At 38.0% G+C, this 144,179-nt stretch overlaps 3 protein-coding genes across 7 annotated transcripts in view; 2 read left to right on the plus strand and 1 right to left on the minus strand.

Annotated features, from left to right (window-relative positions):
- Nucleotides 1–30,072: 30,072 nt before the first annotated feature.
- On the plus strand, nt 30,073–105,137 carry GPR141 (G protein-coupled receptor 141). 2 transcript variants are annotated; one of them, XM_046669867.1, is made up of 3 exons: nt 30,073–30,156; nt 72,862–72,985; nt 102,417–105,137. In XM_046669867.1, the coding sequence occupies exon 3, from the start codon at nt 102,431–102,433 to the stop codon at nt 103,337–103,339; it is 909 nt and encodes a 302-aa protein (XP_046525823.1). In that variant the 5' UTR covers nt 30,073–30,156; nt 72,862–72,985; nt 102,417–102,430; the 3' UTR covers nt 103,340–105,137. The 2 variants fall into 2 exon arrangements, with proteins under 2 accessions (XP_046525823.1, XP_046525822.1); XM_046669866.1 differs by lacking the exon at nt 30,073–30,156 and adding an exon at nt 45,856–45,960.
- Nucleotides 105,138–136,575: 31,438 nt separating this feature from the next.
- THAP5 (THAP domain containing 5) lies at nt 136,576–143,317 on the minus strand. Of its 3 annotated transcripts, none has more exons than XM_046670554.1 (3): nt 143,147–143,317; nt 139,731–139,923; nt 136,576–139,237 (listed from the first exon to the last, which is right to left on the minus strand). In XM_046670554.1, the coding sequence occupies exons 1-3, from the start codon at nt 143,224–143,226 to the stop codon at nt 138,338–138,340; spliced, it is 1,173 nt and encodes a 390-aa protein (XP_046526510.1). In that variant the 5' UTR covers nt 143,227–143,317; the 3' UTR covers nt 136,576–138,337. The 3 variants fall into 3 exon arrangements, with proteins under 3 accessions (XP_046526510.1, XP_046526512.1, XP_046526511.1); XM_046670556.1 differs by having other exon boundaries at nt 143,161–143,271; XM_046670555.1 differs by lacking the exon at nt 143,147–143,317 and adding an exon at nt 142,058–143,113.
- A 215-nt stretch (nt 143,318–143,532) lies between these two features.
- DNAJB9 (DnaJ heat shock protein family (Hsp40) member B9) overlaps nt 143,533–144,179 on the plus strand; it is a 4,385-nt gene continuing 3,738 nt past the window's right edge. The window contains exon 1 of one of the 2 annotated variants that reach the window (XM_046670186.1): nt 143,533–143,773. The gene's annotated coding sequence lies outside the window, so the exon portion shown is untranslated. The remainder of the gene's footprint in view (nt 143,774–144,179) is intronic. The other variant, XM_046670187.1, reaches the window with a different exon arrangement.

Consider the following 144,179-nt stretch of genomic DNA (forward strand, 5'->3'; position numbering starts at 1 on the left):
TGCCCCTATTTCCACTCTCAAGCTCATCTTCACAGCAAGATGCTTTTTGTTTTAATTATCCAGATAATTAGCTCATTTCTTCACTTAGTTTTGCCTTTACAGAAATGGCCACGGACTATGAGTGGTCTTTTATTCCGTAATTGTCAGCACTACTATGTGCTGGGGGCTGCTGGGGGAGATCCACACTCCTAAATTCTCTGAACCTTGGTCTGTTCTCCTTATTTGGAAAAGGGCGTAATAATACTTACCTCATAAAATCTTAGTTAGGACTCAATGAGACAAAGTAAATGAGATGTCCTGGAGCATCTGATACTTGGAGGCTGGTTCCACTCATTCTCTTACTCGTTCATTATTTCTTTTGAAAACAATTATTGTTGATCACTTATTAAGTGCTTCCCAGTAGGAACTCAGAATCCGGTGAATGAGAAAGAAAAGCAAACAGAAAGCGGTATGTGATTAATGCAGCGATGTAGGTATGCACTGGGCATCTGACCCCCCAAGCTGCCTGCTGAAGGACGAGGACGGGGTTTCAGTAGAAGGAGTTGTGAGAAGCCAGAAAGGGGCTGGGGGACAGGAGCAAATGCCCAGAGCTTTTCAAGAGCTGGAAGTAGTTCTGTCCAGCCTTGGACTGTGGTAGAGGAGACAGTAGGAGAGCTGGCTTGTAGTAAGCAAGGGCCAGATCATGAAGAAACTTAGAAACCTTCCAGTGAGCTTTGGACTCTGTTATGAGGGCAACAGATAGCATCTCAGTGTTTTGTTGGGTTTTTTTAAAGCATTTTTTTTTTCCAAATTGGAGAAGTTATCCCTGTTTATTAAAGGGAAATACAAAAAAACTTGTAAATGAAAACCTAAATGAAAAGCCCCCACAATCCTCTCATCCTGAGATAACCATTGTGAATATTTTGGGATAATATTATTCACAATGGAGATAATACACTTTATTCCTTTTTGTTGGTGTTATAAACACTGAATATTAATGGAAAAAAATGACAGATAATTAAAAACACAAAATAAAACACACCAAAAATCCCTTCACATAGCTCCATCTAAATCTTCTCTGTGTGTCTCTATTTCGTTCTTAGTCTCCGCCTTTTTAATATTTCTTAACCATACGCTCCTTTACTATATCATGAGAGTATTTCCACAATGCAAAATTTCAAGTATAGCATGGTTAATAATGACAGAATGAAGTAGTTTTGTATAACAAAACTTATTTAACCAATTTCCCATTGTGGACATTTATGCTTCTTCAAATTTTCACTCTAAATAATAATATTGTGATAAAAATTTCATAGCAAAATCTTTCACAGATCTCTAAAAATTCCCATAGAATAAAACATTAACAGTGGCATTTAAGATATGTAAAGATGTTGATATGCATGCTTTTATATTGCCCACTGAAAAATAGTTCCAGTTTTCCTCCAGACAGTCATGGATATCTGTGCCTTATATCCCCTCAACCATTGAGTATCATTGGATTTTTTAATAGTTGACAGTTTCATAGGTAAAACATGGTAACTCGTTGTCAATTTCCATTTCTTTGCTTAATAATGAAGTTAAACATATTTTCATGTATCAACTAGTTAATTTTCTCTTCTCTTCAAGTTGTGTGTTAAAGAACCTTTGTTGTTTATTGTATTAATTCCTTTCTTATCAAATCTTTTATTAAAGATATTTACCCTTTGTAGTTATATATTAGAACTATTTTTATTAGTAAATAGCTTGTTGTTGAATTGTGATCATGAATATTTTGTTGCACAGAAGCTATAGCAAAAAAGTTTTCAACGTTTCAATAACTGAATCCATCAATATTTTCCTTTATGGGTTCTACTTATGGCATTGGGCTTAGAAAGGCATTCCACTGCCTGATTACATGAATATCACTCATGATCTATCCTGATAATTACATTTTTTATCGACATGGAACTTCTATTTTTGTAATATGTGAGGTAGAGCTCTCATTTAACTTTTTCCTTCCAATGATTAGCCAGATGTCTCAACGCTTTGTGTTGAAGAATCCAACCTTTCATTTGAAATGCTACTCATGGCTGATGCTGTAATTATTATCCATAACCTTTTCTCTCTTTTTTTTTTACTAATGGAATCCAATTGTTGGGAACCATGTATCCATATTTCCTCAGAGCTGGCTGCATGACCCAGAAAGCAGAACTCCTGAAGCTCCTGGGACAGCTAATATTTTCTGAAGTGGTGGCCTCCCTGTTAAGTGTCGTTTCCCTCTTTTCATTCCTTGTTTCTGGGATGTCAGGCGGATCCTGTCGGTGACATAACCATCTTTCCACTATGAGGGCAAATCCACCTGCTGAGGATGGTGTTGCAGGAAGCAGAGAAGTCTGACCCCTGGTGACTTTCCGGAATAATCGTCCCATGGCTAGATGGCTTGTGAGGGAGAAACGAAAGTTCCTTTTTAGCCAGTTCCCCGCGATTGGATTTCTGTCTCATGCAGACAAATTTATCTTATCTGATAAATCACTTTTATAATGAATGTATTTTTATCTAACTAGAGGATGTTTCAAGGCCTACTATGTGTGGTTGATGTATATGTCCTCCGATATTCTGACAGCACAGTGTTTTAAATAGTGTAACTTTATGTCTAGGACTCCAAGTCTTCCGACTCTGTGCCTTCTGATTGTTCTTTTTCACAAAGTAACTTTGTTTTGTTTTTGATGATAAATAGATAGGTTTAATGACACATTGCTCTTCAGACGGCTGCAGAGACTTTGGAATATACAACCATGCAGACCCGTAGCCAGATCTAAAATGAGCTGGCTCCTTACCACAGCTTCCCTGTAAATGCTGCAGCTCTTCCTCCTTCCAAAAGAACCCTAATCTCACGTGAAAACAGTTATTGTGAGGAAACCAGAAACCTCGCTTGTGGCCAAAAGTAAAAACCAAGAGAAAAATGGCTATTCAGTGGTTAGCTGGTGAAAGCAGGAGACTCTGTGCCCTTCACTGTGCGGCTTTGCCCCTCTTTCTCTTGCTGTCCCTCTCTTTCAGCCCATCCATGTAAGCTCTCGATAGGTTCGAATAAGCCATCTGAATCTCACTCATTCTTTGGAGCTCACCACAGTGCTGAGCTTCTTCTTCCCAACAGCAGCTCTTAACAGACACTGGTTGTCTCAGGGCTTAAAACCCTCCACAGACCCTTTTCTTGGAATGAGTATAGTTTGACCATCATACCTCTTCAGGGTGGTGACCAGCATTTCTGGAAGAATCAGGCTCCGTCAGGAACTGCTCACTCTAGCAGCACCATCCTGGTGCTGCTGGCTTTCCTCTGTCTGCCTACTTGCTTTTCCTGTATTGCATTTCTTTAGATAACTCGATATTCCTTTCGTTTCTTGGGATTCATGTTGTCTCTCTAGCTGTCCAACTCTTCCTTTATGTCCCTCATTGGAGTTGAATCATTTTGTTCTATAGGTCTGTGGTACTTGTACTTTTCAACTCTTCTCCTATTTAATTCCTGTATTTTGTGGATATTGAAAATAGGATAACTTTTTCCACCAATTTCCTAGTACTTTATTTTTTATTAATATACTTTTTTTATCTTTTTTTTTTTTTTAGGAAGACTGGCCCTCAGCTAACATCCATGCCCATCTTCCTCTACTTTATATGTGGGACACCTGCCACAGCATCGCTTGCCAAGCGGTGCCATGTCTGCACCCGGGATCGGAACCAGCGAACCCTGCCCACCAAGGTGGAACTTGCTCACTTAACTGCTGAGCCACTAGGCCAGCCCCTTATTAATATACTTTTGATTCTTTCTTTCCCAGCTGATTACTTTTTTGAACATTCTTACACTTTTAACATTTATTGATGGCTTTTTGGAGTTATTTTCCTGATAACCAGTCATTATAAAAGAAAACTATATATTTTTTTACCTTTCCATATTTGTGTCTATTTCTTTTCTTGCATCAGTACACCGCTGAGAATTTATAAGGTTTCTTAAATAAGCCTGCTGATATCCTTTTTGCTTTTTCTGACTTTAGTGAGAAAGCTTCCAATCCATCATGGTGAAATTTTATCTTGGCTCTCAGTTTGAGGTACCCTTTCTTTTGTGGTTTTCCAAAGAGTTTTAGCAAAGTGAACATTGCATTTTGTCATGTGCTGTTTTAACATCTATCAAAATGATCACCTGGTTTTCCTCCTTTCATGTATTGATGTTGTTGAAAGTTCCTCAAACTGAGTTGTAAAGTACATTATTTCTGGCATTAGAAAAGTTTTGTGGGGGCTGGCCCAGTGGCACAGTGGTTAAATTCACACATTCCTCTTCGGTGGCCCAGGGTTTGATGGTTCAGATCCCAGGTGCAGACATGGCACTGCTTGGCAAGCCATGCTATGGCAGGTGTCCCACATATAAAGTAGAGGAAGATAGGCACGGATGTTAGCTCAGGGCCAGTCTTCCTCAGCGAAAAGAGGAGGATTGGCAGCAGATGGTAGCTCAGGGCTAATCTTCCTCAAAAAAAAAAAAAATGGTTTATGATCAACTAAGTTTGGAAAGACTGAAGACAATTGCTCCTTCTTGTTTATGAACAAATTACATGCCCTGAGGAGAAGTGCAGCCAGAAAATTTCTTTGACTTTGTTTAATTCACCTTTTTTCCTTTTTCTTATTCCATCAGACATTTGAGAAATGCTCAACTAAGTAATGATATTACTGGAAATTCTAATATTAAGAAATGAATTTCTGAAATTTATAGTGCTGACCAATTTTCTATTTTATTTGGAATTTGTGCATTAACATTACAAATGAGCATGCAATGTGTTTTTTCTCCCTCTGTGATTTACTTCTATTGGTGTTAAGTATCAGGATTATGTTAGTTTTCTAATATTAATAAGGAAGCTTTATATCTGTTTATTAGATCAAAAGAAATATTTATTAGATAGCAAAGAAATAATCTTTTCTTTAAGATCTGAACAAACGTGCCTGACAAGTGGCTCCCCTGGGGCCAGCAGCTTTTCTGCTTTGACAGCTTCATCTTTTTCTTCCATGGCTATTGCTCAGTTCAGATCTTTTCCTCTTCTTGTTTTAATTTAGCTTCTTAAAAGGTCATCAATTACATTTGTAGAGTCTCTCTGTAAAATACTTCTTATTTCTTGGATTCAGAGATATCATCAATTGCAAGATGCATCACCACTTTTATACCAGCCTATCGGGAAAAAAATCCTGTTAAATTAACTAAAAAACTGATTTACTAATTCACAATGGCGTACATTTAAATGTACAATTGTGAGCGTGGCCCAGGGGCTGAGTGGTTAAAGTTTCATGTGCTCTGCTTCAGTGGCCCATGTTCACGGGTTTGGATCCTGGGTAAGGAACCTACTCTACTCTCCAGCCACATTGTGGTGGTGTCTCACATACAAAAAAGTGGAGGAGGATTGGCATGGTTGTTAACTCAGGGCTAATCTTCCTCAAGTGAAAAAAAAAAAGGAAGATTGGCAGGGGATGTTAGCTCAGGGCAAATCTTCCTCAGCAAAAAAAAAAAAAGGACAATTGCGAACCACTTTCTTCAGTTCTCAATCAAAGTTTAAGTCTAGGATTCTTTTTTCCCATTAGCAGTCAAAAGGTTCTTCTGAAAAATTTTGGCTGTGAGCAATTAATCCTGTAATATATCATGAAGATAATGTGTTTTTTACTATCCAGGTGATTGAACTTGACTAATATATCACAGTTAGATTTAACAGTGAAATTTATGTCATATCAAATAATAGAGTTTCTACCTGTATTTCTTATTTGATTGAAGGATTTGTTTTGCATTTTTTCCTTAAATGAATAATGTCTAGCAGTTAAACAGCTTCTATTGAAAGTCATTGGATAACTTTGACAAATAGAAGTTTATTTCCTTGTGATTAGTCTCTGTGCATAAACAGGTCACTCCAACACATTCGAACGTTGAAATGTGTGACATATTGGAGATACCAAGCAATGACCAAACTAAATATAAAAACAGATATTAATTAAGTGATCTCATAAATTCAAAAGTTGGGTTTTTGAAAGATAACTAATATTGATAAAACTTTGGCAAGAATGATAAAGACAATAAAGAGAAGGCACACATTCCTAGCATTGAGAAGGATAAAGGAACATCAATATGAGATTTATAGATACTGAAAAGGCGATAAGAAAAAATAGTGAACAATTTTATGCTAATAAACTTGACTACTTAGATGAAAATTCCTTGGGGAAAAAAACAACTTATTTAAAATAACACTGCAAGAAATAGAAAAAGTGAATAGTTCCATTCCCATTAGAGAAATTGTATTTATAATTAAAAGCTTTTTTTTCCAGAGATATCTCCAGGCCCTCATGGCTTCAGTGATAAATTTTACAAACATTTAAAGAAGAAATAAGACAAATATTACCCAAATGTTTTCAGAAAAGAGAGGATGAGGGAACATATCAAACTTGTTTTCTGAGGCCAACATAACCCAATAATAAAAAACATCAAAGACATTAAAAGAAAGGAAAATCACAGACCAATATCTGTCATGTACATAGCTGGAAAAATTCCTAGCAAAAAATTAGGATATCAAATCTAGAAATATATAAAAAGGATAATACATTACGACCAAGTGAATTTTATCCCAGGAATGAAAAGTTGGTTTAACATTTCAAAATCAATCAATGTAATTCATCATCTCAACAGAATAAAGGTGAAAATCCATATGATCATCTCAATACATACAGAAAAAGCATTAGGTATCTCTTTATGACAATTCCTCTCAGTAAATTAGAAATAGAAGGAAGCTTTTCTAACCTGATCAAGGGCACCTACAATAAAATCTACAGCTAACATACTTAGTGGCAAAAGACTGAATGCTTTTCTCCCTAAGTTCAGAAATAAGGCAAAGTTGCCCACTCTTACCACTTCGATTTAGTATTATACTGGAATTCCTACCTAGCGCAATGAGGCATGAAGATGAAACAAAAGGCAGACAGAGGAAAGGAATAATTAATGCTATTTTTATTCATAGATGACATGATTATATATGCAGAAAATTCTAAAAGAAGCTGCAAGAACTGCTAGTAGTAATAAGGGAATATAGCAAGCTCACAGGATACAAATCAATATCAAAAATTAATTGTATTTCTATGAATTAGCTACAAACAATTGAAAATCAAATTTAAAAGCCAATACTGTTTGTAATAGAATAAAAAATTTAATATACTTACAAACAACATCTAAGACCTCTATACTCAAAATAGCAAAATATTGCAGAGAAATAAAGGACACCTATACTATAGACATATTTCTATTCTTATGCCAATAGCAAACTTTATTAACTACCAGAATTTTACAATAAGATTGAAAATCATACAGTTCAAGTCTTCTAACATTTTTCTTCTTCTAATGGCTTCTTTTTCAACATTATTTCGCCTATTCTAGGTCCTTTGTATTTTCTTATAAGTATTAAAATCAACTTGCTAATTTCTGCCAAAATATCTGCTGGGATTTCGAACAGGATGACATTGATTCTATTAATCACTTTGGGAAAGAGTCACATTTTAACAATACTGAGCTTTCCAATACACTAATATGGTATATCTTTGCAATGGTTTGGTTTTCTTGAATTTCTCTCTGCGTTGTTCTGCAGTTTTCAGAGAAGAGGGTCCTTTTTAGTTTTCTTTCATTCTATCTTATAACTCATTTTTCCAATGATGAGTTAATCAGTTCTCCAAATCCTTCACATATTTACCTGTTTGATCCATCCCTCTGGATATAACCAATCTCCCATCACTGCTGCTGTACCTCATTCCCCACATAGATGCCTTCATCATGCTCCTTGGGCTCTGACATGCTGTGTTGGGGTTTCCCCCAGGGCGGGCATCCTCCTCTCCCTGCCTGGCCTTCAGCACCACATTCCAGGTCAACCTTGTATGTATGTGCCCTCCTCACTCTACTTGGGCCCTGACATTTCATACCTGGATTCTCAAACATGTAAATGTCCACTTCTCTTTGTTGGATTCTGATTCCTAACACTGGGTTGCTCTCACCCAACACACACACAGGGACCACGCACGCACACACACCCTCCAGACCCTCCCTGACTCTGATATCCTGTGTAGGGCCTTTTCCCTTTGAGTCTTCTCACTTTACTCAACTCCTGCCACTCTGTACTCACGTGGAGACACTGCACTCTCCACTAAATGGTTTTAATAGTGAATTGTTCTGGAAATTGAGGAGAAGGAAGAGATGAGGAAGAGGAGGAACAGGATGGACTTTTTAATAAATCCACCTATGGAGATAACTACATAGCCACTTGGAAGGAGACAAAATTGATCTATCCCTCTACTGCATACTAGCCAAAATTCCAAATTAACTAGAAATTTAAATTTGAAAAATAAAATTGCATACACATTAGAAGCAAATATGGGTAAATTTCTCTATAGATGAGAGTGTGGAAGACTTTCCTACTTATGACTCAAAATCCAGAAGCAACTTTTACATATGCAAAGTAAAAAGACAAATGGCCAACTAGGAAAAAATACTGCAACTTATATCACCTCAAGTATAAAGAGCTTCTAGAAACAGAGAAAAAATATCAACAACACTTTAGGAAAAAAGAGGAAAAGCAATGCAATGGCCCTCAAGTGTGAGGAAAGATATCAACCTCACTCAGAGTAAGAGTTAAATCAAAATTTCACTGAGATATCGTTTCTTACTACCTGACTGGCAAAAATCCAAAAGTTTGACAACGTACATTATTGACAAGGCTGAGAGAAAGAAACAATGCTCGTTCACTCTTGATGAGATTTAGCAAAATTACATATGCATTTACCCTTAACTCAGCCATCCCACTCTCAGTAATCTATCCAAAGAATACACTAGCAAAAATATGAAAAGATGTATGTTCTAGACTACTTATTGCAGCACTATCTGTAATAGCAAAAACCTGGAAACTAGCCAAAGGTCGAATAGTGGAGTAATAAGCCCTAGGAGATCTGCCTACTAGAGGACTCTGCAGCACAAAAAAGTTGTGAAAGATCTTCGTGTATCACTATAAAGCGGTCGTTAGGATATTTTATTAAATGAAAAAAGCACGCTGGAGACAGGTTACACACCATGCTACGTTTTACCTAAGAAAGAGGAAGATACATACGTGTATCAACATTTGCCTTTATAAAAACCAGTTTAAGAATAAACCTAAGGAGGATTATCTTTAGGAAGAGTAAGAAGGTAGATTGGAAGGGATAAAGATGGAAGCTTGGCTTCTTTGCGTGTATCTTATTTAGTAGATTTGACTCTGGAATCATGTATATTCTTTATATAATTATGGACAAACAAATTTAAATAATAAAAGACAAAATGATACAAAATGAATCTAACTCTCTGCATTGAGTTGGTAGTTTTACCAAAGAGAGAAAAATTATTTCAAGTGGTTTTAAAACACAGTAATTTCATAGCACATCCTTTGTGAAATATATCCTATCGACAGAAAGAACAACAGATTTAGGGCCAGCCCTGTGATGGAGCAGTGGTTTCGCTCGTTCCCCTTCGGCAGCCCCAGGTTCGGATCCCGGGTGTGGATCTATGCATCGCTTGTCAAGCCATGCTGTGACAGGCATCCCACACACAAAGTAGAGGAAGATGGGCACGATGTTGGCTCTGGGCTGGTCTTGCTCAGCAAAAAGAAGAGGATAGGTGGCAAATGGTAGCTCAGGGCTAATCTCAAAAAAAAGCACAACAAATTTTAAACTTTTTTTTTTAATCATAGTATTAATAATGTTATTGAGATTGTTATTCTAAACAAGTATGTGTATATGTAGGTGTGTGTATAGATGCTTACATATATATTAGGATAAAGGAAATAAGTAATTATGTTAATGCTGCTAAGATTCAGTATTTTCAGTATATGAAGAAAGAGGTATAATTATAAAATCAAAGAAATTGTTTAAAACCTCTAATCCTAAAATTAAATTGGAAATAGTGTGAACTTTATGAAACCTGATGAGTTTTCTCTTTAAAAAATTACGTATTTTCTAAGTTTTTCCACTGAAAAGTTGTAGAAAAAATTACCAGCTCAGAGCAAATGATCATCTCAAGCATCCAGAATAAATTCTCTGAACATCAATTCCCATAAAGGGAAACTCTTTGGAGAAATAGCTGATTCGAGGTCTGCAGCAGCAAATGTACAAAATAAGCCTGAAACCTCACTCTTGAAAGTAAGGAAGTTATTGGAAATCATTGAGGTCATATCAAGAGGACCTTAGAGCCAACTTGAATTGACTTCCACTTGTCTCAAAAATGGGATAATTGAACCACCGTTAAGGATAATAACTGCAATGAATTGAATCATATCAAGCATGTTTAAAGCTATGAGTTCACAATGATACTTTGAAAAGAAAACCAAATTTGTGATCATTGCTAGAAGGTGCTATTGAACTTTTTCATTCTGAAAACTGGTAAACACAGAAAGCGTTCATTCTGCAATTTGTGTACAAACAATGATGAAGAATATAAACATATTCACACGTATTCACATTCCACCGATAAGAGAATGTTCTTTATACAAAAAACTTTCTAGGTGATAAATGAAGAAAAAATGATGGAGTTAGAATATTAACATTTCACAACCCCTAATAAAAATTGGATCTAGTGATCAATCGAATCCAATGAATTTTAGCATAAAAAAAGACAGACAGTGAGATAATATGTGCCTCCTGATGTGATACAAAGGGAATACAAAATACCAGCTATAACATGTTCGTGTCAAATATTGAACCTGAATCTATCAAGCCTCTAACTACAACTGTACGGGAAACACAGGGGACAGAAGAGCATGTTAACACCCTGGTGACATATCAATGAAATCCAGTCTGTGGAAGACGCTACAGAACAAATGACTCACTTTCTTCAAAAGATAAATTGCAAATAAAAATACAAATGAGGGGGAAACTATTGATAAAAAGAGACACAAGGGATGTATGAACCAATGCAAGATGTGGACCCTGTTTGGATTTTGATTCTAATAAACCATCTATAAATATAAACAAAACATAACCCACCACCAAATAATAAAAACATTTATGTGACATATTGGGAGATCTGAGCACTGACTGGATAAGATATTAAAGAATTATTATTTTTTGCTATAAAATTAAAAATATATATGTACAATAATGGTATTGTGGTTTTGTTAAAAAGAAGAGTCCTTATCTTTTAGGATTGACACATTCATGGATGAAAGGTCAAAATATCGGTGATTTGCTTCAAAATAATCTAGTATTGGGAGAGAAATGGAGGAGGTATGGATGACAGAAGTCTTTCCCTGTGTGTAAAATGATTGAAATTTGATCCAAAAAAATTTGGAAGGATTCTCTATGCTCAGGCCAAACAGATTCCTTCGGGATGTCTTTGGAGGCAGATGCCACATAGCAAGCACTCCCTTATCCTTACCTGTTAAAGTTTGCTATCATCATTGCACGGTTAGCTAAGATTTATTGTAGTGATTAACACACACTCTTAGTTGCCTTTAATTTCAACACTTCCTACTGTAGCACTAAGCAAACATCTTTTTTTTTTTTTTTTTTCAGAATTTTATCCCAGCTACAGGTCTCTCTTCTAAATCACATAAATATAAAACATGTCCTCATAAGTCACCATTGGTTTTGCTTGTCTAGGGTTGCCTGCATGTCATAGGGTCCCTCTTTTCATACACGTAATTTCTGTGACAAGCATTAGTAAGTGGTTAATACAATGCTTGATATGCGTCCTAGACTGACAGAGATATCTTAGGGGACGTGGAATAAACAGGATTACTGTCCTTCCCTTCAAGGAAATGGTGTAGGCAGAGTCTTGGCACATCACAGGAGAGCTATGGAAGCTGAGGCCCTTCCCTTTCCGTGTGTGTTGTTGTTCAGAAGGGCGGGCTACCCAAGCGTGGAGCAGAGAGACCAGTCATATTTTCCTGGGTGCGGTATACACGCTGCTGCCATACATAGTATGTGAAACAGGTTTTTAAAAAAGGTTTGACCATGATGTGCCTGAAAAGCATCCTTGATTTTTCCTAAGACCCCGACTGTTCTACTTACTGTTCCAGTGCATTCCCCTTTCTTGGGGACATTTCAGCATCATCCTAAGTGGGGTTGAGGCTTCGGAATATTTATGGGAATGATTCTTCTTGATGGGTTATTACCAAAACTTTATTAATTCGACAAGCGCATGTGTGCCTACCATGTGCCCAGCACTATACTCCTACAGTAATACAATGCAGAAGAAAACAGACACAGACTTTCTGTTCTGTAGCTGATGGTGCCGTGGAGAAGATAGATGTTTATCAAATAACCACACACACACACATAATTGGAATCTGCAACAAGTGCTTTGAAGAAAACATACGTATAGTTTTTGTTTTTAGACTATAACAAGCAGACCCAACTTTCCTAATAAGTTGGTTGAGATCTGAAGGCTACGCAGAACTTAACTAAGAGGCGGGATTTTGCAGAAGCCAGGAGATCCCTGGGGGATGGCTGGCAGTGTTGTGGGGTGGGTATTCAAGAGCTCAAGGCAGAGTGGACAGCCTGTGTGAAGACATTGAGGCAGAGAACAAAGGAGAAATTGCCTAGAGGTGCTATTTCAGGCATGGTAAGAGGTAAATTATAGATAACTCTAATCTGGGAAACATGCTGTGACCCTAACACAAAGATAACCAACTCAGCTTGGCTGTTGAGGATCCACAGAGATGAGGGAATGTCGTGGGCTGATGAGCAGATGAGGTTGCAGGAGGAAAAGATTGGGTTTTAAGAGAGCAGCACATTCAGGGGAATGCTTTTGAATTCAGCTCTTTCTTTTCCTTTTGTGTCTGTGGCTCAAAAGGCAAGATCACCAGTCTCTGAAACTCTCCGATTCCGGCTGTTTACCGTCTTGAGGAGAAGCTGGTTGCCTGGAGTTGACAGGAGCATCGAAGTCATCATTCTTCCAGTAGAAGAGAGAAAATGATGCTTTCTTTAAAAGACCAAAATACATTTTAAATCCAAATCAAAATAGAAAAAAGGATTTTAGAGCTATCTCAAACATTTGGACAAAAATCAGGTTGAGAGAAGGAAGGAGGGCAGAACAAGAAGGAGCTAGGAAATCAGCTTTTACTGTGTGTTTGAAGGAATGAGTAAATCAATGCATGGATACTGTGCTAAGTGCTTTATATGTACATCTTATGTGTATAGTATATATAATATATTTAAATGTATGATACACACACACACGCATATTTCTTTACATCTTCCCAACAGTCCCATAAGATCCTCATTGTAGTTATTACTATTTTTATCATCATTTTACTGACCACGAAAGGTAACTAGTTCAAGTTACCTGGTTAAGTGTGTGTTATTTTTACTAAACCTCATAGGAACAAGGATTGTGGAAGTTTCCTTAGCTGTTTCGCCTATTTGTTCATGTTGTCCATTTGGCTCAGCACAGGGGGCTGACCCCTGCTCAGCCCCCTGTAATAGCTAACAGCCCCTGCTACCCAGTGTCAATTAGGAAAGAATGTTGTCCTCTGCCAAGGCCAGCCGGGAAGCCGGTCTTTGTGTTCTCACAGTATATACAGTATGTGCAGAAGAGGCTGAATTATCTGTAGTTTCCCGCTTTGCAAAGCACTTTGGTTTTCCCCTTGAGGCCTCAGACGTGTGTGCAGGACAGGCTCTGCTGATGAGCTCTTTATCATGTGTTTTTATCAAGTTCCCACATCTTTGGAGAGTCGTTTAGATTACAAACCAAAAAACCGACATTTTTAAAACTGAAGTTAAGCCAGCACATTATCCACCCAAAAGTGTCTTTTACTAAAAACAAGCCCCCCCCCCCATATATAGAGTAAAAGCATACACTGCCCACAGACCCATCATAATTTTATTGTATATTAGAAGAGCGGCACTATTTCCACCAAGTAGCAGTCCGCTGGTCTCCTTGGAGACCACCAAGAGGAGAAAAGCCGTGTGCAAGTCTTGGAAGCTTGATGGGCAGTGGAATAACAAAGGCCGATTGTAGCCTCTTCAGGTGAGAGCATTCCAGAGAAACAGCATGAATCAGATCCAAGAGCTGTAATTTTGACTTTACCACTGACTGGCTAAGTAGACCTTGCAAGTCGCTGCATTCTTTGTGATTCATTGCCTCACGTAAAGGTTAAAAAAAAACACAAAAAAAGATATTGCTCCTTCCTTTCTATGCATTGATTATTAAAATTCTTAAGAGGAAAGGCATCATATTTTCCTAGTGATTGAATATTGGACGGTCAACAAATGACCCCAAGGATTTGGCGGTCATAAACCTAATATTTGGCCTCTCTGAGCCTCATGTGTAAAATAATACCTAGCTCAGATGAGATCATGTATTTGAAACACATACCATGTAATCAAAGAGTAAACACACTGGCACCCAGTAAACATTTCTTACATAATTGTTAATATTATAAGACAGAGCATGATGTCATGATTTTTAAAAAGCACATGATTTGGAAACCGACAAGACTGCATTGGATTCCTAACCCGCCCCCTTTTGACCTTAGTACAATAATAAACCTCGCCATACAAACACTTTTTAAATGGGAAAAACAGTTACATTTTGAGGAGTAATTAAGTAAAGCATTGGTTACAATGTCTGATGCATAGAAAGTACTCAAGAAATAGTGGCTGCTCTCTGTCTAAATATCCATGCACCCATCCATCATGTGTCTCTTACAGTGTAGCTTATGCTGTTCTGCTGTAACTGCTTCTCTGAGACCAAATCACATTGGAAATATTGACCCACTGAACTCACAGAGCTGTAGCCAAAGTTTAACCCTTTTCCAAAGAGGACTATTAAGATGAGAACATGCAACAAAAATACCCCCCTCCTCTTTGAAATACTACCAGATTGGAAAATTAAGGGTTCTGTGCAAACGTTGTGCTATGGTGCACCAAGGAGTAATATTTGCAATATTTGTGGGTAATTATTGACATTTATCATCTCTGCTTCTTTGCACTACTCGGTTTTTTGCTATAAATCTGGATGGTTTATTTTTCTATTTGTGGTAAGAATTTGGCCTGGCATTTTTGGAGTTAACCGTGTTGCTACTACTAACTATAGACTAGTAATACAGAAAAAAACACGTTGGAGTTTTTGGTGTTCTAATAAATGTCTGAAATCAATTTATGAAGCTGGGACCAAGCCCCATGATCAGCGCATAGCAATTGTTGATGTTCTCTTTCCCCTCTAACTTAATTTGGTTGTCAAGGAAAGATATGTAGCGTGATTTAAGCAAAAGGATGATTATTTAAATAGGTGGAATCCCACTGTAGCCATTCTACCAGCCTGTCACACTTGCTTGGAGTCTGTGTAAATGGATATATAGTGCCATCGTATAATGTACCTGATTTAAAAATATTTCCACAGAGGATTTCCTGCAAGGACTCACTCTTTTCTTTCCTCAACTGTGTGAATCAAGCTTTTCCCTGATTTTTTACCTAGAATTAAATTAAATTAAATTGAATTTAAATTAAATTTACTCTTGTTAGAGCAAGTAAGTTATCTGACCTGAAGATATCTGATTTTTCAGATCCTGAAATTTCTATAAACACTTTGCAGAGCCTGTCACATTAGAACTCTTACATTTTAATACTGTTACAACATAAATGTTAAATATACAAATATGTTAGTTTTGATATTAGTATTGAATTCAACACCTATTTAGTAGAACTATGTGTACAAATTAAAACAAAACAATGTACTATGTACTAATAACAAGATAACTAAAACATGGGCTTTGACTTCACTGAATGTAAAAATTGTAGAGTAACCATAGCCAACTAAAAATTCTAATGATAATGCATGTCAACTGTATCTGCTAGTGCAAATTTTTTTTAATTTTTAAAATTTTTTATTTTTTAAAGATTGGCAGCTGAGCTAACATCTGTTGCCAATTATCTTTTTTTTGACTTCTTCTTCTCCTCAAAGGCCCCCAGTACATATTTGTGTATTCTAGTTGTAGGTCCTTCTGGCTCTGCTACATGGGACGCCGCCTCAGCATGGCTTGATGAGCAGGGCTAGGTCCGCACCCAGGATCCAAACTGGTGAAACCCTGGGCTGCCAAAGCAGAGTGCACAAATTTAACCACTTTGTCACAGGGCCAGCCCCCAGAATTTTTAAAACTAGTATTTCTATTGTTGGCTCAGCAAAACATTTTGCCTCTAGGCTATCTAATTCTGAAAGCACCCACAATATCAGATGTTAAAATGATATTTGATAGAATGAATTTCAAATAAGGTAATCCCCAGCACAGAAAGGATGTTAAATATGTTGTGTAAAGAAGTCAATAATTAGAATGAAAGTCAAAAGAAAAGGATGAATTTTGCTGATGGAACTGAAGCTGGCACCTGAAGTATAGAAATGAGGCTAAAAGTGAATATACCATTCCTCAGTAAAATGATTAAACAGACATCAGCAGGTTAAATCCCTTTGATTTAGCAACCTGAGAATGAACTCCTATTTACAGGATAACCACGACTTATTCTTCTCCTTCTTGCTATCTGTTGTAGTATCTTGAAGATGAGAGAAAGAAAAAATTGCTTAAAAATTCATTCTTATAGTTGATAACACTGTATTCTATAATTGAAATTTGCTAAGAGGGTAGAACTTAAATGTTCTCACTAAAACATATATATATATTTGTGAGGCGATGGATGTGTTAATTAACTAGATGGGGGAATCCTTTCACAATGTATATGTATATCAAATACTGTGATGTACATTTTAAATGTCTTACAATTTTATGTCAATTTTACCTCAATAAAACTGGAATTATAAGAAAGTCCAGTCCTTCATTTATTGAATCCTTTAAGCTAATAGTGTAATAGCTTTAAACATCTATTCTGAACATATTGCTTTTTGTTTTTTATTAGGAATCCTGAGCACCTGTACTGGTTTTTTGCCCCTAATTTTCTGTTAAAAACTTTACTTTGGGGAGGGAGTTCTTAGAAGATACAAGATAACTTCCTGCTCCACAATAAAACAATTAAACGGGAATTACTGAGAAGTTGCCAAGAACAATCAAGAAAGATGTTGGTTTTTATGCCAAACACACACTGAAGAATAGCTTTGCATCTTAGTCAATGAGCAGATTCTCATTATTTATTTAGATTTATTTGGCAGTTTTCTTTGAAGGGCTCATTAGAGTAAATTATTCCAAGATCATGCTCATTCACAGACTCATTTTATTGATGTCTATGTTTATTTTCATGGTTTTGCAGATTTTACCCACTACATATGTCTTGAATCTAGTCACATCTCTCCAGCTTTACCACCGTAAGCCTAGTCCAGGCTACCACCATCTTTCACTCAGACAAGTGCAATTGCCTGTAAATTGGGCTTTCCACCTCCACTCTTGCCTCCTCCATAGGTTCTCTACTCCACAGTCCCCATAATGTCTTTTCTGCTAAGAAGCCAGCTGGGGCTTTGATAAAGATTGCATTGAATCGGTAGATCAATTTGGGGAATATTGTCATCTTAACAATATTGACCATCTCTTGCCCTGAATTCCCTGTTAGGTTTCAGGCTGGTTATCGCACATAGCTATTAGCTTCCACTAATTGCTAGCTGATTTCTCTATTGTTTTTGACAAGAAACACCTTGGGTCATAAATTGCTCCACAGTCTGATCCAATTAAAGTTGGACCCCTTTGTAGGGGTGGTCTTTGAGGCTTGATTTACCCCAAGCTATCTTGTTTTCTGGCTCTCTCTGTTATACTTCTAGCTGCTCTACGATCTTTCTTGTTGCTCTCAAGGAGACTCTTCTTAATTGCTCGCCTCCTAGAACTCTACTGCTTTCATCAGTGCCTTTGGGCTTGAACTTCTCCAAGCTCTGTTACAAAGAAAGAGCTGCTTTTCCTGATTTCTCTGTTTAAACTCACATCACGCGTCACTCTCTCTTCATTTGCCCTTCTGTGTTTTTCTTCACAGCCCTGGCATTGAGCTCACATTGCATTACATATTTGTTTATTTCATTGTCTATCTTCACAACTAGCATGTAAGCTACCTGAGGGCAGCTTAATACCATACACCCGGTTCCTAGAAGAATGCTTAGCAAACAGTAGGCATAACAAATAATGCTTGAATAAGTGATTTAGTGAATAAGGAAGGGATAAATAAGTCAACGAACACCACTATCTATCAAAAGGAGAAGGGAAAATTCACAGTGAGAGTCTAGTCTTTGGATACAGATGACTATTCAGAAAATCTTCAAAGTCCATGATAAAATAACACTGTTCAGAAAATGAAAAGTAGAGTGGGATGAGAAGGTCTAATGCTCCAAATGAAGACAAATTCAATAATACTGATGATGACAATACTAATGACAATAACAACACAGCTTGCTTGAACTTAATGCTTATTGTGGGCTGAGTCCTATGCTATGTTTAGATCCATTATTTCATTTAATACTCATAATGATGAGGGAGGTAGTATTTTGTAGATATGTATAGTGAGCACAGAAATGTTAAGGAGTAAGTGCAGGGCAGCAACACAATTAGGAAATGGCAAAATTGGGTGTCGAGACTGGGCAGTTAGACTTCAGAGCCTATTTTATTAAGTAAGCTATAATACTATGTCTAAGTATACATGATATTGAGAATGGAGGAAATGGGTAAAAATAAAGAAAATAAAATCAGAATCTTTATAGACCTCAATAGCTATGGGTAAAAGTGAGGGCATGTTAATATTAATTTTCAAATCACTTTGGCTCATTACCTTATTTCTTGGAGTTTGATCTCAGTCTCCTGTGAAGTCCACTTTCTGAAGCCCCTCACAAAAATTCGGAGGGATCCCCACGAGGTGTCTCATTCATCACACAATAATTACAAGTGCAGTCTAGGTACTGCTGCTTTTCTGCACATGTATCGGCTGGGTTCGCACAGCCTCCTGCTGGACATCCTGGCCTCCTTGGGTGTCCTGATGCTGCTTGGTGGCCCCCATCGTCAATGCACTAATTCATAGGGTAGAATCACGATGGTTAATGGGTTCTGGGCAGAAATGAGGACCACGATCATGGCAGTCACTCTGTGTCACACTTTACAGTCTGGGAAGCCAAGTAACCCTATTCATGCCCAAGTCTGAGAGTCTTCCTTGTAAATAGAGGTCTTTTGCCCTCTATAGGATTTAGAACTGGGCCCATGGGCTCTGTCTTGGGAAGATACTTGAAACTGCATTCCATCAACCTGTTTTAAGCCTTTATGCATCCATATAAACCTGCATGTACAGCCTCCTTTCTCCTCTTAAATGAAGGCAAAAGCATAACTAACACAAGTGGATCTTTGCGAACCAATGCCCTTCCAACACTGTTTGCTAAACATGATCAGACACTGTTGCATTCCATCACTGGTGCAGCCTCAACTTAAACTGGTTGCTCCTGTTTGTCTCCAAAGCTGCTGCTCCTGACATTACATTCTGTTTTCACATCTAGTTAATATTTGAAACATGTATATTATCTTAAGTTTGTGGATGGCCAGGGAAGCAACTAGAAAAAGCAAAACAGAGACAGGCTGCTTGTCCTCTCCAGGGTTCAAATCTCTAAAACTTGATGCTGGAGATTCTTGTCCAGAACAATTACTGAATATGCAAACAATCACTTGGTGAAATGCCTCTGACTAGAGGAAGCGGATTGCATGAGAATGCAGTTTCCTTACCTTGCATTGGGGTGGAGTGGTGTCTTTAACGAACTAGAGCAATTGTTAGCTCTGACCCAGAGTGTGGTAAAACAATGTAAGCTCTGAAATGAGACACTTCTGGTTTAGAACCTTGGTTCTTTCACTTCAAGTCAATTCAGCATACATGCATTGAGTGCCTACTGTGTATATCAGCCACTGTTAGGCACCAGTGACAGAGATGAATAAACTATTACCCTGAAATGATAGAGTTCAAAGTCTAGTTAGGACAAATCACTTAAAAATAGCTAAAAGAGATGTGTTAGGTCAGGTGCAGTAACAACATTTCCTACTTATTTGAAATTAGATCAAATTAATTGAAAGTTCTTAAGCCTCAGTTGGATTTCTTCATCTATAAAATTGGTGATCATAATACTTTAAAAGATCATTTTAAGTTTTGGAAAAAATATTAATATATGTATATATATATGTGTATACACACACACACAGACAAAGAGAGAGACAGAGAGCAAATGATAAAGCAAATCTATATACCTTTACCAAGATTTGCCTTTTGTTAAGAAGGTTAAATAAACTCTTGAAACTTCTGCTTTAAGTAGAAGGACACAGCACTTGCATCTCTCTCTTCTTCCATCCCAAAATTCATTGAAACATCTGAAAATGTATTTTAAAAGAAATAATTCCTAACAGTGATGGAAAAATATGAAAGTCTGCTATCAGTGGAGCAGAAGTCTTGGGGTTTGCAATTATGAAGGAATCAGATCTAAAGGAATATAAACACAGGTTAGAGAAAAACTTCTGAGATGGGATCCTTTCCTCCCCAAAGAGCTCAGAGAAATTTTAACAACAAATGCAAACAAGGCAACCATGGGGGAAATTCATTAAAGGTCTGCTTTCAAGAGTTGAGCTAATAGGAGCCTGTTGCTTCTCCGCCTACACTGCCCACCAGGGGGAGCGCTGGTGAGACTGTGGGCCAGACTGAGATGCTGTGCAGAGACGGAGAAAAGGCTGTACCTTTGGGTGACAGCTGGGGAATTAAAAATGGAAAAGGAACAGTGGATGGCAGCCTTTACCCTTAGATTAAAGCCAAGGCATGAGCTTCTGCAGAGAAAGTTCTGATACAGAGACCGCCAGAGAAGCATTTGGTTGACAGGAAGAGTGGAGAACCCTACTCTATTCACTTGGCCTTCTGCACACTCAGCCCAGCCTCATCCCTGCTCTTCCTCTCAACAAATACCACTAGTCCGTGGTCAGGACTTTTGGTCAGAGTAGAGGAAGGAGTATTCCCCCTTGGGAATGAAAATAGACTCCTGATCAACAGTGTTTTAAACCTCAACTCAAAATAGGTCCATGGAGTTCTAAATCTTGAAAAACGTCTAGAAAACAATTTTGTTAGTGCCTACAAACGTAAGTTCCTTACCTGCCACACAAGAGGGGCCAAGTAAAAATGGAAACACCAGGCTTACAGCAAGGAAAGGAATTTTATTTCAGATGACATCAGCTGGGAGACGAGAGTGAGCCCTCAAATTTGTCTTGTTTCATCCTGTCTCTCTGAAAGATGGGAAGTGAGGGGTTTTAAAAGTGTGTGAGGAATGCAGCTGTTTGTAGAGAAGAAGGGCGGGCAGTCAGTGGCCTTGCTGGTCTGAGCTTTCCCACCAGCCTGTATTGGGCCTTGGGACACTGCCTGCAGGGAGGAGAAGGAGGTGATAAGGAATCCAGGTGACTGACCTTGGCTGTCTGTCTCCATGGCGGATAGTAGATTCTGGAGTCAGGGACCCAGGAGCCCGGGGAGTAATCAGAGAAAGAGTGCTTTGGTTTTAACCCCATATATGTTGGGTTTAACGTAGGGGAACTGATATCAGGGCCAGCATCACTAATAGTGTGAAACAGAGGCACTGATATCATGAAAACACACGAAACATGCAAGGAAGGAGAGTTAGTGGGGAAACAGTAAAAAACATTAACAAAAGAGGATTTATAGCTATTACAAATCAAGACAGAGTTCTTGGAAATTAAAAAGAAAACAGTAGATGAATTAAATTGCACAGCTGACACGAATAAAGAATGAATTAATGGCCTAAGAGATACAAAGAAGAGTCTTTCAGGATTCACTGCAGAGGGATAACTAGGCTGACGGGGTTTGTAGAGGTTGTCTTTGACTTCATGCAAAAAAGTTATTCTCAGAGGCATTGCTGCCATCAGCAAAGCTAGTGTTTGCTTTGTATTTGGGAAGCTGTAGGCCAAGGAGCTGTTTGAAGCTCTGGTCAAGGTGAGCTTTAATATTAATGGAGTTGGTTTTGTATTTCATAGGAATTCATTTTATTTCATCCCCCTTAACTGTGGTTTCACTTTCTGCAGTTTCAGTTACCTGAGGTCACCCAGGGTTCGAAAATATATGGAAAATTCCAGAAATAAATAATTCATAAGTTTAAAATTGCTCACCATTCTGAGTAGCATGATGAAATCTCACAGCATCCTACTCCACCCTACCTGGGATGTCAATCATCCATTTGTTGGATCTCCAAACATCTATATATTCTGCCCCTGACATCCAACCATAGACATCATTATGGCTTGATGATCCTCCTTCTAACTTATCGTTAGAAGGGCATTAGTGGCCTAATGCTATGTCACAATGCCTACATTATTCACCCCACTTCATCTCATCAAATAGGTATTGTATCATCTCACAGCATCACAAGAAGAAGGATGAATACAGCACAAAAATATTTTGAGAGAGAGAGAAAGACCACATTCACATAACTTTTAATACAGTATCTTGTTATAATTGTTCTGTTTTATTATTAATTATTGTTGTTAATTTCTTACTGTGCCTAATTTATCAGTTAAATTTTATCGTAGGTATGTATGTATAGGAAAAAACATAGTATATATAAGATTTGGTACTATCCGCCGTTTTAGGTGTCTACTGGGGGTCTTGGCGCATATCCACTGTGGATAAGGGGAGACTGCCGTATTTTCTTGTCTATGTTAAGGTTTTTTGGCTGACCAAGAGAATGAAGGCATGGATGTGTTTGCCAATGTGAGTGGACCATCAGCTTCTACCATCCACTGCTCACAATTCTTTTCTAAGATCAGCCAGGCTATTTCTGAGATGGATGTGGAAGGCCTCCTGGGGTGAGTTATTTCTGAACGTCTTCTGGTGGATGGCTGTATAATCTATTCTGGAACTCAGAATAGCTGTCCTATACCTGGCACCTGGTGAGGGGAAGAAGGCAGACTCAAAATCCCTGCTCTGCTGGGGCTGGTGACCTGTGGTGGATATTAAAATGTAGATGTGTTTTATTAGGGAAACTGTTAATTTTATGATAGCGTCTCTAGACTGTTTCCACGGTGAAAAACCCATACAGGAGTTTGCCACAATTTCACACCCCTGTGTGATAGCTCTGCAGACATTATGGGATCATTAAACCAGAGCTGAGTCGTAGGGTATGTCCCCAGTGAACCACCTGCCAAAAGCAGCTGAGTTAGAGACTTATCTGAACCTATGTTCCCAAGAAAGGTTTTATCTGAATGAACTTTCTCTGGTATAATAAACACGTGCTTCCCCTTTAGACTTTGCTTATGTGAATAAAGGATTTTTTCTTATGACAAATTTCTCTAAAATTAATGTGGCAGAGACATTTTAAAAGAGATTTGCTACTTCAGAGGAGCAGTGAGCAGCCAAAATAGGGGTCACTTTTATTTGAGGACCTGTTGAGGAAAAGAATGGGAAACTGATCAGGCAATAGGTTTTAAAATCTCTAAAAGTATGAGTTTTAAAAAGCCTATATATAATGAGACCATTTTGCTTGTAATGATTCTGTTAGGGTAGGAATCGTTGCCTGGTTTAACAAGACCCTGATATTGAAAATGTGTGATGTTATAGCTTAAAACTCATTTCAGAACAAAGTGTTCTTCAAGACTATACCTGGCTACAGGCACTCATACTTCCAGGCAATCCACAGTCACTCAGGCAGATCCCTGAAAGGTATGGGAAATTTAGTGCATTGTGGCTGGCAAGAGCATGATCGTGAAGCCCACAGTGTACCAGTTGAACAAATGACAGTCTTTAAGTTAAAAACAAAATTTGAAAAATGTTAGCACTAGCATTCAGATGAGATGTTTATTCATGCAAAACTTTTAAACTAGAGGTTCTGTCCAGTTTATATGCTCAAAAATAGTGCAGAGAAAAAAGCTTTTTTCATCCAGATGAATTTCAGAAGATCTACACCTACTTTCCCACAATTTTCCTGGGCAAGATGTAAGAATGGCAGTGCTTTTGTGAAGTGTCTGAGGTGGCCCAAAGAGTTTTACAATTGGACCAAGATTTCAATGATTTGAAACCTTCAGCAGTCTAAAGAGGTATAAAACTAGATTTTACATTACACTCTCCAGAATGGCTTAACACCTGTTTCTTCTAGACCTCTGTGTCTAACTACAACTTTGTTTGTTAATGGCAGAAGTCACAAACTACAGCCCTCAGGCAAAATCTGGCCTCCTGAGTGTTTTTATATTTTATGGGAATGTAGTCATTTGTGTGTTGTCTATGACTGCTTTTGCCTTATAACAGCAGATCTGAGTAGTTGTGGTAGAGCTCATGTGTCCTCAAAGCCTAAAATACACTATCTGGCCATTTCCAGGAAAAGTTTGCTGACCCCTGCCTAGAGCATCCCATAACATGACACATGCTTCCTGAAGATGCTCATTCATACTAAGGCACAAGAATGGTGAATAACAATGTGCTACAAAATATGAACGAGTGCATCAGTGTGGATAAAACTCAACTCAAACTAAAGGAAACTTTGTTGTGTGCCTGTCCAGTGGAGAGCCTAAAGCCCTAAAGCTGGGGTCACCATTGAGTAACCGCTGGAGACACTGGCCTTGTTACGGGGTGTACCCACAGATAACCCAGTCCATCGGCACCATAGGGATAGGAGGTTTAACTCTCAGTATATCTACATGGTTGTGATGCAGCATCAGCTGGTTGGAGACCAGTCTCTGCCACTGAGGAGCTGTGTCTTGGCCACGACCCGATGAGCATCATCTTTTACAAGTGTCACCATAGCTGGTGAGCAATCATCCTTTCAGCATCATCACCATCACGATAAAGCCTGACCTGGACGGAGACATATTATTTAAGATTTGCATTTTCACAAAGATGGAATATTTAATAAATAGAAAAGAAATGTGCTTTTCTCTGAAGAATAGAGTTTTGTATTCACAGGTTTTCATGGAGTGGTAGTTTTGTGTGGAACTGTATCAGATCTTAGAAGCTTGTTTGGAAGGGCCGAGCAGGGTGACCAAACATCCCTGCTTGCTGGGTACTGAGGAGTTTCCTGGGATGTGGGATTTCTGTGCTAAAGCTAGGAAAGTCTGGGCAAACCAGGAAAAATTAATCACTCTAAGGCCATACCTCTTTAAAGGGAAGTTTCTGAAGAGAGTGATGTCAGCATCACAGCAGCATAAGTCGTTCCTTTTCTCTCTTCTCTTTGATTTATAACTAACTGAACATTCATAACCAAACAAAAGTGCCTTTGCATGGTACACCAGGATGTGGGGAGATCACGCATCTGTGCATCTGAAAGTTCCTACGCAGGAACTCAGAGGAGGCTGTGGATCAAAGGGGTTCATAAGCCTGCCCCACCACTACTTGCCACCTTCAGGAAAAAGGTAATCTGGAGGGTGCAAAGCTGAGCACTCATGGGAGCTAGAAAATTTATGGAGGTCCAGCCAGCCTGATAGGAGAACTCAGCAAGCCGTTGGAGCACGATAGATATGAGTTGGAGGCAGAGGAAAGGGAAAAACAGGCCAAGGCTGTGTCACCCCCCAGAACTGACAGTGCAATAAGCTGGGATTGTGGTAGTGGCAGTGGTGGCTGCAGTCACCTCTCTGGCAGAGAAAGTGGAAAGTAAAAGTGTGTAGCATCGAGTCAGCTGGATGAGGGAAACCAAAAACTTGTGCTATAGCACCACCTTCTGGAAAACAAGAGAAAGGTTTCTAATTTCCAGACAAACTTAGAATCAAAGTAAACCAAGCCCTCAAAGTAAACAAATAAGAAAGGTGTTTCCTACTTGAAATGCAACAGCAGAGGCACATTTCACCAAACGCTATGAAAAGTCAAGGTAATATCATATCGCAGAAAGAAAATGACAATTCTCCAGCAACCAAACTCAAAAACGTGGAATACTGTGATCTAACTGGTAGAGAATTCAAAATAGCTGTTATGAAGAAACTCCACAAGCTGCAAGAAAACTCAGAAAGGCAATTCAGTGAAGTCAGGAATAAATTAATGAACAAAAGGAGTACTTTACCTGAGAGATTGAAATTACAAATAAGAACCAAACAGAAATTCTAGATCTGAAGAACCCAATGAATGAGATGAAGAATGTAATAGAAAGCATTGGTAATAGGGCAGACCAGATGAAAGAGGAAACAAGCAACTGCAGGATAGGAATTTAGAAGTGATTCAGGTGGAAGAAGAGAGAGAACTCAGATTTTTAAAAAGTAAAGAAAGCCTGTGAGAGCTATCAGACTCTTTTAGGAAAGCTAATGTAGGAACAATGAGTGACTACAGTTAATAAAACTGTATTGCATGTTCAAAAGTTCCTAAGTCAGTAAATCTTAAAAGTCTCATCATAAGAAAAAAAATTTTGTAACTACATATGGGGATGGATGTTAGCTAGACTTATTGTGGTGATCATTTCACAATGTATATAAATATTGAATCATTATGTTGTACATCTGAAACTAATATAATGTTATACGTAAATTATATCTCAATAAAAATAAAAAAAAATTAGGAATGATGACATTTAGATGAACCTAATTCATAGTTGAGTCATCTTACCATAAAAATTTCCCCATTTAACCAGCTATTTAATAGTCTGAGATAGTGCATAAGAGAAAACAAATATATACTTTTTTAAGGTCTTATCCCGACCCTATAACTAATGGGAGATAAATTCAAATTAGTTTAGTGATGACCATTTAGTGATCCAGATGACTATCTCTCTGGTAATGAGGAACTGGAGAAGCAACTGTAGATATCTACTGATTTTATCTGCTTTGGGTAGTACTGTTTCCAGGAAAGCAGAAGCAGAGGTTCTTTTATGCTCTACTTCCTGGGCTAGCCATGAAGAGATAAGTGTGAATTAGTGAAAAGATAGCATTGCACATCTCTTATTTACCTTGTCATGCAAGTATAGAACACTTTGGAGAGTGACACTAAAGAATACTTATAATGGATGTATGTAATAATAGCTCTATCTCACAGCATTGCCTGAGAGCTACATAAGACAATGTGAAGAAAATACTTATTGGAAACATAGGTATTCAGTAGATGATAGCTGATAGGATTATTAATCATTAATCAGTAATACAACTCTGAATAACATATTAAAAAGTAACAAGTATTTGTTAACAATAGCCTTGAGCAAGTTACCATAATATTTCTGAGTTTTCTTTCCCGTCTATAAAATGAGACTAATAGGTCCAACCCCCTAGAATTATTGAGGGGATAATATACAAAATTTTATGAAATTCTTACCTATTTATTTTAATTGAGATATAATTGACATGTAACATTATATTAGTTTCAGGTATACAACATAATGATTTGATATTCATTTATGTTGTGAAACTATCACCACAATAAGTCTAATTAACATCCATCACCACACATAGTTACAAATCTCTTTTCTTGTGATGAGAACTTTTAAGATTTACTTTCTTAGCAACTTTCAAATATACAATACAATATTGTTAACTATGGTCATCATGCTGTACATTACACCCCTGTGACGCGTTTATTTTATATGAAATTCTTAATATCTGCCTAGCACATACTAAGCATCCATTCACCCATCCATCCATCCATCCATCTATGGATCCAACCATCCATCCATCCATCCATCCATCCATCAATCCAACCACCCATCCATCCACCAACTATGCAAACATTTATTGAGCATTTACAATGTAGTTTGTGCTATTGTGCTAAGTGTTTGTCAATCAGTTGTAGATAATCATAGCCCCTAATTTCAAGGACCTTTTCTTCTTTGAACTATACGCAAAATATGGATATTGAATTACACAAAAGAGTTTCTTATGGTAGGTAAATTAAGGTCTGGGTGTACAAATTGGGAATGATAACAAATGAGAAATAATGTGTAAATGGGAAGACTTGTGTATCAAGGTGAAGGAATTCAAAAATAAAGAGACATTGTCAAGCAGAGTGCTGGCCAGTGTGATAAGGTCTTTGAGTGATGTTGCACAAGCAGATCACAAGTTCCTCAGCAAAGGCACAATCACATGGACAGGCAGCTTCTGGAGCTGTGCTGTTAAGTACAATACCTGTAAATAAGCATTCATTGAATAAGTTAATAAATTCACCCTATAAGAAAAAAATGTACTCAAAAGATGCAGTGACCAAAATAGACGATTGAGACAAAGATGTTAAATAAACAGGAAACCATGGGATTTTTTTTTTAACGAGAATGAAACTTCTGGGGCTGCTAAGTCAAGGCCCACTGTGACTGTCTCTTAAATTTCCCTGGCAAGAGTTGGACACTTTCAGGGGAACTCTCTGAACCTCTCACTTAGGGAGTGAGTGTTAGGTAACCAAGGAAACCACTGTTGATGATGAGTTCCAGGCTAGGGCTCTATCAGGTCGGCAGGCTGCCTGGAACTGAAGAAGCCACATCAACCTTCAGCTACAAGGAGCAAGCACAGGGCCACTAAATGGAGACAAAGCCAGTCAAGAGCTGGATGGATGGAGGAGCCTGGCCCTGTGGCCTAGTGGTTAATCTCAGTATGTTCTTCATTGGCAGCCCAAGTTTGGAGGTTCAGATTCTGGGGGTGGACCTACACCACTCATTAGCCATGCTGTGGCGGCAACCCACATATAAAATAGAGGAAGATTGGCACAGATGTTAGCTCAGGGTGAATCTTCCTCAAGCAAAAAAAAAAATGAAAATTAGCAACAGATGTTAGCTTGGGGCTAATCTTGCTCAGCAAAAAAAAAAAAAAAAGGGCTGGGTGGATGGGCTGGGTGGATGGAAGCTGAGGCAAGAAGTTAAGGTGCAGGTCAAAAATACAGGTCCAAGACTATTGAAGCTTATGATTGGGTGCTGGCCTGGCTTAGCCTGGAATAAAACTTTTTGTCTGGTGATTCAATTATGATATCTATTTGGGCTGTGTGTGTATGTGTATACGTGTGTGTGTGTGTTTGAAATTTATTGGTGAATAAATACATTGAAAATTGAAATTCTTCCCCTATGTTTACAGGAGTGTGGTCTCCCATAATGCAGAGGCTGCTGCTCTGCTGCTTCTAGAAAATCAAGTTCTGCTTTAAAAATGGCACCATGAAACTTGTCTCCTGACAATTACATAGGCCTTGGATCTAGTCCTTTGCTGAGAGGAAGTATAGATTTGAGGTGCATTTATGTTCCCCGATAAAATTCATTTGTCACCATAGCAATTGCCCTAAAACACCTTAGAATATTTTGTCATGCATGTAAGTAGAACTCCTCATAGTCTGAGAAGTGAGGGAGTGACTCTTGGGCCCCTGCACTGGTGGGGATGTTTGATGGTTTCTGTTTCAGAACACTGCATGTAGAGTTTGAAGTTCATGGAACACCTTAAAGGAAAAGTGCTGCTTTATACAAGTGCACACAAATCATAAAACAAACAAAAAATTTCTACAGTAGAGGTGTATGCAATTATCCTATTTTCTTAATTAGCAAAATGAGGCTCAGGGAGTCTACATGGTCTTTAAGGACACTCAGTTTCCTAATTGAAAGGGAGGAACTTGAATGCAGATGAACTTCCAAATCCTTGTGTTCACTGTGAGTGCAGAGTCCGCATCCTAATTCATGTGGCTGGAAAGTGACAGGATATCTTGGGCAGGTTACCAGAATAAAGATGAACAACATTCATTCGACATAGGTTATGTGGCTTTCATCCAGGCATTTGGCATGGTCGCCGCTGGCCATATTCATAATCTGCAAGCACAGGCTGTTTGATGTTTGGAGAATAACTAGCTGAAGGGCATTCATGAATGAACTGGTGCCCACTTGGAAGCATTTGGGTGGCTGGTGAAGGCCTCGAACTTCAGTTCTGTCCTGTTGGACAACTTGAATGAAGATGTGGTGGTCAGATTTAGCATCCAAAAAGTTCTGAAAAGGCCTGGAGCAAAATAAAGTTCTGTAAAGATGAATGCAAGGGTCTTCTCTTGGGTCTAAAAGCACAGGATGGTAGAAGATGTGCTTATAGCCAGCTCTTAAATAAAGCGCCACATAACAAGAGACATCATTTCACAGGTCAGAGCACACTGAAAGCATTTGGTGCTGTTCTAGATGAACCCTTAAGAAGGAGGAAGTAAAAGAAACTGAAGGGTATTGAAAGCAGAGTAGTCAGGAGGGTGGAGGAACCTAAAGCTACACCACGTGAATATTGTTTTAACAAGACTACAGCTCCAGATATGGGAAAGAGAAGACTCATTCCAGACAAGGTAAATAGCGTGCAGTGCTTGCAGGGCTGTTGTCTAGAAAAGGGATTAAGCTTTTTCTCTGTGGCCAGCAAGGGGGAATCGAAGTTGTGGGTAGATGGTACAGTGAGTCATTTCAGCTTGTAAGTAATGAATAACTGTAGATGTCAGAGTTGTCAGAAGACGAGCATGCAGAGATTAGATGACTACTCGGAAGGGTGTTTCCAGTATTAGTGGGTATCTTTAGACACTGTGATTCTGCACTTCTCAGATCCCTCCTCTGCCCTTGAAATATTTGACGTGTTCTCATCAGCAGTCTCTTTTTTTTTGGTGAGGAAGACTCAAGCTGAGCTAACATCCATGCCAATCTTGCTCTATTTTGTATGTGGGATGTCTCCACAGCATGGCTGATGAGTGGAGTATGTCTCCACTCCAGATCTGAACCCACGAACCCGAGCCACTGAAGTGGGGCACATGGAATCTGAACCACTCGGCCACAGGGCCGACCCCCAGCAGTCTCGTTTTTATACAGGGTCCCAACATTGGAAATTATTCATTTTATGTGAATAAGATGATTTTGAAGATCTGCAGCAGAGTTCAACCAGAGTTTACTTTGTATATTGATTTAATAGGTAAGAGCTGGAAGCTCACAAATGCCACATGCAAATTTGTTCCAAATGAGCTCTAAATATGGATTTGGAGCTAATTGTTCTGGCACTTATTTCAGTGAGGATGAAGCACTGGCCAAACATATCTCAAAGTGAGAAAGAGTATGCGTTAGCATCATACTCAGGAAAATGAGCTGTAGCATTTAAGTAATTTGGAAAACGAGGCTGTCCCATCTGAAGCCTAAAGGAAGAAAAGAGAATGTTGGTTGAACTCTTATTTGGAAATAATAGAACCGAAGATAATCAGTGTTCAATCACTTATAGCACTGAACTTTTGTTGTTTCATATAATGTATAGACAGAAAAGTGTACAGACTATAAGGGTACAACCAGATGAATTACCACAAAGCGAGCACATTTGAGTAACCACCACCAGGTTAAGAGATAGCACAGAAATTCTCCTTCTTCCTGTCACTCCTCCCACTTGTCCCCAGTAGTAGCAACCACCTCCTGACTTAGAACATCATATGTCAGTTTTACCAGTATTTAAACTTTGTATAAATGTAATCACATAGTGACTTCTTTTGGGTCTGGCTTTTTTTTTTTTTTTATCAACAAACTGTTTGCAAACTGCATGTTTTTGCATGTAGCATTACTTCACTCATCTTCATGGTAAGAGCAATTCTACTCATCCCACAATTTTTTTTTTTTGTAACACATTTTATTTTTGACTTACATCTGGGATGTTTCCAGACTTGGGCTGTTACAAACATTCTTGTAATTTTTTTGCACACGTACAGATGCATTTTCTGTTGGATATGTTATCTAGGAATGCAATGGCTGGTTCATGAGATACGTGTGTGATCAGCTTTAGAAGTAAAGCTTTAGTTGTACTACTATTCCACTCTCTCTAGCAGTGTATGAAAATTCTATTTACTCCACATCTCCTCAATGCTTGGTATTGTGGGTCTTTTAAAGTTCAGCTTTTTGATGTACAGTTAGTGGTATTTCATTGCAATTTTTACTTGCAGTTCCCAAATCACTAATAAAGATGAATAACATGTTATGCGTTTTCTGGGAAATCTTTTGCAAATTGCCTCTTCACAAATTTTGCATATAATAACTTTATTGTATTATTCGTCTTTTTCTTATTGATACATATTTGATATGAGTCCTTCGTGAGTTATATGAACTCTAAAAATCTGCTCCCACTCCATGGTTTACCTTTTGACTCTCTTGATAATGTCTTTCCTGGACATAAAATTTTATTTAATATAGTTCAACTTATCAGTATCTTCTTTAACGATTAGTGGTTTTTGTATCCTAAAAAAGACTTTCTATACCCCAAGATCATAAAGATATTTTTCTTTATTACTTCTAGAAATCTTGTCATCTTGCCTTTCACATTTAGATCAACTCTCTATCTGGAACAGATTTTTATGTGTAATGTGGGGTAAGGAGTGAAGATTAATTTTTCTTCCATTTGAATGTTCAATTGACCCAGCTCCATTTACTGAAAAGATCATTATTTCCCACTGTTCTGTACCGCCACTGTTTTGTAAATTAAATGTCCATATATGTGTGGATTTAGTTTGTGGACTCTATACTGTTCCATTGGTCTATTTGTGTATTATTGTGCCAATACCATATTGTCTGAAATATTTTAGATTTAAAATAAACCTTGATATCTAGTAATTAAAATCTTTCCAATATGTCCCTTTTTAAAATTGTCTTGGACATTTTAGACCCTTTATGATACCTTATAAATATTCAAATCAGCTTGCCAATTTCCATGAAAATTTGTTTAGATTTTGATTAGAAATACATTGAATATAGACAGTTTTGAGGGAGAACTGGCATGTTCACAATACTGAATTTTTATCCAAAAGCAAGGTATAGACTTCTGTTCATTGCGGTCTTTGATTTCTCTCATTGTTTCATATTCTCTTACATAGAAGACTTGCTTGTTTTCTGTTAGATTTATTTTAATGCTCTTTGATGCTAATTTAAATAGTATTATTTTAAAAATTGTATTCTCTGCTTGTGTGTTGCAAGTGCGAAATATAATTGATGTTTGCAAATTAACAAGTAACTATTGACTTTGCTAAATTAACAAATTAATTCAATAAGTCTGTAGATTCTCTGGAATTTTTATGTTTAAAATCACATCACTTGCAAATAAAGACAGTTTTGTTTCTTCTTTTCTAATTCTTATACCTTTTATTGATTGTCTTGCCTCATACACTGGGTCAGAATAGGTCCTAGATTAGAATCCAAGTAGTGACAGAAGGCATCTTTGACTTATATCTGTTATCAAGAGGAAAGCTTCCATTATTTCTCAGTGAAGCATGATGTTTGATGTAGGATTTTGTAAATATCTTTCTATACTTTGTAGGTTTTCTTTTTTAAATATTGTAGACAGGCATTGAATTTTACTGAGTGATTTTTCTCCCTCTATTTGAGATGATCATATGATTCTTCTCCTTTTTTCTGTTTATATGGTGAATTGCATTCATTGATTTTCACGTGTTATATATACCACGCTGCCTTCCTGGAATAATTCTTATGTGCCCATAAAGTGTTGTAATTTTTATATATCACTGGATTTGCTTTACTAATATTATATAGGAGTTTTAGGTCTATATAAATGAGAGAGTTGGCCTCTCATGGGTCCTTTATTGTAATGTTCTTACCAGTGTTGCTATCAAAGTTATGATGACCTTAAAAAATGACTTGGGAAATTCTTCCTCTTTTTCTGTGCTCTGAAATAGTGTATGTAAGATTGATTTTATTTCTAAATATTTGGAAGAATTCATTAGTAAAGCCATCAGACCTAAAATTTTTTTTCAAAGGATTTTAATTACTTATTCAATTTCTTTAGTAAATATTCAACTATTTGTATTTTACATTTCTTCTTGTGGCATTTTGGCAAATTATGGCTTTTTAAACCATTCACTATTTCATTGAAATTATTACCCTAACACTGTTGTGATAGCCTTTGTTTTCATTTTCTTAACTGTGGGATCCATAGTTAAGCCTCTCTTTTGTAAGAATCGTTCTTGATATTGGTATTTGGTGCCCATAGTTTTTTTCTTAATCTTAAATTTCCAGGAATTTATAAAATTTATTAGTTTTTAAAAACCAACTTTTAGAGAGATCTTGTCAAGATGGCAGCATAGGCAGACTCTGAACTCACCCCCTCCTGCAAACACAACCAGGTTACAGCTATTCTTGGAAAAATTACCCCTGAGAGAGAACTGAAAACTGTATACAAAGAACTCCCACAACAAGGGACAGTCCTGACTGAGATGGAAGAGGCAGGAGTTCCTTTCTGGGGGGGAAAAACCCACCTTTGCAAGCCATGGAGCTTCACAGCCATCTAGCTGGGAGCAACTTTAAGGTATACAGCCTTCCTCAGAGGAGTGTGGGACCCAAGAAGGAGCACATTACCTTTGTAAGCAGACTTCAGACTCAGCACAAGAGAGACGAGTGTCATAATATCTGGCTTTGCTGGCTAGTAACTACAGTAAGGAACACCCCCAGAAAAGCTATCGGACGTAAGTGGAAAAACCCAGCTCTTAAAGGGCCCACACACAAATTCATCCATCTCAGAAAGCAATGTAAAATCACCAGAAGGAAAGGTGCATAGTCCTTTGGTGAAGAGAGACTCACTTGGTGGGCTCTGGGTGCATCTCAGTGAGAGGTGAGACCTCTCTGGGGACTGAGACATTGGTAGCAACCATTGATGTGATCTAGTACAGGTGTGCTGACACAGACACTGGCAGACACCATTGGAGTTCTTCCCTTGGCTTGTTAGCCCAGGGGTCTGCCACATCCACTAGAGCACCAATTTAATCCAGCTTACCCAGGGCAGGCAATCTACCCCAGGGACTGGCGCCACTCAATAGCAAACCCTCAGGCTACTTGTTGGCCTGCATAGACTGGGTGCCTCGATCCTCTACAGGCAGGTAAGTATGTCCATCTCTGTGGGGCAGGGCCATGTGAAGAGCAAGTGGAATGTGAGGGCATTAGTGGAGAGTGTGGCAGCATCTGCAGTGGGGTGACTGAGTATGCTCCAGGGGGTCGGGACATGTACAAGGGCCAGGACTGTGTTGATGGTGTGTGTGGACTTATGGGGAGTGGGGCTTATCAGCGGCAGAAGATCTTTGCTTCTCAAACAACCTCATAGGGGATGGGCCCTGCCTTCTACAGCCTGAAACAATTGGGTGCTTCTGTGCCTGAGACCAGCCCTACTCAGCTGCAATCCTAAGAGAGCTGGCAACGGCCTTGCAAGCCTAAGGCCTATAGAAATTGTAAGCACCTAAGCTTAGCAACAAGCCACACTGGATGCCTACTCACTTAACAGAAAAACTACAACAGGAGTGAGCTATTAGACCTTGCAGCCAACTTTGCTGGGGCTCCCCAAACCCAATTTACGAACAGCTGGCCAGGGGGAAAAACCTAGACTCCCTGGATACTTGCAGCAAAAACAACCCTGCCACAGCAGAAAGACACACGTAGCCCACACAGGGGTCACTCCTGGAACACTTGGCTGGTGACAAGAGGGAAGCACACTGATGGGCCTCAAAAGTTGTCTCTTACATAAGGCCACTTCTCGAAGAACAGGAGACATAATTGACCCACCGAATACATAGATATAAGCACAGAGAAAGAGGCAAAATGAAGTGGCAAAGGAATACATTCCAAGCAAGGGAATAGGACAAAACCCCAGAAAAAGAGCTAAATGAAACAGAAATAAACACCCTACCTGACAAAGAGTTCAAGCAAAAAGTGATAAGGATGCTCACTGATCTTGGGAGACGACTGGATGAACACAGTGAGAATGTCAACAAAGAATTGGAAAATATAAAAAAGAACCAATCAGAAATGAAGAATACAATACTAGAAATTAAATATTCACTGGAGGGACTTGATAGCAGAGTAGATGATATAGAAGAACAGATCAGCAAGCTGGATGAACAACTAGAGGAAATCACCGAAGCTGAACAAATAAAAGAAAAAAGAATTAAAAAGAATGAGAAGAGTCTAAGGGAACTCTGAGACAATATCAAGCACACTAACATTTGCATTATGGGTGTCCAAGAAGAAGAAGAGCGAGACAAAGGGGCAGAGAATCTATTTGAAGGAAGAATAGCTGAAAACTTTCCTAACCTAAGGAAGGAAACAGACATCCAAGTACAGGAAACACAGAGAGCACCAAACAAGGTAAACCCAAAGAGGTCCACACCAAGACATATTATAATTAAAATGTCCAAAATTAAAGATAAAGAGAGAATTCTAAAAGCTGCAAGAGAAAGGCAACAAGTGACATACAGAGGAAACCTCATCAGGCTATCAGCTGACTTTTCAGCCAAAACCCTACAGGCTAGAAGAGAGAAGCATGACATACTTAAAGTGAAGAGGGGAAAAAAATCTACAGCCAAGAATACTCTATCCAACAAGGTTACCTTTCAGAATGGAAGGAAAGATAAAGCGTTTCCAAGACAAGCACTAATTAAAGGAGTTTATCACCAAGAAACCAGTTCTACAAGAAATACTAAAGAGACTTATGTAAGTGGGAAAGAGAAGACTACAAATAGGAATAAGAAAATTATAAAAAAAAGACAATAAAATCACTGGTAAAGTTGAGAATACAGTAAAGGAAGCAGATCCACCCACTAGGAAGATAATATGAAGGTTAAAAGACAAAAGTACTAAAATTACCTATTTCAAGGATAAGAGGGTAATGGATATACACACACAAAATAAGAGGTTAGACATGGTATAAAAAACATAAACTATGAGAGGACAAGAGTAAAAGACTAGAGCTTTTAGAAGGAGGTCAAACTAAAGAGACTATCAACTCAATGTAGACTGCTATATATGTAGAATGTTATATATGAACCTCGTGGTAATCACAAACCAGAAACCTATAACAAATACACAAATAAGTAAGAGAAAGGAAACCAAACATATTACTAAAGAAAGCCATCAAACCACAAGCAAAGAGAGCAAGAGAAGAAGAAAGACAGAGAGAAGAGCTACTAAAACACCCAGAAAAAAGTAACAAAATGACAATTAAATGCATATTTATCAATAACTACTTTAAATGTCAGGGACTAAATGCTCTAATTAGAAGACATAGAGCGGCTGATTGGATAAAAAAATCAAGACGCATAAAAATGCTGCATACACGAGACACACTTCAGACCTAAATACAGTCACAAACTGAAAGTAAAGTGATGGAAAAAGATGCTCCACGCAAATGGCAATGAAAAGAAAGCTGGGGTAGCAATACTTAGATAAAATAGACTTTAAAACAAAACCTGTAACAAGACAAAGAAGGGCGTTTAGATAATGATAAAGGGAACAATCCAACAAGAAGGTATAACACTTGTAAATATCTATGCATTTAGGAGCACCTAAATATATAAAGCAACTATTAACAAACATAAAAGGAGAAATAGTGACACAATAATAGCAGGGGACTTAATACTCCACTTACAACAATGGATAGATCATCCAAACACAAGGTCAATAAGGAAACATTGACCTTAAATGATACAGTAGACCAGATGGACTTAGTAGATATATATAGATCATCCCATCCAAAAACGGCAGAATGCATATTCTTTTCAAATGCACATGGAACATTCTCCAGGATTGATCACATATTAGGCCATAAAACAAGTCTCAATAAATTTAAGAAGATTGAAATAATACCAAGCATCTTTTCTGACCATGAATGCAAGAAACTAGAAATCAATTACAAGAAGAAAATCAGAAAATAAAAAAAAAAATGTGGAGATTAAACAAAATGCTACTGAAAAATGATTAGGTCAATGAAGAAATCAAAGGAGAAATAAAAAAAATACCTGGAGACAAATGAAAATGAAAATACAACATGCCCAAATCCATGGGATAGAGCAAAAGTGGTTCAGTTTATAGCAATTCAGGCCTACTTCAACAAACAAGAAGAATCCCAATTAAACAATCTAACAGTGCACCTGAAAGAACTGGAAAAAGAACAACGCCCAAAATCAGCATAAGGAAGAAAATAATAAAAATCAGAGCAGAAATAAATGAAATAGAGATGAAAACAACTATAGAAAAAATCAATGAAACCAAGATCTGGTTCTTTGAAAAGATAAAATTGACAAACCTTTAGTTAGACTCACCATGAAAAAAAGAGAGAAGTTTCAAATAAATAAAATCAGAAATGAAAGAGGAGAAATTACAACAGACACCTCAGAAATAAAAAAGATTATAAGAGAATACTATGAAAAGCTATACGCCAACAAATTGGATAACCTAGAAGAAATGGATAAATTCTTAGAACCATACATGTTCCAAGACTGAATCAAGAGGAAGTAGAGAATTTGAACAGACCAATCACCAGTAAGGAGATCAAAACAGTCATCAAAATCCTCCCAAAAAATAAAAGTCCAGGACCAGAGGGCTTCCCTGGTGAATTCTACAAAACAGTCAAAGAAGACTTAATACCTATCCTTCTCAAACTCTTTCAAAAAACTGAAGAGGAGGGGAAGCTTCCTAACTCATTCTACCAAGCCAACATCACCCTGATACCAAAACCAGACAAGGACAACACAAAAAAAAGAAAATTACAGGCCAACATCACTGATGAACATTCATTCAAAAATCCTCAACAAAATACTAGTAATCAAATGCAGCAATACATTGAAAAGATCATCCACCATGATCAAGTGGGATTTATTCCAGGGATGCAGGGATGGTTCAACATCTGCAAATCAATCAATGTGATACACCACATTAACAAAATGGGGATAAAAATCACATAATCTTCTCAATAGATGCAGAGAAAGCATTTGATAAGATACAGCCTCCATTTATGATAAGAACTCTAAATAAAGGGAGTATAGAAGGAAAATACCTCAACATAATAAAGGCCATATATGACAAACTCACAGTTAATATCATTCTCAATGGAGTAAAACTGAAAGCTATCCCTCTAAGAACAAGAACTGGACAAGGATGCCCACTTTCACCATTCTCATTTAACGTAGTATTGGAAGTCCTAGCCAGAGCAATCAGCCAAGAAAAAGAAATGAAAGGGATACAAATTGGAAAAGAAAAAGTGAAACTGTCACTATTTGCAGATGGCATAATTTTACATATAGAAAACCCTAAAGAATCCATTAAAAAACTTTTAGAAATAATAAATGAATACAATCAAGTTACAGGAAACAAAATCAACATGCAAAAATCAGTTGCATTTCATTAACAACGAAGTAGCAGAATGAGAAATTAAGAATACAATCCCATTTACAATTGCAACAAAAAGAATAAAATACCTAGGAATAAACCTAACCAAAGAGGTGGAAGATCCATACAGCAAAAACTATAAAAGATTGCTGAAAGAAGTTGAAGAAGACACAAAGAAATGGAAAGATATTCCATGCTCTTGGATTTGAAGAATTAACATAGTTAAAAGGTGTGTACTTCCTAAAGCAATCTATAGATTCACACAATCTCTATTAAAGTTCCAACAACATTTTTCACAGAAATAGAACAAAGAATCCTAAAATTCATATGGAACAACAAAAGTCCCCAAATAGCCAAAGGAATCCTGAGAAACAAGAACAAAGTTGGAGATATCTCACTCCCTGATTTCAAAATATAGTATAAAGCTGTAGTAACAAAAACAGCATGGTACTGGTACCAAAACAGACACACAGCTCAAGGGAACAGAATTGAGAGCCTCGAAATAAACCCACACATCTATGGACAGCTAATTTTTCGACAAGGGAGCCAAGAATGTACAATGCAGAAAGGAAAGCATCTTCAATAAATGGTGTTGGGGAAACTGGACAGCCACATGGAAAAGAAGGAAAGTGTTATCTTACACCATACACAAAAACTAACTCAAAATGGGCTAAAGAGCTGAATGTAAGACCTGAAACCTGAAGCTTCTAGAAGAAAACATAGGCAGTATGCTCTTCAACATTGGTGTTAGCATCATTTTTTTTTAATACCATGTCTGACCAGGCAAGGGAAACAAAAGAAAAAGCTAAAACGCTTCTGCACAGCGAAGGAAACCATCAACAAAACAAATAGACAAGCTACTAATTGGGAGAAGGTATTTGCAAACCACATATCAGATAAGGGGTTAATATCCAAAACATATAAAGCACTCATACATCTCAACAACAACAAAAAGCTAACAATCCAGTTAAAAAATGGGCAAAAGATCTGAACAGAGATTTCTCCAAAGAAGATATACAAATGATGAACAGGCACATAACAAGATGTTCAACATCATTAACTATCAGGGAAATGCAAATCAAAACGACAATGAGATACCACCTCACTTCCATCAGAATGGCTACAATTAACAAGGCAGGAAACAATAAGTGTTGGTGAGGGTGTGGAGAAAATGGAACACTCATACACTGCTAGTGGGAGTGCAAACTGGTCCAGATACCATGGAAAACAGTACGCAGATTCCTCAAAAAATTAAGAATAGATCTACCATGTGATCCAGCTATTCCTCTGCTGGGTGTTTATCCAAAGAACTTGAAAGCAGAAATGCATAAAGATATACGCACCCCTATGTTCATCGCAACATTATTCACAATAGCCAAGACTTGGAAGCAACCTAGGTGCCCATCAAGGGACAAATGGATAAAGAAGATGTGGTTTATAGACGCAATGGACTACTACTCATCATAAGAAATGATGAAATCCGGCCGTTTGTGAAAACTTGGATGGACCTTGAGGGTATTATGTTAAGTGAAATAAGTCAGAGGGAGAAAGTCAAATACCATATGGTCTCACTCATAAGTATAGGATAGAAACAATGACAAACAAACACGTAGCAACAGAGATTGGCTTGGTGGTTACCAGAGGGGAAGCGGGGAGGGAGGCGGGAAAGGGGTGACTAGGCACATGTGTGCGGTGATGGATTGTGATTAGTCTCTGGGTGGTGAACATGACGTAATCCACACAGAATTTGAAATATATTACGATGCACACCTGAAAGTTATATAATATTATAAACCAAGGTTACTGCAATAAAAATAAATCAGTAAAAACCAACTTTTAAATTGATTTTCTCTGGTGCACTTTTGTTTTATGTTTTATTGACTTCTACTTTAACTTTTATTTGTTCCTTTTTGCTCTCCCTGGGTTCACTTCTTTTTAAACTTCTGGAGATTGATGCTTGGATGATCTATTTTCAACTTTTCACTCTTAATATAAGTGTTATGTATGGCTTTAGTTGCATTCTGAAAGTTTTGATAAGTTGAATTTTCATTATCATTCAAAGAAAAATATTTCTTAATTTCATTTGTATTCATTTCTTTAGCTTTTGAATTATTTAGAAGTATATCAAGTACTTTTCGAACATGTGAAGGTTTTAATGTCTTTTTTGCTATCAATTTCTAGTCTAACCGCACTGTTGTCAGAAGATGTATTCTGTATAATTTTAGTTTCTGATGTTTGTTGAGATTTCCTTTATATGTATCATTGGGTTATTGGTTTGGCATTTGATGTGAATTTTACTTTTGCTAGGCTTAAGGTATGTAATTAGGTCAAGTTTATTGATTGCATTGCTCAGATTGACTATATCCATATTGAATTTTTGTCTGCTTGGTCTATCAGTTACAAAGAGACATTCATTAAAATCCCTGTGATAATGAATTTGACCATTTTGCTTTTTTTTTTAAGATTTTATTTTTTTCCTTTTTCTCCCCAAGGCCCCCCAGTACATAGTTGTATATTCTTCGTTGTGGGTCCTTCTAGTTGTGGCATGTGAGACGCTGCCTCAGCGTGGTTTGATGAGCAGTGCCATGCCCGCGCCCAGGATTCGAACCAACGAAACACTGGGTCGTCTGCAGCGGGGCGCGCGAGCTTAACCACTCGGCCACGGGGCCAGCCCCTCCTTTTTTTTTTTTTTTAAAGATTTTATTTTCCTTTTTCTCCCCAAAGCCCCTGGAACATAGTTGTGTATTTTCAGTTGTGGGTCCTTCTAGTTGTGGTATGTGGGATGCCGCCTCAGCATGGCCTGATGAGTGGTGCCATGTCTGTGCCCAGGATTCGAACAGGTGAAACCCTGGGCTGCTGAAGCAGAGCGAGCAGACTTAACCACTAGGCCATGGGGCCGGCCCCTGCCCATTTTCCTTTTAGTTATGTCATTATTTTGCTTTATATATTTTGAAACTACAAAACTGTGACAAATTTAGAATTATAATGTTTTAGAAAGATTGACCTTTTCATCATAATGAAATTCCCCTGTTTATTGCCAATAATGCTTCCTGTCTAAAAGTTCAATTTGTCTGATAAACATATAAAACAGATATGTCTATATTGGCCTTTTCAAAAATATTTTTTTATGTTACATATTTTTCATTCTTTTATTTTAGTTTTTATGTGTTGCATTTTAGGTGTATCTCTTAATCAACATTGAGTTGCATGTACTTTTTTTGAATCTAGTTTGAAAAACTTTGTTTTTGAATGCTCATTCATTTTCATATTACTACTGTATTAAGGGGTTTAAAGTTACCCTCTTATTTTTTATTTTCTATTTGTCAACTCATTTTATATGTCTTTTCCTCTACTTTGGGCAGTTTTTAGATTAACAATTTTATTGTTTCATTTTTTTTCTGTTTATCTTATTAATTATATGGTTTTTTTTTTAAAGATTTTATTATTTCCTTTTTCTCCCCAAAGCCCCCCGGTACATAGTTGTATATTCTTCGTTGTGGGTTCTTCTAGTTGTGGTATGTGGGACGCTGCCTCAGCGTGGTCTGATGAGCAGTGCCATGTCCGCGCCCAGGATTCGAACCAACGAAACACTGGGCCGCCTGCAGCGGAGCGCGCGAACTTAACCACTCGGCCACGGGGCCAGCCCTATATGTTGTTATTTTTTGAGTGGCTTCCTCAGGGATTACAATCAGTATTCTTTTTTTTGAGGAAGATTAGCCCTGAGCTAATATCTGCTGCCAATCCTCCTCTTTTTGCTGAAGAAGACTGGCCCTGAGCTAACATCCATGCCCATCTTCCTCTACTTTATGTGTGGGACGCCTACCACAGTACGGCTTGCCAAGTGGTGACATGTCTGCACCTGGGATCTGAACCAGAGAACCCTGGGGCACCAAAGCAGAACAGGCGAACTTAGCACAAAGTACTGTGCCACTGGGCTGGCCCCTACAATGAGCATTCTTGACTGCTTAAAGCCTAAAATAAATTACTTTTACCACCACCAAGAAGATTCAGGGATTTTAGGACATTTTAATTGAATTCACCTCTTTCTCGTATTTTATCTTGTTATTGTCATGTATTTTGATTCTACTTCTATTTTGAACCCCATTAGACATTATTATCTTATATCTCCACAATTTATTACGTTTACCCACATATTTGCTCTTTCTTTTGCTTTTCATTTCTGCACGTCACCCTGGCTTCCGTTTTGGGTGCGCTTTTGCTCTACTAGAACAACTTCTTTTACTAGTTTCCTTAGTTCATATCTGTAGGTTACAAATTTTTGTAGTTTTGGGTTATCTGAAAATGTTATTATTTTGTCTTCAAGATAATGAAGATATTCACTGGATAAAGAATTCTAACTTGGCAGTGATGTCTTTCATAATTTTGAAGATGTTCTTTCATTTCCTTCGGGTTCCATTGTTATTGTAAAGTTTGTTTTTACTCTTATTAGTGCTCATGTAAAAGTAACTTTTCCCCTCCAAACTAATTTTAAGATTTATTTTTTTCATTTTTGGCTTTTAGAAATTTTTCTATGAGGCATGTAGGTGTAGATTTTTAAAATTTCTATCCTGTTTGCTGTTCATAGTGCTTCTTAAGTCTATGCCTTTTTGAAATAGTATGATTTTTTCATTTATTACATCTTTAAATATTGCTTCTGCACGGTTCTTTCTCTTCTCTCTTTCTAGGACACCAACTATGGGCATGTTAGACCTTTTCCCTGTGTCCTTTATGTCTTCCGTGTGCTTTCCTGTAGTTTTTATCCCTTTTTCCCTCCTCTATTCTACAATCTATTTCCTACTGACCTATTTCTTTTCTCACCTTCTGTGTCTAATCTTCTATCAGTCTCTATCAATTGAGTAATTTTAATCATTTTATTTTCCAGTTTCAGAATTTCTATTTAGTTTAAAAAAGATAGATTCCAGTATAAAATATAAAATTCTCTATATTTCATCTTATTTTTTCAAACTGTTAATCACAATTGTTTTAAAGTCCCTCAATTCTGTATCTCCTTGTGCACCTGTTTCTATTTTCTGTTTATTTTCATAGTTTTGGTTATTTAGTCTTATCCTCCAACATGCCTGTTACTATTTATTGAAATTTGGACACCGTGTATAAAAAATGTGAGAGCTGATTTGCTGATATGGGTAGTGTTATCGTCCTCTAGAGATTGCTTTGCTTGTTGTAGGGGGGAGGCTGTTATGATGGTGGAGAGTCCCTTAATCTATTTAACAATTATCTAACTACCTAACTAACTTGATTTCAAATTGGGCTTCAACCTTGTGATGACGCAGTATTCTAGTTCCTGTCTTCTAAGGTGCAGCCCTGCATGGGTCACACCTGAAGGCTTAAGGTGACTATAAGGGCACCACCTCCTTGATGATCCCTGGACTATAATTTTGTCCCCTAAACCAGGTGTCCTTCCCTTCTAAGCTTCTTACCTACCCCTTTCTGCTCAATTTCTCCTCCTCTCAGTGGCCTATTACAAATCAGCGGTACCTTGAGTAAAAAACGGAGTTGAAAATCAGGTTCACCTTTGTACTTCCCTTCTCCTGGGGACTTTTTTCTTCAGGTCCTCACTGCCTGCCAGCTTTCTAAAGTCTTTAAATCAATACATTTTACATTTGATTCAATTTTTTTAAGTTGTTCTCAGAAGGTGGGTTTGTCTGTAACAGTCTTCTCTATGATTACTAAAATTTGAAATTCCTCCAGCATGCGTTATTTTGAAGCATATGACATTTTCACTCCTATAACATAAAAGAGGGCACACCTGCTGAAATTGAAGACTTTCCAGATGTAGAATCCTTCCTTTGAAACTAAAAAAAACAAAGTCAGGTGCAATTAGACATTATGTTTGTGGTGAGAAACGTGAACAATAAGAAACAAGAACTGCCTAGAATATTAACATTCCAGCATTGTCAAGGAGACCAGAAACCATCAGAAATTACCAAAACTATAATCCTAATTAGAGCATTTAAAGTAGAGAGACCACAGGGATGGTATCAGTTTCATGCTTTCATAACTGTTTTAAAGGCTGAAATGTCAAATTAGAGTTTAAAAATTGGAGTATATTTAAAATGTTGATATTTAATAAATTAGCATTGCTAATTCACAGATTTCCATATAACATTATTTTATTATTTACAAGATAATTATAATATTTATAAAATAGTTTATAGTGTTGCATAAAATGGTAGGCAAGTTAGAGCAGTTTAAGGAACTGATTTTTCTTTTAATACTCGCAGTGTATCTCTGTGACTATGTGCACAGTTTCTTCTGGAGATAATGTTAAGAGTCTAAAAAGTGAGGCTGTGGACAAATCCATGCCACCTCTCCCCGCCTTCCACTCTAACAGACTCTGGTTTAAATATCCTCTCTCTTCACTCTAATTAAGGGAGCTGATTATAGTGTCATATTGTGTCAACGTTGTATGCCAATGACAGAGCTAATCACCAAAGGACATTGTAAGGTTTGTAGTCCTAGGTCCCCAGAGGGGTACAGAACAACTCTGTAAATTTTCTGAGAAAAAATATTATATATATATTCTTTTGCCCTAAACACAATACATAGTTTATGTCCCCTTTTTGTTTTTGATAGTATCAGTCTTTTCTCCCCATTCTCTACAAAATTCAGTTTGAATGAAATTATTTTTAGATGGATTAGTAATCACAAAACCTTAGCTAATGTTTCTTAATTGTTGGTCATCCTATAATTTTGCAACATGGACTGTTCATCTTTAAGAGCTTGGTTTTTCAGAGCTGGTGTGTTTGAAACGGGTTTGAGGTTTTGTGGTTGCTGTTCATGTTCTGCGGAACTTAGAACACTTAGCTTCCTTCTGTTTGGTGAACTGGCCAGGCCCTGTGAGTGTACACAGACCATGGAAGTGCCCAAATGGCGTTCCTATTAGAAAAGAATCCTCTTTGGAAGTCAGACAGGTGGCCCGTCTCTGCACCAATCCCAGAGATCTCTGGCTTTTCCCGGTAAGTGCAGAAGACTTGGGGGGTGGGGTACCTGAGTGAAAGTTATGCATAAAGAGAGCACGCTGAACTTGCTAGTGTAGTTCTAAGTTAGAATCTGCGGACAGTCTTACTGTAAAAAACAACCTTGTTTATTGTGACCACAACTGCTCCTTTATAGAGAGAATCGTTCAAGTCTTCCTGTGTAGTACACACTACTCTGAAAGTGACACCCAGTTTTTATTAGTCAGTAAATATGGACAAAGTGGCTTCAGAAGCTGTCAAAAGAAAAAAAGGGCTCTGGCTAAAAACATCATAGAGGTCTTTAGGGGATCTGGTATTGCATTTATGTATTATTCAAATACTTAAAGTGGTTTTATTTTTTTTCATTATGAAAATCTTTAAACTCTATTACTAGTAATATTATCATATATAGTTTGAAACCATTCTGGTAGCCCTAAACAATAGAAGAAAACGATCAATAGCAACCAGGTACTTTGAAATTTCTAAAAGAAGTATATTCAGAACAACATATAGAGTTATGGTTATTGTAATTCTTTTCATTCCATTTTTGCAGTATCACATGACAGGAGGAATCTGAAAATAACTTTAAAAATCATATAATTAAAAGTTAAGAACAACATCTGTTCAAATAATTTTACATTATGTTCCTTCTATTCTATTATTTCCTTTTTGTAAGAAGTTTTGCATTTCACATAGGTGGAATGGGATATAATGCAAAGTTTTTTTAAAAAGTCAGTAATGTACAACATGAGTGAGAGCTTAGTCTCGCTTCATTAACAAATTTGTAATATAATTTTGGATGGATCACTTAATTCTCTGGATTTCAACTTCCTACACAACTGCACAATTATTTATCCAAGAAATTGTTTATTAAGTACTCCAGATTTACACCTTGTTTTCTTTTCTATTGGGTTTCAATCAATCAGTCAATATTTTAATTGATCAGTTAGAAGTAATGAGAAGACCAGTGAATGAGAAATCAGGTGCTATGAATTCTAGTCCTCTGTTTTCTAGTAATTGGCTGAGTGATTTGGACAATATTTTCTAACCATTCTAGGCCAGGGCTTGGTAAATTTTTTCTATAAAGCACTAGAAAGTAACTACTTTAGGTTTCTAGGCCAAGAGGCAAAATTGAAGACAATATGCAGGTACTTACATGATCATTTAAGATGTAACCATTTAAAATGTAAAGGCCATTCTTAGCTCACAGGCTGTATGAAAATAAGAGATGAGCCAGATTTGGCCTCAGGGCCATAATTTTCCAACTCCTGTTCTAGGCAATGATTTCCAACAATTATAAAATGGAAGATGTTGACTAGATCATGTGACCCCAATGGAGTTCATGGATGATACTTAGGGTGATTCACCAATCCCCTAAAATTGTATACAAAAATCTGTGTATATAAATGCGTGCTTTTTTAATGGGAGAAACGGTCCACAGATTTCAGCAGATTTTCAAAGTGATCCAAAAGCCAATTAAGGTTAAGGACCACAGGACTAACTGATTTCTAAAAGTACTTCTAAAATCTAAAATTCAGTGGACCTACAAAATGCTTATTGGTTATTTACTATGTGTAAGCCACTGTCCTGGCACTGCAAGAGATGTTAGCACATTATAACTAAAATAACGTGTGGAAAATATCTTAAAGAAGATTGGAATATGAGCAAATCAGTGATATCCTTCAAAGTAATAACCTTGAGAAAAATTCTGCAATTGGTCAAACATTTCTGAGATATTACTTTGTAAAGTATCTTCAAATCTAGTATGAGTTATGTCAAAATATTCATCAAATATTCCTATTGTTCCATCTTGTCTTTGATGACCATGGTATTATTCATGACAATCATAATCAAACTTAATCTAAGCAGAGTCTCTCCTAAAAATACACTTTCTTTAAGGAGAGGAACTATGTTTTTCGTCTTCGTATTTTAGAATGGTATTTGTCACATACTAAATACTCAACTTCTTTGCAATTGCTATATGAATGAATGAACAAATGAAAAGACAAAGACGCTCTTTGAGATTACGTACCATAGATACTGAAGGCTTAGAACCCAAAATACTCGAAAAATAGTAGTTGCTGAGTCCAAAGATTGCTTCTCTTTTCAACTTTGGATGTAACTGTGATTTCAAAATACTTGGTCAACTAAAGATTGCAGTTCCTGGGGATTAAGTTATTTTTAAAAGAGTGAATTTTGTTGAATGTAATTCACATAGGAGAGAGAAATACTTCCTACAGATTTTCTGGTAACCTTGTCTCTGAGACGGGGTGACTGGAGAGTGAAGTTTTGTGCAGCAGCATTCTCAGCATCTGAGCCCTTCCTGCTCTGAGATCAGCTGGGAGGTGGTACCAGTTGGAGCACTAAGCATCAATGGTAGGTTTGCTTGGGCAATGCAAAATTCAGATCTAATAGAATTTAGAATAGCACTCTGCTCCCTGATAGAGAAGTTCAGCCTGACCTCCAATTGGTGATGCCGAAATCTGAGCACCATTTGCCAGGGAGTCCTCACAGCTGCTTGGGGGTGGAGAAGGACTTGTGGTCCAAATAGACCTCTCTTCTCTCTCCAGGAGTAATTTCATTTTCTGAAAGAAAAATTCAGTCTACAATAGCTGGCTTGTGGTTCATTCACTTCTCTAGGGAAATTTGAATCTTAAGATTTAAAAATTTAGGAAAGTTAATGAAAAGTCTGCACAGCTCTGTACATATCTGGTGTTATGCCTGAAACATCCTTATGCAGAAGAGTGCATGCCACCACCTCCCCTCCCTTCAGTCCCCCTCCACCTCAGAAACTCTTAGACCTTGGGATGTACTTATAAAGTGTGCCTGTGCAGTATCACTCTGCATTAAATAGCACCATTTGTTCAATTGTTTAGAGGTTATGCTGAGGTCATATTCCTGGATCTCGTTATGGATTGAGATTAGTCCCAGATATAGTCCAAAGACCAAAACCTTTATAAATGGAACCGCAAACATGTATCCCAATTACGTTTATGGTCTAAGGTGTCACTTAAGTGACAGCAGGAAGCTCAGTACCCTCCCAAAGGATTTCTGAGACTCTGGGCAGGGCTTACATGTTCTAAATCCAAGACGGGGGTGCCTTCACGCTGACTGCTGCCCGGAGATCTGTCTACAGATCACCTCCTCACCTTTCTCATTGGCTTTACTCCAAAGGGTGGACAAGGCGTCTCTGGTTCTCTTTCAAACACAACTAATTGAATTTGTGAAACTTTTTTGGCAAACTTTTTCTTAAAGGACCTGATAATCAATGTTTTAGGTTTTGTGGACTACACAATCTCTGTTGTAACTACTCACCTCTACAGCTACAGTGTGAAAGCACCCATAGAGAATAGATAAATGAGTAGGTGTGGCTGTGATCAGATAAAAACTTTATTTACAAAAGAAGTTGCTGGTTCATGGGCTGTGATGTAGTTTGCTGGCCCATGAACTATGTTGAAGGCTTGATGACAACTTAAAAAATTACAACAGTGTAGAGGGAAATGGAAAACTCAAAGTTAAAGATCACCTGCTGGGGCATCAGTACTTCTTCCTGGATGATCCCAATGGCCACCTCTCATGAGCCCTGGTTTGAGGCCATGCTGTTGGGCTTACTCATCACTCCTGGGCAGAGGTCTTCTCCTTGCCTTCACAACCACAGATTCAGGTTTCCCCCTTACTGTGTTAAACTCCAGTTAGAGGATGTCAAAAATAAGTGTGTAACATCATCATCTCTGAAGAGCAAGGCCCATTGAACAGCAATGTGTTCCATATAGATCTGGAGCATCTTCGGTACTCACAGTGGCACTTACCTTCCGTTTGAACTGTGAAGAGACTCACCAAAACTATTCTTTCTTGACTAAAGGGAGAGTATTCCCTAAAGACAAATTCTTTTTTTAATTTTGGCGAAGTATACATAACATAATATTTATCATTTTAACCATTTTTTTAAGTGCACGGTTCAGTGGCATTAAGTACATTCACATTGTTGTAGAACCATCACCATTTTCCATCTCCAGAACTTTTTCTCATCCCAAACTGAAACTCTGTACCCCTTAAACAATAACTCCCAATTCCTCCTTACTCCAGCCCCTGGGAACCATCATTCTACTTTCTGTCTCTCTAAATTTGACTATTTCGGGTCCTTCACATAAATGGAATCATAATATCTGCTCTATTGTGTAAAGACAAATTCTTGCTTCTCTTCTTAGAGTCACATGAAAAAATAAATTTTCTTTCTATTCTGGCTTCTAGCTGTCTCTGGCTTGGAGATATTGGGGTTTAGACTGAGAATACCTTACTGTATACCTTTCATTAATTATCTCCCACTATTCTACAACCTATTTTCCCTCCATAAATTCTTAGGACCTCTCATCTTTTCCCAAATACACACTGCACATTATCTTCTTTGGAATATTGGGAGCCGTACCTAGAATGTCACCACCTCATTTTCCTCTGTGGTCATCAGACCCAGCACATCAACCTTGTGTTAGGGCCTTTGCTGATACTGGCAGATGGAATTGTTCTCCTCTCTCTGTGTCACATGGTGTATTAGAAAAACCACCTAGTTTTTCCCTCCTATGTATGTCTCCTTTATTACTCACACGGACCACTTCTGACACTTCTGGTCATCAAATAGGTGGAGGTCCGCTCTCCTCCATCCTCCCAACCCCCCTCCCCCTACACCAAGTAATTCTCCAGAACATCAGCTCTGTGTTCTACAATTTAACTCAATTCTGGCACTATCTATCTAGAGATCGTGTCAGATCCTACAGGTTAAGGGCTCAGTCCCATGAGACTGCCCCCGCCCCCCTTCAGATTCCACTCAAAAGTAGTAGGTTCTCAGGTTACCCACAACTTCTGATTTGGCTACAAATTGGAGGTTCCTATGACCCCCTTCTCAAGTTCGATTAATTTGCTAGAGTGGCTCTCAGAACTCAGGAAAACATTTACTTACGTTTCCCAGTTTATTAAAGGATGTGATCAAAGAAATAGATGAACAGCCAAATGAAGAGATATGTAGGGCAAGATCTGGGAAGGTCCCCAAGTGCAGGAGCTTCTGTGCCTTGGAGTTGGAGAGCATCAGTCTCCTTGTGTGGATGTTTTTGCCAACCTGGAAGCTCTCCAAACCCCCTATTCTTGCTTTTATGGAGGCTTCCTCACATCGGCATGATCAGTTACTAACTCCATTTCCAGCCCCTCTCCCTTCTCTGGAGGATGAGAGGTGGAGCTGAAAAAGCCAAGCTTCTAATCACAGCTTGGTCTTTCTGGTGACTTGCCCCATCCAGAATCCATCCAGGAACTGACCTGGAGTCACCTCATTAGAACAAAGGATGTTCCTAGTGCTCTTATCACATAGGAAATTTCAAGGCTTTAGGAGCTCTGTGCCAGGAACCAAGGGCAGAGACCAGTATATATATTTCTTATTATTTCGCTCCTGGTCCACCTGCACTCTTGTAGTTCATCATACACCGCCTGGTACATGAGAGTATTTTTGTGCAGGTTTTAGCTTTTCTCTAGGTTGTAATCTCCTTGCAGAACAGTGACCATATCCAGCACAGACTTTAGTCTATGCAAGAGCCTCACTCAGAGAAGCTTTAGTTGGGATCTGGGCATGATACTCAAGAATTTTAAAAAAAGTAAACAATCGTCACATTCATGGATCCTCTCTCTCTCTCAATACTCCATTTATCTCTCTCTCTCTTTTTCTCTTTCACTCAATACTTCATTTACATACAATCTATCATATAAACGTCTCTACCAAGAGCAAAATTGTTGAATTGGCCTTTTTTAGATCTCTTCCCATGAAGCAAATTTGACGTAAAACTTTTTAGGGTCTCAATTGGGTTTTCAAGAAGAAAATTTTAACAGTAAAACAGAGATTATTATACCTATTTTCACTCTTTATACTATTATAGGTAGAAAGACATATAGAAATATTCAAAGATGTTTATGAGTCCTGCTTTCCAGGAGACAATAATGTAGTTGGAAAGGCACAATTTATCCATATAAAACAATGGCAAAGACCATAAGTCACTATGAGAATCTATATTTGTCAAATGTTTTATGGCTTATAAGGAGGAGATAGGTATAATAATCATTATTTTACTTTTAATATTTTTCAGAAAATTTAATTAAGAGAACTTGAAAGTTTAATGTCGAATTTTCTTCATGGGAAAAGATCTGAAATAGCCCAATTCTAAGACTTTGCTCTTGGCAGACACATTTACAGAACAAGAGTGGTTAGATAATCTTTATTAGATTGCATAAAAGGAAAAAGAATGTTGAGTAAAAATCATTAGCCAAATGATTAAATAGATAGCTAGTTTTCTAGAACAGGTCTTAATACCATTAAGGGTTATTAGAAAAAATTTAAAGCATTTTAGCAAGAAGGCTAATTGCTTCCCAGAAGACCATGGTAAATTGGATTACACAAAAAAGCTCTGTGCCAGGCCAGGTTTCAGACCATTTTTCTTTTACATTGCAAATGACAAAATCAAGCCTTAAGGTCACCTGGATACTCTTGCAGGTCGGGAAAGCGAATTTTATCTTCAGGTCCCGAGCTTTCTCCCACAGCGTCTGTCCTCGGGCATGAGTTGCATGATGTGGACTCTCAGTGCTGGGGTCCTTTAGACATGAGGGAGGTCAGTGAAGATGGAGAGGTCAGAAGGTTGGGACTTGATGTGTGGATGAAATTTGGATGCATGACCAAGAATCTGACACTCAGGCACATTAAGACAGTGATTCTCAAGGTGGGTCTGTGTCAGAATCACCCAAACAACTTATTGAGAGCACCAATTTCAAGGTCTACCTGTGGATTCTGATCCCGTGGTCTGAGATGGCGTTCTGGGCATCAGTGGCTGGACAGATCTCCTTGGGTGATTATGAAGGTTGTGGTTAGATGCCTGGTTATTTCTCATCATATTCCTAACCTTGTATTTTAAGTGCTAATAGCAGGGACATAACTAACAGTTGCTCCAAGGGTTAAATCTAAGAGAAGGAGGAATAGAAAAGTTTCTGGGACATTCAGAGAAGCGATTGGCATGCCGGCCCCAGTCGCCAACACTGTGCAGGACATACAAGAGAGGCTACTGCAGGGAGAGAGAGAGTTTTTATTCCTTGTTAGCTTATTAACTAGGCTTTCTTTATAAGAAATGGTGATTCTCTCAGCTATTGTATATGTCTAAGAGACAAACACATCTGCCACGTCCCAGACCTTGGTCAGTCCAATAAGCCTCAGCTTCTTGTGTCAGAAAAAGGGAGATCACAATATCTAATTCAAATAAGAATTATGAGGATCAAAAGAAATAACATGTGAAAAATGCCTAGGACGTAGTATTATTCAATAATTATTACCCTTCTTCTCTCCTACCACCATTGTACAGTTTATAGTTTTTATAATACCCCGAAATAAAACAAATGGAAACAATATATTCGTCTCACTGTGCTATCCGTCAACGACTTTCAGCCAAAGACCACAGGGACACCTGCAGCTAAACAACTGGGCATATTACTCATTGCAGGGAGGGAGAACACATGCCATGGGGAACCGCGGGGCACTTCAGTAACACGACCTTAGGAACAATCTCTTATAGGATTTGGGCTTTGCTGGGGTGATTTAGGGGAGGGTCTAAGGAATGGGATTTGCTTTGTCCTGGCTGCCGTCAGAAAGCACAGACAATTTTACGATTCAGTGAAGAAGTGACAGTCGTTAATTTTAACCAAGAAAGGGCGTGTTTGGTATTTAACGGGTGGCCCAGTGACCTTGTTTTGTCTGTGCTTAGAATAAATTACACCAGAGCCTTGCTTTGTCTCAATTTATCAGAGTAACTGAGCTGCTGCCTTTTCTGTTTCTCACTTCTGAAATGAAACAGAGTGTAGGGAAAAGCTGATATTTATTTCAATATTTATTTATATATTTATTTAAATGGAGAGATTGAACACTTATTGAACTTATTGTGTCTGTCATCAAGCTAAACTTGCATCCCGCCAGCAATCTCACAGGTATATTATCCACGTGAGGTGAGATTTGAAGCCAGATCTAGCTGACTTCTAACCGCAAAAGCTTCCAGTCTCGAGTACTGTCACCTTGTTGAGCGGTGCTTTTGACATCATTTGAACCCATGAACGAATTCCTGGCCAATGCTCTAAATGGATTTCCATCAACTTTACTTACAACGGGAAAAAATCTTTTAATCTATAATCAGAGACTGGCAAACATTTTTTTTGTAATAAAATGGATAGTAAATATTTTGGGCTTTGTAGGCCATACAGTCCCTATCAGGACTACTCAGTTGCCATTGCAACAGGAAAACAGCCATGGATTATATGTGACTGGATGTGTGTGGCTGTGTTCTAATCACACTGTGCTTATAAAATTAGTTGGCAAATGGGATTTGGCCCTGGGGCTGTAGTTTGCAAACTCCTGATCTAGTTTATAAGTAGCCAGAAATCTCAAATCAACTTGGATTTTTAAAAAGGTATTTTACATTTGGGATAATTATGTGTAGATTGTTAATTTAAAAATTATAAATATGTGCAATAATTAAATATGTGTAAATATAAATTTTACAGTGTTTTATTTTATCGGGGCTTTATCTGTTTATTTTAAATAAACCACCAATTTCTGACCACGGCAGAGAATCAGGATGGTGCCTCACACCTATTGCTTCTCTGATCCTGGACAGTGGGAACTGGAGCTTGAGAGGCCAAAGGGCCTATCTAATAGTTGTTCTGTGCTTCCTTTCATTATTTCTTAAAGGATAACTCTTGTTAACTAAACTGAAGCTCAGAGAGGTTGAATACCTGTCAGTTGTCCAGATTGTGGTAGAGCTTGTGTTAAGCCTCACATTCCATTCACTATACCCTATGCCTCAATTTTAATAAATTATTGACTTGATGGCTTGGAGGCCTAAGAAGATCCTCAGGCTGTCTTTTGCATCATCAAAGAAAGAGTATATGATCAGAATAAACTTAGTGCAGTGTATTTTGTTACAGTTTGACTTTTTGAAAAATTAGGTTTTTGAAAAATTAGGGTTGGGAGTGTGGAAACTGGAAGTCGGTACCATAGCATTGAGAGGGTGTTGTATGTCCAGCCTCAGCACCCAATTCCCTTTTTATAGACTCCACTTTGATCAAGGCATAACATCACGTCCCAGCTGAAAACAAAGATCACCTACCACCCCTGTGTCAGATTGTCCCCATTTGTGACTTGAGGGTGGAAAGATGGGATGGGCCATGTCACAGGAGATGTTCTGCTCTGAACCTCTTCAACCACTTGCTATGCTACTGCTAAGCTCTCTATTAAAAAGAATTTTCCATTAGAATCTCTCATTCTCCAAATGTGCAGAAAAAAATACAAGAGTATATGGGTAACTGGCACATTTGTATTTGTATGATTTTATGTTTAAAATTGAATATCACACAATGATATTTTTTCATGAAATTAAAACAGTAGTATAACTTGTACTTTAATTTATATTGTATGCTCAGCTCCTACATATTTCTACAAATATAGCCCACTAGGCAATATTCTGTCTTAGAGGAGTCTAATCTATGTTCATCCCCTCTCACTAAGCTTAATTTAAAACCCATCTGTCCCAGAAAATTTCAGAATAATTCAACTTGAGTGCTTCATTCTTCCAGTCCAGCCAGAATTTGTAGCCTTAGCTTATACTACAAAGCAAATATGGACCTCGTAATAATGGGCCACAACTATGTTGTTGTGGTGGCATGTTGTTATAGTGAGCACACTCCTGGGAGTTCCATTTGAAAACAGGGACAATAGACCTCATGATTCACTTACGATTTAGCATGAGAAAACAAGTGCTCCAAACGGAATATGGCAGAGAGAGAATGTATCGATATTTTTCCTGAGTCCCTTTCCTTCCTTAACCTCATATTATATATTATTTTGTGGCATAATAGTAGTAATAAATATAAATAAATAACAATTAAGAAGACGGTAGTCTATTGACATTGTTTTGTATGTTTGAAAGTGTTGTTGCGAGAGAAGTGGAACGGAGACTTGCTTTGTGACCCAAGGGGAGATCTTTGAGAAGCACCGTCACATAACTCAGCTCAACTCTGTCTCCCTTTTATTTCACGCCTACCTTAGAATTAGATGTAGAAAACAAAAATACAGGACTCCCCGTTAAATGCGAATTTCAGATAAAAGATATGTAATTTTTTTTAGTATAAGATGGTCCCAAATATTGCAGGGGATACGTATACAGAAGTAATTATTTGTTGTTTATCCAGATTTCAAATCTAACTGGGTATCCTGTATTTTTATCTGTTAACTCTACACCCAAATCCTTAAGGCTCAGTTTTCACATATAGAGCTTTCTGCTTTGACAGAATTGGATTTAATTTCCTGCTCAGTTGCATATGAGCCCTTAGGCAACCTCCTTAAGCCGAAAGTAATACTTCATATTGTAGAGAGTTGTCATGAGCATTACAAGGAGAGAAGGCAAATAAAGCCCCTAGGTTGGGGCCAGGCATAGGGAGCTGCTCAACAAATGTTGACCAAATGTTTATTTCCCTTTTTTTTCTCCTTCAATTTCTTTCAATTCTTCCCCTAACCTTTCTGGGAAGAATTAGGTGCTGCTTCCTTTTCCCTCATAATAGACTGTGCCCATTTCTATTACAGTATTTATTTTATATGACTTAAGGCCTGTTTTGTAAAAATGACAATATAGACATTTCAATTTCTTTCTTTCTTCTTTCCTTTGTTTTTGTCAGTGTTTCCCTGGTATAGCCTTTTAACATTTTTTTCTTTAAACATTCTAGACTCTTTTATTTAAGATGTGTCTAAATAATGGACTTCTAATGAATTTTTAGACAAAGTCTGATAATCTTTTTAACAGTAGAATTTGGTCTGCTTAAATGAATTACTAATGAAGTGTGCATCTATTTCTACCTTTTGATTTTTTGCTTTCTATTTATGTACCTTTGTGTAGGTTTCATTTTTCCTTTCCTTTCTTTCCTGTTCTCTTTCCTTTTGAAATTGTACTTTTTTTTTTTTTTCCTTTCATTTTTCTCTCCACTAGTTTGGAAGATAGACATTCTATTTTTTGTCTTTTAGTATTTTCAATAAATGGGAACTTCCATATTAATTTAAGAACCCTGTTAAACAATGTCTTAGATCTTACCCAGATCTTAGAACACATTGACAGAGAACCCCTACCCAAGTTATATAATATTGTTGCCTGGTATTTTAGTATTCTCTTGCATTTTAACCCAATAAATTAGATATTATTATTATTTTATACAAAATCTGTTTAGATTTACCCATACATTTACAGTTTTTTTGATTACCATTTTTTTCCTTCATACCTTAGACTTTCCTTCTTGTATAGCTTTCCTTCTTCCTTAAATACATCTTGTATATGTTCCTTTAGTAAGGATAAATGTCAATTTTGTTTGTACAAAAGGTCTTTGTTTAGCCCACATTCTTGAAAGATAGTTTTGCTGGGTATACTTTGTAGGTTGACAGTTATTTTTACTCATTGTTTTTGAGGTAATATCCTACTGTATTCTGGCCTCCACTACTGATTTTCATAAGCCACCTGTCTGTGTAAAGATTCTCTTTTTAAGTGATCTGTCTTCCCTAATGGGCTGCTTTAGCATCAGCCTCACTTTTTCCTTAGTATTCTGCAGTTTCACTATAGAAATCTATACCTAGACACAGGTATAGATTTCTTTTTATTCATTCTGCTTAAGATTTTTTTGGGGGTGAGGAAGGTTATTGCTGAGGTTACATCTGTGCCACTCTTCCTCTACTCTTTTTTGTGTGTTTGGGATGCTGCCACAGCATGACTTGATGAACAGTGTGTAGGTCTGTACCCAGGATCTCAACCTGCGAACCTGGGCCACCAAAGTGGAGCACACGAACCCAACTGCTATACCACTGGGCCAGCCCCCCGCTTAAGACTTTGACCTTACTGAATCTGATGATTGATTTTTCACCAATTCTGGAAAATTCTCAGCCATTATTTCTCAAAAAAATTGCCTTTAATTTGCTCCCTCTATTGTCTATTCTGGAACAAACTTAACCTCCATGCCACTTCATTTTTGTGGTTTTCATTATCTTTCTAAGAAGATAGCATAGTTGTTGAGAAACAGAACTGAAACCAGACTCCCTGAGTTGAATGCTATGACTCTATCTCTTGTTAGGTGTATGAATTTGGGCAACTTACTTAACCTCCTGTGCCTCAATTTCCTCATCTAAAATGGGGGAGCAATATCATTTACTTCATAAGATCGTTGTGAGGATTATAAGAGAAATTCTGGATAAAGTGCTAAGAAAGGTATACAGTGTGTTTGCTGTTACTATTTTTCTTTCTGTGCTTCATTCTGAGCAATTTTTTCATATCTATTATGTGGCCCACCAATTTTAATTTTCTTTGTCTAATATGTCCTTTGAGATACTGGTTCTATTGGTATATTTTTAATTTTCAAAAGTACAATTTTGGTTATTTTTCAAACTGCCTGGTCAATTTTTAATCATTTACTTTTAATATATTCTTTTATTTCTTTGTAGATTTATATTGGCATTGGCGTTTGCTTCTGCCAAGTATCTTCTGCCAGATACCCAGAAAGCCTGGGCCATTTTGAAAATGGCTTGTTCTTCCCTTTCCTCAATGTGTTGGGAAAACAGATTGAGGGAAAGTTCTCTGACCTGATAAACCTGATTTGAAATGACTATGAGATGAGCATCTGACAGAAAAAAAAACAAATCCTGAGGTTGGGAATTCAATTTGAGATTGACACCGTGGTTTTCATTCTCAGATCCCCATTGGAAATGCTTGGAGAGCATTTAAAAAATATCAATGCCTAGGCCCCTTCCCAGAAGTAAGATCCATGCCTCAGTGTTTTCTAAATGCTTCAAGGACAATTCCACTGTGCAGCCAGCATTAATGCATCAACCAGAGCATTGTGAAAAAAACTGAAACCACTCCAGGTGTCCCAAACAGGGAGGGATTTCCTGTAGAGGATCAGAAGCTGCAACACCATTGGAAGGGCTGAGAGAATAAAGAATAGGGGCAGCTGCTGCTCTTTTCCTGCAAATCAGGAAGTACAGGAATCTCAGGAAACCACCACTGTAGACAACAGCTGCTTATGCTCTAAAGAGCGTGATTCAGAGGAGGCCTGAGACCCTTCGCCAGACGGCTCGGCTCTTCTGCTCTTTCCTGAAGCCCTCAGGGCTGCGTGCTGTAGACACAGGAAAAGTGATGGACCCTCTTCTGTTTCACCTTCAGATTGTCTCAGGGATTTGACACTAAACCCTGTGGCTAGGGAGTCGAGGCAATGAGAAGGGGGGAAATGGTGCAAATCTGTCAATAGATTAAGAATCACTGATTTGGGATAGGTGAATTTCCAAAATTCAGAGCACAGAAGGGCTCAGGCCGATCAGTTACTTTGAACATCAAAATGCTCATAAAAACATTGATCCAGATTCAAGAAGATGGCTTGAGGTTAAACTCTCCCAGTGGAGAGAATTTTTCTGGATTGTCCAGATTTCTCTAAGTACCCAGAGGAAGCGAGAATATCTTTTTACCCCTATGATGCCTTTAACTTTTCTGGCAGTGCCAAAGAATTCATAAATGAATGGCAAAAAGAATCTTTAAGAAGAAGCTTAGTCAAATGAATTAAAGGCTACACTTTGCAGAACCCCAGCTGAATCTGGTATTCAGATGGAGAGGTTTAATGATGGGTGCCCTGAAAATGCAACTATGAAAGAAAGGGAAATGTGTCTGATGCCAAAGCTCATGTTCTTTGTTCTTCGTGCCATTGTTCCCACTTTCTGAGAGTGACCACCCACCTGGTGTGTCCCTACTTCTTAGTCACTCCCACAGTCTCTTCCTCTTCCTCTTTCTCTCCTATGCTTCCCCTACCTTCTCTTCTTCTTCCCTTTACCTCCTTCCTGTTAAAGGGTCTGGTGGTGGAGCCAGGCAGAGATGTGGTCAGATCTATGGGGATTTCTCAGTGGTAAGGTAACCTCAGACTCTGTGCCCAGGGGGAAAATATCACCCTAGAGGCAGACAGCTGCACTCTGAACCTCCCAGAACTTCTCCTGTCATAATAATATTGAATCTTTACTGCTTGCCAAGAAAATCCTAAGTGCTTTTAAATACAGTGCTTAGAATCACGATTTGCACATATTTAATACCTTAGTTTAGTGCCATTATTAAAATTTTCACAACAACCTTACAAAGCAGATAATTTTATTATCCCCATTTGATAGATGAGGAAACTATAGGCTTAGAGAGATGAAATAGCTTGCTCAATTTAAAACAGCTAGTATCCAGATCAAGTAGTAAGCATCCCACTGTGTTCTGAGTTTTCCTTATTACAACATGTTTATGTCTCCAGTTCTAATTTAAGAAGGACATTGGCAGACTAGAGTGTCCAAATAGTCTGGCCATAGGAGGAAGGTACCATAAGCCATATCATCTTTATCACCCTCATCAATGATGAACATTTATGGAGTGCCATCTCTATACCAAATCCTATGAGACATTTTACGTAAATATCTGCTCGCATGTAAAACACTTAGTACAACAACTTTATGAAATATGTCACATTATAATCATCAAATATATAGATGAGGAAAATGAAGTATGCAGATACTAATCAAGTAAATTGCCCAAGATGGCCCAGCTAGTAAATGATAAAGGCAGGATTCCAGCACCAAAGCTTGTAATCCTACACTATATTGGAAACTTTAATTACCTGCTTGAATAAGAAAAGATGGCAGGGCACAGAGGTTGAGAGAAAAGAAAGAAGAAAGGAGTATTCAGTTGACGAAGAAATATCATTTAGAAAGGAAAAATATTTACATTGTAAAGCTCCCAAGAACAGAACTGTAACTGTGGCAGGGTTGTTATAGGGAGGCAGACTTCTATATGAGATAATAAAGAACTTTCCAGCAATTATTTTTGTTTAACAATAACACAGACTGCCTCAAAAAACAAAAGTGTAAATTCTATGACTCTGGAAGAGTCTGGATATGAAAGAAATTTCTTAAATTGAAAAGAATACTGGAGTGTATATGACCTCTTAGATAATGTGTGACCTCCAAGATGCTTTGGATCTAGAAATTAGCTCGTTTAAGTCATCACGGCAGTCCAGTAGATGTAAAGACATAATTTTATAAGTGGACATGTTGAAGCATGATGAGGAAAAATAACACTTTCATTTGAGCCTAGGTAAAGAACAAATTTGGTCATTGAACTGAGCTCTGGAGCTAGTCTCTGATTCTGCCAGCATTTCATTCAAATTGTCTCCTGACAAATGACTTGGCAAAAAAGCCTGCCAAAAGCAGTCTGTGCTCCAGTTAAGCAGGGAGTTGTTGTTCTTCCTGAATTTGTTTTTGTTTTTGTACTAAGAAGGCACTTCTTCCTGCACAGTTTAATGGGAGTATTAACAGGGTGGTGACAAAGGGAGGTGCCTCTTGCAGGGAGTAGCAAAAGCTAAAGCTGACCTTGTAGGACCTGCTTGCAGGAAAGGCAAGTGTCCTTTCCGGGAAAGACAAAGTACTTCAGGAAACGTGAGGGGGAACAGGGAGCCATGCACAGGGTATGAGCCCATCTAGACAGCATCCTTTCCTTGCACAACCATTGGCTTCATTATGCAAAAGGGTTAGTCAGAGCAGCAGTTAGATGTCAAAGCCCAAATGCCTTGCTTAAAATACCCATTCAAATAAGTAATAATAATGGCTACCATGTTTACACTTCACAGATCACAAGGCATGTTCAAGTATGATAGGCATCTCACCAGAACCTTCTCAACATTTTACAAACAAAGAAAATTAAAGACTTATAAAACTTCTTTCATATTATAGTGTCTCATTTATCTTCCAAATGACCTTGAGATGGAGGTGTTATTAAACTATGTTGTTAACTGAGCCAGAGAAAACTACACATAGATGCACAAGCCACAGCAACTGTTCTGAGAGTATCTAAGGCTGTTGTTTTGTTTCTGTCATCAATGTCATTGTCATCAGGCAATTAAGAAATACAGGGCAATTTTGCATGGTGGAGAAATATTAGAGGAACTAAAGTTTAAAAATATTTTTATGATTATGAAAAGAGCATTTTTATTATTATGGAAAATTGGGAAAACATTGAAAAAGTACAAAAAGAAGAAAACTTATAATCCACCTGCCCAAAGCAACCACTCTTAATTACTTAAATATTTGGTATAGTCACTTTCAATAAATACACATGTTCAGATTATATAGTAGAGATCATAGTGTATACCCAGTCTTGTCTTCTTCTTTTATCACAGAAATTTTCTACTTTATTTACTATTTCTTCATCAGCATTATTTTAGTGGCATAGTAGGTTGTATGGGTGTAGCACAATTTACTTGACAGTAAGTGCAAAAATCTCCCTGCATCTAGTGTGTACATTTTGCACAGGTGGCTGGTATTGCTCTTAGTAATTCCTACAAGAGGGATTACCGCCTCAAAGAGCATAATTGCTATTCACGACCTTTGTGAACATTGCCAAATTGATTTCTAGGAATGTAGTCTCAATTTCAACTCTAACGAGCAGTGTCATCTCATCTTTGCTAGCATTGAGGGTTGTCACAGTATTTTACTTCACTAATTTTATAGATGAAAAGGATTTTATCATGTTTTAATTTTCACTTATATGAAACCCATTGATGGCAAGGTCATTTTACCTCGTCGACCCAGTTCCTTAAAGGCACTGATAAAAGAAGTATCTGCAAAGGGCAGTCTTGAGCTAGCTGTTTCCTGCCAACAGTAAAGATCAGATGATCACGAGTAACTCCCAATGGGCATGGTAAATACTTAAGAGCGGGAAGGCTTGTGTATTGGCTGCAGGAGCAGGGAGCATAGCAGCAGAACTGAAGTGTGTCTGTTGTTTGTCAGCTGGGCTCTTCTCCTCCCACTTGGAGTCTTTCTTACTGAGTGAACAGCTGTTGAACTCCTGTTGTGTGCCCAGCACGCCTGCACTAAGCGTTGTCTCAGCATTTGGTTCACAGCGTGGATTCTCTCTTCACAAAGTCCTCTCTGCAGAGAGTAAAACAAGGAGAGTTTCAAGTGGAGAAACTGAGAGGACCTGGTGATCCAGACGGAGACCCATTGCCAACATTTCCTTTGGAGGCATTAAATTTAATCATATTCACTCTTCATAATAGAAAATAGAAGTATATCTATCTTTCACCATTGTTTGTCTTTTTTGGAAAATGTTTTCTGCCCTTATTCTTTTCATTTCAGATTACTAGTTAAAAATGTCATTATGGGAAATTTGAAAATCACAGCATAGTAGGGAGCAATGAACTCCGTGTATCCATTATCCAGCTTCACCCAGCTACAGCAACTCAACTCACAGCTGCTCTGGTTTGATTTATTCCACCTCCCCTGAACCCCTAAAACTGGATCATTTTGAAGGACACCCTAGATATGATATCATTTTCCCCATAAATATTTTGATATATCTCTAAAATACAAGGACTCTTTTTTAAAAAAATCCTAACTATAATACTATTATCTTGCCCAACATAATTCTTTAATATCATCACATAGCCAGTTACTCTTCAAATTTTCCTGATTGCCTCACATTTGTTTTTCAGTTGGTTTGTTGAGTTGGGTTCCAAACAAGGCTTAGACGTTGCTTTTGTTGATTTGTTTATTACATCTTTCTCCTCTCCCTCACTTTTCTCCAGCAGGCAGCTCTCTTTCCTTTTAGTGGGAAATCGTATTTAAAGCCCACAATCTGGGTACCAGGGATGCTTTTTGTTACTGTGATGGTCATTATTTCTGGACAGAGCGAGGAAGTGAGCAGCAAGAGGTAGCTTTGTTCTGCTTACATGATTGTAATTGGTATTTACTTGTGTCTATAACAGGGTGATTTTTTTTTTCTTCCTGAGTTTCAGAACTCCATAACTGCTTAATCAAGTATTCAATGTGTATTATAACTAATGGTGTTCTAAGTTCTTTAGGGTGAGAGTGGGGATGGTTCGCCACATGATCTGGCTCTCAAAATCTTCCTTAATATTCTGCAACACTCACGAATCAAAACGAAGAAAACAAAGCAGGGGGAAAGACTGAAATTATTTGGAGCAAAATAACAGAATGACAGAGCTTCAAGGGTCTAGTGAGATATTCCAAGTTGACTTCTTCATTTTGTAGACAGATACACCAAGGACAAAGAGCCGACTTGCTCAAGGTGATCTAAATCAGTAGTTCTCAAATTTTAATATGGCCAAGAATTGCCTGGAGAACTTGTTAAAACACCACTGAGCCTCACCCCAGAGATTCTGATTCAGTCAGTTTCGGCGGGGTCCTGGTGATGTCCATGCTGTCAATGCACTGACTAACCTTGAGTGACACCAATCTGGGTGTTTCCTGATGAACAATCAAAGTGAGCATCCTCTTGGCTACACCTCTGCTGAAGTACACAAGAACTCACTTTGAGCTATCTAGGAGCAGATGTTGGAAAAAACAGATCCTGGGGTCAGAGCAGGTAAATTGTGGGTTGGCTAAGTGTGACCTATCAAGTGTGCTTTATGGAAACTGGGCTGCCTCCACGAATCTACTTGATGTCTTCAAACTTTCCTCACAGATTAACTCCTTTAGGTTAATTCCTCCTTTTAAAAATCAAGTCCTTAAAAAAAAATTCTACCTCTGCTGTCAAACTTAAGTTATTCATCTCAATTTAAGTCTATTTCAAACACCATCTGGAAACTTGATGTGAGCCTCCTAATAGCAGGCAATCTTTTTCTGAAATAACACAGCTTCTGCTTGGATCCCTCTGTTGGCCCTGAATCCTTCCCACAGGATGTGGTTAAATATTCTTGAACAGAGAGTGATCCAGCAAACTAGGTATCCCAGAGATGCAAATTTTCAACTCCAAATGAAAGAGGACACTGACTTACCTGAATAACAGCCTCAAAGTTTGAGGAAATGCCGCCAGAAGTGGCAGAACTTTAGAAACCTCAGTCCTCTGTGTATAGTAAAAATAGATGACAGATACCCCAAAAGGCAGGATAAATCCCTTCACTTCAGAACTACTCAGGAATCTCAGTCCAAGAGCCAGTGGTAGGACTTCAGAGTTCCCAGAGGCTTTGAGGAGAGCCTCCCTTGAGATCTGTGTTCTTTATTTCCTGTCTGTTACTTGTTCAGCAGCAAAATCTGGGAATCCAAACGGCAGGTCCCAGGGAGATAGAATCTCTGCTGGAGCGATGTCTCAAGGAAAAGAGTGGGTGCGGGCAACACTGGGGGACTGAGACACTGGCTGACCTTTGGGACACAAGAAAGAGAGGAATGGTTGCATTCCCACTTGGGGTCCCTTTGATAACAGTCCTTATTCACCTCCATATTCCCTAGACTCACCCTAATATGTGCTTATGTTTGGGAGGAGAAGGACCCAAGGGTTTCTGCTGGTAGTGTAGGGACTCAGAGTACACACATGTGTACCTGTGGTGGGTGGTGAGATATGCTAAAGAGTAGGAAAGAAAAAAGACTAAAAGGGTAATTTGGTGGTCAATTTTGCCATCTTAATATTGCTTTTCTTTGGACCATAGAAATTAGACTGCCATTCCCTCCTTGCACCACTATTCTCTGCTTCTCTGGATTATGTATCAGCTTGTGAATCAAAGGCCATTTTTTAAAAAAGCAAACCTGATACCTGAAATCTGGCAAAGAATGGTTGCCTTTCTGGTGGCAATGCATGAGCAGATGGGAACAACATTTCAAAAAGCAAGACGCTTCTTAAGATCATTGTATTCAGTTAGCTAATGCCAGCAAAATGCTGTGTAATGTCATCCCGTGACTCAATAGCACCAAAAAGCAATTGTTTATCTTCATGGACCTGTGTGTTGGCTGAGGGTCAGCCAGTTGGTTTAGGTTCAGCTGAGTGACTCTGCAGATCTCACTTCGGCTTGCTGCCACATCCAGTGTCTGCTGACTGAGGCTGGGCTCTCCTGTATGGTTTAGTTCTACTCCATGGGTCTTTCATCCTCCTCCTGGGACCAGGGGCTAGCCCAGCATGCTCTTCTCGTGGTAATGACAGAGGCACAGGAATATGCAGAAAAACCACCCGTTAAGGTCCAAGCTGGAAACTGGCAAACTGTTACTTCTACGTCAGTTTGGCCAAAGCAAGTCACCCGGCCAAACACAAACTCAGGTGGCCGGAAATACATTCTGCTTCTGTGGCAAGAGAAACTGCAAAGTCACGTGTCAGAAGGTGTGTATATAGGAAGGAGTGAACAATTGGGCAACTAATGCCTCTGCCACAAATATAGACAGTGCTATCAATTCAGTTGAATCTTATTACATAAGAAAATTCAGATACAATACCATTGGATTCTGAGGCTAATTTATAATGCTTTCTCATAGATAAACTGTTAAAAAAACTTTAGCCAATGGATCTGAGGCATATCTCTTAGGTCCTGTTTAGATTTCTCTTCCTCTTTTACTGCCTAAATTCTTCTCATTTTTTTCTGTGTTCCTCATGGTTCCAATGTTGTACTTGTCTGCACTGAGCCTTATCACTTGATGAAAGTTCCCAGACTCTATATCTGCAATTGCTCCATCACTTTAAGTATATGCTGTGTTCAATATATGCTGTCTTGTTGCTAAAGAACCTTTAACTCACAGTGCAAAATGCCCATTAATTATATATTTAAGTGACTGGAACCTTGTTTCTCTACTTAAATATTCTGTGTAATTTCAGCTACCATTTGTTAAGAAGCTCCTAATGCAAGCCTCTACATTGAGCGCTTTACGTCTCTGTTGTCTCATTTAATAATCCTGCAAATATCGATAGCGTAATCTCCATTATATATGGGGACGCTGAACCCCGGCGGATTAAATAAATTGCTTAAGTTCAAATTGGCCCTAGTACCAGAATTCAAATATGGTTATATGACTACAAAGCTAATAGTTTTTCTATTATTTTCTGCCTGTCTTTTGCTTCATCATCCCCAAACCCTCCAATTTTCCTAGATTTTCCTCTTAGATACAGTGAAGGATAGGTTATATGCCAGGTATTTTGGTGGGAAATGTTGGCGACATTACTTTTTACTCTCTTGAGAGCTATGGGTTTGGCAGGGCATGTGTTATTATTATCCTCTGTAAAGCTAAGGGGGCAAATACTTGGAGGTGAAGAGATTTACACAGCCAATAAGTGGCAGAGCTGGGACCCAGGTTCAGGCTATTTTTTGCCTATATCATTTAAATTGTTACATTTAATTGTGTTAAGTGAAAAGAGTGATAGTTTGCAATTTTGCTAATGGAACTATCCAGTTAACTTGATGGCAAAGGACTGTATTTTCCTATAAGGCTCTAGAAGAGTTTGGGAATAATAATAAAGTGGGTGTTTCTCACTTTGTAACAAAATAAAAGGTAAGTTGGGAGAAGATAGTTACCATGCAGTCATAGTCTGCTAGGTTCTAGAGTGTTAGATTTGTAGTGAATTTTTTAGTAACTTGGAACTCTTGGTAACTAACTGCTGGTTACACAACTTCTTGGGCAATTCAAGTCAAAGAATAATCCAAAAAGAAGCCAAACAAACCTGAATTTATCTAAATAACCTTGAAAAAATAAAATTGGAGTTTCTTCCTTTACATGCTCTTTGTTTTCCAATGAACGTTTTTTATGATAAAGATCTGGTCCAAGAAATTAAGAATTTATTTTTCTTTGTGTTTTGATTTGTCATTTGTGTAGCAAGCACACTTACACCATGGTTTGTTACTATGATGTTTAGAAACAGGATGTAAGCTTTTATGTTCTTTGTAATGGTTTCCCATTAATCTGTGTCTCAAGCATTAGCAGTTTCAGAAAACTCAATGAGTCCTGATTTGGGTTAGTTTTAGCCTCCTGAAAATTAGAAAACGTAGTTTCTTTCTTGAGTATTATTTATCTTTATCCTGAATTTCTCAGCCATGTTATTACAAGAATTTTTGGTTATTGATATATTTCAGCTTTTTCTCTTTCTTTTTCTTTTCTTTGCTTTTTTTTTTTTTAAAAGAAAAAGACCTCTAGATGGGGAGGAGAAGAAGGGGAAACTATTGAAATTTATGGAGTATGGATTGCTTAGTCTCTAACCCCAGCCTGGGTGCCTTACATAATTTATCTCCTTATCGGTCTCATATTACAAATGAGGAAATAATGGCATTTTTACTAATGCAAACTAGATGGAACTCTAATTTAAATTTTTTATCGGGCTTTGATGGGTTCAAAAGTTGCAATTTTGCCTCCTGTTTCCTTTCCTATTAGAACATATTTCCTACACCAGATACCTAAACGTCTGTAGCCAAGCAGTATCAGCATCACGAGCTTAATACACGTTGACTTCTGTTATGGTAGGAAAACGACTTCAACACTTCTAAGTCTCAAATATACACACTCCACTCTCTAAAACAAGAGACTTTGTCTTTGCCCAGCATTCCCAGAAAGAGTTCTGAAATTCTTTCCAATTGGACCATCTTAGGTCATATGTCCACCTTGAACCAGTAATTGTGATTATGTTACCGAACCTGAAGTGAGTTTGCTCACCCGTTGCACAGCAAGCCAATCTCTGACACCGGGTGTGGTGGAAGAAAGTAGGAATTTTATTTTTGCACAGCACTAAGCAAGGAGAGAGGGCAGCTAACGCTGAAATCCCAAATTCCCCAAGAAGCTAAAAGGAAGGGTTTTTCTTTGGGGTTTTAGGTAGGGGAGGGGGAGCATATGGCCTTGCTGGTTGGAGCTTTCCCACCAGCCTGTCTTTGGCCTTGAGACACTTGCAGAGAGGAGGGAGCCCATGACCTTGCTGGTCAGCAGCTTTCCCACCAGCCCGTATCTCTTTGCAAGAGGAGATAGTCCAGGTGCTTGCCCTTGACGGTGTCTGTCTCCATGGAGGATAGTGGATTCTGGAGCCAGGAAGCCAGAGAGTAAGCAGGGAATGAGTGTTTTGGTTTTAACCCCATATATGCTGGGTTTAATGTGGGGAAAGTGATATCAGGGTCGGTATCAATTAGATGTAAGGTGGAGGATGAAATGTACTACTCAGTTTACCTTCACCCAAGTTTAGAATCCCACCTTTGGAGTTGAGACAAATTCTTCAGAATGACATAGATCCTGAAATGGAAATGATGGGCTTTGAGGAAGGCAGAGGTAGAGTCTGAGGAGGCAGGCAACACAACCGTCCATGACATCATTCATTCTTTCAAGGAACCATGTAAGCAACAGTTTTGCTAAGAATGGTGGGCAAAACTTGAAGAATTAGACATAGTTCCTGCCCTGGGTATCTGTATTTTATCATGGAGAGGGAGGAGCTAAATTAAGAACCATAATCAAACCTTGAAATGAGGTGAAATAAAAGTGGTACAACTCTGAGGGTGGGAAAGACAATTGCTTTAGAGGAAGAATAATGGAAAATTCTTGGAGGAGGTGGAAGGTGACTTAGAGCATAAAGTACTAGTTAGCAAGTTTTTGGCTTATGTGATATGTTGCTGAGAAAAATTGGGACATAGGAAAAATAAGGTTTGTTAGGGAATAGGATGGACAGAGGGATTAGAAGAACAAATAATAGCCAGGGCTTTAGTAGAAAATGTAGCGTCCTAAAGAGCAAAAATTACCCTACGTCACTGTTTTATTTGGGATCAATTTTTTCAATAAGGATAGTCAAAAACTTAGCACATGGACAGAAGTATCATTTCTTGTTGACTGCAAGCAGTAACTTCTGTATTCTTTGGTGAGTTAGTTCTGTGGTTCAGGAAGCCAGTGTGCTGCAAATCGTGTTTCTCTTTCAGTTCACATGGTTCCCTTCTTAAGAATTTCTATTTTTGAATGACACTTCAACTTTCCTTATTGGCTTGTATCTAATTTGTCGTAAAAGAGCACTTAAAGTTGCTGAACTTTCAGTTACGTGTTCAGCTCACAATCTTTGTATCTAAACATTGAAGGGAAGGTTTTCCCTCGTAGACTGGAGATCGATAAAGTGCCTCCCACTGGGCCAAGAGCATCATGAGCACGTATTAGGGCCCAGCTCTATATACAGAGGCCAGAAAGATATGTGGAAGGTTCTCTAGCCAATGAGCCTCAATTTTCCATGACAGATATGATCATAAGGAAGCAAGGCTGTGTCCACTACATGGGTATGTCTTATTATAGATGCGCCTTCCTAATTATGTGCATCTCCGACTAAGATTAAAATTTGTATCATTTCTTAAACACATAATAACTGTCAGCTGGGAATATGGTCCAGAAAATGTGGACTGAGGCCTTGTGAGAAGAACTAGAAGCTGCTTTCAAGTCTACAAAAGGGAAAAGTTATGCATCTTTCCTCTAGTTTAAAGCATCTGGTCTAAAACAGAACCAGTAAAAGAGAAATACAAATATATCTCTTATTGTCACCTCCCATCCCCCACCAAGTTAAGTAGATTGAGGACATCGCTGAACAACTAGAATTAGATAATCAAAGTCTACGTGGAGGTTGTGTATTTGCTGACAGACATGTTCAGGTTGTAACGGAGAAGACCATGTTGTTCATTAACAAACCTTTCAAAATTTGGTGTCTGTCCTTGGTGGTTTATGCTGTTCCATCCCCTGCCTTTTCCTGTCTCTTCCTTCTTTCCTCTACTCTCTTTCTGCCTGCCAAATTTTTTCCATCCTTTAGTTCCATTTCAAAAGGAGCCTCTCCTGTGAAGTCCTCCGGGATTTCTCCTTCTCTCAGGTTAGCTTGTTCTCTTACCACTCTGCTATGAAGGCACTAATTCACTCAGAAAATATGGGAAAGCCAAGGCATTTCTAATCTCATCGTACATACAGTTGTAGCTATAAATAATTGAATATTAACAGCAATACTAGCATGTCATCTGAGATGAAAAAACATCATCCAGGGGAAAAATATTTAGGTCAAGTCAACGACACAGGTTTGAAATCTCCAGTAAATGCCTTTTCCCCTTGCCCAGTCTTGGAACTTTAAGATCCATGTCCTTTTTGAGCATTCTATTTTAAGGCCTTTCAGGGCTGAGGATAATTCTGTGGCCAGAATCTAGAGAAGCTACTAATATTGGTGTTTGGTACCTTTAAGAAGCTGAGGGGTAAACCAGAAGCCAGAAGGAAATGCCTTTGACTGCTTGGTAATCAGAACTATCACAAAGTAATTCTGTTGTTTGAGCCTAAGGTGGAAGTCTGAGTGAGTTAAGAGATGGAGTAAGACATGACTGCAAAAGCGAAGTGTTTGTCAAATCACAGAGTCTCAGGATTGGTCATCTTATCTGGCCCTCCGTTTCAGTGATGAGTTTTCTGTACAACAACCTGCCAACAAGTTTTCAGATCCATGTTTTTGGATACCTGGTGCCTCTTCCTTCATCAACCATTAATGGTTAGTAGCTTCTTCTGTCCATTTTAAGTTCTCAGGTGGATCTCACCCTGTGTTTGATAATGGACAAACTGGTTCTCCTCCTCCTGTAAGAGGACCAAAATGCTTCTAGCTACTCAGGTCTTCTCTTCAAAAATATTGAAACTTACCCTTTGCCACACATATGTGAGAATTATGAGTCACTGTTGTTAGAAGGGATGAAATTGTCTAACCTTAGAGTTTCCGTCAGCCCTGGTTAGAATGTGCATTTCAGAGGCTGCTGGGTAGCAAACCAAGAGAAAAGGGACTGAGCATTAGATGGGAAATTGAGGAAGTTAGTGGCACCTCCTCCTACTCTGGGGATTTCTGCAGGAAATTACTTCAGCCCATGTGGGATGGGACAGAGGATAAACTTTGAAGAAAAGAAGTAAGAGAGTGAAAGCATAAGGCAAAGCTTGAATCCTTCCAGGGATTCCATTAGAAATAAGGCAAGGATGAAGGGAAGCAGGAGCAGCCCTTGGAAATGGGCCGGCAGGAATAACAGGGGAAGTAGGCCATAAAGAACTTCAGAGCCAGGCTGGAACCAATATCCAGGGGGCTGGCTGGTCCTAGGAGGATCATTGATCAGAGAGCTACATCTAAATGAATGCGAGTGCATGCAGTGAGAGGAAAGAGTGTCAGAGTAAGGGGAGATGGATAGGATTCAGGGAGGCTCAAGACTCAGAGGGGGCTGGGGAGCGAACCAAGAACCAGGCGAAAAGAAGAAGCGCAGCATGGCTAAAGCCTGGCACTCCTAGGGAGAGGGCTGTGTCCCAGCTGCTCAATCTGGGACCCCTGGGCACAGGGCAGCAGGCTCTTACAGATACCAGCCCCTCATGCCCATCAATGGCTAGCCACGGCCCTCTCTGGGCTACAACCATCTAGGGTGGAGCAGCTGCTCAGGGCCCCCCCATAACAATCTCTCAGTGTGAGTTCCAATCTCAAACCGGGGGAGTTAAGGACTTATAGCTCAAAAAGTGAAAAGGAATTAAGAAAAGGGCTTAGGACTCTATCTTTAGGACAAACTAAATGTGGGTAATTAAATTTTAATGCAGTTTTGTTTTTCTATTTCATTACAATCGGGTAAACTGCTTCTCAAACATTTACTGGCTTTAGAGAATATCAAGTGGGCCTATTCTAACAGTTTTTAAGAAGACTTCTCCAAGTCTGCTGCTAGCATGCAAATTAATTGCCTTTAACTATCCTGATAACTGCTCATAGAGATATAAACAAGTGCAATGGAGAAACAGGGAGCGACTGTCTAGGAGAATCCCCAGCTCAGAGGACAGCGAGGATGCAGCAGGCAGGGAATGTCCACCTTTTTGCACAGGAGGAAGACTCCTGTATTGCTGCAGCCCCATGAAGTGGCACTCAGTATTTGGGCTTCAGTGATGCCACTTGTTAGCTAAGTAAACCTGGAAAAGTTTAACTTTCCTGAGCCTCAATTTCTTCATCTGATATTTGGGATAAAAATACCCAAGTCCTAGGCTTTTTGTGGAGATTATAAGTAACGTATGTGAAATTTCCATCCTCGTGCCAGGAACCAAGGAAGCACTCAGGACGCGGCAGCTGTCATTACCAACAAATCGTGCTCACATGGACGCACCCACTGTTGATGAGAAAGCGTAAACCCAGAGGCACTGGGGACTGAAGACGGGAGGCAGGTGAGCCCCGGCAGATTTGCCTGGCAAATCTCTCGGTAGCTTTGACTTGAGGAAGGTCTTACTCCTCTGAGTAAGCTTATATTTCACGCTCACCTTGGAGGTATGGTGCCCGTACATGGTGGTTAATTCTGAAATGAAATGCCATCTTCCCCTTAATGAAAAGGCTCAACATTCTCTAAAGTCATTTTCCATTCCCAGGCCTCCCCAGGTATTCTGTTGGCTGTGGCATCTTGACTTGTCGGCAGATTATATTGCGCTCCAAGACAAGGTCAATGATTTTTCCAGAGCTCTATTTAAATGTGAAAGGAAGTCATGATTTGAACAGGAGAATACCTATAGAGCTTCTGGAAGAGTTTTGTTTCATTGTCGGCTTAGCTTGCTGAGGGTTGAGCGGATGGTGTAGGTTTCAAGGGACAATGAGTTACTCGACAACAGTGTTTACCCACAGCCTCTTGTTTTACTCATTTCAGAATTCTGTGAGTAAAGATTGCTGTTAAGAAACAGTGAGTAAAGATTGTTGGCTGAATGAAGTCATGTGGATAAAGTACAAAAAAACTCTGCCTGATAGGACTAGCTTAAATTAGAAAGCAGGAATAAACTTTTTATTTTAAATGAATATTTTGTATCTGTCAATGTAAAACAATTTGGTGCTATTAATCTAGATCCACAAATATTTGCGTGCCGTATGACCACTCTTTTTTGAATACCACCTTCTGGAAATAATCCAAACATCTAAAATGCTTAATTCACAAAAATATTTATCATAGAATTATTTATAACAACAGTAAATCAGAAACACCGCTTCACTGAAAGCTTGGTTAAATAGCATCGAAGGCGGCTACTTAATGGGAGATTATGCAGTCATTTAAAGGTACAGAAGCTTAAAGGCTAAGTATTTTGGTATATTACCAGTGAAAAATATGGGTTGAAAATTGAAGTACAATGTGATTATAACTCTCTCTCTATCTCACTAACATAGAGACATAGACACTAGCAGAAAATATGCTAAAATATTTAAAAGAGTAGAAAAAGTCTGTTCATCTTCTAATTTTTCTCTAATTTCTTTAATTTAGTTGCCTCTTTTTGTAATAAAATAAAAAACAGAAACACTGAGAAAAGGAAAGGGAATAAAACTCTGAGAGTTATTATGAAGAAAAGAAGACAAGGGAGAAGATGAACAAATGGAAAATTAAACAGAAGGAATGGTCATAGTGGTGCAGAAGGGAACACCCTACTTGTGGTATATTTGATGAAACACGCCCAGTGTCAATCACCCGCAATGAAAGTGTGAAAAGCAGCCTTCTTTAGCGATAGCCTATCCTCATTGGGCTACACAGAAGCTTAGAGGCGAGGGAGTTACTGGCATTGCTGAACACCAAGTGCTGTCTGTCTGTAGCCCTCCTCCCCGTCTGGTTGCCTGACATGTTGTTTCTCTATCTTTGGGGGTTGGGAGGATTAAGTAGGCCAGATCGTGTGGTGAGGGTGGCAAGAAGACCACAGCAGCAGGGGCACTCGGGGATTCAAGGAACACAATCCCACACACTTAACATTTTATGAGAAGAAAGCACAAACCCTGGGCAACAGGGTACTTCTTTGAAGCAATATTTCCAGTAAGAAGTCAGGGGACATACGTGAGGATCAGAGTTCACAGCACATTTTAATACCTTCAGATCCATGGATCTGTGCGAAAACTCTCTGGAAATGGAAAGAACTCACAGACTACTCCTTATTTTGCAGAAAGCAGGTGGTAAAATAGGTATAAGGTAGCTTCCAGAGCAATGTGGCTCTCACTCTGGACAGACACAAAGCCTCTGAGTTTCAACCTCATGGGGCTCTGACCTCAGCTTTCACTTCCCTTATGGATAACCAGAAGTCGTAAAGTCAGAAACAGTGTTTAACTCTTCAAGTGACTGCAGAAACAATAACCCAAACCCAGAAGGCTGTTGTTGGTCAGAATTGATGTTTTGGTTAGTGAGACCGCAGCTCTAACTTTACTCGAAAGTGCCTAAGCAAGCTTTTTTTCACAGTTTTAGTTGAAGACCCAGAAGATTCCTTTCAAACTTCAGAAATAGGGTAGGAAAGGAAGATGACTGTGAAAGAATGCAAACACACAGAAAAACGGGGTGGGGGGTGCTTTTTAATATGTTCCTTAGGCATATAATTCAAATGGATTTCTTCAGAATTGACGTTTCTGTTTTGTTGTCTTCCACACTGCTTCTCATATTTTTAGACAATTTTTTTTTAGCTGCCTTGAGGTGATCCTTAATGTGGAGCTGTCATTCCAGAGGCTTTTCTCACAATATTTTGGATAAAATGCTGCTTGATTTTCCCAGAGTGATTAAAGTGAATGCTCCTATTTGTTTTAACAAACATAACAAAATGTAATTTGTTCTAAGGGTATCTCAAAGTCAGGGAGCCATCTGTCCACCAGCAACCTTTTCTCCCGGTTCTGCCTCTTCTAGCTGGGGCTGGATATTCATCTTGGCTCCTAACTGGTGTCCTTGAAGAGGATACATGGGGGTGGGATGAAAGCTCTGCCACTTACAAGCTGCCTTTCACTTCTCTGGGCCTCTGGTGTCCTCCTATGGTAGTGCTGTGTCATGGGAACAATTCTGGACTGGAACAGAGGACCTGAGATTCAGCTAGTGACTACTGTGTTAGGTAAGAAAGGTCCCTGTGTGGGCTACTGCGTCTTCCTCAGTTTTAATGGTGTGTTGGACACCATGATCTCTAGGTTTCACTCTGATGCTGAGATTTTGTGATTTCCTCTTCTGATCCCTGGCACAGGTGTTCCTCCAACCCTGGAGACACAGTGGTGAATTGTACAGCTTTCGTGGATCCTTCATTTCTAGGGGCAAGGGTGGGTACGAAAGACAAGAAAAAGTGAGACGACAGCGATAAGCACTATGAAGAGCATGACTAGGGTAGGGCTTGTTCTCTCTTATTGAATGAACAGAAAGCTGAATCCACTCACAGTCCCATCTCTTCAGGGTGCCACAGGAGGACGTGAATCCAGGGGTGGAGTGAGAAGCAAAGAGAAATGAATAAATTCAGAGGGACCCGACCTTTTATCATGAGTCTGGCCCTCTCACCCAAAGCTTACTGGTACCATGGCCGCCAAGCTGTCTAACCAGGGAGCTGTGAGGCATACTTCACTCCTCTGCTCCCAACACAAAGGCAGCCACTTTGCACCACTGATGCTCTGTCTTAATTCTTTGCATTTATCAATAGAAATTTTCTCTCTCCTTCCTCATCACCAGAGGCTCAGTTCAGACACAGTTTCTCTCTCTCTCTGTTTAAATAGTGACTTTATTGAGATATGATCCATATACCATAAAATTCACTCTTTGAAAGTGTACAATTCCGTGGTTTTTAGTGTATTCACAGCATTGTATACCATTTCTCTTCTTTGTGAGTGGCAGAAGGAACAATACAAATAGTTTATATAGATTATGATTTCAGATATGTCTGGACTTTTTTCCTTTTTAAATTTGTCTATTTGCCATGTCTTCTCATTTTTTTCCTGCCTTTTTTTCCCTTTCTGTCTTTGCTTGCATTTATCGGGTTTGCTGTATTCCATTTTTCCTTCTTATAATTTGTAAGCCATACCAACTTCCATTCACCGAGTCATCATTCCTAAATTTTCATCAAGAGTTTAAACTCATCTTTTGTTTCTCTACAGTTAAATACTACCTTTAACCTCCTCTCCAATGAAACAAAATTTTAACATACAACTCCTTCCTTTAACTTTCCCCATTCTCATCATGCTGAAACCATTGAGTATTTTAGTTTTGTGTGGCCAGCAATTTTAGATTTAATTGTGTTTATACTTATAATTTGGTCCACTACTATATTTTTGATATCCCATGTACTTTTTTTTCATTTTGCTGGAATATACTTTAATAATTCAGGGAAGATCTGAGAGAGGTAAACTTTATGAGTGTTCATGTATCAGAAAAAGCCTTTCCTCTTCTCTTCCTCTTGGATACTAGTTCACTTGAAAGCAGAATTCTAAATTCAAAGCCATCTCTCAAAACCATTCAGATTTTTTTCCCAGTATTCAATATGTCCAAAGTCTGATGCTGAATTGTTTCTAATGTTTTTATAGATTATCTGGTTTTTTCCTCTATGGGAACTCTGATGAGGTTTGATTTCATTCACTCAAGAATTATTTGTTAAGAAGCTATTATGTGCAAAGCACTGTTACAGGTCCTGGAAGTAGACAAATGAAGAAAACAGAATGCCTTGTCCTCAAGGAGCTTGAGTTCTAGTGGAGAGAGCAAGAAGACAAACAAACAAGTAAAACATATGGTATGTCAGTGATAAATGCTGTGGAGAATAAGAAAAGGGGATGATGTGTGTTGGTGGAGGTGGTTGAGTGTTGACATTTTAAATAGGAAGGCCAGGAAAGGAATTACTGGAGTGATCTTTGGCCAGAGACATGAAGTGGGTGAAGGAGCAAGCTATGAAGATATCTGAGGGAAGAACACTACTGAAGAGGAAACTTCATATGCAAAGGCCCTGAGGTAGGAACACACCAGGGATGTTTGAGGAAAAGCAAGGAGTTATGATGTTTACTTAGAATATACCAATGAAAGGGAAAGTTTTAGGAGATAAGATCAAAGAGATAGAGTATGGGGGAGGAAGGCTTAAGTTCTGTGGGGACTAATAGACCATTTTCCAAATTTTGATTTGACCCTGAGTAAAATAAGAAGCCCTTAGAGGATTGTGGTAAGGGAAATGACATCTTCTGAGTTACATTTTGGAAATCACTCTAGTTGCTGATTGGGAATAGACTATGGGGGAGACAAGAATAAAAGAAGAGATAATTCAGGCATTTGTTGCAATATTCCCAGTGAAAGAGGATGTAACCTGAACCACAGTTGTAGCAATGTAAGTGGTGAAGCATTGACATACCTTAGATTTATTTTCTTTTTTGTAATTTTTTAACTTGTAATTATATACTTATAAAGACATTATAAGAATGGTACAAAGGACTCCAATATACTCTTCACCTAGATTACCCAATTGTAATATTTACCACATTTGCTTTTTACTTTTTATATACACATATTATAATCTTTTGATCCATTTGAGAAGAAGATGAAGAAATGATGCCTTTATCTCTATAGCAGGTAGTATGTATTTCCTAAGAACAGGACATTCTCGTATGTAACCATATACAATGATTAAAGTCAGAAAAATAACATTGATACAAGTGTATTACTTAATCTGCAGACTTTGTTAATATTTTTCCAATTGTCCCAGTGATGTCCTTTATAGCAAAAAATCTGGTCCAGGGATCCTATGTGGAGTATTTTGACTCTGTAGATTGCTTTGGGTAGTACGGACATTTTAACTATGTTTATTCTTCCAATCCATGTGCATGGAATCTCTTTCCATCTCTTTATGTCATTACCTATTTCTTTCAATAATGTCTTATAGTTTTCATCGTGTAAGTCCTTCACTTCCTTAGTTAAATTTATTCCTAAGTAATTTATTCTTTTTTTGGAGATTGTTAATGGAGTTGTATTCTTGAGTTCTCTTTCTGTAAGTTCATTATTAGAGTACAGAAATGCAGCTGATTTTTGTAAGTTGATTTTGTGCCCCACAACTTTACTGTAGTTGTTAATTATTTCTAATAGTTTTCCAATGGATTCTTTAGGGTTTTCTATATATAAGATCATGTCGTCTGAAAAGAGAGAGAGTTTCACTTCTTCACTCCCTTCACTCAAAGGAATTTGGATTCCTTTGATTTCTTTCTCTTGTCTAATCACTGTGGCAAAAACCTCCACTATTATGGTGAATAAGAGTGTTGATAGTGGGCATCCTTGTCTTGTTCCTGTTCTCAGAGGGATGGTGTTCAGTTTTTGCCCATTAAGTATGATGTTGGCTGTGGGTTTATCATATATGACCTTTATTATGTTGAGGTAATTTCCTTCTATCCCTATTTTAAGAGTTTTTATCATAAATGACTGTTGGATCTTGTCAAATGCTTTCTCTGCATCTATTGAGATGATCATGTGGTTTTTATTCCTCATTTTGTTAATGTGGTGTATCACGTTGATTGATTTGTGGATGATGAACCATCCCTGTGTCCCTGGAATAAATACCACTTGATCATGATATATGATCTTTTTGATGTACTGCTGTATTGGGGTTGCCAATATTTTGTTGAGGATTTTTGCATCTATATTCATCGGTGATATTGGCCTGTAGTTTTCCTTTTTTATGCTGTCCTTGTCAGGCTTTGGTGTCAGAGTTATGTTGGCCTTGTTGAATGTGTTAAGAAGCATTCTTTCTTCCCTAATTTTTTGGAATAGCTTGAGAAGGATAGGTATTAAATCCTCTCTGAAAGTTTGGTACAATTCCCCAGGGAAGCTGTCTGCTCCTGGGCTTTTATTCTTTGGGATGCTTTTGATTACTGTTCAATCTCTTTACTTGTGATTGGTCTATTCAGATTCTCTATTTCTTCTTGATTCAGGTTTGGGAGGTTGTAAGAGTCTAAGAATTTATCTATTTCCTCTAGATTGTCCATTTTGTTGGCATATAGTTTTTCATAGTGTTCTCTTATAATCTGTTGTATCTCTGTGGTATCTGTTGCTATTTCTCCTCTTTCATTTCTAATTGTATTTATCTGAGGTTTCTGTCTTTTTATCTTTGTAAGTCTGGCTAGGAGTTTATCAATTTTATTTATCTTCTCAAAGAACAAGCTCTTTGTTTCATTGATCCTTTCTACTGCCCTTTTTTGTTTCAATAGCATTTATTTCTGCTCTGAATTTTACTATTTCTCTCCTTCTGCTGACTTTGGGCTTTGTTTGTTCTTCTCTTTCTAATTCAATTAGGTGTAGTTTGAGATTGCTTATTTGGGTTTTTTCTTGTTTGTTAAGGTGAGCCTGTGTTGTGATGAATTTCCCTCTTAATATGGCTTTTGGTGCATCCTATATGAGTTGGTATGGTGTGTTTTCATTTTCATTTGTCTCCAGATATTTTTTGATTTCTCCTTTAATTTCTTCAATGATCCATTTGTTCAATAGCATGATCTTGGGTTTCCACATCTTTGTCCTTTTCTCTGTTTTTTTCTTGTAATTAATTTCTAGCTTTATAGCATTGTGGTAAAAAATGATGCTTGTTGTTATTTCAATCTTCTTAAATTTATTGAGGCTTGCCTTGTTCACCAACATATGGTCTATTCTTGATGTTCCATGCACACTTGAGAAGAATGTGTTCTGCTGTTTTTGGATGGAGTGTTCTATAGATGTCTATTAAGTCTATCTGGTCTAGCTTTTCATTTAATTTCACCGTTTCCTTGTTGATTTTCTGTCTGGATGATCTATCCATTGATGTGAGTGGAGTGTTGAGGTCCCCTACTATTATTGTGTTATTATTAATGTCTTCTTTTTAGGTTTGTTAATAGTTGCTTTATGTACTTTGGTGCTCTTGTGTTGGGTGCATAGATATTTATAACTGTTATTTCTTTTGATGGAATGTCCCTTTGATCATTATATACTGCCCCTCTTTGTCTCTATTTACCTGTCTTATCTTGAAGTCTACTTTGTATGATATAAGTATTGTAACACCTGCTGTGTTTTGTTTGCCATTAGCTTGGAGTATGGTCTTCCATCCCTTCACTCTGAGCCTGTGTTAGTCATTGGAGCTGAGACGTGTTTCCTGGAGGAAGCACCTTGTTGGGTCTTGTTCTTTAATCCATCTCACCACTCTGTGTCTTTTTATTGAAGAATTCAATCCATTTACGTTTAGGGTGATTATCGATATATGAGGACTTAATGCTGCTATTTTGTCACGCGTTTTCTGATTCTCCTGCATTTCCTTTGTATCTCATCCTGTGTATTTTGGTCTACCAATAGAGTTATGTAGTTTTTTATGTTATGTCTCTTTATTTTCTCCTTATTTATTATTTGTGTCTCTGTTCTGCTTTTTTGTTTAGTGGTTACCCTGAGGTTTGTATTCAAGATCTTGTGGGTAAGATAGTCCCTTTTCCAATGGCCTCTTATTTCTAGTCTAAACTGATTCAGTCCCTTTCCTCTTCCCCTCCTAAGTTGTTATTCTCACATCTTATTCCATCTTGTGTCATGAGTTTGTGGTTAAAACGACAAGATTATCTTTGTTTTTAGTGTTTTCCTTCCCTTTGTCTTTAATCCTATACTTGAGTATTTGCTGTCCTATTCTGATTCTGTCTACCTATTTAACTCCTTACTCTGTGCTTTGTAACCCCTTTCTCCCTTTTTTTGTTTCAGGTATGAGGGCCTTTTTGAGGATTTCTTGTGGGGGGCATCTCATGGCTATGAACTCCCTTAGCTTATGTTTGTCTGGGAAATTTTTTTATTCCTCCATCATATCTGAAGGATATTTTCACTAGATAGAGTATTCTTGGCTGAAAGTTTTTGTCTTTCAATGATTTGAATATTTCATTCCAGTCTCTCCTAGCTTGCAAGGTTTCTGCAGAGAAATCCACTGAAAGCCTGATGGGAGTTCCTTTGTAGGTTATTTTCTTCTGCCTTCCTGCCCTTAATATTCTTTCTTTGTCATTCAGTTTTGCCAGTTTCACTACTATATGCCTTGCAGTAGGTCTTTTTACATTGACATAGTTAGGAGATATGGCAGTCTCTTCCACATGGATTTCCTTCCCTAGGTTTTGGAAGTTCTCTGCTATTATTTCTTTGAACAAGCTTTCTACTCCATTCTCCTTCTCTTCTCATTCTTGAATACCTATAATTCTTATGTTGCATTTCCTAATTGAGTCAGATATTTCTCGGAGATCTTCTTCATTTCTTTTTAGTCTTAGTTCTCTCTCCTCTATCTGGAGTATTTCAACATGTCTATCTTTGATTATGCTGATATGCTCCTCTATGGTGTTCACTTGAGTGTTCAGGGAATCCATATTTTGTTTTATTTCTTCCATTGTGTTTTTCATCTCTAATATTTCTGATTGATTCTTCATAGTTTCAATCTCTTTTGTGAAGTAGCACCTGAACTTGGTGAATTGTTTCTCTACCTTCTCTTTTACCTCATTGAGTTTTTTGATGGTAGCTGTCTTGAATTCTTTGTCATTTAGATTACATATTTCTGCATCCTCAGGACTGATTTCTGGGTACTTGTTATTTTCTCTCTGGTCTGGAGATCTAATATAGTGTTTGATATTGCTATAGGGAGTTCTGTTCTTTTGCACTCCTGGTGTCATTTGGTCACAGTTACTGCCTATCGCCACTGGGTAGGGGTCAAGAGCCATGTATTCTGAGCCCTCTGCTTTCAGCCAAAATCCCAGCAAGTGGAGCTGCACTGTGAGGGTGGGGGGCGTGGCACTGTCTCCTGTGTGCTCTCGGGGTTTTCTCCCTCTGCTCTCCTGGGGTTTTGGTTTGATAAAGCCACCTCCTGCAAAAGCTTTCACCCAGGTAGAGGTTTCCCTCTAGGCTGCAAGGGCCCTTGGGAGTCCTTGATGTTCCCATGAACGACTGTCCCCTCCTCCGTTCATTCCCTCTCAGAGGCCTCCCACAGTCCCAGATGGCAGTATTTAAGGAGAGGGAGTGAAGATTTCTCTTACCCTGTTCCACCTCCTCCAAGGGGGGCTCCAGTCTCTCTGCCCTCTGTCATATGGCTGAAGGGTCTCTCCAACATTTTTTGTGTTGTGTTTGGATGTCCTCTGTTGGATTATGGATGTTTTGTTGTTGTATATTGGAGGGGAAAGGTTTCTGTGAGACCTCACTCTGCCATGATGCTCTTATGTGGATTATTTTGAAGGAGAGAGGTTAAGAGTTGCTTAAGAAGTGAAGGTGAATTTCGGGAGAAAAAGAAAAATCAAGGATCACTCTAAAGTTTTTCACTCAAGCAACTGGAAAATGGAGTTACTATTACCCGAAACTGGGAGGAATTCCCAAGGATGTGTATGTCTGGGAGGTGGGGAGGAAAATCAGTTCAGCTTTGGGTATACTAAATTTAAGATGTTCATTAGACATTCAAGTGGTTATGTGAGCTTGTTCTTTCTGATTTGCAATTCCATCCTGATATGCCTAAATGTGAATCTTTTCCGTTAATTCAGCTCAGTGCTAAGTGAGATCACTCAACATCAAATTTCATCTTTTTTATGTGTAGAGAATGTTCTTCAGTGACTTTTTTGAGTATTCCATTCCATTCTGCTGTCTCCAGATGGTGTTGGAACTTTTTGATTTGCCTTAGGTATTCCTTAGCATTTCTTTTAAATCTATCTCTTGGCCTTTTTTTGTTGCATCTGTGAGAATCCTCCTGAACATTCTTACAAGACCATTAATTGTGTTGGTTCAATACATCTCTTATTCAATAGCAACTGTAATTGAATTTATTTCACATCATTCTCTTCTCTTTGAGAGTATCAATGGCACTTAAAGTTACTTTTACCTCTTTGACTTTTTAGCAATCTTAGAGTTTGTTAGTTCTTTTGCCTGAGGAGTTTAATGTGTTTTTAATGTGGCGTTTGTTTTCTTAAAACATTCTGTGATTATTTCTGTCTTTTTATTGTTGATTTAATATGAAGCTGTCACCACTTGCTAATGGTTGTACCTGAAGCATGTAATGTCCTGTCTGACCCCAGTGTCTTCAATGTTTGTTTAGTTTGGGGGTGAATTCTCCCAGGTGGTGCCACCTTGCACCAATCCTTATAATATGTATACTTGATCAGCATAATAGCCTGCTGATGGTATCACTCTTTTTTGTCTAGCTCTCCTCCAATCCTTTCAGCTTTCTGTTGCCAAAAATAAGCTTTTGCAATTGAAATATTAAAATGTCATTTGATATTATTAAATTTACATTTCTCCTAATTTTCAAGATAACATATGAAATCCTCAGAGTGGCAACACATTGTGTATTTGGTAAGCCTCGTCTACAGATATTCACCTAAGTTCGGCTCATTTACCTAGTGTTCAGGCACATTGGACTATTGGTAATTCCCTGATCTTACATGCATGCCTTTTCTTAGACTCTTGTCTTTCCCTGGAGTTCTCTGTCTCTTCCTCTCTGCATCTGGAACTTCAATACATCCCTTAAGATCCAGCACTTGTTACATACCCATGTCCTAGCATTGCTCTGTTGCTGCTACATTTTGATGTCCTCACTCTCCACTATGAGTTGAATTAACTACTCCCCTTTCTGAATTGTTGTGGCATGTTTTACACACCTGTATGTGTTGTTGTAAATAATTTATGTACCTCTTTCTCCCTTACCAGACAGAAGGACATTTAAAGGCAGAAGTGTGTTTTATTCACCTCAGAATCTTTACTATCTACTACTACCCACTATTAAAATGATGGGATTTGGTTATTAAACAAAGTGAGAAATTCCAAAGTAGATTGTAGCTGCTCGTCTGTTTAGACAGAGGGAGGTCCTGGGGCCTGAAGTCAATGCACTCATGAGGATATGGATTGCTTAATGCCATTTTATAGGACTCTACAAATTTTTTAGGATTCTCACTTTGTAGACCAAGCTCTGATGTTGGCTCTTTCTTGGATTTCTTATAAAACAGCCACACAAGCCACTTCAGTGTCCCACTTCTGATATCAAGGCAGTCCTTGGGCCATGGGCAATGACCACTGAGGCTCAAGCAAGGTTGTGGGAAAAGAACTGGCAAGACACAAAGAAATAGCCCCCAGCCAAGCCTCAGGCAAAGTGAAGGCTCTCCTATGCGTGGGTTGAGGTCAGAGCAGAACAATGAAGAAAATTGTTTAGGCAGGATGGAGCATCCTGGTGCCCTACTGGAGGAGAGGCTGGATATAGAGCTACAAATGCCAGTGGGGCCGATCTAGTATGCTGTGGTAAGTTTATACATCTCCGAGAGACAATGGGAAGTCAGCAGAAGTTTAGAAGAAGAGAAATAAAATCATTTGTGATGCAATTTGGACTTTAGTCTCAGTGTCTAGCTATACGTTTGGGGTCTACAGCAAGAAGAAATAACGTGGAGGTAGGAAAAAGAACACTCCAGGAATGGCAAAAAGGTCTGTAAGTCTGGGGCATAGGCTGAGGGTGAGGCAAGAGGGATCATGACAAGAGGTATGCCTTGAAACATAAGGTGGGGTCAGATTGCAAAGGGCTTATATTATGTGGTAGGTGCAGACTTCATTCTTTTCACTAAAAGGAACCAAAGGAGGGTTTTGAGTAGAGGAATAAGTGAAGGAAGAAGGAAAATGGAGTTTGAGGCCAAGCTTCTGTTGAGCTCCAGGAGTCAATCACAGAGGTAAAGAAGAGATCCCTGTCGAAGGCAAGGTGATTCATGGAGAGCCAGGGAGGCAGCCCTACTCCCTCAGGAGAGTTTTCCCTTGATCTACAGTTTATTTCTGGGATCCAGACATCAGTTACTGGATTAGATCCAAACAGGGCCCTATCAAAGATATGTTTAACAAGGTTGCAGTCGTTTTTCACCATTATTTTACCCATTCAGTTAACAACTCATACTTACTATAAAAAAAGAAATCATCTTAGTTCTGAAAGAAATTCAGTATTAAAAAAGAGGTACACAGGGGCCAGCCCAATGGTGTAGTGGTTAAGTTCATGTGCTCCGCTTCGGCAACCTAGGATTCCCAGGTTCAGATCTTGGGCACAAACCTAGCACTGCTTGTCAAGCCATGCTGTGGCAGCATCCCACATAAAATAGAGGAAGATTGGTAACAGATGTTAGCTCAGGGCCAGTCTTCCTTACACGCACACACACAAAGGTACACAAATGACTAAAATAAAGAATTAAAATGGGAATTAATGAAGCAATGAAGGAAGGATTGAGATGCTTAGGTAAAGCGTTTTGAGAAAGCAACTGAGAATGTCTAATGGGACCATCAGAGAATGCTCCTGAAGGAAATCAAATCTGAATTTAGACCTCAGGGATGTACAAGATGGATTGAATAGGGTAGAATATTTTGGAAAGAGGAAACACAAAGAAGATATATGGGTGAGAGGCCTAAATAGCATCAGCAAATAAATGTTATGGATGCTGTTTTAAGAAAATTCCCTGACTCCATAGTAATGGATCATGTCCATAGAAGCAGAAACCATATCCCTTAGACCTTCTTTCAGGTCTTACAGAGATCAGCTGCACTCTTTGGCAAACAGTTCATATTACATTAGACAACCAACTGGATAAATAAAGACATTTGTATCACTTCCAGGTATAAAGATTTTGAAGCCAGGAAAATATTAGTCAGCTCAAGGCCCACAAGCCACAAGTTACAACAGTGTGGCTGGCTGGGAGCCTCAGAGCTTTCCTTCCTCTTCTTCCTTCTTCCTCTCCTCTTCTCCCTTCTTCTCCCTATTCCTTTCTTCTTTTTTCTTCTTTCTCTGTCTTCCCTCCCCCATCTTCTTGATTTCTCTCTTTTTCTTTCATGAATTCATTCAATCACTGTAGATATATTAGCCACCTACCATGTACAAAATATTTGGCTAGTGTGCACATTATTTTTTTCTACAAAAATTGGGTGTAAGGTGGAGACTTTAAATAATAATAACTAATGTGCCTCAAATATTCGATCCTGGCTACCTTCAAAGTCTCAGTTTTTTTCCTCTTCAAAGCATCTGTCTCCCAAAGCTAAGGGCAAATTTCAAAATGTAAGCTTGAATATTAAAAAATACAAACGCTTATCATCTAAACTTGACATCCAGGGAAAGAAACAGAGATTCTCATTTAATAAGAGGCTATATATAATTTGTGAGTGTTTATTTAACCTCACTTTGCAAGTTCAGTCTATAGCATACTTCAAAGCCCTGAGCTGAGCCCGTCCTTGAGCATTGTGCCTGTGGGTACTGGCCAAATTGTTCCAGGTCCCCAGGTCCTGCCTGTGGTGTTTGTCTCTCAGGCCCACCTGTCACACAGTTCACTGCTTCTCTCAGACATCCTCTTGGTTTTCCCAATGTTAAGGACTGTTCTCACTAGCAAGATATTATTCTGCAGTGAGGCGCTGGAAGCATTTCTGAGTAGCATTTATTACTTTTGTGTGTGCTTGACTTTTTTGCAATGAAGACATTTCCTTCCAAGATTTTTAAGCTTCAAACTTTCCATTTTGTGCAAAAACTTGAGATATCCTCCATTCTTTGTGGGCCATTCAACTCTAACACACACAAAAAGTAATAGATTAGGAAATATTTAACACTCTAGGTTCAAACAAATTTGTTTACTTTGGTTGAATTGATGTTGCTATTAATAGTCATTGAAGTAAACCACTGTATAAAGAAATCTGACCAGTAAGAAAAATATGACACTGCCTATAACCCAAATGAGAATTGTCTGTAGATTTCAATGTTTCAACTTTAATTTGATGAATACAATTTTGAATGAATACTATGTAATATTGATAAAATAATGCTATTTATCCCTTGTGCCCTTCTCTTCTCATGTATCAGAGGACAAGATGTTGTGAACACGTAGCAATGCCCCTGTCCCTACACAGGTGAGGAAGTGACTCTGCCAGTGTGGTATTGGATATGTACAGTCATGGCTACAAGCGAGTCATGCGCATGGGAGAATTAATTGTATCTCTGAGAAAGAATGAAGGAGAGGAGAATTAAAATTTTCATGTCAACTAATTGAAAATTCCTATCAACCACTGGAGTCATATCCCATATGCACCGGAATACTTCTTGCACACATACGTTCTTTTTCCTTTATTCCCCCTGGGAAGAAATTGGGCCCCGATCTCTGTCTGGCTTCCCTTACTATCTATAACTCTCAAAAGCCTTTATTGCTTCATTGTCTTCTTCCTCTAGGCCCCATTCTAGCTCTTGTTTGGCTTTCAAAAGCTGGTGAGCCATTCTGAGGGAGGGAAACCATCACATAGAATGGAGTAGTCTTCAAGAGAACAATAAAGAGAAAGCGTCATGTAGAAAGAGGCAAAGAGGAAGAGAGTTTAAAATAAAAAGAGGAACACAATCTAGGAAGAAAGAACATTTTAGCATCTCCTCTCTTTTCTCAGAGTTGGAGCTGGGCTCCTTAGGAGTGATGTGGAACTGTGCCCCCTACAGGCAGACTGAGGGAGTGCATGGCACAGGTTAGCAGAAGGATAAGGGAGAATGGAGAAGCTGAGATCTAAGGCAGACCATCTGGGAGTCTTGTACAATACCCTGATTAAGTGTAAACAGAGCACAACACAAAGAATTTAGAAGCTGGCAACATGCTGTGTTCAGACATGGGGCAGCATCTGGAAAACCTCTAAAGACTCAGTCTCAGGGCAGATGTTCATAGGAGGCAGGGTCAGGGAGCTTGACCCTCAACACTACAACACAGGGGCAACCCATAAGTTACGAAGATGATGACAGCCCAAGCATAGGTAAAAGCACATCAAAGGGCTCCAATAATAGAATGGTCACAAAGCAGCAGAATAAAACATATTATGAGAACCAGGTGGGTCATAAGGACAGGGTTAGAACAGCATATGTTCTTACAGAGTCTCCTGAGATGTGGATAAACCTTCCTGATTGGGAGAAGATTGTTCCAAATCCTGAGGTGGAGCTGCAGTCACAGGAAATGGGCCAGAAGGAAGAGGGGAACCAAGAAATGAGAAGGGCATTATCTAGAAGGGAAGAATCAGGCTTCAAATGAGGTTGAGGGAAAATATCGGCAGGTGGGTTTGACTGGGAAACACTCCATCATGAGGTCAGGAGAGCAGAATCTGAGTCAGGGGACTTGTGGGGAATGAGCCGAAGAGTGTTGGGTCAGGCAGAGAATCAAAACTAGATGTCAGGTGGCAAGTCAAGAACCAGTAATGTAGAGTATGTGGATGAGTCTGGGAAGACCTGGGGTCAGCTCCATGGGCTTGGCTAGTTGAATGGTCTGCAGCTGTAGCTGTTGCTGCTTTGTTCTCATGCATGTAGCCTGGTGAGGAAACTTGTCATTGTAAACAGCATGGGTCCTAGGTTTGGGAAGAGGAAGAAGCCCCAGCTCCTGGGAATTACTGTGATGTCACCATAATACATCACACCTGTCCCAGCACATGGACTAGGGACATTGGTGAAGGAAGCCACAGAAAGCTATTGCTATGATTGGTATTCCTGATTGTTACTGTTTCAGTGTTGTCAAATCAACTTTCTATTCCTTTCAGAGAAGCAGAGGAAGTTTGCAGGATATTTTCAAGTGAAAGTGGATGTCTAGGATATTCCTGGAAGATTTTTCCACTATATACTTTGATTTTATTCTTTATCTCATAAATTAATCAATAGTAATTATTAATTACTATGTTATATATTGTTTTAACTCTTTCCATGAATTATTTAATTTGTCTCATAATGACTGTATGACTGTATTAGTCTGTTTGGGCTGCCATAACAAAATATCACAGTAGCTTAAACAATAGGAATTTATTTTCTCAGAGTTCTGGAGGATAGAAGTCCATGGTCAAGATGCCGTAAAATTTGGTTTCTGATGAAGCTTCTCTTTCCAGCTTGCAGATAGTCACCTTCCCACTATGTGTTCACATGGCCTTTCTTCTGTGCACATGTGGAGAGAGAGAGCAAGCTAGCCAAGCAAACTCTGATGTCCTTTCCTCTTCTTCTGAGGACACCAGTTTAATCACGTTAGGGCCCCATCCTTATAGCCTCATTTAACCTTAATTATCTCCAAAACAGAGCTTATCTCCAAATACAGTCACCTTGAGGGTTGGGGCTCCAGCTTATGGATTTGGGGTGGGGGGGGACACAAAATTCACTATATAACAATGACATAGGTAGGGATTATTCATATTTTAGGTGAGGAAAATAAGCCTCAGAGAGCATTAGTAAGTTGCCCAGGGTAACACAGCAAACAGTGACAGAATTAAAAATTGAAGTAATACACTGTGCTCTTAGCCATATATTGTAGCCAGTTTTTTCCTTTTTATTTTTTTTACTGAGGTCACATTGGTTTATAACATTATGTAAACTTCAGGTGTATATCGTTACATTTCGGCTTCTGTATGGACTACATCATGTTCACCACCAAAAGTCTAGTTGTCATCTATCACCATACAAATGTTCCCCTTTAGCCCCTTTGCCCTCTCCCCACCCCCCATCTCCTCTGGTAACCACCCATTTATTCGCTGTGTCTATGTGTTTGTTTGTTGTTGTCGTTTTTTCATCTTCCACATATGAGTGAAATCATACAGTATTTGGCTTTCTCCATCTGACTTATTTCATTTAGCACAATACCCTCAAGGTCTATCCATGTTGTCGCAAATGGCATGATTTCATCTTTTTTATGAGTATTCCATTGTAGACATATACCACATCTTCTTTATCCATTCATCCACCAATGGGCACTTAGGTTGCTTCCAATTCTTGGCTATTGTGAATAATGCTGCAGTGAACATAGGGACATGCATATCTTTTTGAATTAGTGTTTTCATGTTCTTTGGATAAACCCCCAGAAGTGAAGAGCTGGATTATATGGTGTTTCTATTTTTAATTTTTTGAGAAATCTCCATACTATTTTCCTTAGTGGCTGTACCAGTTGGCATTCCCATCGTTTAGTTACTCCTGCGCATAACATTTAGGGACCACACTCTATATGTTGACCACTGTTACAGACACAGGAGTGGAAAAAAAATAAAAACAAACACAGTCCTTGTCCTCATGGAGCTTATAATCTGGGGAGGAGGAGGAGGAGAGACATCAGCAACCAGCACACATTTACCTAAGGAATTATTTAATTACCCTTGCAGAGAGAATTCTGAGACAGTCAGGCAGATCTCTTGTAGTCTGGAGGTCAGCGAAAGCTTCCCTGAGGAGCTGACAACAGACCTCAGATCTGAAGAATGAGTACACGGCTAGTTGATGGGGAGGGGAGAAAAGATGCGGTGGTGCTAGGGCCAAAAGGAGCTTGGGACTTTGCAGGTCCTGAAATAAGGCCAATGTGACTAAAGCTCAGAGAGTGAGGGTAAGAGTGCTATGGAGAGTGGCTGCTGTAAGCGGGCATTAGATAATGCACTTCAAAGTAAAGGAAAGCACTTTACTGTACCTTTTTCATTTCATAACAGAAATTCTATAAAATTTAGAGAACTAATCTTTGTATGCTGGGGAGGAAGTTACCTTTCTCTTTTGTTGAATGCAATTAATTTCAAGACTATATTTATTGTACGACCAAATCATTAAAAAAATTGCATTAGCTTCTGCATCTTCATAGGGGAAAAAATCAGTAATAATATTGAAGTAAAACTGAAGTCTCAATGGTGAAAGCCAGAAGACCATATAATAACATCTTTAAAGTGCCGAAAGTAAATAAATGCCAACCTAGACTTTTGTGCCTTGCAAATACATCCTTAAAACTGAAGGTGAAATAAAACATATTCAGACACAAGTGGAAAAAAAAGCTGAGAGAATTCTCCTGAAGAAATTTGTACTAAAATTGTTTTTTTTTTGAGGAAGGTTACCCCTGAACTAACTGCTGCCAATCTTCCTCTTTTTGCTGAGGAAGACTGGCCCTTAGCTAACATCCATGCCCATCTTCCTCTATTTTAAATGTGGGACGCCTACCACAGCATGGCTTTTGCCAAGCGGTGCCATGTCCGCACCCAGGATCTGAACCGGCAAATCCCGGGCTGCTGAGAAGCGGGATGTGCAAGCTTAACCGCTGCGCCACCAGGCCAGCCCCATAAAAGAAATTTTAAATGGAGTTCTTCAGTAGAGGGAAAGTTATCCCAGATGAAAATACAGAAATGCAGGAAAAAATAAAGAGCAATGGATAACTGAGTGACATCAGCAAGACGGCCGAATAGGAGGTTACATCCCTCGTGCCCTCAACAGAAACACCAATTTAACAACCATCCACGGATGAAAAGACCTTCATGAGATCTCTGGATTCCAGGTGAGAAGTTAGAGCACCCTGGTGGAGCACAGAAACAAGAAAAGACTCGTTGAAAACGGTAAAGAACAGTTTCTCTTTACCCACATCACCCCTTCCATGGGCCAGCTCAGCACAGTACTGAGAGAGATCCCCTTGGCTGCAGAATTCTCCCATTGTGGAAAGCAGGCAAAGTGAGAGTTGACTTCCATAGCCTTTCAGGACCTGAGAGATCTGCTCTGTTGCAGCTCACTCAGAACACTGAGGGAATCTGCATGGCTAGATCACCTAGAGGTGGTTATGAACAAAGAAAAGGGATGGGGGCTCTCAATAACCAGCATGTGGATCTCAACAGCTATCTCATGACCCCAGGTGGGCATGCCTGCTGACCTGGGCAACAGGCCCACCTGCTCATGGACCCTTGCACCAGACCCAACTGTCTGTGGAGCTTGTCAGCCAGCCTGCCCAACCATGGACTCTGCCAGCCAGCCCACCTGTGGAGCGCACTAGCTGAACCACCCAGAATCTCTGGCTTATCTGACTGATGAAGGACTTTCTCTGCCAAATCTATACTTACACCAGACAAAATAGACTTTAAGTCAAAAACTATAACAAGATATAGAGAATATTGTTATGTAATAATAAAGGAATGATTCGACAGGAAGAGATAACAATTATAAATATATATGCACCCAACATTGGAACACCTAACTATATCAAGCAAATATTGACAGATCTGAAGGGAAAAATGGACAGCAATATAATAATAGTAGGACACTTTAATACTCCACTTTCAATAATGGAAAGATCATTCAGACAGAAGATCAATAAGGAAACAGCAGACCTGAACACACTTATAGACCACATGAACCCAACAGACATATAAAGGACATTCCACTCAATAGCAGCAGACTATACATTCTTCTCAAGTGCATATAGAATACTCTCCAGGATAGACCACATGCTAGGTCACAAAACAAGCTTTAACAAATTTAAGAAGATTAAAATCATTCCAAGTATCTTTTCCAACTACAATGAAATAAAACTAGAAATCAATAAAAAAAGGAAAATGGAAAAATTCACAAATGCATGGAAAATAAACAATACACCCTTGAGCAACCATTGGTTCAAAGAAGAAATCAAAGGGAAATAAAATATCTTGAGACAAATGAAAACACAACCTACAAAAACATATGGGATGCAGCAAAAGCAGTACTATGAGGGAAGCTTATAGTCATAAATGCCTACATTAAAAAAATAAAGAAGATCTCAAATGAACAATCTTTGTATCTCAAGGAACTAGAAAAAGACGAACAAATTACCTCCAAAGGTAGCAGAATAAAGGGAGCAATAAACACCAGAGCAGAAATAAATGAAATAGAGAAGAGAAAATTAATGGAAAAACTTGAGGAAACTAAGAGTTGGTTTTTTGAAAAGATAAACAAACTCAACAAACCCTTAGCTAGACTAAGAAAGAGCGAGCATTCAAACAAATAAAATAGGAAATGAAAGAGGAGACATTACAACATATGCCTCAGAAATAAAAAGAATCATAAGTTACTATTTTTTTTTTGAGGAACATTAGCCCTGAGCTAACATCTGCTGCCAATCCTCCTCTTTTTGCTGAGGAAGACTGGCCCTGAGGTAACATCGTGCCCATCTTCCTCTACTTTATGTGGGACACCTACCACAGCATGGCTTGACAAGCGGTGCCACGTCTGCACCTGGAATCCAAACTGGCAAACCCCAGGCCACTGAAGCAGAACGTGCGAACTTAACTGCTGCGCCACCTGGCCGGCTCCATAAGTTACTATTATTAAAAATTATACATCAACAAATTGGATAAGCTAGAAGAAATGAATAAAGTCTTAGAAACATTCAACATATGAAGACTGCATCAAGAAGAAATAAAAAAAAAAGAAAGAAAAAGACATTCAAATTGGAAAGGCAAAAGTAAAATGATCTCTGTTTGAAGATGACATTATCTTATATGTAGAAAATCTTAAAGATTCTACAAAACATCCTGTTAGAATTAATCAACAAATTCAGCAAAGTTGCAAGGTACAAAATCTACATACAAAAATCAGTTGCATTTCTATAAACTAACAATAAACTATCTAAAAAAATTAAGGAAAAATTCCATTTACAATAGCGTCAAAAAGAATACAATATTAGGAATAAACTTAACCAAGGAGGTGAAAGACTTATACACTGAAAACTTTAAAACACTGATGAAAGAAATTAAAGCTGACACAAATAAATGCAAATATCCTGTGATCATAGATTGAAAAAATTAGTATTGTTAAAATATCAAATCACTCAAAGTGATCTACAGATTCAATATAATCCCTATTAAAATTTCAATGTCATATTTTTACAGAAATAGAGAAAACTCCTAAAATTCATATGGAACCACAAAAGACTCCAAATAGTCAAAGGAATTTTAAGCAAGAAGAATAAAGCTGGAGGCATCACATTTTCTGATTTCAAACTATATTACAAAGCTACTATACATAGCTAGAAAAGACAATATATTACAAAGTAATCCAAATAGTATGGTACTGGTAAATAAACAAACATATAGACCAATAGAACAGAACAGTGAGCCTAGAAATAAACCCACACATACACAATCAACTTATCTTCAACAAGGGTGCCAAGAATAGACAATGGGGAAAGGGTAGTCTGTTTCATAAATGATGCTGGGAAAACTGAATAACTACATGCAAAAGAATGAAATTGGAGCCTTATCTTACACTTCGCACAAAAGTTTACTTGAAAGGAATTAAAGACTTAATTGTAAGACCTGAAACTATAAAACTCCTGGAAGAAAACAGAGGAAGAGACTCTTGATATTGGTCTCAGAAATGATTTCTTGAATGTGACATCAAAAGCGTAGGCAATGAAAGCAAAAATAGACAAGTGGGATTATATTAAGCTAAAAAGCTTCTGCACAGCAAAGGAAATCATCAACAAGATGAAAAGGCAGCCTTTGGAATGGGAGAAAATATTTGCAAATCATTTATCTGATACAGGGTTAGTATCCAAAATATATAAGGAACCCCTATAACTTAATAGCAAAACCCCCCCAAATAACCCCATTAAAAAGGGGCAAAAGAACTGAATAGACATTTTCTACAAAGAAGACATACAAATGGCCAGCAGGTACATGAAAATGTGCTCGATATAATTAATCATCAGGGAAATGCAAATCAAAACCATAATAAGACATCACCTCACACCTGCTAGAATGGCTATTATTAAAACAACCCAAAGGATAACAAGTGTTGGCAAGGATGTGGAGAAAAGAGAACACTCCCATAATCTTAGTGGGAATGCAAATTGGTGCAGCCACTATGGAGAACAGTATGGAGGTTCCTCAAAAAATTGAAAAACTAGAACTACCATGTGATCCAGCAATTCTTCTTCTGGATATATATCCAAAGGAATGAAATCAAGATATTGAAGAGTTATTTGTAATCCCATGTTCAGTGCAGCGTTATTCACAATAGCCAATACATGGAAGCAAACTAAATGTCTATCAGTGGATGGACGGGTAAGAAAAAAGTGGTGTATATAAACAATGGAATATTATTCAGCTTAAAAAAGAAGGACATCCTGCTCCTTGCAATAGCATGAATGAACCTGGAGAACATATGTTAAATGAAATAAGCCAGATACAGAAGGAAAATACTACAGGATACCCCTTATATAAGGAATATAAAATAGTTAAACTCATAGAAGCAGAGAGTAGAATGGTGTATGCCAGTGGCTGGGGGGAGGGAAAAATGGAGAGGTATTAGTGAAGGGGTCCAAAATTTCAGTTATGCAAGATGAATATCCTAGAGATCTACTGCACAGCATAGAGGTTACAGTTAACAATAGTGTAGTGTATCCTTATAAATTTGCTAAGAGGATAGATCTTATGTTAAGTTTTCTTACCACAAAAAAATAATAAATAAAGACGGTGGGAGATTTTTGGAGGTGATAGACATGTTTATGGTATAGATTGTGGTGATGATTTCACAGTTGTATACTTATCTCCAAATTCATCAAGTTGTTTACATAAATATATACAGCTTTTTGTATGTCACTCATACTTTAATAAAGTGTCTTTTAAAAAAGAGCAATGGATAAGGAAACAAAGTGGATAAATGTAAATTTCTATTGATTATTAACTGTAAAATACAATAATAATAATATTTTGTGTGTTTTAAATGAAATAAAAATATGTTTGAATAATCCAAAGGAAGACAGAGAAAGAGAGAGACATAATATGGATGATTGAGTCACATAGAAAATAAAATTAAGATCATATAGTAAACACAACTTCAGTCAGAAATTACGTCAAATGTAAATAGAAAAATTGTCCAATGAAAAGACAAAGGTTGTTATTAAAGGTTGAATTGAAGATACAGGACCCAACTATATGACACATTTTAAAGACATATTTTAAATGTTAGAAGAACCATAAGCGTTGCAAGTAAAAGGACAGAAAAAGATGTAAAGTGCAAACACTAAACAAAAGAAGGCTCAGTGTGTCAGAAAAAGTAGATCTTAAGGAAGAATCATTACTAGAAATAAAGAAGACATTTTATGATGAATATATCAGTATTCTAGATTTTTATGCACTAATAGCATAGTGTAAGAATATATAAACTAAAAGTTGACAGAATGAAAAGAATTCTACACAATCTCTAATAGGAGTGGAAGACCTTAACAAACTACTCTCAATAGCTGCTAGGACAGAAGACAGAGAACCCCCACAGGACAGTGTGTATATTAAAGATTTGAGTAATAAAATTAAGTATAATCTCAGTTGAATATATAGAACACGGGAAGGAATTACGTCAATTGCGCACAAACTCTTCCAGAGAATGGTAAATGAGAGCACATTTCTAAGCTCATTTAATGAGGCCAGCAAAACCTTGTTCTCGAACCTGACAAGGACATTGAGGGGAAAATTATAAACCAGTGTTTCTCATAAGAGAAGCAAAATCATGTACAAAATGTCAGCACCTCAAAAAAATGATATATTAACAAGGTTTATATATCGCATCAAAATGTGTTTTATGCCAGCTATGCAAGCGTAGAACACGCAAAAATCATTGTAATTCACTACACTAACCAAAAAAAGGGAGAAGAATCATATGATTACCTCAATCAATATAGAAAAGCTCGTAAAAGACTTCTATGGAGAAAACACATTGAGACAAACTAAAGAAGGCCTAAGAAAATGGAGGGATATATTATGTTCAGGGATAAGAAGACTACATATTGAAAGGCTATCAATATCTATCTAAAGTTATCAATATCTGTAATTTCAATGCAAATCCATTAAAAACTCCAGAAGTTTTTGTAAATTCCAGAATTTATTTAGAAATGCAGAAGGTCAAGTATAGCTCAGGTGATCTTAAGGAAAAGAAATCTGAAAAATTTACACTACCTGATATGAAAACATTATATTGCAACAGTGATTTAGATGATGTGGTATTTGCACATATATTGATCTACTAGAGTCCTAAAGATGGACTAAACTGACTCATGTGGTCATCTAACGTATGACAAAGATGACACTGCAGTGGAGTGGGGGTAAGAATGGTCTTTGCAATTAATGATTTGGGTCACTTGGCTATTCATATGGTAAAAATTAATTATAGCCTCTTACTTTACATTATATTAAAAAATCTGTTCTAGATGGGTTGTACATCTAAAAATTACAAGTGGAAAAAACAGTTAAACAGAAGAAAACACAGCATACTATCTTTGTTGCCTTAGGATAGACAAAAATTTCATAACAGGATATGAAAGTGTTGACTCTGAAGGAAAATTTGATAAATTGGTAATACTGAAAATTAGAATTTTGTTCAACAAATCATATAAATTAAGGAATGAAAAGGAAAGTGGAAGGTGATATCTGAAACACATATCCAACAATGGAGTAATATCTACTATCTAAGGAACTACTACAAATCAATAAGAAAAAGGCAGACAACCAAATAGAAATATGGCAAAAGATTTCAACAGACACTTCACAAAATAGGATATCCAAGTGTCCAATAAATGTATGAGAATGTGCTCATCTTTATTATTCATTAGGGAAATGCAGATTAAAAATACAATTTGAGGGGCTGGCCCCGTGGCCGAGTGGTTGGGTTCGCGCGCTCCACTGCAGGCGGCCCAGTGTTTCGTTCGTTCGAATCCTGGGCGCGGACATGACACTGCTCATCAAACCACGCTGAGGCGGCGTCCCACATGCCACAACTAGAAGGACCCACAACGGAGAATATACAACTACGTACTGGGGGGCTTTGGGGAGAAAAAGGAAAAAATAAAATCTTAAAAAAAAAATACAATTTGATACAACTACATCTACTACAATGACAAAAATGAAAAAGGCAGAAAATTCTGAGTATTCTGGAGGTCATGGAGCAAGTGAAGCTTTCATCAACTGTTAGGAGAAGTGTATCTCAGAAACTATTTGTGGTTTTTACTAAAACTAAACATACACACGCTGTGATCCATCAGTTTCACACTTAGGTAAATTGCTAACAGAAGTATACACTTATTTTTACAAAAGATATTTATAAGAATATTGAGTAGTATTATTTATAATAGCCTTATAACTGGAAATAATACTATTGTCCATCAACAATAGAATTGATAAATTGTGATATATTTATAGATTATATAATATGACACAGTAAGAATGAACTAAAACTATACACATCAATGATAAATTGTGATATATTTATAGAGTTATATAATATGATGCAGTAAGAATGAACTAAAACTATACACATCAATGAATCTCAAAGCATAATGGTTGAGTGAATGAAGCTAGATACACACAAAAAAGGACATTGAATTTATATAAAATTCAAATTTGACAAACCTCCTTTATGGTGTTAGTTGTAAGGGTAGTGATTACCTTTGGTGAGAGTATATTTACTCTTTTAAAATTAATTGATTTATGTACTTTTTGGGGTTTTTTTTGAGGAAGATTAGCCCTGAGCTAACATCTGCTGCCAATCCTCCTCTTTTTGCTGAGGAAGACTGGCCCTGAGCTAACATCCGTGCGTATCTTTCTCCACTTTATATGTGGGATGCCTGCCACAGCATGGCTTGCCAAGTGGTGCCATGTCCGCACCCGAGATCCGAACTGGTGAATCCTGGGCCAATGAAGCAGAATGTGCGCACTTAACCGCTGCGCCACTGGGCCACCCTGATTTGTATACTTATAGGTGAGCACTCTACTATATGTATGCTAGTTTTCAATAACAATATTTAAATTAATTTTTAAAACTTCATTAGGTTCTTTGGATACAAAGGAGAGCATGATTCTTCCCTGGTCAGTCTTGTTCGGAAGGCAGAGGTCTAACTGAGAATTATGGTCTGTGTGATAAGTGCCCTAACAGAGGTAAGCACAGTGCGTTCCATGGGGAAGAAGTGGAATGGCACATGACCCAAACTGAGAGTGGAGGTTAGGAAAGGCTTCCTGGAGAAAATGATGCTTCAGTTGATTCTAGAAGGAGAAATAGGAATTAACCAGGTATGTCTGGGTTGTTAATTGCAGATAAAAGAATCCACTTTAGCTGGCTTAACCAGGTGTTTATTAAAAGGTAATAGCTTACAGAATATCTTGGAACATCTGGGAACCAGGCTTGGTTGCTATAAAGAATGATCCATGTAGTCAGGAAAAAGTTTCCAACACCACCATGGGGTTAATAGCATAAATATCTTTGATTCTAACTATTGCTTCCTGAAATCCATGATGTATTATAGTACTGGATACCAGGGCCATTGCTGTGCCAGAGCAACCAGGCATTTCCACTACTGTCTTGCCAAACGATCTAATCTCTCCACACATTGACATCCCTCATTTGACTCACTTTTCCTCCACGTTTTGTAGTAGTGCAACAGAATAGCAGATCACACACAAGCACTATAGCTGCAAAAACTCTGTACAGAAAGGCAGGCCAGAGGGGTTAGAATTGATGTTGAATGAGCTAATTTATGGGATCTGCTGTAAACCAAGTAAAGGGAATAGGAGGAGAAATCCCAAAAGAAGAAGAGCAACTTTCAAGATGTATTGGCATACCATGTGATGTATTGGCCATGTGAATAGGACCAAATCTTTTCATGGCCTCCCCTCCTTCTTCTATTAAGATTTAGAAATTTGGGCTTAAGGGATGTACAACTTGCTTCTCCATCATGTACAATAAGGAGTTGTGTGTGTGTATGTGTGTGACTTTGGAGACTTTGGCTAAATGACTTATTCTGTCTAGGGCTTGGTTTCTTCATCTGAATTTCAGTATGGTGATACATCCACAAGGCACAGGACTGCTGTGAGGGTTAAATGAGACCATGTACAGGCAAGCATCTCGTGCAGTGCCTGGCACATAGAAGAGATTTAACACGAGCTTCTTACATCTGAAAGACACAGATCATGGCAGTTTATAAGAAAGAAGGAAGACTTGAGACAAATGATATGCAATTGGTTTTACTTTCTTCTTCTTTCATAAGTTGGTCCTTCTAGGTCAATAGCTGAAGGAAATGAACAGAGCTTATGGTGGCACATTCATCCTTGATTCAGATATGAACACAATATAATTTCATGTCTACTTGATGGAATTCCTTTTCTACAGGGACAAATGAAAGGCAATTACAGAGATTACACATCACGTGGAACAAGTGTTACATGAGGCAATCTTTTAATTGGGCCGCATGGTAATTCTATTTCCTGTCCACAAAAGCAGAGGCTTTCTGGGGTCAGATTATTATTACTATGTTTTTTCAATTAGCTTTATTGAAGTTATATGCAAAAAAATTCACCAATTTTAAGTGTACAATTTGATAAACTTTGAGAACAACTGCAATTGTAACTGACATGATATAAGACATTCCATCACCTTATAAGTTCTTCTGTGCCCCTTTGAAGTCAATCCCTTCCCCTGCACACTGGACCACACTGCTCTTCTTTCTGTCACGTTAGTTTTTATTTTCTAGAAAAAGAAATAATACAATATGTAGTCTTTTGTGGCTGGCATATTTTATTAAAATTTTTTTATTGAGGTTACATTGGTTTATAGTATTATATAGATTTCAGGGGTACACCATTATAATTCGACTTCTGTATGCACTACATCATGTGATGGATGGCATCTTTTATTTAGTACAGTGTTTCTCAACTTTTTTATTATTGCCCCCCTAAAGAGCCTTTTTAAACAGATTTCTCCTGATTGTGTCTCTCTCCTTATGAAATTTTAATTCCACAGAGATACTGTATGTCTGTTTATGTATCATAGGTATATCTGTATTTTACACATAAAAAGTAAGATTTTTCACATTTCAAGAACAAATGTTGGCCCCCTTGGGGGTGATATTGCCCTAATGAGGATACATGATTTAGTATAATGCTTTTGTGATTTATCAGTATTATGTGTATCAGTAGTTGGTTCATTTTTATTGCTGAGTAATTTTGGTTGTATAAAGAGACATTCAAGAAATGAATAACAACTGCGAATGTGTTACAAAGGTCAGGTACTAAGTGCATACTTCAACTACTGTTCTTTCTCAACTTTGATCCTCAGTCTCCCTGGTGTCAGTAAATAGACCTAATTACACAGTTGTTCAAGTCAGAAATCTGGGAGTGATTGAGACACTTCCTTTCCCCTCATTTCCCCATATACAGTTCATCAAATCCTGTCAATTTCACCCCTAGATTTTTTCTTGAATCTGAATATTGTCTTAAGGGATCAGATTTTGCCATAACCCAGAGCATTCTAGACATGTAAGGATTTTACTTTTATCTTAAAAGAAATGGGAAGCCATTGAAGGAATTTAAATGAGAAATTGAAATGGCTTGATTAGTGTAATTAGAAGATTACTAAATCTAGAAGGTGGGCAATGAATTAGAAGAGAGCAAGACTGTTTAGTAAAGGATCTTTCAGGAGTCCAGAGGAAAAATGATAGTGGTTCTTGTATAAATTTGTAGGTGGGGGATGAGAGAATTGGGAGACATCCTGCATTTTCAGTGGGGCCAGCGAGAAGAACTTAGCCAAGGCCTTACTGCTAGATGATAATGTAACTATGATGAGAAATTCAGATATAAACTCCAATAGCTTGCTGCTGCTTTGACTTAGCAAATTTTTTCACCAAACTAATCAGTGTCCTAAATGAATTAAGTGTAAATATTCTTGGATCATTTGCTGATGAGTTGGAAGGAATTAGAAAAATAGAATCATACATAAAAGAAAAAAATATTTTATATAATTACGGCATCCACTCAACTTTCTGTCCAGCTTATGATATTCTTTTCAGTGGCTGCTGCAGTACTAGTATCCATGTATCAGCTTCACATGGTCTGCAATTCAGTTTTATGCAAATCGTTTTGACTATGTACACATATACATGTCTCTGGGAAGCTCTTGATGAGGTCTGTAACCTACTAAAGATTAAGAATCAGTGACTTACTGTGTTTTCCATCTAGAGTATACAGACATGCATATGACATAGTCTTCATTCTTAAGGCATATAAAGTTTATATCATGTAAACAGATAAATAACAAAGTCACATTGTCAGTGCCAGGAGGGAGACATGAACAAAGCTCTGGAAGTTTGTCATTTACACTGGTGCTTTGTCTCTTCCAGGTAACTTCTGAAGTATGGCTAACCACAGTAATTCCTCCTGCAATCCTTTACCGACAGCTTCTTTAACTGGGCTCTACTGCGTGGTGCTCATTGGAGGACTGGTGGGCATCATCTCCATTTTGTTCTTACTGGTGAAAATGAACACCCGGTCTGTGACCACCACAGCAGTCATTAACCTGGTAGTGATCCACAGTGTTTTTCTGCTGACAGTGCCTTTTCGCTTGATCTATCTCATTGAGAACACTTGGGGATTTGGATTGCCCTTCTGCAAATTTGTGAGTGCCATGCTGCACATCCACATGTACCTCACATTCCTGTTCTACGTGGTGATCCTGGTCATTAGGTACCTCATCTTCTTCAAGCGCAAGGACAAAGTGGAATTCTACAGAAAACTGCATGCTGTGGCTGCCAGTACTGGCTTGTGGCTTCTGGTGATTGTCATTGTGGTGCCCCTGATTTTTTCTCATTATGGAACTTCTGAGACGTATAATGAGGAAGACTGTTTTAGATTCCACAAAGAACTTAACCATGTATATGCGCAAGTGGTCAACTATATGATAGTCACTATTGTCATAGCTATTGCAGTGATTCTCTTGGTCTTCCAGATCTTCATCATTGTGTCAATGGTGCGGAAGCTACGCCACTCCTTACTATCCCACCAGGAGTTCTGGGCCCAGTTGAAAAACCTATTTTTTATAGGGGTCATTTTTGTTTGCTTCCTTCCCTACCATTTCTTTAGAATCTATTATTTGCATGTTGTGGCACACTCAGGTGAATGTATCAACAGTGTTGCATCCTATAATGAAATCTTCTTGAGTGTAACAGCAATTAGCTGCTTTGATTTGCTGCTCTTTGTTCTTGGGGGAAGCCATTGGTTTAAGCAAAAGATAATTGATCTATGGAACTGCCTTTTGTGCCATTAGCTATAGACTACAGTACTCAGAATTACTTCCTTCAAATTGAGAGTGAAAATGGGCGCAGGGAGGTAGGAATTTCATTACTTGGTTAAAACCATTCCTTGATGCAGCCAACAAGAAGCACTATAAAATGTCAGAGCATTCATTCCAGTCCTTATTTAATCCCTACCGTCTCTAAATGATTCCCTTATGAAGACTAGTGATGTTTAATCCAGCTGTAGTTACAATATGGCATTATTTTCCAACACAAAATGTCTACTTGGCCCATCTGGGCACCATGGGTCTAATGATTTCTGAATTTTTCTAGCTTATTTTAGTTTCTTCAATTTGAACCATGGTATTTTCGTAAGTCTTGGACTGGATTCAGCCCTCTGGTTGTTTTCATCCCACTTAACCTTAGGTGCATTAATCCTGACCATGATTGGACTCCAAAGACAAAAACTACTTGGCTAACCAGGTAAGATGCCCATTCAACTCACATTCTGACAAAAAACAGATAAGAGGGGAAAATAGTAAGAAACTTTTCTAGATCATCGTAACTTTGGTGCAAGGTCACTTACCTAGAAATCAAGAGAAGCAGAAGTCCTCATGGCTTTCTGCTATAACAAGGTTACCTAGGTTTGTCCTTTGAAAGATCAAGTTCAAGGACACTGGATCAGCTCCCTCAGTATCTCCAAAATCATTTAAAAGCCTACTGAACACATCTAAATAATGGTGAAACCATAACTTAGGGACTATTCCTGACCAATATGCTACTAGAAATTAAAATGAGTTTCCAAGGAAAGGGATTAATTTGTTTTCATTTTCTGTGTTTTGAAGAGTTGCTAGATGTCTTGGGACACAGTTAATTTAAATTTTCCTTAAAGAAAGTTATACTGAAATCTTTAAAGTTCCCTTCCATGCTTAAAGTTATTTGTCTTCAAATAAATGAAAACAATATTCTTAAAAAAATAGTTTTTGAGAAATACACAGAAAAACCATTGAGATTAGGCTACTAAGTTGATATATAGACTTGTGGGTCTTTTTCCCTCCTGCCCGTATTTCTATTTCCCTCCAAGTTTTATAATCTTGAAACTTTCCAAGGAACTGATCCAGTTTCATATTTAATTCTTCAGAGAACCTGAAGAAATTCATGGTGGGAATACAAGAACCAAGTGAATTAAGATAACTCTTTTTTTTTTCCCAGCAAGGTAAATGTTCAGGATTTAAAGACTTTTTCTTAATTTGTTATACTCTATGGATCCACAAATTCATTGGATGAATAAGAAATATCCCTGTGAGTTTCTATGATCATTAAAATTACCGAGTCATAGAAATTAATTTTGAGAAAGAAAAAGCAGCAACATACTGCATACATGATTTGTTCCCAAATTTTTTCCTGTTCTAAATTTTCTTTTATCAGACTTTTTTATTTTTAAAGTTACATTTCTTTTATTTCCAGTCTTTTTTCCCCATTTTTTCTTAGTTTTTCTTTTTCACTTTGACCCATAATATTTGTAAGAAAATTTCAGACTCATAAAAGTTTTAAGAAAATTTGTAACACCTGTAAAATGTGTAAGAAAATTGTTATAGTAAAATATTTAAAAAATTATTTTTGGAAATTACATCATATTTCTCTTCTTATCTATCTGTGTCTTACTATCATAGTATCTGTTGGCTTGTAGATTACATTACAATCTCTCCCAGATTTTAAATATGTTGAGACCAGGTAATTGTGCTTTTCTCTGTATTGTTATATATTATAATAAAAGGTATATTTCTGCGGATCTGTAAGAAATATTGCCCCAATTATAGAAATGCAATATTCCATAATATATCTTATTCACCAATATTTACAAAATAAATAGAAAATTTCAATTTGCTTGTTCTATGTCTCTAATTGGTATGAAAATGAATCTCATGTAGGAGTGGGAGTGACATTGGCCTCTCAGGCCATTTTTGGATATTGCAATTATAAGAGAGTACTACTGGCATTTGGTGGTTGGGGCCAGAGACTAGACGTCTTGCCTTGCACACAATTGTCTTCAAAATAAAGAATTATCAGGTCTTGCTCTGTATTTGAATGTTCTTCCAGACATTCAGGAGGTGAAACATATGCTCACAATAATCAGAGCAGTTAGTTAGATTTTACTGTTTTCATAAACACATAGTATATTTTTGGTATGGTTTTAGTTTTCCAAATATTCCAGAAATGCAACTGCCATGGGTATCGAGGGAAGATTTTACTCTGTTTTCCTTAGAATTTTACCAGGACTTGTTCATTTCTAAAAATCACGTTATCAATGGCAAGACAGTCTGTGGCATTAATATACAACACAACACATCTGTAAACAATATTCATAGCTATTGTACCCAGGTAGACATGAGATATAGATGCCAACATCAGACTGCCTCATTTTATCTCCTTTCATAATCATGTCTGAGCATTTACACACTGAAATACATATTTTATTATAAATAATTTTCTTTTTCATTATTCATTTATATTATAGTTAGAACATTATATATATAAATAATAGTGTAGAAGGATTATATTATCAGCAAATTTTACTTTAGAATAATAAAAGTGTTACCAAATATTTGGAGTAAAATGTAAGGCATTGCATCTGTAAGGGTTGAGAACCACTGAGCTACCACAAACAGGGTCAATTTGAAAGGGACATTTACCACTTATGAGGTTATGAACAGGAAAAATATTCCTATATTTTGGGAATGCTTAACCTTACCTTGATTCAATTCTAAATGATTTCTTTTCTTTCTCCAGTGATTAAACGAGTAAATGCAACTTTTAGGAAAATGCAAAAGACATATAGACATAAACATATATATATATATATGTATGTATGTATGTATTTTCCTTTTTGATAAGACAAAAGCATTTCCCTGAGCCTCACTACTCTCAGATTGGTTCATGGTCACCATCTGCCAAATTTTGAACCCAGGGTTAAGTACAATTTTTGAGGCCCAGGCAGAAAGATTGTTTCTGGCACCCATTAAAAGGGACTCTCTACTCAGGCTTTGTTCATTTCTTAATTTTCCTGTGAAAGGGTCATTGAGTCTTCCAGCTTTCCTCCTTTGATCTCATATACATTACTAAGAAAAAGACTATTTTACTTGTGCATGAAATGAACTTTGTGTGGAATAATTCAAGAAGAGTTGAAAAATCCCCAAATCCTCTTCAATGGGGCTGCCACTAAAACTGCATTCCTAGGTTAATATGGCAGTTCTTATGAAGGAGAGCAGAGGGCCAATCCATTCTCAGTCATCAGTTCCTGAGTGTGAGGTCAGTGAGGTGAACCTGTGTGAAGCTGCCATTTCTTAGATTGGGTAGATTTTTGCCCACTTAACCTCTAATAAGATGAGGCATAGACCAAGGACTCTCACAGCTATTGGAACTGATAGGAACAAGGAAACTCTCTTTGTGGTAGGGGCTGACTAGAGAGCACTTTGGAAACAGCTGGTAACAAAAACCCAATGGTAAAGGGGCACAATAATAGTGAATTTGCTTGGATAATGCAAGAAAGCTCAGGATGCAGGAGGGCATCCACAGATATCAGAAACCAGGCATCAGCCAGGGACCCTGAGAAGGACTTTGGTCCTAGCATAGCTGAGCCCTATTTCTATGATAGAACCAGTATGCTAGGAATTTGCCAAGACAGAACCCAGGACAATGAGGAAGTTCTATTACTTGTGTGTTTGAAACTTTTAGAGATTAGGAACTGGGTACCAATATCAAAATGCACCTGATGGAGGCTTCAACATGGGACACACTGTGAAAGCCCAGTAGTCACCATGAGGCACCACATTTTGGGTAGAATTAGCAAAGGTGGTCAGGATGGGGAAGGTGCGTACAAAGGCTGAAACTGCTAAAAGTCATATGCCTCAGGCAGGATGGATTTGGGAACGAGATCTGAGCCTTCAGATTGAGAGGAATCTGGAGAACCAGTAGGAGCTGTTGGGGACAGAAGACCAGGTCTGACAACCACTAGCTGAGAAAAGGAGGAGCTTGGGTGAGCTTTCCTTAGCAGTTCTGAGCAAGCAGGGGACAGCAGAAAGACGCTGAGCTCTGAGGCAAATGGGCAATGAAGGCAGCACACAAGGAAGACAATTTGAACAGCAGATGAGAAGATACTGGAGCCCATTGTTTGTTGTATTTGAAGTTTGTCATAGTATTTTAAGTCATTAACAGTGAATAGTTTCTTGAAAAGCTGAATGTTTTCCCTCTAAGATCAGCAACAAGACAAAGATGCCCACTCTCATCACTTTTATTCAACATGGTACCGGAAGTCCTAAGCAGAGCAATTGGGCAAGAAAAAGAAATAAAAGGCATCCCAATTAGAAAGAAAAGAAGTAAAACTGTCTCTACTTGTAGGTGACATATTCTATATAGAAAATCCTAAAGACTCCACCAAAAAACTGTTAGAACTAATAAATGAATTCAATAAAGTTGAATACAAAATCAATATAAAAAACTGTTTCATTTCTATACACTAACAATGAACCGAAAGAAATTGAAGAAGACACAAATAAATGGAGAGATATTCTGTGGTTATGGATTGGAAGAATTAATATTGTTAAAATGTTCATACTACCCAAAGCAATTGACAGATTCAATGCAATCTCTATTGAAATGCCAAGGGCATTTTTCATGGAAATAGAACAAACAATCCTAAAATTTGTATGGAACCACAAAAGACCCCGAATAGTCAAAGCAATCTTGTGAAAGAAGAACAAAGCTGGAGGCATCACAGTTCCTGGTTTCAAACTATGTTACAAAGCTATAGTAATCAAAACAGTGTAACACTAGCATAAAAACAGACACATGTATCAATGGGACAGAAGTGAGAGTCCAGAAATAAACCAATGCATCTATAGTCAATTAATTTATGACAATGGAGCCAAGAATATACAACGGGGAACAGATAGTCTCCTCAAAAATGGTGTTGGGAAAACTGGACAGCTACATGCAAAAGAATGAAATAGGACCCATATCTTATACCATATACAAAATTCAACTCCAAATGGATTAAAGACTTAAATTTAAAACCTGAAACCATAAAACTTCTCAAAGAAAACATAAGGAGTAAGCCCCTTGACACTGGTCTTGGCAATGATTTTTTAGATTTGACACCAAAAGCAACGGCAACTAAAGTAAAAATAAACAAGTAGGAGTGCATCAAACTGAAAAGCTTCTGTACCGTGAAGAAAACCATCCAAAAAAAGTGAAAAGGCAACCTATCAAATGGGAGAAAATATTTGCAAAAACATATCTGATAAGGAGTTAATATCCAAAATATATAAGGAACTTACACAACTCAATAGTGCAAAAACAAACAATCTGATTTAAAAATGGGCAGAGGATCTGAATTGACATTTTTCCAAAGACATACAAATGGCCAACAGGTATGTGAAAAAATGTTCAGCATCACTAATCATCAGGGAAATGTAAACGAAAACCACAATGAGATATTACCTCACACCTGTTAGAATGGCTATCATTAAGAAAGACAAGGATACCAAATCTTGGTAAGGATGTGGAGAAAGGAGAACCCTTGTGCACTGTTTGTGGGAATGTCAATTGGTATAGCCACTATAGAAAACAGTATGAAGGTTACTCAAAAAATTAAAAATAGAACTACCAATGATCCAACAATTCTACTTCTGAGTATAAATCCAAGGAAATGGGAAACAAGATGTCAAAGAGATATCTGCACTCCCGTGTTCACCGCAGCAGTATTCGCAATAGCCAAGATATGGAAACAACCTAAGTGTCCATTGGTGGATGTTGATGTGATAAAGAAGATGGGATATATCGTAATGTGGAATCTAAAGAAAAGAAAAATTAAAGTTAAAGAAGCAGAGTAGAACCATGGTAACCAGGGGCTGGGATAGTAGGGGAAATGGGGACATGTTGGGCAAAGGGTACAAATTTGTAGTTATGTAGGATAAACGTGTTTAGAGATCTAATGTACAGACATGATGCCCATACTTAATAGTCTGTTGAACACTGGAAACATGCTAAGAGAGTAGATTTCAGGTGCACCTGTCACATACAAAAAATGGTAACTATATGAGGAGATAATATGTTAATTACTCTGACTGTAGGAATCATTTCAGTATGTATATCAAATCAGCATGTTATATTCCTTAAATACATTTAATTTTTACTTAAAAATCTTTTAACTGTAATATTAGCTTCTAACTTCTCTCATATTGAAAATACTATCAGTATAAAAGTTTACAAAAGGCAAAAGGAAAAGGCAAATATGTTCTTTATTTTAACACTAGATGGCAGCTCAAAATGACAAATTGTATCTGCTTTTCAAATGTTGTTACTTGAGTTTTAAGCTTAACCTATTTTTTAAAAAAAAGAGAGGGGAAGAAAGAAAAGAAAAAGAAATAATCATAACCTTTTAGAGTTTTCAGCACTGCACTAGATTCTCAGTTTTGTTTTTTTTCTTAAAAGTCATATTTCAGAGCAACTCTGTTTTCCTGTGGCAAGTTGGCTGCAAAGATATTGTTAAAACATATCTCTTTAGCTATATGAGCAAAAATAATTCTGAAGTAAATATTTTTTGGCTTAGCTCATATTGAGAGATTTTTGTACTTTATTTCAATAATGGTTTGCTGCAACTAATTTTTGAACCCGAATTAAGTTGATTCTTGCAAATAATTTGTAGAGTACATAGTTGTTTTTGTAAAGGATTGGGATTTGGGTGATCTTTTTTTTTTTTTAATGCTTGCCAATTAGCATAATATTTGATTGCCTTTAAGATAAGTTTTAAGGAAACTTCTCTATATTTGAAATCCTGAAAAGGCTGGAGTGTGTGAAGACCAAGCCAGTACCTTACATAGAACCCCTTCAATAACAGCCTTCGATGAGCTCTCAGAAACTCTTATTTTTCTGACTTGTAGATAGTGTGATAAAATATTTCTTCAACCACTAAAATATATGATTTATGACTGCTGAAACCTATATCAGAAAAAAAAAAAGCCACTAAGGAAGAGGAAGCAAGTTAAGATTTATCCTCTCTTACACAAGGATGAATACGTGGTGTCCACTGGGTGCCAAGGAGAGAGAAGTGTTCATGAGGATTACGTATCAGGATTAGTAATGTGAAAAAGTTGATGGTTGTTGTTTTAGTAATCTCAAGCTTTCAGAAAAACTACAAATAAAATACAAATTACTTCTTTATCCTGAACCATTTCAGAGTAAGTTGCCTCATCACTTGCTAATACAGGTAATACCTCTGAGATATTGCCGGTTCAGTTCGAGATCACTACAAAAAAGGAAATATCACAAGAAAGTGAGTCACACAAATTTTTTGATTTCCTAATGCATATATAAAAGTTATGTTTACACTACATGGAAGTTTATTAAGTGTGCAGTAGCATTATATCTAAAAAAATAATGTACATACCTTAATTTAAAATTATTCTATTGCTAAAAATGCTAACCATCATCTGAGCCTTCAGTGAGTCATAAGCTATTTGCCGGCAGAGGGTCTTGCCTTAATGTTGATGGTGCTGACTGATCAGGGTGGTGGTTGCTAAAGGTTGGGGTGGCTGAGGAAATTTCTTAAAATTAGACAACAACGAAGTTTGCTGCGTCAATTTATTCTCCCTTTCATGAACAATTTCTCTATAGCAGGCGATGACGTTCAATAGCATTTTACCCACAATAGAACTTCTTTCAAAATTGGAGTCAATCCTCTCAAACCCTGCTGCTGCTTTATCAACTAAGTTTATGTAAAATTCTAATTCTTTTGATGTCCTTTCAACCGTCTTCACAGCCAGGAGTAGATTCACCAGGAGGAGATTCCATCTCAAGAAACCACTTTCTTTGCTCATCCATAAGAAGCAATTCCTCATCCATTAAAGTTTTGTTATGAGAGTGCAGCAATTCAGCCACAACTTAGGCTCGACTTCTAATTCTAATTCTCTTGCTATTTCTACCACATCAGCAGTGACTTCCTCCACTGAAATCTTGAACCGCTCAAAGTCATCCATGAGAGTTGGAGTCAGCTTCTTCCAAACTCTTGTTGATGTTGATATTTTGACCACTTCCCATGAATCACAGATGTTCTTAATGGAATCTAGAATGACAAATCCTTTCTAGAAGGTTTTCAATTTACTTTGACCAGATCCATCAGAGGAATCACTACCTATGGCAGCTATAGCCTTACAAAAAGTATTTCTTAAATAATAAGACTTGAAAGTTGAAATTACTCCTTGATCAGTAGGCTGCAGAATGAATGTTGTATCAGCAGGCATGAAAACAACATTAACCTCGTTGCACCTCTCCATCAGAGCTCTTGGGTGCCCAGGTGCATTGTCAATGAGCAGCCGTATTTTGAAAGGAATTTTTTTTCCGAGCAGTAGGTCCCAACAGTGGGCTTAAAATATTCGGTAAACCATGTTGTAAATAGATGTGCTTCATCCATTCTTTGTTGTTCCATTTATAGAGCACAGGCAAAATAGGTTTAGTAAAATCTTAAAGGCCTTAGGATTTTTGGAATGGTCAATGAGTATTAGCTTCAACTTAAAGTCACCAGCTGCATTAACTCCTAACAAGAAGGTCAGCCTGTTCTTTGAATTTTGAAGCCAGGCATTGACTTCTCTCCAGCTGTGAAAGTCTTAGATGGCATTTTCTTCCAATAGAAAGCTGTTTTGTCTACACTGAAAATCTGTCGTTTAGTGTAGCCCCCTTCGTTAATGATCTTAGCTAGATCTTCTGGATAACTTGCTGCAGCTTCTACGTCAGCACTTGCTGCTTCACTTTGCATTTTTATGTTATGGAGATGGCTTCTTTCCTTAAACCTCATGAAGTAACCTCTGCTAGTTTCAAACTTTCCTTCTGTGTCTTCCTCAGCTCTCTCAGCCTTCACAAAATTGAAGAGAGTTAGGGCCTTGCACTGGATTAGGCTCTGGCTTAAGGGAATGTTGTGTCTGGTTTGATTTTCTATCCAGGCCACTGAAACCTTCTCCATATGAGCAGTAAAGCTGTTTTGCTTACCATTCATGTGTTCACTGGAGTAGCATTTTTAATTTCCTTCAAGACCTTTTCTTTGCATGCACAACTTGGCTAACTATTTGGTACAAGATGCCTAGCTTTTTTCCTGTCTTGGCTTTTGACACAGCTTCCTCACTAAGCTTAATAATTTCCAGCTTTTGATTTAAAGTGCGACTCTTCCTTTCACTTGAACACTTAGAGGCCATTATAGGGTTATTAATTGGCCTAATTTCAATATTGCTGCATCTCAGGGAATAGGGAGGCCTGAGGAGAGAGAGACAGACAGGAAATAGCTGGTTGGTGGAGCAGCTGAAATACACACAAGACTTACTAAGTTCTCTGTCCTACATGGGCACGGTTCGCGGCACCTCAAAACAATAATAGTAACTTCAAAGATCACTGATTAGAGGTCGTCATAACAAATATAATAATAATGAGAAAGTTTGAAGTATTGCAAGGATTACCAAAATGTGACACAGAGACACAAAGTGAGCAAACGCTGTTGGAAAAATGGTGCTGATAGACTTGGTCAACGCAGGGGTGCTACAAACCTTCAATTTGAAAAAAATACAGTATCTGTGAAGCACAATAAAGTGAAGCATAATAAAACGAGATATGCCTGTATTTTAGTGTGAATTTCCCACAAACACGGATTGTTTCTTCTACAGTCATTATATAACCTTCAAAATCAGGAAATTAATACTGATTCATGACTACCATCTAATCCACAGACCCCATTTAATTGTCATGTTTCTTCAGTCCCCTTCACTCTGAAACAATTCTTCAGTCTTTCCTTGTCTTTCATGAACTTGTCACAAACCAGTTTTTTTGTAGTTTGTCTCTCAGTTTGGGTTTGCCTCATGATTAGATTCAGATTATGTGTCTTTGGCAGTAATATCACAGAAGCTATGTCATCTTCCCATTATATCTTATTACCATGAGTTGGTCCACAACTTTGACTTGTCCCATTACTGATGACATTCACTTTGGTCAATTGATTAAGGTGGTGTCTGCCAGATTTCTCCACTGTGAATTTTTTTTTTCTTTGTAATTAAGTATTTTGTGGGGAGCTATTTTGAATCTATGTGTAATCCTACTCCTTGTCATTGGCCAACTATCATGGAAAGATGCTCAATATCACTAGCATTCAAGAAAAAGCAAATAAGATAACAACAAAACATTTTTATCAGATTTTTAAAAAGTTCGATATCTCTTGATGGTGAGAGTGAAAGCCACTGTTGTTGGAAGGGTTTATTAGTACTAGTTTGGGGAGGGCAATTTGGGAGGGAAATATCTATAGGAGTTTTAAAGGTACATATCTCTTGGTATAGTAATTCTAATTCTTTGTATCTGTCCTTAAGAAATCCAGATGTGCACAAAGATATATGTTCAAGGGTGTACACTGCAGCATCATTTGTATTAGCAAAAGAGTCAGAAAGGAACTAAATGTCTTCAAGTGGGGTGATTAATTAATACGCTATGGTATACCCATGTGTGTTTTGGAATTCTGTGAATTAATTGAACATGAATGGGGGTATATGTTTTGATTGGGAAGAAGACCTCCATATTATTAGGGGGGAAAAGCAAGCTGTATCGCTTCTCTGTAACTCATGCTGTATACATACATCCTGTCTTTCAGCAGATTCTGTCAAAATATGTCCTGAATCCAACTGCTTCTTATCATCTTCACCATCATCACCCTGTGCCATTCAAGAACCAGTGAGAAACAGGTGGGTCATTAAAACTAGGTAATTTGAGGAGGGTGTATTGAAGAGATTGTTTACAGGTGTGAGTAGTTTAGGACATTCAACAAGGGATAGCGTGAAATCTCAGGGTTGGCAACAGTGCCGAGCCTTCATCATCATAGGTTTGAAGGGGTGATTGGTGGGAGATGTTATAGAATCTGGAGAGAATAGATGTTTGGAGAGGGCTGCCTGGAGGAACTATGGTAGAGGAATGCACCCACTCCTGTGACCCTGCAGGGAGTGAGCCAGGAGAATAAATACCCTGCTCCCTCTGCTCCTGTCCTCCAGTTTCTGCCAGTGTTCCCCGTTGGCTGAACCAAACCATCCTCCTTGGGCACAAAACACCGTGGGAAGGATGGAAAGGTGAAATGGAGAGGGAAAGAGAAAATATCCAGTATCCACGCTAGTTCAAGGCCCTGTCTTCTCTTGCCATAGCCTCCTCACTGCTCCTTATTGCTCTCAGGCCTTTCTCACTTAGCCCTCTGTTGTCATTTATACAGCAAAGAGATTCCCTATTTCTCTGCTCAAAACTCTTTAATGGCTTCTCATCACACAATTAAATCCAAAGCTACTGACTATCTCTTCAATGTCATTTTCTGCTATTCTTCTCTAGGTCACTTCACTCCAACCTCACAGGCCTTCTTTCTCCTCCTTGAACTTACCAATCAAGTTCCTGCCTCAGGATTATACATTTGCTGTTCCTGCCTGGAACATTATCTCCGCATATATTCCCATAATTTTCCCTGCAATTTTATTTACATTTCATCTCTGCTAAAAGGTCACCTCCTCAGAGAGGCCTTCACTGATCACCCCATCAAAAACGTACTCCTATTACACTCTATCCCATACCTTGCTTTATTTTTCTTCACACTACTTCTTACTCTCTGGCATTATATAATACATTTATTTGAAATTTGAAAATCAATTTTCTCTCTTTAAATTGAATGTCAGCCTCAAGAGGGCAGGATTTTTTTTCTGGTTTGTTTATTATTGCGAACCCAGAATACAGAACAGTTCTTAGCAATATGTGCTGATTAAATATTTGTTGATAAAAGGAGTGAATAAATTAATGAATCCTCCAGAGAGTGAGAGCTTCCAAAATGCATAGAAATAATCCACAACGTATGTGTTAGAATGCACAGAAAGAACCAAAAATAACAGCTTTTATTTTATTATGGCTTCTCTTACATTGCAACGTAATCATAAGCCGCAAACCAATATGATCTTCTCAGTGAGTGAAATATGTCTGTGTTTTACTAGCTTCAAGTGATAAGACTACTCTTCTGCTCATTTCCTGATCATGGTTGCCAGATATCAGCCACTCTACTACTGACACAAGCCTTTGTGTATCCTGAGAAATGAACACTTTCTAAAATGGTGATTATTATAAACTTATGTAGCCATTGAGCTTTGAGATAGATACAATTTAGTGTCTACAAGCCATTTTCTTTAAAAAGTCTGCCCTGCAGTTACATGACTTTTGTTAAAGTCATAGAAAAATAAAAACTGCCCTTCTGAGCTAAAAACAAGGCTGGAAGTTTAAGTCATTCAACTCAGTTTCCTTTCAGTGGGCACATGAGCCAGTTCACTTTCTCTTTATTTTCTTCAGTGATCTGAACAATTTGAAAGTGCCACTTTAAAGCTAAATAAAAAGAGCTAGCTTTGTAGAAGCATGGCGTCCATTGGAGGCTTAGAATGATTTTTAACATGCCCCAAGGAGATGATTCTTTAATGGCAACTATTTCTCTACATTTTTTGTTGTTGCTGTTTAATGAGAATGATCGTTGCTTGAGCAGGAGAGATCAATGACTTCGATATTGACTATGTTTTCTGTTGCTATACAATTATTCTTCATTAACGAATAGAAAGGAAGGTTAAAAACGGAAAGTAGATATATTCAATTATTTTACATACACTTTCCAATTAAATTCTCACCAAGCCAAATTAGGTATTAGGCTTTTACTAAAACTAATTTATGATCCAGGATGTTCTTTAAAAACCACTAGAGATTTGATTAGATGTAGCGGTCATTTTTATTTATATGTTCACTTTGTTGTGCTGCTTATAATCCTCTTGGCTAAGGCAGTGGTAAAGCTCTGAGTAATTTTTAAGTTGCACAAGGCTCCATATGCATCCAACACAAAGCCTTTTAATACTCCAGGAAGAGAGAGAGAGCTCAGGAAGCAAATCCCCTTTCACAGATTCATTCAATCACAGAGATTAGTTACAAAGCATTCTGAAACCTGAGCTAGCCCAGTATGTTTACCAGCCGAGACCTCACAGCCCAACCCTTGCATCACAAGTCAAATATTTCCTTATACATGAAAATGTTTTTATTTTTCTCTTCAAGATGGCACCCAATAATCTGAAAGTCCTGTTCATTACGGCACCTTGAACATAAAAATAAGTTTGATTTGGTTGAAGACCAGAAAGAAATAATCATCTTAAGTTGAAATAACTGTGTTGGCAAAAACTTTTATAATTTTTAGAAATAGTATGGCCATTTTGGCAATGTGGAAGAGAAGAACCAAGCTGCCGAGGATATGCTACTTAGCATGGCAGATTCGGTGGTAGCATTTTTCCAGATTCTCCATTAACCTGGAATGTCACAGATGTCTTTATAAGGCCAGATGGTAGGGATGTTTGCCTCCATTTACGTAATAGTCATTGTTCTGGTTATCTTCTTCTATGTAACAATCCCCAGACTTAGTGGTTTAAAACAACAAGCATTTTATTATACTTTACAATTTCATTGATAGGTGTTTGGGCATGGCTTGTCTTCTTCTGTTCCAAATGTCATTGACTGAAGTCACTTAGTGGCATTCAGCTGGCAGATGAGCTGGTCTAGAGGACTCAAGATGACTTCATTTTCATGTCTGGTGCCTTGGAGAGTATGGCTGGAAGGCTAGGCTCCAGTTGTTGACTAGAGCACCTTCACGTGGTGCTGAGAACACAGTGAGCTCAAGGTAGTCTGACATGGCAGTTTGTTTCCCCGAGATGTGCTGCAAGAGGCCCAGGCGGAAGCTGCAAGGCTTTTCATGATCTAGCTCTGGAAGTCCCAGAACATTACTTCTGTCAAATTTAATTCATACAACAAGTCACTAAGGCCAGCCCAGATTCAAGAGGAGGGAAGGAATAGACCTTGTCCTCTCTCTCTTGATGGGAATATGGCATGCTTGTACAGGGAGGGAAGAAACTGATGGTAGCCATCCATCATCATGATAGTACTAGCATCATGATGACTATGGACTAATGCCAATTATTCCACCACCAAATGATCACTTTCCAAAACAAAAGATATCTTTAAAAATACTGCAATTTGTAGCAGCTGTGATCTTTAATTTTTCAGTTCTGAAATATCTCCTAGTATTTTTGATAGCTATTCTGAATTGTTCCAGTGAAGGGTATCCAGGAACTACGTGACCTGGATTTTCATGGGTATTATTTTTCATCCTAGCGATATGTTTGATCATTTGTCAAATAAAATTTAGTGAGATATTTAAGGTAAACTTACACACATGGGAAAACATGGTGCATTGCAAATGAGAAGTCGCTGTCTTGAACCAGCAAGATATACAAGTCACTACTGGGGCCTTAGTTTCCCACATCTAAAGGGAGTTAAAGATGGTACTTACCTCAGGGTTGATCAGTAACAGGAAGAAAAGAGGGGCTATATATCATTACAGATCCTATAGACATCAAAAAGATAATAAAAGAATATTATGAACAACTATATGCCCATGAATTTGACAACTTAGATAAAATGGACAAAGTCTTTGAAAAAAACAACTTATCAAAACTAACAGAAGATCAAAAAGGAAGTCTGAGTACCTTTGTTTCTGTTTAAAAGATTGAATTTGTTCTTAGAGATCTCTCCATAGGGAAAACTCCAAGGCTAGGTGATTTTGCTAGCAATGTATACCAAACATTTAAGGGAAAAAATGAGATAATCCATAGTCAAAACTATCAACAATCTTCTGAACCAGCCCTGATGGCTTAGTCGTTAAAGTTCGGTGTGCTCCACTTTGGCAGCTGGGTTTGGCTCCTGGGTATACAACCACACCACTTATCTGTCAGTAGCCATGCTGTGATGGAAGAACTTACAACTATATACAACAATTTACTGGGGCTTTGTTGGGGAAAAAGGAAGAAAAAAGGTGGAAGATTGGCAACAGATTTTAGCTTAGGGTGAAACTTCCCCTGCAAAAACAATAAAACAAAACAGCTATCAACAATCTTCTAAGTAAAGGAAGACATTGACATAGAAGAGATAAAACAAAATGAAACAAAAGAGGATGTAAAAACGAGTGTGAAACAAACCTTCCATAGGTTCTCTTTAAATCCCACATTTGAAATACAGTAAAACAAGTTTAGGAAGAAGAGGTAATCAAAACAAACTTGCCACAGACATGTTTCAGGACAAGCAATTCCAAATTATCTTTCGTTTCATTTTGTCTTGTTTAGAGAAATATAGATTGCCATAGTTTATGTGGAATTTGATGCCACATTTTAAAACATAGACATGCTTCTAAGAATGGCAAAACAGTTAAATTGCTCCACAAAAAGAATTGATGTAAGATTCAGGAAGATCAGTAAATGAAGCAGAGCAATATTCACTTAAGATGTAGCATTAAGAAAATCCATATTGTGTTAAAGCGTAGTGAAAGTAACTTTTCATGTCTAAATAGATGAGTATAGTTCCCAGAACAATCATAAACAGTAAATATGTGTCACCTCAAGGAAGTCAGTAGTAAACATTCCAGGGCAATAAGATATAAGGACAGTTCTCTACAAGTCTGAAAATATACTCAATTTGCTCTCAGTCAAATTGTGAAAATTGTGACTTGGTCAATGTCACTTTTAGTCCTATTGGGTTTTTAGATTTTTATTCATTTCTTAATCGTTCTACATGTTGTAATTGAAAACAGAGGTCTTGGAGTTAATATTTTGTGACTTTCTGGCTAAGGCCTCAAATTGAAGAGTGGCATGCATATTTTTAAATATCTTAAACTTCTTTACCCCCATTTAAATCTTTTCTTTTCTAGGGGTCTCATCTCCTTTGATGTTCTAATTTCTACGGCCTTTTTTCTATTTGTGTTAACAGGTAAATCTGAAATACACATTAAGGCAAAAGAGCCAGCATAGAGTTAGCAATAGGCTTTGAGATAGTACAATTTAAAATTCCTATTGAGTTAGTTCTACAGTATTTAAAAGTAACTAGATCTAAGCGTAATGCAATATACTTTATCAAATATGGCCCCAAGAGATAGCAGATTATTATTGTGTTTTTCCACAACTAAGTGAGGGTCCGCCAGGTGCTGAAGGGGTTCAGAGTATGCCACCCCAACAAATACCACTTTGACGTAACGATTGTTTTGAGCTGGAGACATTTGAGCTGCAGCAGACACAAAAACAACACTCTGCCCTCTCTCTCTCTTCCAGGAAGGGCAGAAGGATTTTGAAGTGCCAAAGACAATTTTAGACTCTTATCAGCACCAGAGGAATCTCCATAACAAACTTTACTAAAACAGCCCGTAGCTTCCATTAGTTTCCTCCACATATTTATTTTCTCACAGTTGGCTGCCCCTGGAAACCGAAACTCCTTTTCTTTTATCTTGTCACTTTTCTTTGTTAAGATGTTATATAGACCCTGGGTTCTGACCGCCCCTTCCAGTCGCCCATCCCTGAGTTCTCCCATGTGTATGTGGGAGGGTAGAGAAATTTTTTCCTCCCCTACAGAGCCAAAGATGAGTAAGTTTTGATGTCCACCTCTTAGGAACTTGTAGTCTAATCAGAGACTGATACAGAAAGAGTAAATTACGACAAAGAATGATTTAGAGATAGTCATGATACAAGTAGAGTGTGTGAAGACAGAGGAGTGAACAACTAACTGATATGTGTGTGTGTGTGTGTGTGTGTGTGTGTGTGTGAGTCACCAGTTGAAGAGGTGAGCCTTGAACTGGATCTTCAGCAATATATAGGACCCACCCCCCATGAAGTTCTGGTTTCAGTTCTTTCCAGATTAACAAAAAGAAGAAAAAAGACAAGAGATTTGAGGGACTGTTTTATCTATGCTTGGAAGCAACTTCTCCCATGCCAAACGTTATTTATTAAAACCAGGATGCTCCATGCTCTCTCCCTAGTAGTGGTGTCTCTTCCCCCTCAGTATTTTGCTGCTGCTCAGGCAGGAGCAGCTTACCTCAGTATGACTTGGATTGGCTTTGTTGTCTTTTTTTCCCCCTCATTAAAAGGCTTTGTTTACTGTACTTTTGTTCAGAACTGCATTTCTGTGGTGATATTCAATATTGTGCTTCTGCCTACTGACAAAGGAGACTGGATCATATTACTGAGGCAAGCCAGATTTTTCCGTCTTCTGAGTCCTAGCTCTATGCCCCTCCCATATTCTACCACATTGTTTTCCTTTGCATTTTGTCATTTCCCAAATTAATGAAACTAACCAGGTGGACTGAAAGTTGATATGTTGAAGGATATTCAGACCTTCAAAGCACCAAATTTCAACAAGGCAAAACAAATATCTCCTTAACATATTTCTTAATGTTCCAGAGGAATAGATGAATGCTTTCTTATTTAACGACTTTCTGGGGATTGTTTGAACAGTCTGAAGGGTGTCTTTTGCCTTTCCCTCCTCACTTCCCCCAAAACTCCTTCTCATATTTTAATACCACACCACTGAACCGATTGACTTCTTTTTCATCCATGGTTCAGACACATTCTAATCTCACGTCAGTGAATTCATTTTCACCTAGACTAAGCAAGGTTGCAAGTTCAATAAAATTAACCTCATTTCACATTTATGATATTCTAGTCCGTTGTGCATATTTAAACACCACACATTTTTATTAATGGAAAACCTGAACCATGCACTGAAAAAAATTGAGATTAGGCTCGCTCTGAATTTGGATCCTGCTCCTTGGCTTCTCATTTTTAATTATATTTCAGTAATAAAGAAACAAGTGAATTGAATTTACGCAGTATTTTCCAACAATTAAAAATAATACTTATTCAATCTCTGAATTTATTTTTCTGACTTTCCACATAGTAATTTGAATGTTAAAATTTATTTCCCAGAAAATATGAAACAGCACTGGTCTAAAACTTTAAGAATTCTGTGTAGAATTTAGCCAGCCTGCTTTTGGCTATGGGTCAATTTTCCTTTTTTGCCTAGTTGTAGTCTGAATTAATTAAAATCACATAGCTGAATTGGTGGTTTGTGTGTATTCAAATCTAGAATAGTAGCTTTCCTATCTCTATGTTTGGAGGTTTTAGAGAAAAAACTATGTATGTAAAGAGATTTATGCTTCTATAAAGAATGTAAATGTAGGACATTATTAGAAAAGTAAAATGTAAGGTATTATTGCCCTGAGCAGTAGTGTTTAAACTTTTTGGAGTCATTTATCCCTTTCCTAGTAAAATAGAAATTATGAGTCCTCTTTCCAGAAAAATGTCTATACATACAAAATTTTGCATTAAACTTTAGGGGATCCAGTGACCTTCCAGAGGTTTCCTGTAGTCAAGACTCCAAGTTATAAAACCCTAGTCTGGAAGGAATACTACTTCACCTTTACTACGTACTGTTTATAGCATGCCATGAAAGATTTAACGTAGCATTATTTATATTACAATTCAAGTTAATAATTTAACAGAGCCTGCCTGAATAATGGGGCAATAATCCACTCATGGAGCTGCAAATTGGTAAATTTATCCGGTGACTGTCTCAGAGTGCAGCCAGAATTTGACCCAGAAAAATAGTTCCTGAAATATGGCTTAGTAGGTGCTGTTGTTCACTTGATACATATTTATGGAGTCTCTACATTATACCAGGAATTGTGCTAGGCAGTGAAGCTAAAATCTTATAAAACGCTTACACTTCAAGGGTATGAAAGCTTACGTTAGGGTATGAAAATAAGTAAAGAAGCAATAATGATACCGAATCATAGGTATTATGATGGGGGTAAGTAAAGGCAGCTAGTAGACCAACAAGGGCATCTGGAAAGGCAAATGAAGGATTTCTAGATAAAATAATGAAGAGCTCAGTCCTGAAGCATGAATAGGAATGAGCTCACAGCTCTTACACATGTGCTTAAAGAGTCAGCATTCTACAAGTCTTGTTACAAGAACCGCAGTCCTTCACTTACCCTGGAGCCAACCCTTTCCAATGAAATACGTGGATTTTTTTGTGCATTTACCTATATATTTCATAACGTGCTTAATTTGCTACTTTTAAAGTTTTTGCATTTAGGTGTTATCTTTAGCTATCTTACTGTGGTGGATGAGGATTTTGTTCTCTTTAATCATTACCTCATGATCCCACCCCTTGCTTCTGGCCTCAGCACAAACATATGTACACACACATACACCTCCTTTCCTTGCCACCCTTCATCTTCCCAATATAAGTACATCAGTGTTTATATTGTATTTACATTATTTTGACTAAGTAAATGCAATTATTCACTAAGATATGATGGCTTGACCTTTCCTATACATTTTGTGTCAATATTTGTCTGATTTATTTGTTTAGTTTTCTCTGTACTTATCATTAATTCAACCCTAAATTCTATCCCAGATATGTGAGTTTCCTGTGAAGAAACACATCAGTTATCCTATCAGTTTTCATCTTCTTGAAGAACTCTATCCCTGAGCCTTCTGACCTACTCCGCGTTGGACTGGTGGCTCTCCAGGCCTGTGGTCCAACTGTCTTATTGGGACTTCTCTTAACCAGCAACGTGGGATTCCCTTTGCTTCTTTCTTGATTTGACTTTCCTTTTTCCTATTTATAATCTCTAGATCAACTGAATGATAAACTATCATCTGGGAAATCATTCCAGAAGATAAACCATTCTCTTAATTTTCTTTTATGTCCTTATTTCCATAGGATACGCTTTTTTAATAGCTTCCTTAGAAAGGGTACAAAGGAGGCAATATTTTGACACTTTGGATATAGAAGTCTATCTTGGAAATCTTTTCCCCTCAGAGTTTTCAGATCCTGATCTTTTTTCTTCTTGTTTCCAGCGTAGCCATTCAGAAATTTGAATCTGTTCTATTCTTGACTCTTTATGTCCATTTTTTTCTTGCTGAAAGTCTGTAAGATCCTTTTTTTGTGTCTAAAGTTCTGATTTTTAAAAATAATGTGCCTTGGTAGGTATCTGTTTTCATCCATTGTTCTCAGCACACAGTGTGTCTTTCTATCTGGAAATACATGTTCAATTCTAGAACATTTTCTTGTATTATTTCTTTTTTTCTGTTCTAATCTCTAAAATGCCCATGTAGTGCAAGCCCTGACAGTTGCCTGTTTTTTTTAATAATGTAAGTGCCTGACCTGACCATTCACTTCAAAGAAGCATCCAATTCAAAGATGGCTATCTTGGGGTCCAGCCCATGGAGTAGTGGTTAAGTCTAGCACACTCTGCTTCAGTAGCCCAGGTTCACGGGTTCAGATCCCGGGTGCCGACCTACACCCACTTGTCAAGCCCTGCTTTGGCAGTAACCCACATACAAAATAGAGGAAGACTGGCACAGATGTTAGCTCAGGGCTGATCTTCCTCACCAAAAAATAAAAGATGGCTACCTCAAATAAACACATTGCCAGCCACATGACTAGGTAAATAGCCAGGCTGTGCTAGCCCCTGGCCCCCAATCTCCTTTGTTTTAGAGATCTTGGTCGATTTTGATAACTGACCATTTGGGCCACTTGTTTTTTCTCTTCCTGCATTTTAAATTCTTGTTCTTACGTTTTAAATTCACCAATAAAGAGTGAGCTCTCAAAACCCTAGGCCCCTACCCTCAACCCCAATAAAAGCAGAAGCCCAGGCCATGTTCTCTTTCTCACTCTCTCTACCCCACAACCTCACTGTGTGCCCCAGGTGTGCCATGTGCTTTCCAGGACTTGTGAGTAATAAACCTTTTTTTCCCCAAAGTTTCCTGATGGTTATTACTGAGGCCATCTTGCAATCATAATAAGAACCACAACGGCTGGTCCAGACACAATATTGGTGGTAGCTCACCAATATCAATAGGCTGAGACTGGCACAAAACAGCCTATTATTTTGATATTGAACCTCCTGGATATATTAGTTTGTTAAGGCTTCCATAACAAAATACCACATACTGGGTGGCTGAAACAGCTGAAATTTATTTTTTCATAGTTCTGGAGGCTAGAAGTCCATGATCAAGTTAGCAGGTTTGGCTTCTTCCGAGGCCTCTCTTCTTGGCTTGCAGATGGCTGCCTTCTAACTGTGCCCTCACATGGTCTTTCCTCTGTGCTATTGTATCCCTGGTATCTCTTTGTGTGCTGAAATTTCCTCTTCTTACAAGGACACCAGTCAGATTGGATTAGGGCCTGCCACAGTGGCCTTGTCTTGAATTAATCACCTCTTTAAAGGCCTTATCTGAAAATACAGTCCCATTCTGAGGGAGTGGGAGTTGGGGCTTCAGCATATGAATTTGAGGGTGGGGGACACAATTTGGCTCATAACACTGGACCTGTTTTATTTTGATCTTTTACTTCTTATCTCTTTTGGCTCTACTTTTTGGGAGATTCCTTCAACTTTAATCTTCTAACTCTCCTACTAACTTTTCATTTCTTTCTTCTTTTTTTTTGAGGAAGATTAGCCCTGAGCTAACTACTGCCAGTCCTCCTTTTTTTTTTTTTTTTTTTTTTGCTGAGGAAGCCTGGCCCGAGCTAACATCCGTGCCCATCTTCCTCTACTTTATATGTGGGACACCTGCCACAGCATGGCGTGCCAAGCAGTGCCATGTCCGCACCTGGGATCTGAACCGGTGAACCCTGGGCCGCTGAAAAGCGGAACGTGTGCACTTAACCACTGTGCCACTGGGCCAACCCCTAACTTTTCATTTCTAATATAACACTTTAAATTACTAGAGCTCTTTTGCTTTTCATGATATGCCTTTTAAAAAAAGGAATATTCTGTTTTTGTTTTTCAGGGATGAAATATAGTCTCTTGCCAGTAAGAACATTAATCATAGTTGGGTTCTTTTGCCTAACTTTTCTTCTGCCTACATAATCTCTGTTTTCCACTTATCTCGGTTGCTATCTTTAATATTAATTGTTTTCCTCAATTGTCTGTTGACTGTCGGTTGGCAGGACTTAAAAGCTGATGAGAAGTTCTGTACTGATGGATGAATCTTGTCTATAAGCTTCACTCTAGAGCAATGATTCTCAACTTTTGCTGTATCTTAGAATCTCCTGGGAAATTTTAAAAAATACAGATACTCAGGCTTTATGCCAGGCCAACTAAATCAGAGTCTTTGGAAGTGGAGCCCAGGTAATGAAAAATTTTAAAGCTTCCCAGGTGATTTTGATGCACATTGAGGACTGAGAATCACTGTTATACAGTGACTGCGCTGGACCCAGGTGAAACTCCCAATCTGTTCTTGTCCAATTCCCAAGAGAAGATTGGAGGGTATAAGCTTGGTTGCCAGAGTTCTGGGAACTGAGTATGTGATAGATGCTGGGGTGGGGTGGGGGTCGGTGCTCACTATTCAGTTTATAAACTTTCACTCAATATCTCTCTTCAGTATGGTGGTTCTATCCAGCTTTTTATCTTCTCTAGAGACCCTCTAGAGAGCTTTGTCCTCTCTAGAAAATAAACTTCCAACCTTTTGCCAGGTTGAGAGCAGGACACCTGCCAAGCGGCATGGGATGGCTACTACTTCTTTTTTTTTTTTTTTAAGATTTTATTTTTTTCCCTTTTCTCCCCAAAGCTCCCCGGTACATAGTTGTATATTCTTCGGTGTGGGTCCTTCTAGTTGTGGCATGTGGGACGCTGCCTCAGTGTGGTTTGATGAGTAGTGCCATGTCTGCGCCCAGGATTCGAACCAACGAAACACTGGGACGCCTGCAGCAGAGCGCGTGAACTTAACCACTCAGCCACGAGGCCAGCCCCTACTACTTCTTAATAGACTTTAATCAATTCCCTTTTTTAAATGTATCTTCATACTCCTTGCTCCAATTCAAGAGGTATCTGTTGACTTCAATTACTGAGTCTTTTGGGGTTCTGTGATGATAATTGCTTTGTGTGTTGGCTTTCTTTCTCTACTCAGGATTCTCAGGACCACAAAGGAATGTATCTGCTTTTTAGCTTGCAAATGTTGTGTTTCCATCCTCTTTCGCTTTGCTCTTGTGGGTTTTACTTTTGAAAAAGATTTCTTTAGGGGCCAGCCCAGTGGTTCAGCAGTTAAGTTTGCATGTTCTGCTTCAGTGGCTCGGAGTTCAGCTATTCGGAACCCCAGGTGTGGACCTATATACCTCTTGTCGAGTCATGCTGCGGCAGGCATCTCACATAAAATAGAGGAAGATGGGCATAGATGTTAGCTCAGGGCCAGGCTTCAGCAAAAAGAGGAGGATTGGCAGCAGATGTTAGCTCAGGGCTAATCTTCCTCCAAAAAAAGGATTATGCAAAAAAAAAAAAGATCTCTTTACAGTTCTTTTAGTAGCATACCAGGTGGAGCAGATCTAAATGAATATGTTCCATTTACTATCTCAAACTGAACATTATATAAACTCTTTGGGCTTCTTTAAGAAAAATACTTTATTATATTCTACCTTGTACATATCATTCTGTACTGCAGGAAGTGTTGGACAAGAAGGAAGAAAATGACAATGGCATAAATAGGAGTAATGAACAAAAGAAATGAAGAGGCATTCCTACCAGGAATGAAGTCACTAATTTTCTAAGGCTGTATTTCTTAAAGTGTGGTCTATAGGTACCTGGATTTGGCCACCCCAAGATATGTCTCTTTGGCATCAGGATTATTTGAGGCTGATTGCTTTTGATAAACTGGGACAGGGAAGGAGGCTCTAAGGAATGGAACTTGCCCTTTGTTAGGATACATTTACATTTGTAAGGTAAATCTCTAACTGTAAAGGTGCCTCCCTCTCTGTACCAGGAAGAAGAAAGCAGATGACTTCTCTCTAGAAACTCTTAATCAATACCAAAGGCAAGGACTTAAATCTGCATTTTATTGTGCTTCTCTGGTAACCTCCTGTAACTGACTTCCCTCCACCTCCCAACGTTGGCACCTCCTTAAAGATTAAGCATCTTTCTTTAGGCTGGGAACCGATTGCAGGGCTCATCTGTGACCCCCCAGCTCGAGGTAACACACCTGCCACCCCGTGGCGTTCACTGAGACAGCAGACCTATCTGCCGTTTCCATCAAGAGCTGTGCTGACAGAGCAGCCTCATGACTATTGTAAAAGGGATATTTCAATCATTTGTGAAACACCCTGTTTGGGCGTATATAACCACTATGTGCACCCCACCTCTTTGGTGTCCTTTCTTCCTTCGGGAAGAAAGGCCCCGGGCCATGGTTCCTCATAAAGCTTTGTTTAATTTTCTCTTGCTATTCTGTCTCATGTGAATTTAATTCGTTCTCCGGCCAGACGAACCCCCATTTGGGAAGAGGAAATGTCTTCCTCCCCTACAGGCCCAAGAACCACCCACACTGGAATTACCTGATGGTTACTAAAATGCAGCTAGGCTTCTTCCTAGATTTACTGAATTAAAATGTCTTAAGTTGAGGTCCTGGTTACTGCTTTTAGTAGCTCTTTCTCAAAGCTGTCTCTCGTCCTTAAGCACAGGCTTAGTCCAAGGCTGTCTATAAACCAGTATAACCACAGCTTCACTTCCAAAGTCAGCAGCTACATTTTGCCTAATTCTGTCAAGGAACCTTTATTTGTACTTATTCTTTGGTATTCTACTTCTCCTTCCATGGATTTGAAATTTTGAACCTTTTCTTGCTTCCTGTGATTGAATGCCTAGTTGTAATAACTTCAGTATCCTTTTGCCTATGTAAAAAACACAGATCCTTATACCTATTCCTATAACAGGTCCCAGGCCTGTTGTCTGAGAACTCAGCCAAGAGCAGAATCCAGGGAGCACTATGCTCAGACATAAGCATAATTTGACAGAGGTAAAGCATAATACTTTCATATGTCAAATTTCCTATAATAGTGATATCCAGAGAGGAAAGAAATGACTGGATCAATTTCAGTGTCACATTATTATACTTAAAATTTGAAGTCTCATTTATCTGCATCATCCATCTAGTCTCTTACATTTCTCTGAAGTTTACTGTTACTTTTTCATTTGTGATTCACAGAAATCAATTGTTTTATCTTTATTTCTATACTTAACCTCTTCATTCTGGGCCACTCTAGTCTGTTCCTGGTATACGTCCTCCTTTTCAGCATTTTCCTTTCACTCCTTAGCTGTATCTATCAAGATAAAGCAGAATAGAAAGATTCAAAAATGGGGGCTGGCCCCGTGGCCAAGTGGTTAAGTTCGCGTGCTCCGCTGCAGGCGGCCCAGTGTTTCGTTAGTTCGAATCCTGGGCGCGGACATGGCACTGCTCTTCAGACCACGCTGAGGCAGCATCCCACAGACCACAACTAGAAGAACCCACAACGAAGAATGCACAACTATGTACCGGGGGGCTTTGGGGAGAAAAAGGAAAAAATAAAATCTTTAAAAAAAAAAAATGAATAAACTGCTTTGAACTGAATACTGCAGATCTTCTGCACAATCAAATTCCACTTCATTATTACTCCATAGCTTTTCCAGGCTTTATTTTCACCTTTAAACCACATACACACTCATTCATCATTTAAAAATTTTCATTACAGATTCTCTTTCATTTTTGGTACATATAATACTGGCTCTGTTAAAGTATGTCTACCTAGATTAGAGTGCCAAGATACTAACTAGTGACCATTAAAAATGGTCAAGCTTATTGACAACAGATTCTTTAATATTTTCTTTCAAAGGAAAAAATTTCATACATTTTACTACCTAACATGAAAATAATCAGTCATTTTTAAAGACAGTAATAATATTTTAGGGCAAAACCCACTTTATTCTCAATCCAGCACCTCTTGAAAAATCCACATTATTAATCAATAAAATTTTCCTGCTCTTTTAAGGACCACTTATAGACAGTTTTAGGTATATTTTTTCTCATTAGTTATCATTTATTTTCTCTTTAACATCAAATAATGCAATCTCTTTCAAATATACAGAAAAATCTAAATATGTGTTTATTAGTATAGCATCTCTGTGTGGTTATCAGGGAATAAAAAATAATTTTTAATATGTTTATCCTGTTAGCTAATATATTTTATGAAAATGAACTCAAGATGAGGCCAGCATTACCCTGAAATCAAAACCAGAGAAAGATACCACGAGAAAAAAAAATTACAGGTCAACATCCCAGATGAAGATAGATGCAAAAATCCTTAACAAAATCTTAGGGAACTGAAGAACTACATTAAAAGGATCATACATCATGATCAAGTGGGATTATTCCAGGGATGCAAGGATGGTTCAATATCTGCAAAGCAATCAATGTGAAATACCACATTAGAAAAATGAAAGATAAAATTTGTATAATCACCTCAATAGATGACGAAAGAGCATTTGACAAAATTCAACATCCATTTATGATTAAGATTCTCAACAAACTGGGTATAAGGGGAACATGCCTAAACATAACAAAGGCCATATATGACAAGCCCACAGCTAAGATCATACTGAATGGTAAAAAGCTGAAAGCTTTTCCTCTAAGATCAAGAACCAGATAAGGATGCCCACTCTTGCCACTTTTATTCAACGTAGTATTGGAAGTCCTAGCCAGAGCAATCAGGCAAAAAAAGAAATAAAAGTTATCCACATTAGAAAGAAATAAGTAAAACTGTTACTATTTGCAGATGACATATTATATATAGAAAACCCTAAGGACTCTCCAAAAAACTGTTAGAACTAATAAATGAATTTAGTAATGTTGCAGGATACAAAGTCAATGTACAAAAATCTGTTGTGTTTCTAGACACTATTAACAATCTTTCAGAAAGAGAAATTAAGTAAACAATCCCACTTACAACTACATCAAAAAGAATAAAACACCTAAGAATAAATTTAACAAGGAGGTGAAGGACCCGTATTCTGAAAACCAAAACACACTGCTAAAAGAAATTGATGAAGACACAAATAAATTGAAAGATATCTCATCATCATGGATAGGAAAAATCATTACAAATGGTTAAAATGTCCATACTACCCAAAGCAATCTACAGATTCAATGCAGTCCCTATTAAAATTCCAAGGGCACTTTTCACAGAAATAGAACAAACAATCCTAAAATTTGTATGGAACCATAAAAGACTCCGAATAGCCAAAGCAATCTTGAGGAAGAACAACAAAGCTGGAGGCATTACACTTCCTGATTTCAAACTATATTACAAAGCTATAGTAATCAAAACAGTATTGGTATAAAAACAGATACCTAGATCAATGGAACCAAATAGAGAGCCCAGAAATAAACTCACAGATAAATGGTCAATTAATTTATAAAAAGGAATCAAGAATATACAAAAGAGAAAGGACAGTCTCTTCAATAAATGGTGTTGGGAAAATCAAACAGTTACATGCAAATGAAGGAAACTTGACCACTCTCTCACACCATACACAAAAATTAACTCAAAATGGATTAAAGACTTGAATGTAAGACCTGAAACCATAAAAGTTCTAGAAGAACACATAGGCAGTAAGCTCCTTAACATCAGTCTTGGTGAAGATTTTTTGGATTTGACACTAAAAACAAAGGCAACCAAAGCAAAAATAAACAGGTGGGACTACATTAAACTAAAAAGCTCTGCATAGCAAAGGAAATCATCAATAAAGTGAAAAGGCAAACTACAGAATATGAGAAAATATTTGCAAATCATATAAATGATAAGGGGCCAATATCCAAAATATATAAAGAACTCATACAACTCAACAGCAAAAAACCAACCTGATTAAAAAATGGCAGAGGATCTGAGTAGATATTTTTCCAAAGAAGGCATACAAAAATAAATGGCCAACAGGTATGTGAAAATATGCTCAACATCACTAATTATCAGGGAAATGCAAATCAAAACCACAATGAGCTATCACCTTACACCTATGTAGAATGGCTATTATCAAAATGACAAGAGATAACCAGTGCTGGTAAAGATGTGGAGAAAAGGTAACATTAGTGCACCATTGGTGGGAATGTCAATTGGTACAGACACTATGGAAAACAGTATGAAATTTCCTCAACAAATTAAAAATAGGACTACCCTATGATCTGGCAATTCCACTTCTGGATATTTATGCAAGGAAATACTAACTCAAAAAGATATATGCAACCCTATGTCCATTGAAGTATTGTTTACAATAGCCAAGACATGGAAGCAACCTAACTGTCCATTGATGGATGAATGGAAAAAGAAGATGCAGTATATATATCTATATATAGATGAAATGGAATACTACTGAGCCACAAAAAAGAATGAAATCTTGCCATTTGTGACAACATGGATGGACTTTGAGGGCACTATGCTAAGTGAAATGTTAGAGAAAAATAAATATCATATGATCTCACTTATATGTGGAATTTTAAAAAAAACAAAGATGGCACTCATAGATACAGAAAATAGATAGGTGGTTGCCAGAGGTGGGGAGGTAAGGCGTGGGGGGTGGGCACAATTGGTGAAAGCAGTCAAAAGGTACAAACTTGCAGTTATAAAATAACTAAGTCCTGGGGATGTAATGTACAGCATGGTGACTATAGTTAATAATACTGTATTGTATATTTGAAAGTTGCTAAAAGAGTAAATCTCAGAAGTTCTCATAAGAAGAAAAAAAATTTTTGTAAATATGTATGGAAATGGATATTAACTAAACTTATTGGGCTGATCATTTTGCAATACATACAGATATCGAATCACTATGCTGTACACCTGAAATGAATATAATGTTATATGTCAATACATCTCAATAAAAAAAAACCTCAAGTAAAGGGCATGTTAGTTCATCCAATGTAAGATATTTTGCTCATTTATGTTAGATGAAGTTAAAATATCAGTACTTATTTAAAAGACATCTATAAGAACATTTAAAATACATTTCATATATTTTAGAATCTGTCAGTTCTAGTCTCTATAGTGAAATATGCATTATGTTTCCATTACCTGAATGTATTCAATCAAGTCCTTCTAAAATATAAGGTAATGTTTCAACGACCTGACAAAAATACAATACTATATCACAACGCCTGAGGAGGGGACAAAACACAGACATGCATAATCATGGATGGAAAAGCTAACACTAGTAAGATTAACCGCACAGATACATTAGACAGAGTCAACACTGCAGCAAAGGCTCTGGGATCCAAGGCAGCCTGGAGCGCTCTGCTTAAGGGTGGGGGTCAGCAGATGAGGTCAAAGACAGAGAATGGGGGGCTCAAAAAGAAGGTCCATTTGAGAGAGTGAATTCTCCCTAGAATGAAAATATAAGAAAATGTTTCTTTTCCACTCTCCAGAAGGTATAGGATTTACAGAGAGAGGGAAGAGATGATTAAGTTCACTAGTGATGCAGAACAAAGAGTCACCATGTTTAATTAGACATTGACACTATTGGTATATATGCCTTAGAGACACTATTAAAAACCTGAATCTTAGAACAAAACCACTGAGGTGTTGGTGACAGATTAATGATGGCTGTTCCTTATCCTTAGGGTTTCTTTGAGATTGTGAATGAAGAGAGATTAATATTTCAAAGCTTCTTTTATTAAAGCATTAAATATGTATAATATCATATTAATTAATATGCTCAGGTTATTAATTTCAAAATTGGGGATGGAAATAGCTCTAAATTTATTACATTAAAACTATTTAGTTGATCAGTTCATATTAGCATTAAACCTACTCTCAATTTTTAAAGATCATATGTTATCCTGTCCAGCACTGCCTGCTTTTTATCTTCTCTGGAAATAGAGAAGTGGGCCAGTGAATTACTACAAGCTCAAGGAGAGGCATGAAGCTAGAGGAATTTGCTAGCAAATGGGAGAAAGTATTCGAAATGTCCTTCTCATTTGGCTCATGTTTCACTGCTGTACAGAACTAATTCAGTCAATTTACCTGCTTGCCACCCCTATCCTGCTCCACAGCCTCTTTTTTAAAAGGAAATTGCTCCTTTTTAAAGTTTTTGTGAGGTAAGGGGGCATTATTCTGCCTACCACAGTGCCTAACTTCAAAACCAAGTTTATTGATTCCAAATCATCAACTCTTTCACTGTAATTCCGCTGTCCCCGTCAATCGTTCCTAAAGAAAAGCAGCCATAACAAAATCAGTAGAATGCAGTCTAATCACAGATGACCTTTGATGTTAATTTAATAAGAAGGCTAACACACCCTCTTGTTATTTTAGCTAAAATAAGTAATTTAATTTTGAAACATTTAAAACAGGGTAATAACGGAGATGTGTACCTATCATTTAGTTTAAATAAATATTAATTTTGTCATTTTTCTTTCTCTCCCTCACTTGTCCTTTTTAAAGAAATGACATACAAAATCTTTCCACCATCACTTCTTGCCCGCCCAGAGGTAATCACTACCCTGAGGTTGATGTGTTTTCATTCTGTATACAGGATTATATTTATAAGCAACCTGTTTTGTGTATTGTACAATAAGTAGTAGACTGTTATCAAACCTCTTGCACCTTACCTTTCTTCACACATGGCGTGGGTATTTATGTGGATTCACGTGGATCTAGTTCATCCATTTTAACTATTGCATAAGATCCCATTGTTTTGGGTTACAGGGGCATTTATGGTTGGTTTGATTTTCTCGAAGCACGCAATGAGACTCAGCTAGGGTGCGCAGGAGGAGGCAGCAGGAGAGGAAGGGAGGAGTGAGAGGGAAAATCTGAGAGTCAAGATGTAAACTTACTAGAGAAATACAGTAACATTGAGGGGCCCCTGTGAGGTTTGTGGTCGTGAATTTAGAATCAAGCCTGTCCATTTGTGTGATTTTCTCCAGCTACGCCTAGCTGCTCCGATGTAGGAAGAAAAAAGGCAAAAAGATATTTGAATTCAATTCTGGAGTGAAGTTTAGCAAGTGAGAACAGCAGAAGGAAGATCAGTATTGTTGAAGGTTTTATGGGAAAATGTTTATGATGGGCCACAGCCCAGAGTAAGGAGACCCAGTAAAGCACATTGCCCTCCACAACATGAGTGCGCCTCATCTAATTCACTGAATGCCTGAACAGAACAAAGGGCGGAGTAAGGGAGAATTCACTCTCCACCTGCCCTTGAGCAGGGACATCAGTCTTCTTCCTTTGGACTTGGATCCAGACTAGAACTTAACCATCAGCTCTCCTGGTGATTAGGTCTTCAGACTCCGACTGGAACTACACAGTTGGCTTTCCTGGGTCTCTAGCTTGCCAACTACAGATCTTGGAACTTTTGAGCCTCAAGAACAATGTGAGCCAATTTCTTATAATAAATCTCTTTTCATATCCTATTAGTCCTGTTTCTCTGGAGATCCCAGCCCAATACATTGCCTACCAATCTACACCAAACTTATCAGCCTAAAACATTTTATTTTGCTTATAATTTTGTGGTTAAGGAATTCATGAAGAGCTCAGCTCAGTGGTTCTCTCTGCTGCATTTGGTGTCTAGAACAGCTGGCCCTTGAGGATCAATGTCCAAGATGGCTTCTTCACAAATATGTCTGACGTCTCATTCTCCAGAGGCTCTCCATGTGACTTTGGCTTTTACAGCATGATCTCAGGGTACTTGCATATCTTACACAGCCTGTGGCATTCTAAGAGGAACTGTTCCAAAGATGAAGTGGAAGCTGCCAAGCCAATTAAGGGCTAAGTTTGGAAATGGCAGTGTCACCTTCTGGTCAAAGCAGTCACACAGTCTACTAGATTCAAAAAGGGAGAGAAACAAACTCCGTGTCTTGATAGGGAGTGGCAAGTTCATACTACAGAAGAGGATATAGGATGAGATATATTTTGTCACTGTATTTGGAAAATGCAACCTACTGCAGGATGATGGATTGTGGAAAAGTTGTTGGTGGCAGTGTTTGTTCCAATAACGGGGCTGAAGAACGGAAAGTGGTGGTCAGAATGAGGGGCTTGAAGCTGACATTTTTCAAGGGGATGCAAATTACCACTGACCATAGGAATGAGGTGCCTGAGGAGGGATGGAAGAAAAGTTCACTGGCGATGAGGAAGTCAACAAACTAAGAAGCCAGAGGGTTGAATGGGAGGTTAAAATGATAAATGTAACAAAGACCTTTCCTGAAAGGAAATTCCCTCTTAGATACATTTTGCCACCTTTTTCTCTATAGCTTTTTTCCCCTGACAATTGTGAATGAGATTTTTTTCATCCACCCATCTCACTCACAAAAATATTACATAATAGCATAACATAAAAAACAAAAAATATGAATTTGAACACCAAATTAGTTGGCAGAGCTGTTCAATGTAGGTAGAAATAGAAAAATTCATCTGCACATCAATATTCCAACTCAATACATAGTTGATGTTTTTCAAGATCAAAAATGCACAGAAAAGTTCTTTGTTTGATGTTTAGATCAATGTCACATTTTATTTCTATTGATTAAATCTTTCTAAATTTGCCTTATCTAATCTTCCTGACATGAAGGCATAAAGACATACAGCTTTCTTGGACTTATTTCCTTTTTAATTATCGAGGATGGAAAGTAGGAAATAGTCGAGAGTTGGGGCAGCTTTCCATAACAAAAATCAAATAAAAAATGGCACGGTAGATAACTGGCAAATTGTACTTTTCCCTGGAAACGTGGAATGTTTAAAAGATTATATGAAGATCTAAATCCTTTCCCTAATCATTCTCAAGGTATCAAGGACATATTTTGTTAAGAAGGTTTCTTGATTTTAAGTGACAAGAACTAAGAAATTCTAACTAGGCGAATTCAAAATATTCATTCGAGTGAACATTACATTGTCAAAGAAACAAAAATGAATTAATGAAAATTCTGCTTTCAAAAAGCTTAGTCTAGTCGATGAGCTAGTCATAGATATTATCATGAGATAAAAAAGTGTAAGGTAAATGCTGATATAGTGTTATAAAACAAAGCCCTATAGGAACAGAGAGCAAACAATTTTGACTGGAAAAAAGGGGTGTAATTCCACCAACGATGAAAGATAATTTTGAGACTGAATTTAGGGAATAAAATAAGCAGACACAAAGACAGGCATCTGTCTGACATCTTTGGGAAATGCTAAGAAGTCCAGTGTGGCTGGAACACGGATGAACAGAATCACAGAGGATCATATACATGATGGTAGGTAACGAGTCTGGCTTTATCCTGTAGGATTAGAGAGTAATTACAGATTTCTGAGCTAGGAAAACTAAGTGGTGGGTAGGCGATATAGTTAGATCTATAGTTTAGCTAAAAAGTTGACAGCAGAGTCAAGGATGATAAGGAAGTGGGAGATTGAAAATATAGGCAAGATTAACTAAGAGGCTCCTAAAATAACCCAAGTAAGAAATAAAGTTGGTCAGAACTCTGAAATATAATTTAGAAGTTTAACTAGGTTTGGCTGAGAACATCCTGAAATGAATACAGAGAAGCCAAGAAAGCATCTTGAATACTTACAATTTATTAAGTTTAAAGAAATACAACTAGCTTAAATTATTCCTGAGTAAACCATAACTTTAAACAAATAGAAAATAACTACAAGGTGTACAGTTAAAAAGTGAGTTGAAACAATACATTTTACAATGACTTATAAAGGCTATTTTCACCTATATTACATATTTTAAATATTAGCAAAATGCAATACGGGAATACTTAAAAATAACATTAACTCTACCAATTATCTGCACATAATTTATGCAAAATATAAAGTTTCTTTCCCCCATGGTTACCCAATAAGGACATCTCTAATCAACTTTTTGTAATTAGCTGACATACATTCATATGCCAATTAATTTTATTAGCCTGAAAAAACTAAGTGAAATATGGCCAAAAATAATCATCATGCATTTACAAAACAATTAGTACACTACTTGCTGTGCATGCAGTCAACTAGTATTTATTGAGCACCTCCTATGTTCCAAGACCAAAATCACATTTGTTACCTTACAGAATTCTCAAAACCATCCTTCAAGATAGGTAATAGTATTTTTTACATGACAGTTGAGAAAACAATCAGACAGAAACTTGTTCAACACCATAAACAGTCACATATCTAATTATGCTGATTGCCAATTCTAAGGGATCATCTATTTTTCACATTTGTGTTGTTATCACTAAGTCTCTGCTTTTACATTTCTTTCTCTTAAATTTGTATAGACATGAGCACTATTTTTATTTATATCACCATTACTTCTCTTTCCTACTTGTTTCCTACTTACGTACCACCTATCTATAATTTCTTCCTTATAAAGTTTCATAAAATATACATAAGTGGGAATGTATAATATTATGTATTACTCCATCATTCTGAAATGACAGCAGCACATATTTTAAAAAGCTATACATATTAAATAGATACCAACTGTGATTTCTAAAATACAATAATATTTATTTTAAAAAATTAACCTCACTGAAGTTTTTGGTTTATAAATATAACCTTAAACATAGGATGTTAAGCTTAAATGACTATGTATTATGATGGTCAGACACATATAAGGTACTAAAATGCATATTCTTTCAAGTTCAAAGTACCTCTCCTAAGAACAAGCTAACAATAGTTCCCTATTTTAGTTCAACTAGAATAAAATTATAAAGGGAATATTTCCTTTATATAACAGACAACTATAGCCAAAAGGTAAAACAAGACAGAATTTAATAAATATTGAGGATAATCCAACAGTTAACAATATTAAATTCTGCCAACATCTGGTATTATATAAATATGAATTAATCTTATAGAAAATTTGATCTATTAAAAGTATTTTACTAGAAAGGGAAGGAACTATAAAGAAACAGATTATATTACAGATGTAGTAAGTGCCCTCATTTTATAGATTGGAAACTGAGGCTCAATCTTGACAAGTCAGTCCCCAAGTCACATGCCAATGGTCTACCAAGGACTGACTCCTGAGCCTAACTTCTATTCTGGGCTCTTTTTATTTTACCATGTCTGTGTTCTCTCATTTTATGACTTAATCATATAATTTATTTGCTATACTTTAACTTTAATTTGGAAAATTATCAAGTAATGAAACTTTTTCTCTACAGCCCAACAACCTTCTAGTTTTTCTCAAAATGAGCATTACAAGAACAGGATGCAGTTCATAACATTTCTTAGCTTAAGATGAAAACTCTATACAGGAAAAAGTTCACTTTACATATAATTTGGTATGGCTGTAAAAAGCTTATATAAGTCATAGCTTTAAAACCTCTTTATATCATAGTAACTTCATATGTTGTAAAATGGTTTTCTATAATCTTGACGTTTTCTTCAGATAGCCAGTTTTCCTGTTTTAGCTGCCTTATAAGAGTTTCCAAAGACTTCAATCTTCCTAGAGTTTGTTGCTCTTGTAGCTCAAGAAGAGTTATCTTTGAATGTAGCTTAGAGACTTTCTGCCAAAGATGCTCCTTATTTATGTCTTGTCTGCAGTAAGAATGTTCAATTTGTAAAACTTCTGTCTCGTAGTCTACATCCTCATATAAGGGGTCATCAACGTCTATGTCTTCCATTTCCACGGTTTCTTTTTGGGCAGGTATAAAAGAATTAATTGTAGGTTTGGAATTTTCTGTGGGTACAAAAATGGCAATAACAGATTCTTTATTTGTGTTTAATTCTTCAACTGTCTGAGTAATTGTGCTGAACAAGAATGGGTTTTCCTGTGCTGACTTAATTTCCACGGAATTATTTGGAAAGCTAGGATTAGCAGGATGATTGGTAGTTATTTCAAGAACTTCTTGGGTTTCCAAAGACTGTTCAATACCTTCTGAATTTGAAGTTGTCAAAGCAATAGTTGTAGAATTTAGATTCTCAAAAGATGTGGGAAAACCACCTATACCTATGTCTTGATTAACTGATGCTTCCAAGGTACACTGTGGTTTTTCAGTATCCTGCTTAACTAGATTAAGAGTTAATAGGTTATTTTGTATACTTTCTGTTTTGGGAACTGACGGCTTCATCAGTAATTTTGCATGTTCAGGGACAACACCTGTGTTAACTGTGTTTTTCTTTGGCTGATTTGATGCAAATGATTCTTCTGACTTGGCTTTTAGGCACACTTCTTTCTCATCTTCCAATTTTTTCTTCTGCGATTTTTTTTTGGAAGAGTCTTTTCCCTAGAAAATAATATTTTCAAATTCTAAAGATGTCCTGACCAGGCTTTTTCTCTTATTAGTTAGCGCTGACAATTTAATTATAACTTTGAGCCAGTATACTGGCCAAGCAAATTTATTCCATTAAAAAAATTTTCTAAACGTATAACAACTCAAATATACTTTAAAGCGTTTTTTAAAAAAGCATTAAGCATATTTAATATATGATCGAAACATTTCAGATCATTCAAAAGACCAGTAAAAAAAATCTTAGGTCACTAACATGTTAATAACTTAATAATTTATATATGTTATCTTTTGCTTCTCTTAAGTCATGCTTCACAATTGTTCAAATATTTTAAAAAATTATCATACTTTTAGTAAAAGTAAAAATTACTTTCCCTTTTTTCTGTTTTCCCAGAACTTATCTTTCCCTCTCACTCCTTCCACCTGAGTACCTGTCACCCTGGAATCGCCACCCTGCCCAGCATTATCTCCCCTCCCCCACCTCTAATACCTGATTGTCTTCAGGCAAGGAAAATATCGTTGGAATTGCAGTTTGTTTCAAATACCGAATACCCCATCTGACGTCAAGAGAGTCAGGAGTAAAATGGTCACTACACAGGAACTGGTATTTACTGGGAATCCATGAATCTCGTTTCATATTCTTTAACCATTTTTCAAGCCTTTCTTTGTCATGTAGAGGAAATCTGAAATTAAAAAAGGAAAACTTTGCTATATTTTTACAATTTTGCCAGATTCCAGGCTTGCACATGTAGTGCTGTAAAAGCAAGGCAAACAACCCCACCACACGAGAACATCTTCATGACAACTACTACAAATCATCTCTGCAGTACAGAGGCTTAAGAAACAAGATGTGTAGACAGAGCTTTTGTCTGTGAAGTATGGCTTGCAAAACATAATCCAGAGTCCCTTCAAAGCAAACCACATTAGTTCCTACAAAGAATAAAATCTATTCATGTTTTCTACGAATTATACTCTCTTTTTATTTTGTTGTGTAGTTTGCCTAGAACTAGCAGTGAGCTTTGTAAAAACTACAAAGTCCTATTAAATGTATTCATACTAGTACTACAAGTCAAATGGTTCCTTCTCTATAATTCAAGGAAGTATTAAGCTTTAGCCTTTTATATTAACATTTTAAGAATAAGCAGACGTTAACTAAAACAAATGGTTTAGCAGACAATAAAATACTAAATCTTATAAAACTACTAATATTCCATTCTTTTTACCAGAATCAGCCTCAATTCTACCCATATGTAATTTAGTTCAATACTTCTAGACTTCTCTAATCAATGGACTGGGAACTCTAAAATTTAAGTTCTAAAAGAGAATCTGATACAAAAAAAGAACTAAACATTTTAAAAAGAACTTAGATATTTTATAATATAAAACAAATCGAATAGAAAACAGAGAAAGGCAAGATAGCTCTTTATATGTGTCGTTCCTGTACTGACAAGAACCTGGATTTAGAGCTGGCTCGAATATACTGCAATGTGTCTTACAGGCAAAACTGGACTAATGGCAGAGTCTGACGGAAAACTTTTCTACCAGTCTACATAGGTTTGAGTTAAACTGTATTAAACAACAGTGAGTTAACAGTGATTTACATTTCTTTTGATGATTTTAAAAGAACACAGTCCAAGACATATACTAGATAATAATTTTCTATTTTTAAAAAATAGTAATAATATAACAAGGTTTCTCATACAAAAAGCAGCTGTTATACAGTCCTTCCCATCCCAACAAGCTATGCTTTGTAGCAGCATGACTTTTTTCCCCTAAATTTGATAACTTTATAAGATGCTAGGGGAAAAGTCTGGGGACTTTGTAGGAAATAATTTTTAACCCTGACATCCTTACATGAAAAAATCAGATGATTTACCTTAGGAAGTTCTTACCGTAGATACAATATTCAGACATGGTTTGAAATTTTTTTAACCTTGCACATATCCATAACTTAGGCTATAATCACGATAAGCATAACCAGAAACAGCATTTAAAGGCAAAAAGAAGTTTCTTTTCAGAGGACCAAAATTCTGCTAGCCATAATTATGTCCTTACATTTTCTGGTTACATCTAAAATGAGAATATGCCTTTTATAATAATGTATTTTTTATGTAATTTCATGTATAAAAATACTGTTTGCAAATTATTTCTATTGTACCTATATGCGAAATTATGAAACAATTTTAAAAAATACACTTTGTGAATATCTTTATTAGTAACTGGATTGCAATGCTTTCTCAACAGGTAAACCTCTAAGATCTCCTGGAATATGTTTCCAGAACAAATTAATATCTTTATACTGGTTCAATTTATTTGACTGGTAATTTTGTTTCACTGTCTTATTAATTCCCAAAAGAGCATAAAATACTCACAGTATAAACTGGACACTATATGTATATATAACTGAATTTCCCAATTTATATAAATTTATACTACAGCTTCTATAGTGTAAGCATGAACAAATTCAATTCTTCAAGTTTAGTGCTATTAGGGAAATGAAACTAATTCAAATTTTATTTTGTGGATTACCCATGGAATTTAAAAAACTCTACTTTCAGTTAATTCACATTCTGAGAAAAAACATCTTTATAATTGACTTCCTCTGGCAATATTTTTGCCTCCTTAAAAATAGCAACTATGTGGTCCATAGATAAAGATTAATTTAAAGAATTTTTAGTCTGGGGGTTGTACCCCCCCAAATGCAAGGTCAAATAAATTTGGGAAATATGGGGCTAAATCAAGTTCAACACGACCCTTTGCCACAAACTTTCTGAGAGCCAGAGCCATTAATATACTAGCATTCTTCCATTAACTGACCATGGATTGGATTCTCCAGCCTGCCCAGAAAAAACACCTCTCTTTGCATCTTGTGGAAGAGCTTCAAGGGAGACAATCCTGGAATATTGCCAAGTAGTGAATTCTTTGAGGTTATCAGTTTTTTCCCCATTACTTAAGATAGTGAAAAGGAGATGAATCATTAGTGAATGCAGACCTTCAGGTCCAAAGTAAAATAGGCTTCATAAAACAACTGGTGAAAATCCGAAGAAAGTAAGACAACTGGCGTAGAGCTAAATTAATTATTTTTAAATACAAGAAAAAAAGGAAATATGTAGTCTACATTTATTTTCATATATATTAAGTATGTACTGAATGCCAGGTGCTGTTTCACCTCTTTACACACTGTGAATTAGGTACTATTAATATCTCCACTTCATAGATGAGCGATCTTAGACACAGTTTCAATAATTTGCAGAAGGTCATTCAACTACAAAGTAGTGGAGCCAGGATATGAACCTACTAAGTCCGGCCTTGGAGCTTGGACTCTTAATTATTACATAACACTACTTTCCTGCTCTGAATAAAATGAGTACTTCTGGCGTCTCTCGGAAATATTTCGTGGCACTAGTAATTCGGATTAACATGCTGTTCTGTGTAGGAATGAAAAGGGTACAGAACCCTGAACAGCATATAGGTTCTAAGCCTGCCTCTGCGACAAAACTTTCAAGGTCAGCGACCTACAGAATTTGTGAAAGGCGTTTCTTTCGGAGAAAATGGGATTAGAGCTATGCGACCTAACTCACAGGGTGCACCTTCCCACTCGGCAGGTCTGCTGTGTACCTAAGCGGTGGTTAACATCGTTCAACGAAACGAGGTCAGGTGAGGTGTGCAAACGCTCTAGTTCACAGCCCAACAGGCCCTGACGCCTCGCCATCAGGCCAGGGTCCTCGCTCAGCTAGGACATTTCCAGGTAACTGAGCTGAGCCCTCACGCCTTCCTCCCGTGCAGGGACCGACCCCATCCGGACACGTTATAGAGCAGATCGCAGATACCCCAAATCCCGGGCCAAACGCCAGAGGGCTGCGGTCCAAAGGCAAGACTGACCCTTCTGCTCCAGGGACAACTTACGGGTAAAAACTTAACTTCCGGTCTTTATTGTTTCGCCCCCGGCGGTTCTTACAGCAGATCGCTGCGCAATAGCGAGGCATCGCTCCCCGGCGGCCTCAGGCGACCCAGGCCAGCAAGGGGCGCAAACGGGCCCTCCTCGCAGAGGCGGGGCCGCAGGTGCACGCCGCCGAGCCACTGCGCCTGCGCTGGGATGGGCCAAAAGGAAAGACGCCGCAACCGTCGACTCACTTCCGCTTCTGCGGCCTTCAGTTCCGCCCCTTCGGGGGTTGGAGCCGGAAGTGACGCACAGGTTGAGCCGCAACAACAGTTTTCCACGTGCGCGTAGGGCGCCAGGGTCACGTGGGCAGGCGGGAGCCAATCGGGAAGCGCTTCGTGTAGGTCTTCTCCTGAGGTGGCGGCGCCCGCAACGGTCGCTCGCCAGTGGGGAGCGGGCTGAGAGGGGAGGCGGCGGTGGTGGCGGCAAGAGGACGCGAGGTTGCTGTATAAACGGCAGCGGGGCGCGCGCCGGCTCCCGGAGGCCGCGGAGGCCGGGGTGAGGGGCCAGGCCCGAGGCGCTGTGCGGAGCCCGTCGTCAGCCTCGCCGGCGCCTCGGCTCTGTGGAGAAGCAGCCGCCGCCGAAGGGCGCGGGTGAGGGACGAGGCCGAGCTCGCGGTGATGGGGTTTGGAACGTCCCCGGGCCGGGGCCTGTCTGTGGGCTGCCTTGGCCTCGGTGTCCGCCGCGGTCGCCGCAAGGGCTTTGGGCGGCCTGGTGTTGGTGGGGAAGGGAGGAAGGAGGAGATGGCCGCGCACAGAAGAATGCTTTGTGTTTGGGTTGTCCCGCTGGCCTCCTCGGCCGTCGGACAGCTCCTCCCAGGCCGTCCCCGGGGCCGTGGACAGCCCAGGCGGCGGCGCCTGGACCGACGGGACGGATGCCGGTGGCCTTTGGGCGTAGGCTGGATGGTCCAGCCCAACCGGCCACCGGCCGCGGGGAGGAGGGCCCGTCCTGGGAAGGAGGAGAAGTCAGTATAATGCAAAAGTCAGTCTACTAAAAAGG

Source organism: Equus quagga, chromosome 8 (genome assembly GCF_021613505.1).
Source record: "Equus quagga isolate Etosha38 chromosome 8, UCLA_HA_Equagga_1.0, whole genome shotgun sequence".
Lineage (NCBI taxonomy): Eukaryota > Metazoa > Chordata > Mammalia > Perissodactyla > Equidae > Equus > Equus quagga.

Excerpts from the sequence above, each read along its gene's own strand:
- GPR141 (XM_046669867.1), top strand. The coding sequence starts at position 102,431 with ATGGCTAACCACAGTAATTCCTCCTGCAATCCTTTACCGACAGCTTCT.
- THAP5 (XM_046670554.1), bottom strand. The coding sequence starts at position 143,226 with ATGCCTCGCTATTGCGCAGCGATCTGCTGTAAGAACCGCCGGGGGCGA. Across the intron at positions 139,924-143,146 it reads CGGAAGTTAAGTTTTTACCC|ATTTCCTCTACATGACAAAG; the intron begins GTAAGTTGTCCC and ends TTTTAATTTCAG. Across the intron at positions 139,238-139,730 it reads CCTTGCCTGAAGACAATCAG|GGAAAAGACTCTTCCAAAAA; the intron begins GTATTAGAGGTG and ends ATTATTTTCTAG.